General features: G+C 37.4%; 9 protein-coding genes across 9 annotated transcripts; all 9 read left to right on the forward strand.

Moving 5' to 3' along the window:
• The first annotated feature begins 6,059 nt into the window (after nt 1–6,059).
• On the forward strand, nt 6,060–12,086 carry LOC121908337 (GTPase IMAP family member 9-like). Its single transcript, XM_042428254.1, has 4 exons — nt 6,060–6,183; nt 6,791–6,853; nt 8,275–9,419; nt 12,054–12,086. Exons 1-4 carry the CDS (start codon nt 6,060–6,062, stop codon nt 12,084–12,086), a joined length of 1,365 nt encoding a protein of 454 aa, XP_042284188.1.
• Nucleotides 12,087–29,966: 17,880 nt separating this feature from the next.
• Nucleotides 29,967–44,800, forward strand: LOC121908338 (GTPase IMAP family member 9-like). The gene is made up of 6 exons (XM_042428255.1): nt 29,967–30,255; nt 34,457–34,597; nt 35,196–35,258; nt 36,684–37,228; nt 40,034–40,280; nt 44,670–44,800. Exons 1-6 carry the CDS (start codon nt 29,967–29,969, stop codon nt 44,798–44,800), a joined length of 1,416 nt encoding a protein of 471 aa, XP_042284189.1.
• An 8,408-nt stretch (nt 44,801–53,208) lies between these two features.
• On the forward strand, nt 53,209–53,877 carry LOC121908339 (GTPase IMAP family member 9-like). Its single transcript, XM_042428257.1, has one exon. It carries the CDS (start codon nt 53,209–53,211, stop codon nt 53,875–53,877), a length of 669 nt encoding a protein of 222 aa, XP_042284191.1.
• A 2,747-nt stretch (nt 53,878–56,624) lies between these two features.
• LOC121908894 (tripartite motif-containing protein 16-like) lies at nt 56,625–59,725 on the forward strand. Its single transcript, XM_042429190.1, has 2 exons — nt 56,625–58,551; nt 59,453–59,725. The coding sequence occupies exon 1, from the start codon at nt 56,682–56,684 to the stop codon at nt 58,383–58,385; it is 1,704 nt and encodes a 567-aa protein (XP_042285124.1). The 5' UTR covers nt 56,625–56,681; the 3' UTR covers nt 58,386–58,551; nt 59,453–59,725.
• A 6,270-nt stretch (nt 59,726–65,995) lies between these two features.
• On the forward strand, nt 65,996–67,954 carry LOC121908340 (GTPase IMAP family member 9-like). The gene is made up of 2 exons (XM_042428258.1): nt 65,996–66,090; nt 66,999–67,954. The coding sequence occupies exons 1-2, from the start codon at nt 66,051–66,053 to the stop codon at nt 67,952–67,954; spliced, it is 996 nt and encodes a 331-aa protein (XP_042284192.1). The 5' UTR covers nt 65,996–66,050.
• A 2,994-nt stretch (nt 67,955–70,948) lies between these two features.
• On the forward strand, nt 70,949–76,807 carry LOC121909499 (GTPase IMAP family member 9-like). Its single transcript, XM_042430068.1, has 2 exons — nt 70,949–71,241; nt 73,350–76,807. Exons 1-2 carry the CDS (start codon nt 70,962–70,964, stop codon nt 74,249–74,251), a joined length of 1,182 nt encoding a protein of 393 aa, XP_042286002.1. The 5' UTR covers nt 70,949–70,961; the 3' UTR covers nt 74,252–76,807.
• LOC121908341 (GTPase IMAP family member 9-like) lies at nt 75,029–95,846 on the forward strand. The gene is made up of 4 exons (XM_042428259.1): nt 75,029–75,170; nt 84,385–84,447; nt 85,913–86,149; nt 94,906–95,846. Exons 1-4 carry the CDS (start codon nt 75,029–75,031, stop codon nt 95,844–95,846), a joined length of 1,383 nt encoding a protein of 460 aa, XP_042284193.1.
• A 34,394-nt stretch (nt 95,847–130,240) lies between these two features.
• LOC121908350 (GTPase IMAP family member 9-like) lies at nt 130,241–136,868 on the forward strand (the record flags this gene model as incomplete). Its single annotated transcript, XM_042428280.1, has 2 exons — nt 130,241–130,355; nt 135,958–136,868. Coding segments are annotated over exons 1-2 (1,026 nt in total), but the record flags the coding sequence as incomplete, so codon positions are not given.
• Nucleotides 136,869–136,904: 36 nt separating this feature from the next.
• LOC121908351 (GTPase IMAP family member 4-like) lies at nt 136,905–138,581 on the forward strand. Its single transcript, XM_042428281.1, has one exon. The coding sequence runs from the start codon at nt 136,905–136,907 to the stop codon at nt 138,579–138,581; it is 1,677 nt and encodes a 558-aa protein (XP_042284215.1).
• The last annotated feature ends 5,598 nt before the right edge of the window (nt 138,582–144,179 follow it).

A 144,179-nucleotide genomic window follows, 5' to 3' on the forward strand; every position in this document is an offset into this window, starting at 1 on the left:
AAATGTTTTGAGGACATTTATTTAAAAATATACAGTGTGAAGATCAATTTATAACTGTGTTTAGACCAGATAATACCTGATAATATGTACAAAAAGTATACGTGAGCACTTAAATTGTTAAATAAAATGTTAAATAGTAATTTACAGGTTGCTTTTGTTGTTGTTTTTTGCTGGCAAGTCAAAACTTTCTTTTGGTGGTGGGGCTGCAAAGGGCTTTTAAATGTTGACCGCAATGTATCTAGAATCTTGATTACAGCCCTGCATATTCTTTGTTTTTCTCATCTTAATCTTGTAGTTTTTGTAACCATCAACAATCCATGTTACCATGTAACAACCAGTGTCTCTAAGTTTTAAAGTTTTTTTTTTTTTTTTTAACTCTATCTTCATTGTTTCTTCACTGCTCTTCCTGGAGACAAGCTGTCAATCAGACAATTAAGTTTAAATTCCTGCAAATGGAAACTCTTTTTATTGTCTATTAATCAATGTCGGCTGTAAAACTGGAAATGTAAAAAAGCATCACTTTCTTTATTGCAGAGAATGTATTTCACTATAAAATAGCTCTGTGACCTAAAGTGAAACATAAGATAAAATAAGATAAAAGATGAACATTTATTCATTAAACATGTAAACTGTTGTTTGGCCTTTATAGTACTTAACTTTGTTGTTTCTTTGATGCAACAGTATTTCTTGTTTCTTCTGTCTGGCTACATGGGCCTTAATGGAGACTAGTTCTTATTTAATCAAAGCTGATAATATTTATTTGTTTAATTTGTTCACAACATTTTTAAATGTTAAGAAACATGAATTGTGATTGTTATAATCAGTGGAGCGAGAATTTATCATTTTCCTCCACAGAGCTGATACAGTTTATTTTCTTCCAATTATGTTTAACATTTGTTTGGAAAGATTGGTTTTAATCATTATTGTCATATTAATTTTCCTCCAAACAACAACTGCAACAAATAAAATGGCATAATGAGCAGGTTTATAGACAAAATTAAAATGAAGCAACAGTTTTAAAACTATGAGATAGAATAACAATCCAGTTGTTAACTGAAGTGATTAAATGTATAAATGGATCTGTTTCATGCGTGATACTAATTACACTTATTATACTTATTATAGTTATTTTACAACTTGCAACATAACATAAACTGGTTGGTGTTGAATACATACTGTACTTGTAATAAGTGACTAATATTCACCACTTTTTTTTTCAGATGTCAAAATGCACTTTGATGATTGGCAACCCTTTAAAAAACTTGTCATTTTATAATCACATGTCTGAAAACTTGGATGGAAAGACTAAACATTGAACTGAACGAACAGGAAATTAAACAAGGTGATATTCGGGTGACTCTTCAACATGGGAGTAGATAAGTATCATCACAAAAAGAAACTGAGTCAACAAGGACATCTGGTGGTCAAATACAGACATGATAAACTGGTGATAAACAGCTGAATATATGTCCTATATTTTTAAAAGTTTATGATTATATAAAAGGCTTAACAGGAATTTTCAGATCTGTAGGTGAACAGTGTACTCATGTGCTCTTATAGCTGAAGCATTTACCTGAACTCCAGTTTTGGAAGAAGTATTCAGATCCTTCACTTTAGTAAAAGTACCAATACAACAATGTAAAAATACTCCATTACAAGTGAAAGTCCTGCATTCAAAATGAAGTAATAGTATAGAAGTATTAACAGCTAAATCTACTTAAAGTGTTAAAAGTGAAAGTGCTTGTTTTGCAGAGAGTTGGCCCCTGTGACTGATACATTAAATAAGTTAAATAAATTGTATTATTTATACTGAAGCATCAGTGTTAGAACAGCATGTTACTGTTGCAGCTGCTGCAGGTGAAGCTAGTTTGAACTACTTTATATACCGTTAGCTCACTAAATAAAACAAAGTTCTGATGCACAAATCTATTTACATGTTTTTGACATTGGTGTTTCTGCACTTCACCTCTGAGAGATCACATGTCAATCAAACTGTGTGGGCAGGACTGTGTTGCCTTCTCTTTCTCTGTCTGTCTGTCAAAGGACTTTGTGTCTCTGCAGGCGGCACTTTCTTTCTCTCTTCAGCCATGGTGACTTTTTATGCTACAACAGCTTAGTTTTACATGACAGAGCTACACAATGGAAGATCATTTGACCAAGAAATAGCATTCAGTGGAAAAATTAAATGAGATATTTGCAAAGAAACAGATCTCACTCTAGCCTAAACTTAACCTGAGTTCTGAGTGTAACCTGTTCAATTTGACAGGAAGTGAAGGCCATTGTTCTCTTCCCAAAATGAAAGCTGAACAATGACATTTTTTAACCACCTGATGGAGACAAAGAGCAACACCATGTGCATTATTTTACCTATCAATCTAAATGTGCTGATATCTGTTTGCAGGCTTTATCTTGGTGCAGACTTTGACTTTAAAAAAAAAAAATAATTTGTACTCTAACTAATCTGTGCCTGCATGCTCCCCAATGTTGTCTGGCAGACTAAACAGTGATTGAATTTGTTTTGTGCTCGTTCATATCTTTTGCTGTTTATATTCTTCTATAGGTAGGGAAGTAAATCATTGCCCTGGACTGAAGCTTCTGTTTTATTTTAGATTCAAAACGACACACATTTATATGTGATACATAAAAATGTTTATGTGGCTCCTAAATCTACTTTTTATATGTATATTATATATCATTATATGTTCTGACTACACTATTTTCCTGTATAATGCTGATAAACTGGTTTAATGGACAGATTGTGTTAATCAAAAATCAGAAATAAAACAAGTGATTGAAAAAATGGAACTGACTGTGAATTAACTTATTATGTACAGCAGGTTGAAACACTGACTGAGATTTTGTCTCTTAATCAGACATCAATGATTGGATTTTTTAACATAATGAACATTTACAAAAAGGTAATTGTTTTTTTCCCTTGAAGAGTAAATTAAGTATTTTATAATTATTTTATTATGATTTCATAATGATGACATGAGGTTTCATGTAATTTTGACATAATAAGTTATAATTCTACAAAAAACAATTGAATTTGAAAATTTCCACACTCGCTGTTTAGCAATCTATAAACACAGATTTCTAATTCATTTTTTGGTCTATCATGTGACAATCAGGGGGCTCTTGACTTCAGAATACAGCATTGCACTACATATTAATATTCTTGAGGCAAAGTACAAAAGTACACAGACTAAATTATATATACTGTTATTTCCATTTTGTTTAGAATCCACAAATATTGAAATATTGATACTACATACTACAGGTAAAAAATACTTTTAATACCAAAAAGAAGTACAATTCTAGTCGTCAAAAGTACCCAAAACAGATGGACAATACTGTAATTTAAATATTTATAAGGGTACCTGCAGTAATCTTTGTACACTAACACTACCAAAGCGGTTTTACGGTACTTTAGTATTCAACCTCTGAATACAGTAAATTGAAACACAGTTGCTTTGCATCATGCTGCTGTCCTCTGCTTCCATCGCACCAATTCATTCTGAAAGAGCACCAGCCAATGGGGAAACTAACTCACTCACTCACTCACTCACTCACGGACAACCGTGGTTATGGGGCTGGTCCAGCCAAAAACTGCCACGTTCAGGTTCAGGAGAGATGTTTAGGTTAATATAAACCAACACTGACTTTTGAACTCTTCCAAGCTAAAAACCTTTCAGAGCACAATTTCAAGCATACAGTGAATGTTTGCTACTCAAGATGTGAGAATCAGAAATGTAAACACTGGCCCTAGGTACAGTTTTACAATGAACACTTTTTTTTATATAGGAAACAGAACAATATCAATGTGTTGATTTATTTAAAAGCCCTGCTGAATGTCAAACTCAGAAGTGTTTTTAAGGCTTACAATCTTGTTAAAGTAGCATCTGTTGACTGGGTTTGCAGAGCCCATGTTCATTTGTCATCCTGTTGTGAGGAGAGTAGAAAATCCAGTTGAAAAGGCCGGCCGCACCCTATATGTGCACATTGGCAATTAAAAGAACATGTGCCATTTCTTGTAAATGCAGATGGGAGAAGTGAACAGGGTGTATTGTTTATCTGAAGAAATTCTGGGAGGACTGGATATTCAAGCTGTGCTAAAAATAAAATAGTACAAACGTGTGAATCACAATGTTCCAATTAAGGGTTGAAGTAAACATACAAGAGTGAGAACTTTGTGGGAAAAGAAATTGGTAAAGTTAACCAGTTAAGAGGAGAGTGTCGGCTCAAACACAGTTGGGCAAAATGCTGAAGCACAAGAAGATTGCTTGTATAAACCTTAACTTAAACCATTCTAATGTATCTCTGAAGCACTAAAATGTGGAAAATCTCAAGCCATCATATCACAAGTCATGAAGGCAAACGACTGCATCAGCCCTTCACCCATTACCACATACTACAAATACTATAAATCGCAATTTTTGAGAAAAAGCTGCTGCAATATCAAGCAGTTTTGGCTGCAATAATTACAACAAAAAAACTCTGCATACTACAGGTAAAAAAATACTTACAATACTAAAATAGAGTACATTTCAAAAGTACCCCAAAATAGATGGACAATATACTGTAATTTCACTATTTTTAAGTGTACCTGAAGTAATCTTTGTACCATAAATACTACTCAAGTGGTTTTACAGTACTTTAATATTCTATCTCTGAATATAGTAGTATATAATAGTGTATAATAGTATATAATAGTACTATATCTCTGAATATAGTAAATGGTAGAATTAACTTGGTTGACCTTTTGTGACTTTTCTTTCTTTCTTTGTGGCATTTCTTTCAAATGCTGATGGGAGGAGGAACAAGGTTTTATATGTACAGTTACCAGAAGGAATCCTGAAAATGGAGGAAGAGTGACTCTGTACTTTGGTGACAACAGTGTTTTATGGGTGTGGTTTGTTGCATGAAGTTATATAAAGAGGCATCGTGACAGATAGAATCTGAAATTTACCTCTTCACTTCAGCAGCAGATCTACTCTTCTCTCTTTAAAACAAAAATGAACAGCAACACATTAAAACAAGGTAAGTCAATATATAACCATATTCATATTAATTTTTCTAGTGGACTAAAACTGATATCAGGGATAAGTCAAGGATGACTCTTAAATTGAGAATGTATAGAAATCAATGGAATAATTATAATTTCTTTTAGTTTTATGTCCAGAGGTTAGATGTATAAATGTGTATAAAAGTATCAATAAGGCACTTCCTAAACATGAAGTGATATTTATAAAAACAAAACACAGACTATATAATTAATTAAAAAAAGAATTGACACACTGACGAAACCAATGCCCGCTTCCCGTTTCAACCGAAAAAAGCAGGTGTTTTTAGCGAGACGTAGGGACACATGCAGCCGCTTTACTGGCGAGAAAATCGGGTGTTTTTAGTGAGACATCGGACATTTGCTGCCGTTTTTATTTTATTTATTTTTTTATTTTAACCCAAACCATGATCTTTCCCTAACCCTAACCAAGTGGTCTTTGTGCCTAAATCTAACCAGACATTAACCACAGCGTTGTTACACCATAAGACATCATTATTGAACGGACAGAAATGTTAATATGCTACGTTTGTATAAATGTTGATATGATATGTATTACACATGTTGAAGCGTATATATTCAAGCCCAAAAGACACACTTCCTTTCAAATCGCTAAAAACCCAAGAGCTGAACCCTGAAAGCATCCCCTCAGTCAGCTGATGATGAAACTAACCAACCAGGCTCCCATCAGCACTGATTCAAAACAACACGACAGAATTAATTAATTATGAATCAGTCAAAAGATCTATATTTACAACATTGGAGAAATTAAACAAAAACCCAGACAAGTAGACTAAATTGTTATTTGGCCCTAAACAGAGAATATAAACTGGCTGAGTATCTCCACTCTGTCAGAGCTATGAAACAGAGATGGATCTTGACCAAACACAGGCTCAGTGACCAACTGGCAGTGGAAACAGGAAGTTACAGATAGACATGGCTTCCCACAGAGGAGCGTGTATGTGCTCACTGCTCGACAGGGGAGGTAGAGACAGAGATGCACTTCCACCTCCACTGTGAGAAGTTCTCTTCAGTAAAAGACTTCTACTACGGAAAAATAGCCAAGAAAATACCAAACTTCCTAACGTTATCCCCAGAGGACAAACTGGCAGTTCTCCTGGGTGAAGGAACAGCAGCTCCTCTAGCAGCTAAATAAAATCATTGTCCCCTGTCGGTGTTAAAGCAGCCAAGAAACTGGACAATCAATTATTAAAGTGGTAGTTCCCACTAGTTCCTCAAAAACATTGATGGCATAATTGGCGTATCTAGTCTAGTTAATGTAAGAGTATGGTCTAGACCTGCTCCATGTGAAAACTGCCCTGAGATGACTTTTGTTGTGATTTGGCGCTATGTAAATAAAATTGAATTGAAATTGAATTGAATTAATGTCGTCAATATTATTTGAAAATCGATGCGTTTTGGTGAAAATTTCAGTCAGTGAGTTCATACTTTGAGCTATAATTTAAAATTATTGAGACAATACAACGTCCTCTGTCACACTATTCAGGCTACTGTAATTTGTTGAAACTGAATGATCTGTGTTACTTAATGTTTGTGTTGGTTAAAGGGCTATTTTAACCTTTGATATGTAACTGTTAGTGTATATCAGTAAACTGAGTAGGGTATTGTGCTCTTGGTCTGTTCTTTGGTGGAGAGAGTTGTTCACTGTATTATAATGGTACATTAAAAGATATGGTGTGCTGTGCTATTGTTTTTTTCTTTTTGAAGGTGGAGAGAGTAGCACTGGTGCCACAAAAGAACAGACACCCGATACTTCAGAGCAACCTGCAGGTACAAGACATTTTCTATTTTGTTAGTATATTAGTTGTTTATTTAGTTAATTATTGCTTAATAAATAATGGTTAAACGTTAGTCTTTGTGTCATCTCAATGATATACACCTTTGGTTTTATTTGAGGTTCATAACAGAACATTGTACTAAGCAGTTGTTTGCTCATTAGTTTGTTATTCACATGCACTAAAATTCACCAGAATGCAGGAAATCAAGTCTTTGTAACTAAAGTTTTCCTAGTGAGGCACCCCCAAACCCCCCACTTAAAAAATGGCCTGACTGGGGCTATATTTCACGCTATATTTCCCGGCCTGAATGATTTTCCCAGACCAGCCCTGCTCCTTGCACTTGAGCTGTGTGCATGCAGATAGGAGTGGGAGTGAGTTACTATGGTTACGGGATGCTCTGAAACTTTTTCACAATTCCCAATAATAGGTTTTTAGGTACACTACCATTTTAGGCTACGCAATGTTTTTATAAACATAATTTCAAATACTAAACAGCCATTCTTCTGTTAATCATTTCTCATCCTGATCCACCCAATTATAAACTGTTCTTCATGCATTCTTGGTTTTTATAGCACACTAAATCTAATTAATAGTGCAGGTGGCTGTTTCTTGACTTAATCCATTGGTGAAGAAATGCAGGAAATTTGTTTTAAATTACATTTACATTTACTTATCCTATGTTTTGTAGAAAAATGTATGTAGCTAATATCTGCAGTGTATATCAAAATGTTACCCAAACACAAATTAGCAAGAAAAAACCTTATGAAAAAGGTATTGATTTAGAAGGACAGACTGAGGTCGAGTGGATCAATTTACCATGAATAATGCTCATTTTATTATGAACAAAAATAAGTACCAATAAAATATCCTCATCCCCGGGAACAACTCTCACTTCTAGTTGAAGTCAAAAGTTGGCAGCTCTGGAAGCTGACAGCGGTTTATGACATGGGCTGCAGCAGTTAAAACCAGTTATTAGTAGTTATTTTTTACAGTCTATGGTTAAAACCCTGTGAAATAGGTCTGTGTGTCAGCGCAGCTCCGTCTGTGTGTTTCCGGGTGGTACGACCAGTAACGTCGCCTCCATCCAGCCACAACAACAGCCACCGGAAGCCGAGACACAAACAAAACCAACCCATTATTGACGGAGACACATCTATTATTGATGTCTGAAATCAGCAGCTCAGTTCAGATTATGATCCAGAATCTGACAGCTGGCCAAACAGTAGTGTATTAAGCACAGTTTTTGCGTTAAAAAGATATTAAAAAGGGGGCCAAGGGTTGCACACAAACAGGGTTTTGAAAAGGAGGCCAGGGAGGGGGGGATAAGTCGCCGGCAATTGTATCAGGGTGACTGTGGCCCCCCCTGGCCACCTATTGGCAGCGCCATTGCTGATTGTTTGTCCTTTTTTTCAGACTTCAGGTCTACACCTTCCACAGCCTACAACAATAATGAGCGGATCAGGATTGTGATGGTGGGGAAGACTGGAGCTGGGAAGAGCGCCACAGGAAACACCATTCTGGGACAAAAGTGCTTTAAATCTGAGTTCTCCTTTAAATCTTTGACTAAACGCTGTGAAAAGGCTCATGGTGAGGTGGATGGACAAATGGTTGCTGTTATCGACACTCCGGGCCTGTTTGACAACAGGAACACTGAAGAGAAAACGGTTCAAGATATTGCCCAGTGCATTTCTTATGCTTCACCTGGACCTCATATCTTCCTGGTCGTCATCAAACTGAGCAGATTCACAGAGGAAGAAAAGCAGACGGTGCAGAAGATTCAGAAAATCTTTGGTGAGGAAGCCAACAAATACAGCATGGTTCTCTTTACCCATGGTGACCAACTCAAAGGGAAACCTATTGAGGAGTTCTTGAAGGACAGTAAAGATCTGCAGGAACTTGTGGCCAAATGTAACAACCAGTACCACGTGTTCAATAATGAGTTGAAGGATCATTCTCAGGTCAGTGAGCTGCTTGAGAAGATAAGAAAAATAAATATGACAAATGGAGGAAGCCACTACACCACTGAAATGTTCCAAAAGGCAGAGAGAGTGATAGAACAGAAGAAACAACAAATCCTGAAAGAGAAAGAAGAGCAAAACCGCAAAGAGCAGGAGAAACTGATGAAGGAAATAGAGAAAGGGTATCAGCAAAAGATGAGAGAAATGGAGGCTGAGAAGGACAAACAGTTGAGGGCTGCTCAGGCAGAGAGAGAAGAGGAGAAACGAAGAATCGTGAAAGAGAAAGAAATGCAAAACCGCAAAGAGCAGGAGAAACTGAGGGAGAAAATAGAGAAAGGGTATCAGCAAAAGATGAGAGAAATGGAGGCTGAGAAGGACAAACAGTTGAGGGCTGCTCAGGCAGAGAGAGAAGAGGAGAAACAAAGAATCGTGAAAGAGAAAGAAATGCAAAACCGCAAAGAGCAGGAGAAAGTGAGGGAGAAAATGGAGCTCAAAGAAAAGGAGGCTAAGAGACAGAAGAGTGAAATGGAGCAGAAAATAAAAAAAATGAAAGAAGAACAGGATATGCAGGCCAGACAAGAAGCTGAGGAAAGTTCCTGGGTAATCCAATGCATCAAAACTATTATTACGAAAGTTGTTGAGGCATTTGTTGAAATAGCTTTTGACGCTGTTAAAAAAATTGTTTTCAAGTAATTGTTGAAGCTACTACAGAAGTGGTGCAGCAGTTTTCTGGGCAATTTTCTTTTTAGTGCAGTGCAACAGATTGAACTGAAAACTGATTTTTATATACTAAGATTCAGTCATTTTAGCTTTGCATAAGAATTAAAACTTTTAAACTTTAGTTTAAAAGTTATAGAAAAAAAAGTTATAAAAAGATTTCAGTCTTACTGGTGGTATAAGCGGGTGCGGATAATTACTTCAGCAAACACTGTTACTTTGCAACTGGTGCATCTGTTCAAAGTGCATCAAATAAATTTACATTCTTCTAATGAAGAAGTCGGTCAATAATTGGCTTTTTTCATCATGCCATGAATATCTAGTTTCATGTTAAAGTAACTAGAGTGTCAGACATCACCAGGTTGAAGCCTTAAAAGAAAACCAATGAGGTACATTTAATTTACCAGACTTATTTTTCCAAACACAAGCAGACCATCCATGAAGGTTCAGGTCCAGTACTTTCTATTGATTATTACTATACATGGTGGATTGTGATGTTCTCTTCCTTGAATCAGTCGTTGATTAAGTTAAAATTCCTGTAAACACAAACATTTTTTTTATTAATTAATGTTGGCTTTTCAACTGGAAATGTGAAACATCACTTTCTTGCATTGCATAGAATTTATTTCATCAGAAAAGAACTTTGTGGTATAAAGTGAAAGATAAAATAAAATGAGATAAAATATGGACATTTATTCATTAAAAATGTAAAGTGTTGTGTGGCCTGTATAATACTTAACTTTGTTGTTTCTTTGTTGCAAAAGTATTTCTTGTTTCTTGTGTTTGACTGCATGGGCCTTAATGGAGACTAGTTCTTATTTCATAACAGCTAAAAATATGTTTAATCTTTTCATATCACTTTTTCAGTGTCAAGAAACATGAATTGTGATTAAGTTGTAATCATCATTGTTATAATCAGTGGAGCGAGGATTTATCATTTTCTTCCACAGAGCTGATATACTGGTTTAACAAAGTGATTGAAAAGAATCTGTAGATGAAAACATTGACCAGGAGTTTTGATGCATGTTTGCAAAATTAATAAAAATCTATTTGTTCTGTCTTTCAAAGTACAGATTAAAAAGTGGTCAGTGTGTTTATTTCAGAAATTCTATCAAAACCTCTGGAGATAATGTGAAACCACGACTGCAACAAATAAAATGATTTTATGAGCAGATTTAGAGACAAAACTAAAGTGAAAACTAAAGTGAAGAAACACTCTATGGAAAGAGTGAATAACAATCCTGTTGTTAATTGAAGTGGTTAAATGTATAAATTAATCTGTTTCGTATGTGATACTGGTTACACTTGTATTATTATTTTATTATTATTGTTATTATAGTTATTTTACAACTTGCTACATAACATAAACCGGTTGGTGTTGAATACAGTCTGTACTTATAACAAGTGACTAATATTCACCACTTTTGTTTCAGATGTCAACATGTGCTTTGGATTTTGGAAACTCTTTTAAAAAACTTGTCATTTTATAATCACATGTCTAAAAACTTGGATGGAAAGACTAAACATTGAACTGTACAAACAGGAAATTAAACAAGGTGAAAAACATAGGTGAGAAAGACTCTTTAACGTGGGAGTAGATAAGTATCATCACAAAAAGAAACTGAGCCAACGAGGACACTAGGTGGTCAAATACAGACATGATAAACTGGTGATAAACAGCTGAATATATGTCTTATATTTTTAAAAGTTTATGATTATACAAAAGGCTTAACAAGAATTGTCAGTATCAAATTCAGTATCAAGTTTATTCTCAGGTCTGTAGGTGAACAGTGTACTCATGTGCTCTGCTGAAGCAGCATTTACCTGAACTCCAGTTTTGGAAGAAGTACTCAGATCCTTCACTTAAGTAAAAGTACCAATACAACAATGTAAAAATACTCCATTACAAGTGAAAGTCTTGCATTCAAAATGAAGTAAAAGTATAGAAGTATTATCAGCTAAATCTACTTAAAGTGTTAAAAGTGAAAGTGCTTGTTTTACAGAAAATCGGCCCCTGTGACTGATAGATTAAATAAGTTAAATAAATTGCATTATTAATACTGAAGCATAAGTGTTAGAGCAGCATGTTACTGTTGCAGCTGCTGCAGGCGAAGCTAGTTTGAACTACTTTATATACCGTTAGCTCACTAAATAAAACAAAGTTCTGATGCACAAATCTGTTTACATGTTTTTGACATTGGTGTTTCTGCACTTCACCTCTGAGAGATCACATGTCAATCAAACTGTGTGGGCGGGACTGTGCTGCCTTCTCTTTCTCTGTCTGTCTGTCAAAGGACTTTGTGTCTCTGCAGGCGGCACTTTCTTTCTCTTTTCAGCCATGGTGACTTTTTATGCTACAACAGCTTATTTTTACATGACAGAGCTACACAGTGGAAGATCATTTGACCGAGAAATAGCATTCAGTGGAAAAATTAAATGAGACATTTGCAAAGAAATACATTTTACTCTAGCCTAAATTTAACCTGAGTTCTGAGTCTAAACTGTTCAATTTGACAGGAAGTGAAGGCCATTGTTCTCTTCCCAAAATGAAAGCTGAACAATGACATTTTTTAACCACCTGATGGAGACAAAGAGCAACACCATGTGCATTATTTTAACTATCAATCTAAATGTGCTGATATCTGTTTGCAGTCTTTGTCTTCGTGCAGACTTTGACTTTTAAAAAAAAAATGAATTTGTACTCTAACTAATCTGTGCCTGCATGCTCCCCAATGTTGACTTGCAGACTAAACAGTGATTGAATTTGTTTTGTGCTCGTTCATATCTTTTGCTGTTTATATTCTTCTATAGGTAAGGAAGTAAATCATTGCCCTGGACTGAAGCTTCTGTTTTATTTTATATTCAAAACGACACACATTTATATGTGATACATAAAAATGTTTATGTGGCTCCTAAATCTACTTTTTATATGTATATTATATATCATTATATGTTCTGACTACACTATTTTCCTGTATAATGCTGATAAACTGGTTTAATGGACAGATTGTGTTAATCAAAAATCAGAAATAAAACAAGTGATTGAAAAAATGGAACTGACTGTGAAGTAACTTATTATGTACAGCAGGTTGAAACACTGACTGAGATTTTGTCTCTTAATCAGACATCAATGATTGGATTTTTTAACATAATGAACATTTACAAAAAGGTTTGTTTTTTTTTCCCTTGAAGAGTAAATTAAGTATTTTATAATTATTTTATTATGATTTCATAATGATGACATGAGGTTTCATGTAATTTTGACATAATAAGTTATAATTCTACAAAAAACAATTGAATTTTAAAACTTCCACACTCGCTGTTTAGCAATCTATAAACACAGATTTCTAATTCATTTTTTGGTCTATCATGTGACATTCAGGGGGCTCTTGACTTCAGAATACAGCATTGCACTACATATTAATATTCTTGAGGCAAAGTACAAAAGTACACAGACTAAATTATATATACTGTTATTTCCATTTTGTTTAGAATCCACAAATATTGAAATATTGATACTACATACTACAGGTAAAAAATACTTTTAATACCGAAAAGAAGTACAATTCTAGTCGTCAAAAGTACCCAAAACAGATGGACAATACTGTAATTTAAATATTTATAAGGGTACCTGCAGTAATCTTTGTACACTAATACTACCAAAGCGGTTTTACACTACTTTTGTTTTCAACGTTTGAATACAATAAATGGTAAAATTAATGTGGTTTCCCTTTTGTGACTTGACCTGATCTATAAATGAACTATACACACCTAGATTTCACTGTGCTAGTTGTTACCGGAGTGATGTGGGTGTGGTTTGGTAAATGAAGCCTTTGAGTAGTGCAATGTATTTGCAGACACTTAACTCTTCACTTCAGCAGCACATCTGTCCTGCCTCTGTGGACCAAACATGGCCAGCAATGCAAAGGAAACTAAATGCGATAAGTGAATGAATTCTCCAAGAGTTCAGTGAACTATTTTCTCTACATCTCTCCATCTGTGTTCAATGCTGAACTGCAGCGAATGCCTCTTTGCAGGCATTGATGGAGACGGTGCCTGTAGTGAAGAGATGGGAGGAGTGTGACAGAAATCAGATCACATCTTGCTGAGATCAACTTTGAACAACAGCCAGAACAGATTATCAGAGTTTCACTGAGGAAGCAGATGGATTATCCTCATCCACACAGCCACAGTACATTTAATTCCAGGAAGTGTACCTACTTGTATGCAAACAAGCGCAATATTTGATTTTCTATAACCTATCCAATGATATTGTGTACAAATGACAAGTTCTTTAAAATTCCTCCTTTCATTCCACCTTTATTTCTGAAAATATCTAAATTCTGTAAACATACAGTATGTTATGTACAATGTTCCATCCATCTTTGTTTGTTTGAGTGTAATTCTGGCCTACACAAGTTTTATATTGATTATATTGATTGGCTAGAGGAATGTGGGAAGAAAGATCATTGTGGAGGTATGATGACGTCAGAATTGAGAATGAAGGGAGCGTGGAAGTGACGGAGAAATAGAGTGGAAGGAAATATATAATCACAGAGCTAAGCTGTTTTATTAATACAGCTGAGAATTAATGATATCCTTTCTCTCTCGCAGAATCTACCAGAAACAATAACGAGGTGCTCAGGATTGTGATGGTGGGGAAGACTGGAGTTGGGAAGAGCGCTACAGGAAACACCATTCTGGGAAAACCGTGTTTTAAATCTGAGTTCTCCCCTAATTCTTTGACCACACTCTGTGAAAAGGCCTTTGGTGAGGTGGATGGACAAAAAGTTGCCATTATTGACACTCCAGGTCTGTTTGACACCAGGAACACTGAAGAGAAAACAGTTAAAGATATTGTCCATTATTCTGTTGTACTTTTACCTGAGCCAGTGATAAGATAAACTATAGTTATGCAGATGTTTATGTGTAAATCTGATAAGCCTTTAGAAGATAGTGTGGTTTGTCCTTAATTTAATATAGTAGTAATGTTATTTTGTGATGCTACTTGGTGCATGCTTATGTTCTGTCATATATGGTCATGAAGAAAGACTGTTCCTAGGTTAGTTGAACTTTTGACTTGTGTTTCTATCTGAGGGTTGGTTGCTGACCTGTAAGGTTAGTAAACAGATGTCTTAAATTCTGTACAAGTAGTATTTAAGGGACTGGTTAAGTGCCAACTTTTCAGACAAAGAAAAGATAGCTAGGCGGTATGTATCTTTGTCTCCAGAACTATGATGCATTATACTTCTGATTGTATTATTTGATTACATTATTTCATAACCTAACAATGCTCTCTTTGTGTGTTTATTGAGTGATCAGCAATTTCCCATTACACCAGCCAGTGAAAAGTAAGTTAATTCATTTACTCAAGTGAGGTAGGCTACTTGTACTTTAGGCTACTTGAATATTTTCATTTTATGCTACTTTATATTTATACTCCACTACATTTGGGTCCTACATTGACAACTAAAAAAACTTCATTTTTAAAAAAGTGCTTTTGGGGCCTTTTGTAAATAATTTCAGGGTATAATGAGTTAGAATAGTGACATAATTTTATATGTTTCTATAATGGAAAAATACATGTAAACTTAAATATATGTTTATATCTTATTCTGATACTTTACTTACACTTATATTTTGGTGATGTTCTGTGATCTTGTGTATGGTGAAACTACTTTGCATGGATAACAGGAGACAGCAGCACCTGTCAGTTGAAAGAACAATAGTGAACAGTGTGTGTAGAGATAACTGAAGAGGAAGCCAACTGTACCTTGTTGAGATTATAATAATGGACTGTTCAGATCTGTATCTGTTGTTGGTATTGTACCCACTTTCAAGTGTGATATTAAACCCAAAAGATATTCTCTGGTTTGTGAGTCTTTTATTACAGAAACTGCCATCACAGTTTCATAAACATCATAATAAATCTATGGCTGTTTGGGGCCCCTATTAGTGGGGGGCCGAAGGCATTAGTCTACCTTGCCAAATGGTAAAGTCCGCCCCTGGGTCCTGGGACTTGTTGATGAGGCCGGCTGCACCCTATATGTGCACATTGGCAATTAAAAGAAAATGTGCCATTTCTTGTAAATGCAGATGGGACAAGTGAACAGGGAGAGGATGCCAACAAATACAGCATGGTTCTCTTTACCCATGGTGACCTGCTCAAAGAGAAACCCATTGAGGAGTTCTTGAAGGACAGTGAAGACCTGCAGGAAGCTGTAGCCAAATGTAACTGCCTGTATCATGTGTTCAGTAATGAGGTGGAGGATCGTTCTCAGGTGACTGAGCTGCTCAAGAAGATCAGAAATATAATAGAGAAGAATGGAGGAAGTCATTACAACAAAGAAATGTTGCAGGTGGCAGAGAGGGTGATCAAAGACCAGAAAAGACAAATCCTGAGGGAGAAAAAAGAGCAAATGCGCAAAATGCAGGAGAGACTGGAGAAGAAAATAATGGAAACAAAGAAAGCACAAGAGCAACCAAATACGGTATCTTCAGTCTCTCTCTTTGGGTGCCCCCACCTTCAAATCTCTTTTCCCGGATGCCTGCCCCCTCAGATCTCCCTCCTGGGTCCCTTTCCTTTCAGGGACCACTTATGCCAGCATAACCGACCCCTAATGGTTGGAGGATGCATTGTATTTTCTTTCAGTGGTCAGTACAGACAAATGTACATATCCAGGTTAATGAAATATCATGTAATTACAAATGTGATAAAGTACAATGATATTATGAAAACTGTAAAGTACATTTCATGCATCAAAATATGTTGTTTGTAACACAGATAAGCAGATCTGATTTCCGATCTGATGTTCCTCTCAACAGAATGGTATCATCTGTCTGTGCCCTCCAAAATCATTTCAAATCACTCTTTTTACAAACTGATTCATAAGTGTTTTCTGAGATGCCTCTGCTAAGGTTAAAGTTTGGTTAGGTTTAGGCACAAAAACTATTTGATTAGGGTAAGGAAAAGATTAATAACCAATGCGTTAAGGTTCAGGAGAGATGTTTGGTTAATAGAAACCAACACTGAGTTTTGGACTGTTCCAAGCTACAAACCTTTCAGAGCCCCATTTCAAGCCTACAGTGAATGTTTGATACTCAAAACATATGTTTTTACATTAATATTCCTTTGAAACTTTATTGGTGTTGTTGTTACATTCATGGTCAGATGTGGGAATTAGAAACGTAAACACTGGCCACTGGTTTTCTTGTTCTGCTGCTTACGAGCAGCAGACACTTTAACTTCTACATGAAACGTTACAATATCAGCATGTTAATTCATTTAAAAGCTCTGCTGAAAGTCAAACTCAGATGTGTTTTAAAATCTTACAATCTTGTGAAAGATGGTTATTTGTCATCATGTTGTGAACAGAGAGTAGAAAACCCAGTTGAAAAGGCCGACTGCACCCTATATGTGCACATTGGCAATTAAAAAAAACTGTGCCATTTCTTATAAATGCTGATGGGAGAAGTGAACAGGGTGGACTGTTTATCTGAAGGAGCTTTGAACACCTGGGAGGACTGGATATTCAAGCTGTGCTTGTGACAGTTTATAATCATGACATTTAGCTCATGGGTGTTATTAACTGCACAAAAACATATTCAGCAGTATCACAGACAAGAACAAAGATGTGTTGACTGGATTTGCAGAGCCCATATTCATTTGTTATCATGTTGTGAACATGTTGTTGTGACCAGAAATGTTCAGATGTTCACAGTATAAACAGTATATGTAATGTGCAAATGTAATAATACAAAAAAACAAATAATTGTGTTAATGTAACACTACATGTTAGATGTGATGAGTTCACAGATGTGCATTAAAAGATTATCAGTCATTACAAGTCATGTGGCTGTTGGTATTAGGGTATTAGACGAAGTACTCAAAACTTCAAGCTATTAATACCACACTAAACATAGTCTGTTAAAAAGTCCTGCATTAAAAAATGTACTTAGGTAAAAGTAAATAAGTATTATAACACAATGTACCTACATTAACATTTGTTCAAGGTGGAGCTCATTTTAAGTGCTTTATATACTGCTGGATAGTTTTAATATATAATAATGTATCATATTTTATGTGTTGGTAATATATTTTGTGTGTAAAATCTTGATCTGTAAAGTCACCAGCAACTAGCTGTCAGATAAATGTAGTAGAATGACAAGTACAGTGTTTCCCTCTGAAATAGAAGGAACTTAATCATCCAAGTAGAAGTGGGGAGGAAGTATACATTTGCATTAAATGGAAATATTAAAGTAAAGTACATTACCTCATAACTGCAAGCATAATACTTGAGTAAATGTACTTGGTTACTTTTGGAGGTTGATGATTTGCATTACTGTAATCACTGATCAGGTTTTTCTGCTTCTGCTTTCTGCTGACACGAACTGCTCACTGAACCAGTCAATGAAAAATAACTCAATTCATTTACTAAAGTGAGGTAGGCTACTTGTACTTTAGGCTATTTGAATATTTTCATTATATGCTACTTTATATTTATACTCCACTACATTTGGGTCCTACATTGACAACATTTCTTTTAAAAAAGTGCTTTGCAGGCCTTTTGTAAGCAATTTCAGGGTATAATGAGTTAGAATAGTAACATAATTTTACATGTTTCATATCTAAACATCATAAAAATCTATGGCCCCTATTAGTAGGGGCCCTAAACAGCCTCAAGGCTTCTGATCTTGACTTGAAACAGTCCCTCATAGAGCAACTACACTGTAAGAGATAAAGGAGAGAATTCACAGTCCCAATTTGGCAAGAAGTAGCTCCTTGGGCAGTTTAATCCCTCGTTACAATATTTTCTCTTTTGGCTGTTTATAAGCACATGCCACTTTAATTTCTACAGGAAACAGTATTGTGTCAGTGTGTTGATTTATTTAAAAGCCCTGCTGGAAGTCAAACTCAGAAGTGTTTTAAAAGCTTACAATCTTGTGAAAGTAACATCTATTGACTGGGTTTGCAGAGCCCATGTTCATTTGTCATCATGTTGTGAACAGAGAGTAGGAACTTCAGTTGAACAGGCTGACTGCACCCTATATGTGCACATTGGCAATTAAAAGAACGTGTGTCATTTCTTGTAAATGCTGATGGGAGAAGTGAACAGGGTGTACTGTTTATCTGAATGAGCTCTGAACATGCGGGAGGACTGGATATTCAAGCTGTGCTAAAAATAAAATAGTACAAACATGTGTAAATCACAATGTTCCATTTAAGGGTTGAATTAAACATATGAGAGTGAGAACTTCATGGGAAAATAAATTTGAAAAGTCAACCAGTGAAGAGGAGAGTCAAGCACAAGAAAATTGGTTGCAAAACCTTAATTTAAACCATTTTAACGTATTTCTAAAACACCAAAATGTGGAAAATCTCAAGCCATCATATCACAACACATGAAGGCAAATGACTGCATCAACCCTTCACCCATTACCACATACTACATATACTCTGATGACACTGCCATACTGGGACCACTCAATGACAATAACATCATTGTAGCCTATCAACATATTTCTCTTTCTCATTCGTGCACTGAAAACAACCTTCAAATGAATGTGGTCAAATCAAGAGAACTGGTCATTAACACGTCAAACGCAGCCCACACTGGACTGAACCCCACCTCCATCCACAGTAAGACAGTAGAAGGTCAATGACTTCACTTTAGACAATAAATTAAGCTTTGATAAACACATCACTGATCTCCATAAACGATCCCAGCAGAGACTCCACGTTGTCTGCAAACTGAGCACTTTCTGCTGCCCCCCACCTCATGTTGTTAATAACAATAATCCAATTTATCCTTCTGTTCACCTTGTTTCTTGACCATGTTAACCATCTCCAACAAAAACAAACTTACCAGGGTCACACATACTGCCTCCAAAATCATCCACTTCTCTACACCCAATCTCTCACACATGAATGACAGCGTCATCACACACTTCAAACTCACAATAGCAAATGACACTGATCACCCCCTCAATCCATATTTCACACTACTGCCATCAGGCCACAGGACTCTAAAATGGAGACCAGTTCGCTTTGGCATAAGTTTTGTCCCTTCTGCCATTGAAGCACTGAACAAACTGCCTCACAGATTAAGTATAGAGGCAGATTTATCTGTGCTTGTTTGTGCAGAAACATGTGCATGTGTTGGAATACAGGCGGGGAATGAATATTATGTGTTTATGTATATTAGTGTGGCTATCTGTATGTTTCTGTGTGGAATATATACAGGCTGTGAAAACAAATTTCCTTTTGTTGTTTTTATTAAGGTAGGACAGGATTTAATAGATATATTTTATAGATATGTTTTATAGAAAAAGGTTCAAGGACAAAAATTGTGCTGTCAGTGTTTTCCGACAGTCAGCTGAACTACAGACATAAACACATCTAGTCTTCATTGTGTTTGATGAGTGTGGTTTGTTGCTCAAATCTTTTTTATCAACAGGCACTGTCACAGACAGACTGAACTATATCTCTTCACTTCAGCTACACATCAGCTCTCTGCAAACCAAACATGGGAAGCCAGATTACCAAGTATGGTAAGTCAATATCTAACTGCATTTATAATTGTAATCACATATTGGTGATGTCAGGGATATTCTTTTGTTTCTTTGCAGTCTGCTCTTTACATCCATAATATGCTAATCAAAGCCTCATTTACAATCTTGATTAATCTTTTATGTCTCTTTTACCATCTTAACTATTAATTGCTTTTATTAGTTTACCTTTGGTGTTTTATGTGAATTTGACATCATTTTTTCCCCATGATTATATTCCCATTATATCTTTTCTTATGTGTCCATATGAATCCTAAATCATATGGCTAAAAAGATGCTTCTGTCTCTGTCCTTCCACACCACCCTGTCAAACTTGCGAGCAGGGATTAGTAGTACATATAATATATATAAATCATACATTACCATGGTAAAGACTTCAGAATGCATATTTTTACAAACATGCCAGTGATGCCTTATAAAAGTGAGAAAAAGCAATACTTGCACATGTTATCCGGGCAGATTGATGCAATGCCATTTCTAAAGCCTCCCCCACTCAGACAGCTGTTATTTTTTTAGCAGAAAGTGAAACCACAACACTCCCAGTTACCTGAGGCAACTCATGCTATATGCGCAAGTAACATACTTGACATAATATGCATAACTCACTGCGCGTTTCATCTACTAGTAGAAAATGATGTCCTAGCAGATTTATGTTTGAATTTTAAACACTGTATAAACAAGCTGACCAAAACTGATTTTATGAGTCTTAGGAATATCACAAAGGTATGTCAGTTTTTTAACTTTAAAAGATGCAGCAAAACTAATTCATGTTTTTTATCAAGTCGACTTTTTACGGGTCTCCCTAACAATTTGATTTAGAAGCTGCGACTTATCCAGAATTCAGCTGCCAGGATCCTAACTAAGACAAGGAGGAGAAAGCACCTTACTCCAGTCTTAGCCTCTCTACACTGGCTCCCAGTTTGTTTGTTTTTTAATTGATTTTAAAGGGCTTTTACTTGTTTAAAGCTCTTAACAGGTCAGGACCAGGCAGTCAAAGACAGCTTGACACGTTACTGTCTCCAAATCTGCCCTTGCTGTAGGTCATCTGCTGCTGGTCTTTTTGTTGGAAACTGGGGCAATAAGAAAATTACAAAATTATGAAATTTTCTACTGAGAAATATCAGAGAGGTCAACTCAGTAGCTAGTTTTAAAAAACAGCTAAAAACACATTTGTACAACTTGGCATTTTATCAGCTCCCTTCCTTACTGTAACCCATCCTGTTTTTAAGGACCTTTTGTTGTTTTGTCCACATATCCTGGTTTTATCAGCCTTTTATTGTTTTGTTTTGTTTTGTTTTGTTTATTTGTTTGTTTTTGTTTCTTTCTTCTTCTTTTTATTGATTTTTTTATTTATCTCCTGGTGCTCTGCCTTTGTCAATTGCAGGTAAAGCATGAATTGTGATATGTAAATAAAGTTATTATAATAATAATAATTATTATTATTATCATTACAAACTAGACCTTTTGCAGTTCTCACATAAATATTTACATCCAATGGAAGAACTGTTGCATCAATGCAGTGTATCCAGTCTTCTTGGGCATTAAGGATAGAGCAGCTCCTCTTTCTACATTGGTTAGAGCTATTTGGTTGTTTGTTATGTTTCTACTGTAAAAAAAAAAGGACCATGTTTTTTGGGGAACATCTATGAACAGTTAAAAACATTAAAGCTGCAAGCAGCATTGGTTGGGACCTCACACTCTGGCCCGTCGGGATCAGATCATTTTGCTTTTTAAAAATGAGGGATATTTCTTACAAGTGTGGTGTGCTTTTATTTTGAAAGTTTGATTGACATGCGTACTGTCAGGTGTGTAGAGACCTGTAACTGCAGCTGGACACAGAAAAATACTCATATATTTGAATGGAGAGTGTGAGCGAACCCACACCTTTTTGAACATTTACTGCTTCCACATAGTATTAAAGTATTAAATAAAAAAAACTTCATTTGAACTTTAAATGAGTCATGAGACTTTGACCTACAAATCTTGAATTTACATGTTTTTTCTATCTTTTACTGTTTTTGAGATATTAGAGTTTGACTTTTAAAGTATTTTCTTGCTCCTCCTGTGATTTTATAATGAGTGTGTATTGCGGAAAGTTTCACAGCACTGAGGGAGTGACATCACCAGGAGCAGTTGGAGGATTTTAGATTATGCTTCTTGTGAAATCTTACACTAAAAATCATATTTTTGTAGGAAATTTCGTGGTGAATCTATTGATACAGGTTTGAAAGTGGTCAGACTTATATTTTAGATGTCAGAAGCCTCTGTTTGACACAAAGTTTATGCCTCCCCATTGTTTTACATTGTAAGGGTGATGTGAGTTATTACAAAGTTTTTAACGTTTTGGTTTGATCTCTCTACGACATTCCTACAGGCTGTGGCGGGCATTATGGTTACATGGGTGGAGCTAGAGAGCACATTTTGGCACTTTGGTTAATTTTTACATTTTATCAAATTTTTCACCAGACCTGATGTGCGTGCCAAATTTGGTGAGTTTTTGAGCATGTTTAGGGGGTCAAATTAAGGGTTTAAGTGGCGTAATAATAGAGAAAGAAACAAACAAACACACGAAAAACACCTAAGGGCGAGGACCCTACTGTTTTACAGTAGTCCTCTGCCTTTTGGGCTCAGTCCCTAAATAATATGAATTACCCAGAACAGCCTTACGAAGGAGGTCCCCCCCACCAGTTCTCGAACTTGAGACTCCCGGACCTGTCGCTACCACGGCAACAACATTGATTACATAATGTAACCATGGCATGATCCCAGAGTATAGGTGCAGCTGCTGCTATTTCACAGTGTGTTTTCAGTTCATGAAAGTTAATTGTAACATTTTGGTCACCTAAAAAAGTCTTGTTCAGCATGTGATAAAAGATCCTCTAAGGAGTTGGATGTTCAGTTTTTCCAGAGAGTACATTTGTTTTATGGTTTTAGGCCTGTTTTTTGCTAGCAGAAATTAGCATTAGCATTAGCATTAGCATTATCACTGTTAAACATACATTGTAAATTCACCGGGCTAACCAAGCTAGCAGCCAGCGCTATGGTCAGCTCCACCCTCTCATCTAAATACGGTCACCTCTAGCTCCAAAAAGTGGAGTGGAAGGAGGTTTCAGATGTTAGACAATACAACAAGCACTTTGTGAGGCCCAACTTAAAAAGATCTTTACAGCTCCCCCTATTTATCTTATTTTTTAGTATTCTGGTCTGAACCTACCACAATAAAGATGAGCTCAGGATTATGATGGTGGAGAAGACTGGAGTTAGGAAGAGAACTACTTTTAATTTGAAATGCCTGATACAGGAAGTGGTGACATGTGGCAACAAAGCCCCCAGAAGTGCACCGGTCTTTGACAGAAGCCAATTTGATATAGGGCCTTTCTCCATACCAAATATGCAAAGTTCAGACTTGTGTACTTGCTAGCTCTGACTTTGGAAATTCAACTCGGGAGTAAAAACTCCAGGATGGGGGTACGTAGGAACTGGATTGGAACAACACACCTACCTGACTGTACTGAGACAAAATAATCTCAACTCAAAGCGCCACTTACACTTTTTTCCTCACAAAATAACCACATTGAAAGAGAGATGCGGTAATTTATGTTATTCAGTCATAATGTTGCTATAATAAAAATCTAAACTGTTATGTAGCTTAATAAAATAAACCAAAATTAATATAGACTGATCTGTTCATCTTAATACATTTATATTTATGTAAATGTAGTGATATCTGTACATATAGAGCCTCATAGGCAGTGCTGTTGTTGCTGTTGAATTATATCATATATCAAAATGCTAAGGAGACATTAAAGTGGTAAATCACCAGAGAGCTGCACAGATCAGTTCATCAGATCATTTTCTCCCCGGGATGACGACAGACACTGACCGGCCGATCATCTCAGGAGTCGGGCAGCTGAGATGACCAGTTGGTCAGCGGCTCCTCACATCTCTGAAAATGTCGGAGCAAATTTCCAAATAGGCATCATTGGGATAACCTGACCACATATTGCGAATATAAATGATTACTTTCTCACCTGCACAATTATTAAAACTTAGTAAAGTGACATATTAAGAGTCCCACAATGAAAATTAAAAAAAGCAGTAATACAAAAGCCATACTTCAAAATATCAACCATACATCTTATATAAACATTATATCAGATTGATCATTCCATATATCAGAATCTACTCCTACATTCAAAACTATAGTGTGTTAAGTTAGCTAGAAACCTTAAATTCTCTAAATAACACCTTAACACCTTAACACCTTTTAATAAAAAGTTAACTAGATCAAAGAATTAAGAATCTTCAGGAACTTCACTAAGCACTGTGTAAGCACAACTTGAGCATTTCCAACCACAGTTATCCATCCCTGATGTGGACTAATTGAACACAATTTATTAATACACATTGCATTGATCGTTTGTTTTGTTTTTCAGTCTTCAGGTCTATACCTTCCACAGACTACAGCAATAATGAGCCGATCAGGATTGTGATGGTGGGGAAGACTGGAGCTGGGAAGAGCGCCACAGGAAACACCATTCTGGGAGAACAGAGCTTTAAGTCAGATTTTGCTTCAGTGTCTTTGACTGAACACAGGTCTTTGGTGCAGTGGATGGACAAAAAGTTGCTGTTATTGACACTCCGGGCCTGTTTGACACTAGGAACAGTGAAGAGGAAACACTTAAAGATATTGCCCAGAGCGTTAATTATGTGTCTCCTGGACGTCATATCTTCCTGATTGTCATCAAACTGGGCAGATTCACAGAGGAAGAAAAGCAGACTGTGCAGAAGATTCAGAAAGTCTTTGGTGGGGAAGCCGACAATTACAGCATGGTTCTCTTTACCCATGGTGACCTTCTCAAAGGGAAAACTATTGAGGAGTTCTCGAAGGACAGCAAAGATCTGCAGGAACTTGTGGCCAAATGTAATGGCCAGTACCACGTGTTCAATAATGAGGTGAAGGATCGTTCTCAGGTAAGAAAGCTGCTCGATAAGATCAGAAATATAAATGTGCAGAATGGAAGAAGCTACTACACCAATGAAATGTTCCAAAAGGCAGAGAGAGCGATAGAGGAGGAGAAAGAACGAATTCTTAAAAAGAGAGAAAAACAAAATCGCAAAGAGCAGGAGGAACTGATGAAGAAAATAGAGGAAAAGTATGAACATCAGATGAGGGAGGAGAAGGATGACAGGGAGAGGGAGAATAAGTTGAGGGATGCTTGTGAAAGAGAAAAGGAGGAGGAAATAAAAAAACTGAGAGAAATACAGGTAATGCAGGCCAGACGAGAAGCTGAGGAAAGCCCTACATTAATCCAATGGTTAGTTGAGTTAATAAGGCAAAGTGCTACACAAGTGGTGCAGTATTTCTGTCAGAGATGATCTTTTTGATTTTGCAATGGTGCACTGCAGCAGATTGAAATATTGTGACTTATTAATGTTCTCATTCCATCTTTTTGTATTTGTCTTTGGGCAGGATTTCTAATATTATCAGTTAGTGTTTTAGTATTGGAAATGATTTATAAAAAATGTAGTTTTCTTATATTTTAATGTTTGATATTTGCCTTCCAAGATCTAGAACCCTCTTTGGAGCTTACTATCATGTTCCAGAATTATAGTTTAATCTGTGATGTTATACCGATATATACCTGTATTTAAGAAATCTTACTTCATGTATGGCATCCTTGAGGTTGGGGTTTAAGGTCATTTACTGAACATCTGCTGTACATCTACTGTAAGTAACATATGGGGTGCCACAGGGAAGCATTTTGGGTCCTTATTATATTTAATATATGTGATGACATGGATTCAGATTTGTTGAAAATTGACTTATATGCTGATGATTCAGCCTTTTTGGCTGAATGAAACCTTTAAACTTTTAAAGTTATAAAAAAAATGTCAGTCTTACTGGTGGTATTAGCAGGTGAGGTTAGTTACTAGGGCAAACACTGTTACTTTGAAACTGGTGTATCTGTTCAAATTGCAGCAAACAAACTCACATGCTTCTGATGTAGAAGTCAGTCAATAATTGGCTTTTTTTCATTATGCCATGAATAACTGGTTTCATGCTAAAGTAACTAGAGTGTCAGACCTCACCAGGTTGAAGCTTTAAAAAACAACAATGTGGCACACTTAATTTACAAGACTTATTTTTCCAGACACAAGCAGACCATCCATGGAGGTTCAGCTCCATTAGTTTCCAATGGTTATTACTATATATTCATTTATTTTTAATGTATTCTTCTCTGAAAATCCTTAGTCATCCAAGTCATTGTAAAAAGAAAACAGTTCAGTCAAGAACAACTGGACTTGTTTGTAGATTTTTGAAGACATTTCACTTCTGTTCTGACTGACTTGGGACTCCCACCAGTCAGTCAGAAATGAAAAAACCTTTTGGATGAGAGTTGAAACACCTTCAAGAATCTACAAACAAGTCCAGTTGCTCTTGACTCAATGCTTTTAGAAAATCCCTCAGAACAAAGATAAAATCCAATAAAACTTGGCAAAAAAAACATTTTTTATTCTAGGTGTAGTAATTGAAATGATACAATTGGAAAATATAGCCATTTGTGGGGTTTGAATCAAATTATAAAGTGAAGGCCATTGTTGTCTTTTCAAATTAGAGCTGAACAGTGACATTCTTTAACCTCCAGATCAAGACAAAGAGCAACACTGTGTGCATTATTTTAAAAATCAATCTAAATGTGCTGATATCTGTTTGCAGGCTTTGTCTTGGTGCAGACTTTAACTTGAAAAAAATATCAATTTCTGCTCTAACTAATCTGTGTCTGCATGCTCTAAAATGTTGACTTGCAGACTAAACAGTGATTTAATTTGTTTTGTGCTCGTTCATATCTTTTGTTGTTTATATTCTTCTATAGAAGAGGAAGTAAATCATTGCCCTGGACTGAAGCTTCTGTTTTATTTTAGATTCAAAATGACAGAAATTTATATGTGATACATAAAAATGTTATGTGTCTCCTAGATGTATTTTTTATATGTATGTCATATACCATTATATGTTCTGACTACTTTATCTTCCTGTATAATGCTGATAAACTGGTTTAATGGTCAGATTGTGTGAATGAATTAACTTATTGTGTACAGCAGGTTAAAACATTGACTGAGATTCTGTCTCTTAATCAGACATCAATGATTGGATGTTTTAACAAAGTGAACATTTGCAAAAACTTTATATTTTTTTTCCCCAGAAAAGTAAATGAATTATTTTTATAATTATTTTATAATAATAATCTCATAATGATGACATGTGGCTTTTTTCCTTCATTTTGACATAATAATTATAATTATACAAAATACAATTGAAATTGAAAATTTCCAGACTCGCTGTTTAGCAATCTATAAACACAGATTTCTGAATCATTCTTTGGTCTATCATGTGACCCTCAGGGGGCTCTTGACTTCACAATACAGCATTGCACTATATACGGTCTTTAAGTCGTGAAGTAACACCTTTTCAAAATACTCTTTCCAGGTCCAAGCCTCGTCTTTTCAATATGCCGCAGTGCTGTGTCCCTCATTCTGAGTCAAAAAAAAAACAATCCCATTGTCATTCTACCGCTTAATATTCTTGAGGTAAAGGTAAAAAAGTACACTTTGATTCATTTGTATATACTTGTTCAGAATCGATAAATATTAAAATATTAATACTACATACTACAGGTTAAAAAAAATACAGTACCAAAACAGAGTACAATTCTAGTCGCCAAAAGTAACAAAACTTGGTAAAAAAAAAAATAAAATGATGATGGAGACATTTTCAGTGAAGAGATGGGAAGAGCAGGACAGAAATCAGATGAGATTATCTCAAAGTTTCACAGAGCCAATAGTCTGACTCACAGCCACATTTTTAGATCATTCCAGAAAATATAGCTAATGGTGTGCAAAATTTAAACAGTATTTTATGTACCAGTGACCACTTTATTTATAAGTTCTGCTATAAGTGAAACTCAGAAATCTTTTATAATGTAGTGCAACTAGCATCTGTTGTCAGTTGACATGGGCATCCATGTTTACTGACATCATGTTGTGAAAAGGGACTACAAATTTCAATTCCCAGGGCCAGACACATTGAGTGTGTGCAGTGTGCAAAGAGAGTTGGCAATTCAAAAGAACTGGTGGCATTTCTTGTAAATGCTGATGGGAGAAGGAACAAGGTTCATTTACAGTTACAGAAGGAATCCTGAGAATGTAGAAGGACTGGACTCTTACATTATCTAGATTATAAAAAGCTACAAGTTTGGGCCGGGGGGGGGGGGCAATGGCAAGATGGGTGCAGACACGTGGCATGCAGACAATATGGCTGACAAAGAACCAGAGGAATAAAAGGGCAGAGAGTGTTTTAACCACATGTACTGCCTGAACCAAAGTTTGCAAAGCTAAGTTTTAAACCTCTTGTGTGGTTCTCTATTCAAGGTCAAGAGGTTGAAGAGGTTAGTTGCATGCAAGGCCTAGTTATTGGATGTAGCATGTGTTAAGCATGCTAACATTAACCTAGCGGTGTGGCTATGCACTAACCTGACCATGAACAAGACATCACAACAATAGTTCACTGAATAACATGAGCCAAATCAATATATGTACAGTACATTGATTAAGTTAAACAGTCTTGCTTAGCCATGCTATGCTATATGTTGCTAGGCTATGCCCAGTTGTTACCAAGTCCATGACGAAAGAGATGCTTTGTGGCGTTCTGCTTCTTAGCTTGCGAATCTGTGGATGAGTCAGGCTGAGAAGAATTTGGCTCCAAGGAAGGATGCAGGCTTTGCTGGGTAGATCTGGTGGTCCAGTCGTGCAGGTCCAAGGGCCCAGGCCTCTCCTTTGTGCAGTCCTTACAGAGTTAGCGGCAAGCTAAGACTGCTTTGTGGCTCCTGTGCTTGATCTATCAGCCAGCAGACTTGTGCGGTAGCTGCTGGCACTAGACAACTCAGTTAATGAGTCTTAGGCAGACTCTCGCGTCTTCTGCCATAAAGAAAAAGAGTTCTGTGTGAACAACCATGGACTCAGGTTTCTCAGAATCTTGAAACATGTGGTCAGCTAGAGAGACCCAACAGTACCTTCTTTTGTGCAAACAAGTGCAATATTTGATCTCCCATAACCTATCCATTCCTAAGCCACAGCCGCCTGCGTACAAATGACAACTTTGTACACAGGCGGCTGTGGCGGGTCGTCCACTAATTGGAAGATCGGAGGTTCGATTCCCGGCTCCTCCAGTCCGCATGTCAATGTGTCCTTGGGCAAGATACTGAACCCCAATTTGCTCCTGATGGCTGTGTGTATGACTGATTAGATTTCCTCTGATGGGCAGGTTGGGACCTTGCATGGTAGTCCCTGTACCCATTCAGCGTATGAATGTGTGTGAAAGGGTGAATGTGATTCGTAGTGTAAAAGCAATTTGAGTGGTCAGAAGACTAGAAAGGCGTTATACAAGTACAGTCCATTTACCATTCTTTAAAATTCTTCCTCTCACTCCATCTTTATTTCTATAAAAATATCTAAATTATGTAAACATATAGTATGTACAATGTTCCATCCATGCTTGTTTGTTCAAGTGTAATTCTGGCCTACATGAGTTAAGGACGTCAACATTGAACAATTCTACAGAACCTGGGTGTACAGTCAATAGTGACATTTTTAAAGGGAACATAACTGTGATTTTCTGTAATTTTATATTGATGTGATGTCAGATGTTTATGTTAAACATGGTCAAAGGTCCAAAACCTGAGGTGGAAATATGTGAAAATGTTCCCTGCATATCTAAATCTGGGGCTTCAGTCTGCTCTAAATGCTTCATTTGCAAAGTCACCCTTTACTTCGTGATAACATCAGATTGTCGTCACGACAATGGGCATGCATTGTGGTCATGCATTGTCGTGCATGCCCACTCCAGGCATGTTTGACGCCAGGAACAGTGAAGAGGAAACAGTTAAAGATATCGTCCAGTGCATGTCTTATGCTTCTCCTGGACCTCATATGTTCCTGGTTGTCATCAGACTGGGCAGATTCACAGAGGAAGAAAAGAAGACTGTGCAGAAGATTCAGGGAATTTTGGGAGAGGAAGCCAACAAACACAGCATGGCTCTCTTTACCCATGGTGACCTGCTCAGAGACAAAGGTGGAGGATTGTTCTCAGGTGACTGAGCTGCCCAAGAAGATCAGAAATATAATACCTACCTTTCTTACAAAATGTTTCATAAGTGTTTTCTGAGCTGCCTCCGCTAAGGTTAAAGTTTGGTTAGGTTTAGGCACAAAAACTATTTGATTAGGGTAATATCTGCACAAGATAGCCAAAACATATTCAGCAGTGTCACAGACAAGAACAAAGATGTTACTGTACCAAATTGATGTGAATATGAACATTATGATTGTATATTAAATCTGATATTAATTGAGTTTTCCTTTTCTAAAGTAATTCAGATGTTGAATCTCTATATGGACAACTGTTATTGTTCAATAAAGGATTTAAAGGACAGTTTCTGATTTTTTCATGTATATCTTAATACAGTACTCACATGCCATATACGGTATACACTGAATCATATGTTATGACCAATGCAAGTCATATATATATATTATTGTTGGACGTAATCATTCCCTCTGAATCAGAATCAGAAAAAGGTTTATTGTCAAGTAAGCATAACAATCAAAAATTAGAAGGTAAGAGAAAAAAACGAGTATCTATACAAATTAAATAAAATACAACTACCACAAAAGACAGGTGATTTAAATATATACATATAATTTTACAACAGAGAAGTAAAAATGTATTCTCTGTGAAAAGAGCTGTTGAGTTTTAAAAATAATTTACAAAATAATATATAAAAATATTTGAAATGTTCAAATATTCACAGTATAAACAGTATATGTAATGTGCAAGTCTAATAATACAAAAAATACAAATAATTGTGTTAATGTAACACTACATGTTAGATGTGATGAGTTCACGGATGTGCATTAAAAGATTATGAGATTTTATGTCAATATAAGGTGTGATGTCCATGACAGTGAGGGTCCTGGCAGTGGCGGATTTAGTGACTTTAGGGCCCTATAGGTAAACTCAGTCATAGGGCTCCTTCGTGCCTTTCTCTAATTGAGAATTTTGGTATTATGGTGGTAGACGGAGCACTCAAAACTTTAACCCATTAATACCACACTAAACATAGTCTGTTAAAAAGTCCTGCATTAAAAAATGTACTTAGGTAAAAGTAAATAAGTATTATAACACAATGTACCTACATTAACATTTGTTCAAGGTGGAGCTCATTTTAAGTGCTTTATATACTGCTGGATAGTTTTAATATATAATAATGTATCATATTTTATGTGTTGGTAATATATTTTGTGTGTAAAATCTTGATCTGTAAAGTCACCAGCAACTAGCTGTCAGATAAATGTAGTAGAATGACAAGTACAGTGTTTCCCTCTGAAATAGAAGGAACTTAATCATCCTAGTAGGAGCGGAGAGGAAGTATACATTTGCATTAAACGGAAATATTAAAGTAAAGTACATGTACCTTTGTACATGTACTTTTGGAGGTTGATGATTTGCATAACTGTAATTACTGATCAGGTTTTTCTGCTTCTGCTATCTGCTGACACAAACTGCTCACTGAACCAGTCAATGAAAAATGATTCAATTAATTTATTCAAGTGAGGTAGGCTACTTGTACTTTAGGCTATTTGAATATTTTCATTATATGCTACTTTATATTTATACTCCACTACATTTGGGTCTTACATTGACAACATTTCTTTTAAAAAAGTGCTTTGCAGGCCTTTTGTAAGTAATTTCAGGGTATAATGAGTTAGAATAGTAACATAATTTTACATGTTTCATATCTAAAGGCTTCTGATCTTGACTTGAAACAGTCCCTCATAGAGCAACTACACTGTAAAAGATAAAGGAGAGAATTCACAGTCCCAATTTGGCAAGAAGTAGCTCCTTGGGCAGTTTAATCCCTTGTTACAATATTTTCCATTTTGGCTGTTTATAAGCACTTGCCACTTTCATTTCTACAGGAAACAGTACAGTGTCAGTGTGTTGATTTATTTAAAAGCCCTGCTGGAAGTCAAACTCAGAAGTGTTTTAAAAGCTTACAATCTTGTGAAAGTAACATCTATTGACTGGGTTTGCAGAGCCCATGTTCATTTGTCATCATATTGTGAACAGAGAGTAGGAACTGCAGTTGAAAAGGCCGACTGCACCCTATATGTGCACATTGGCAATTAAAAGAACGTGTGTCATTTCTTGTAAATGCTGATGGGAGAAGTGAACAGGGTGTACTGTTTATCTGAATGAGCTCTGAACATGCGGGAGGACTGGATATTCAAGCTGTGCTAAAAATAAAATAGTACAAACGTGTAAATTACAATGTTCCATTTAAGGGTTGAATTAAACATATAAGAGTGAGAACTTTGTGGGAAAAGAAATTGGTAAAGTTAACCAGTTAAGAGGAGAGTGTCAGCTCAAACACAGTTGGGCAAATGCTGAAGCACAAGAAGATTGCTTGTGAAAACCTTAACTTAAACCATTTTAATGTATCTCTGAAGCACTAAAATGTGGAAAATCTCAAGCCATCATATCACAAGTCATGAAGGCAAACGACTGCATCAGCCCTTCACCCATTACCACATACTACAAATACTATAAATCGCAATTTTTGAGAAAAAGCTGCTGCAATATCAAGCAGTTTTGGCTGCAATAATTACAATAAAAACTCTGCATACTACAGGTAAAAAAAATACTTACAATACTAAAATAGAGTACATTTCAAAAGTACCCCAAAATAGATGGGCAATATACTGTAATTTCACTATTTTTAAGTGTACCTGAAGTAATCTTTGTACCATAAATACTACTCAAGTGGTTTTACAGTACTTAAATATTCTATTTCTGAATATAGTAGTGTACAATAGTGTATAATAGTATATAATAGTACTATATCTCTGAATATAGTAAATGGTAGAATTAACTTGGTTGACCTTTTGTAACTTTTCTTTCTTTCTTTGTGGCATTTCTTTCAAATGCTGATGGGAGGAGGAACAAGGTTTTATATGTACAGTTACCAGAAGGAATCCTGAAAATGGAGGAAGAATGACTCTGTACTTTGGTGACAACAGTGTTTTATGGGTGTGGTTTGTTGCATGAAGTTATATAAAGAGGCATCGTGACAGATAGAATCTGAAATTTACCTCTTCACTTCAGCAACAGATCTACTCTTCTCTCTTTAAAACAAAAATGAACAGCAACACATTAAAACAAGGTAAGTCAATATATAACCATATTCATATTAATTTTTCTAGTGGACTAAAACTGATATCAGGGATAAGTCAAGGATGACTCTTAAATTGAGAATGTATAGAAATCAATGGAATAATTATAATTTCTTTTAGTTTTATGTCCAGAGGTTAGATGTATAAATGTGTATAAAAGTATCAATAAAGCACTTCCCAAACATGAAGTGATATTTATAAAAACAAAACACAGACTATATAATTAATAAAAAAAAAAGAATAGACACACTGACGAAACCAATGCCCGCTTCCCGTTTCAACCGAAAAAAGCAGGTGTTTTTAGTGAGACGTAAGGACATATGCAGCCACTTATCTGGCGAGAAAATCGGGTGTTTTTAGTCAGACATCGGACATTTACAGCCGTTTTTATTGTATTTTTTATTTTATTTTAACCCAAACCATGATCTTTCCCTAACCCTAACCAAGTGGTCTTTGTGCCTAAATCTAACCAGACATTAACCACAGCGTTGTTACACCATAAAACATCATTATTGAACGGACAGAAATGTTAATATGCTACGTTTGTATAAATGTTGATATGATATGTATTACACATGTTGAAACGTATATATTCAACGTTTCTGTGGTTTGCAGAAACATTAAATGCCAACGTTTTGTTCTGGCGACTGGGTTGTATAAATTCAAGCCCAAAAGACACACTTCCTTTCAAATCGCTAAAAACCCAAGAGCTGAACCCTGAAAGCATCCCCTCAGTCAGCTGATGATGAAACTAACCAACCAGGCTCCCATCAGCACTGATTCAAAACAACACATCAGAATAAAATTAATTATGAATCAGTCAAAAGATCTATATTTAGAACATTGGAGAAATTAAACAAAAACCCAAAGTAGACTAAATTGTTATTTGGCCCTAAACAGAGAATATAAACTGGCTGAGTATCTCCACTCTGTCAGAGCTATGAAACAGAGATGGATCTTGACCAAACACAGGCTCAGAGACCAACTAGGAGTGGAAACAGGAAGTTACAGATAGACATGGCTTCCCATAGAGGAGCGTATATGTGCTCACTGCTCGACAGGGGAGGTAGAGACAGAGATGCACTTCCACCTCCACTGTGAGAAGTTCTCTTCAGTAAAAGACTTCTACTACGGAAAAATAGCCAAGAAAATACCAAACTTCCTAACGTTATCCCCAGAGGACAAACTGGCAGTTCTCCTGGGTGAAGGAACAGCAGCTCCTCTATCAGCTAAATAAAATCATTGTCCCCTGTCGGTGTTAAAGCAGCCAAGAAACTGGACAATCAATTATTAAAGTGGTAGTTCCCACTAGTTCCTCAAAAACATTGATGGCATAATTGGCGTATCTAGTCTAGTTAATGTAAGAGTATGGTCTAGACCTGCTCCATGTGAAAACTGCCCTGAGATGACTTTTGTTGTGATTTGGCGCTATATAAATAAAATTGAATTGAATTAATGTCGTCAATATTATTTGAAAATCGATGCGTTTTGGTGAAAATTTCAGTCAGTGAGTTCATACTTTGAGCTATAATTTAAAATTATTGAGACAATACAACGTCCTCTGTCACACTATTCAGGCTACTGTAATTTGTTGAAAATTAATGATCTGTGTTATTTAATGTTTGTGTTGGTTAAAGGGCTATTTTAACCTTTGATATGTAACTGTTAGTGTATATCAGTAAACTGAGTAGGGTATTGTGCTCTTGGTCTGTTCTTTGGTGTAGAGAGTTGTTCACTGTATTATAATGGTACATTAAAAGATATGGTGTGCTGTGCTATTGTTTTTTTTTCTTTTTGAAGGTGGAGAGAGTAGCACTGGTGCCACAGTAGAACAGACACCCGATACTTCAGAGCAACCTGCAGGTACAAGACATTTTCTATTTTGTTAGTATATTAGTTGTTTATTTAGTTAATTATTGCTTAATAAATAATGGTTAAACGTTAGTCTTTGTGTCATCTCAATGATATACACCTTTGGTTTTATTTGAGGTTCATAACAGAACATTGTACTAAGCAGTTGTTTGCTCATTAGTTTGTTATTCACATGCACTAAAATTCACCAGAATGCAGGAAATCAAGTCTTTGTAACTAAAGTTTTCCTAGTGAGGAACCCCCAAACCCCCTGCTTAAAAAGTGGCCTGACTGGGGCTATATTTCACGCTATATTTCCCGGCCTGAATGATTTTCCCAGACCAGCCCTGCTCCTTGCACTTGAGCTGTGTGCATGCAGATAGGAGTGGGAGTGAGTTACTATGGTTACGGGATGCTCTGAAACTTTTTCACAATTCCCAATAATAGGTTTTTAGGTACACTACCATTTTAGGCTACGCAATGTTTTTATAAACATAATTTCAAATACTAAACAGCCATTCTTCTGATAATCATTCCCTGTCCTGATCCACCCAATTATAAACTGTTCTTGGTGCATTCTTGGTTTTAATAGCACCCTAAATCTAATTAATAGTGCAGGTGGCTGTTTCTTGACTTAATCCAAAATTGGTGTAGAAATGCAGGAAATTTGTTTTAAATTACATTTACATTTACTTATCCTATGTTTTGTAGAAAAATGTATGTAGCTAATATCTGCAGTGTATATCAAAATGTTACCCAAACACAAATTAGCAAGAAAAAATCTTGTGAAAAAGGTATTGATTTATAAGGACAGACAGAGGTCGAGTGGATCAATTTACCATGAATAATGCTCATTTTATTATGAACAAAAATAAGTACCAATAAAATATCCTCATCCCCGGGAACAACTCTCACTTCTAGTTGAAGTCAAAAGTTGGCAGCTCTGGAAGCTGACAGCGGTTTATGACATGGGCTGCAGCAGTTAAAACCAGTTATTAGTAGTTATTTTTTACAGTCTATGGTTAAAACCCTGTGAAATAGGTCTGTGTGTCAGCGCAGCTCCGTCTGTGTGTTTCCGGGTGGCACGACCAGTAACGTCGCCTCCATCCAGCCACAACAACAGCCACCGGAGGCCGAGACACAAACAAAACCAACCCATTATTGACGGAGACACATCTATTATTGATGTCTGAATTCAGCAGCTCAGTTCACATTATGATCCAGAATCTGACAGCTGGCCAAACAGTAGTGTATTAAGCACAGTTTTTGCGTTAAAAAGATAATTAAAGAGGGGGTGGGGGGTTACACACAAACAGGGTTTTGAAAAGGAGGCCAGGGAGGGGGGGGTAAGTCGCCGGCAATTGTATCAGGGTGACTGTGGCCCCCCCTGGCCACCTATTGGCAGCGCCATTGCTGATTGTTTGTCCTTTTTCTCAGTCTTCAGGTCTACACCTCCCACAGCCTCCAACAATAATGAGCGGATCAGGATTGTGATGGTGGGGAAGACTGGAGCTGGGAAGAGCGCCACAGGAAACACCATTCTGGGACAAAAGAAATTTAAATCTGAGTTCTCTGCTGAATCTTTCACTGAAATCTGTAAAAAGGCTTGTGGTGAGGTGGATGGACAAAAGGTTGCTGTTATCGACACTCCAGGCCTGTTTGACACCAGGAACACTGAAGAGAAAACGGTTCAAGATATTGCCCAGTGCATTTCTTATGCTTCACCTGGACCTCATATCTTCCTGATTGTCATCAAACTGGGCAGATTCACAGAGGAAGAAAAGCAGACGGTGCAGAAGATTCAGAAAATCTTTGGTGAGGAAGCCAACAAATACAGCATGGTTCTCTTTACCCATGGTGACCAACTCAAAGGGAAACCTATTGAGGAGTTCTTGAAGGGCAGCAAAGATCTGCAGGAACTTGTGGCCAAATGTAACGGCCAGTACCACGTGTTCAATAATGAGGTGGAGGATCGTTCTCAGGTCAGTGAGCTGCTTGAGAAGATAAGAAATATAAATATGACAAATGGAGGAAGCCACTACACCACTGAAATGTTCCAAAAGGCAGAGAGAGTGATAGAAGAGAAGAAACAACAAATCCTGAAAGAGAGAAAAGAGAAACACCGCAAAGAGCAGGAGAAAGTGAGGGAGAAAATGGAGCTCAAAGAAAAGGAGCCTGAGAGACAGAAGAGTGAAATGGAGCTGAAAATAAAAAAAATGAAAGAAGAACAGGATATGCAGGCCAGACAAGAAGCTGAGGAAAGTTCCTGGGTAATCCAATGCATCAAAACTATCATTGCGAAAGTTGTTGAGGCATTTGTTGAAATAGCTTTTGACGCTGTTAAAAAATTGTTTTGAAGTAACTGTTGAAGCTACTACAGAAGTGGTGCAGCAGTTTTCTGGGCAATTTTCTTTTTACTGCAGTGCAACAGATTGAACTGAAAACTGATTTTTATATACTAAGATTCAGTCATTTTAGCTTTGCATAAGAATTAAAACTTTTAAACTTTAGTTTAAAAGTTATAGAAAAAAAAGTTATAAAAAGATTTCAGTCTTACTGGTGGTATAAGCGGGTGCGGATAATTACTTCAGCAAACACTGTTACTTTGCAACTGGTGCATCTGTTCAAAGTGCATCAAATAAATTTACATTCTTCTAATGAAGAAGTCGGTCAATAATTGGCTTTTTTCATCATGCCATGAATATCTAGTTTCATGTTAAAGTAACTAGAGTGTCAGACATCACCAGGTTGAAGCCTTAAAAGAAAACCAATGAGGTACATTTAATTTACCAGACTTATTTTTCCAAACACAAGCAGACCATCCATGAAGGTTCAGGTCCAGTACTTTCTATTGATTATTACTATACATGGTGGATTGTGATGTTCTCTTCCTTGAATCAGTCATTGATTAAGTTAAAATTCCTGTAAACACAAACATTTTTTTATTAATTAATGTTGGCTTTTCAACTGGAAATGTGAAACATCACTTTCTTGCATTGCATAGAATTTATTTCATCAGAAAAGAACTTTGTGGTATAAAGTGAAAGATAAAATAAAATGAGATAAAATATGGACATTTATTCATTAAAAATGTAAAGTGTTGTGTGGCCTGTATAATACTTAACTTTGTTGTTTCTTTGTTGCAAAAGTATTTCTTGTTTCTTGTGTTTGACTGCATGGGCCTTAATGGAGACTAGTTCTTATTTCATAACAGCTAAAAATATGTTTGATCTTTTCATATCACTTTTTCAGTGTCAAGAAACATGAATTGTGATTAAGTTGTAATCATCATTGTTATAATCAGTGGAGCGAGGATTTATCATTTTCTTCCACAGAGCTGATATACTGGTTTAACAAAGTGATTGAAAAGAATCTGTAGATGAAAACATTGACCAGGAGTTTTGATGCATGTTTGCAAAATTAATAAAAATCTATTTGTTCTGTCTTTCAAAGTACAGATTAAAAAGTGGTCAGTGTGTTTATTTCAGAAATTCTATCAAAACCTCTGGAGATAATGTGAAACCACGACTGCAACAAATAAAATGATTTTATGAGCAGATTTAGAGACAAAACTACAGTGAAAACTAAAGTGAAGAAACACTCTATGGAAAGAGTGAATAACAATCCTGTTGTTAATTGAAGTGGTTAAATGTATAAATTAATCTGTTTCGTATGTGATACTGGTTACACTTGTATTATTATTTTATTATTATTGTTATTATAGTTATTTTACAACTTGCTACATAACATAAACCGGTTGGTGTTGAATACATTCTGTACTTATAACAAGTGACTAATATTCACCACTTTTGTTTCAGATGTCAACATGTGCTTTGGATTTTGGAAACTCTTTTAAAAAACTTGTCATTTTATAATCACATGTCTAAAAACTTGGATGGAAAGACTAAACATTGAACTGTACAAACAGGAAATTAAACAAGGTGAAAAACATAGGTGAGAAAGACTCTTTAACGTGGGAGTAGATAAGTATCATCACAAAAAGAAACTGAGCCAACGAGGACACTAGGTGGTCAAATACAGACATGATAAACTGGTGATAAACAGCTGAATATATGTCTTATATTTTTAAAAGTTTATGATTATACAAAAGGCTTAACAAGAATTGTCAGTATCAAATTCAGTATCAAGTTTATTCTCAGGTCTGTAGGTGAACAGTGTACTCATGTGCTCTGCTGAAGCAGCATTTACCTGAACTCCAGTTTTGGAAGAAATATTCAGATCCTTCACTTTAGTAAAAGTACCAATACAACAATGTAAAAATACTCCAAGTGAAAGTCCTGCATTCAAAATGAAGTAAAAGTATATATATAAATCTACTTAAAGTGTTAAAAGTGAAAGTGCTTGTTTTACAGAAAATCGGCCCCTGTGACTGATACATTAAATAAGTTAAATAAATTGCATTATTAATACTGAAGCATCAGTGTTAGAGCAGCATGTTACTGTTGCAGCTGCTGCAGGCGAAGCTAGTTTGAACTACTTTATATACAGTTAGCTCACTAAATAAAACAAAGTTCTGATGCACAAATCTGTTTACATGTTTTTGACATTGGTGTTTCTGCACTTCACCTCTGAGAGATCACATGTCAATCACCCAATTTGGTGAGGAAGCCAATAAATACAGCATGGTTCTCTTTACCGGTGGTGACCGACTCAAAGAGAGAACTATTGAGGAGTTCTTGAACGACAGCGAAGACCTAAAGGAACTTGTTACCAAATGTAACGGCCAGTACCACGTGTTAAATAATGAGGTGAAGGATCATTCTCAGGTCAGTGAGTTGCTCCAGAAGATCAAAAGTATAACAGAGAAGAATGGAGGAAATCATTACACCTCTGAAATGTTCCAGGCCGCAGAGAGAGCAATTGAAGAGGAGAAACAAAGAATCCTTAAAGAGAAAGAAGAGCAAATGTGCAAAGAGCAGGAGGAACTGAGGAAGGAAATAGAGGAAAAGTATGAGCTACAGATAAGGGAGCAGAAAGCTGACACAGAGAGGCAGAATCAATTGAGGGATGATCGTGAAAGAGAAATGGCTGAGAAAATGAAACAACTGAAAGAAATGTACAAGATGCAAGCCAGACAGACAGCTGAGGGGCAATCTTCAATATTAAACTGGATAATAGGAAAGGTGGCCTCAGTAATTGGGATGAAATAAAAACTGATCTGGTTTGAATAAGAAATTCTGACTTACTGATACTGGAGTGCAGCAGATTTAACTAACTGTTGTGACTGCTTTGAAATATTCAGTCATAGTTTATAATCATACATTTAGCTCATGGGTGTTAATAATTGCGCAAGATAACCAAAACATATTCAGCAGTGTCATAGACAAGAACAAAGATGTTACTGTTTCAAATTGATATGAATATTAATGTTATGATTGTGTATTGAAATCTGATATTGAATCATTTTCTGAGGTAATTCAGATGTTGTATCTGTATATGGACAACTGTTATTATTATTGCTCAATAAAGGATGTAAAGGACCGTTTCTGATTTTTTCATGTATAGCCATATACCGTATGCACTGAGTCATATGATATGAGCCATATATTTAATATATATATATATATATATATATATATATATATATATGTGTGTGTGTGTGTGTGTGTGTGTGTGTGTGTGTGTTTGTGTGTGTGTGGGTGTGTGTGTGTATATGTATACATATAATAGGAATCAGAAACAGAAAAAAGGTTTATTGCAAAGTACAAGGAAATTTGCCTTGGTGTTGTGGTGCATAACAATCAAAAATTAGAAGGTAAGACAAAAAGCATGTATCTTTACTAAGTGACTACCATAAAATACAAGTGATATAAATAAATAAACAAAATTTTACAACAAAGAATAAGTAAAAATCATCAGTGTCTCTGGGTGGGAGAGAGTCTGTGTCAGTGAGGATCCCAGCAGGGGCAGATTTAGTGATTTTAAGGCCCAAGGCAAACTCAGTCATGGGGCTCCTTTGTGCCACCTTGATGGTGGTAGACGAAGTACTCAAATCTTTAACCTGTTAAAACCACACTAAACACAGTTTGTTAAAAAGTCCTACATTCACAAACTGTTCTTGTGAATACCTATTATAACACAATGTACCTACGTTTCGGGGGAGTTGTTTTGATTAATAGAAACCAGCATTGACTTTTGGACAGTTCCAAGCTACAAAATGTTCAGAGCCCCATTTCAAGCCTACAGTGAATGTTTGATATTCAAAGGATTAAGTTTTTAGTTTAATATTCTTTTTAAAATGTATTTGTTGTTGTTGTTGCTACATTCGTGATCAGATGTAGGAATAAGAAACATCAACACAGGCCCTCGGTACAATGTTACAATGAACACTTTTTTTTTTTTTCTGGACATTCAAGCTGTGTTATATGCTGTGCTAAAAATGAAATGATACATCCGTGTGTGAATCACATATTCAATTTAGGGTTTAATTATACATACAAGAGTGAGAACTTTGTAGGAAAAGAAATGTATAAAGTTAACCAGTTAAGAGGAAAGTGTCAGCTCAAACACAGTTGGGCAAAATGCTGAAGCACAAGAAAAGTGGTTGAAAAAACCTTAATTTAAACTGTTTTAATGTATCTCTAAAACACTAAAATATGGAAAATCTCAAGCCATCATATCACAGGCCATAAAGGCAAACGACTGCATCAGCCCTTCACCCATTACCACATACTACAAATGCTCTGATGACACTGCCATACTGGGATTATTATATGATGACACATGGCTTCTTGACATTTTGACATAATATATAATTATACAAAAAACAATTATTATTTAGCAATCTATCCATACTACAGGTAAAAAAAATACTTGCAATAACAAAATAGAGTACAATTCTAGTCATCAGAAGTGCCCCAAAATAGATGGATAATATACTGTAATTTCAATATTTCTAAGTATGCCTAAAGTAATCTTTGTACCATAAGTACTACTCAAGTGGTTTTACAGTACTTTAGTATTCTCTCTGAATACAGTAAATGGTAGAATTACTTGGGTGCCCTTTTATGACTCAAGCTTCTAGACCTGATCTATAAACAAACTACACACACCTAGATTTCACTGTGCTAGTTGTCAACAGTGTGATGTGGGTGTGAAAGGAATCCTGAAAATGCAGAAGGACCGGATTCTTACGCCATCTAGATTATAAAGATAAAATGAATCACAGTGAATCAGTTAAGGGTTGAATTAAAACACATGAAAACTTATTGGAAAAAGAAATAGAAAAGTTAACCAATGTTAAATGTAATAATTAACTTTGCGGAGATGCATCATTTTTTCATTGTCATTTTTGGGTGTTTGCTATTGCAAAAAACAATTAAAACCTTTATGTAGCATATAAACATAGCATTTAAACAAGTCTGTGAAACTATGTATTATAGTACACCATGGTATGTATCTAATGGGGCTGGTTGCCACTAATTGTTCGTAGCCTTCCTCACCTTTTTATGAAGTTGCTGATATATTTAGCTATATGATGATTTAATAAACATTGCTCTTTGTAGTACACACCATTGCATTTGTGATTATTCAAGGGCTCTGACACTATTAGCAATGTTTTCCAGCTAAATAAAGATAAAACCAACATTAATTACATTAACCAATCATGTAGAATTAGACAATGGCAGTTAGATGTCTGCATGTCGAGGTGTCCTTAGGCAAGATACTGAGTGGCTGCTCCATCAATGTGTGTGTGTGTGTGTGTGTGTGTGTGTGTGTGTGTGGATGGGTGAGTAGCAAAAAAACATTGTTAAGTACTTTGGTTAAAAATGCTATATAAATGCAGCTATTTAACCTGCTCAGACCACTTCTTGTCGCACATGCTGATGCAGGGCAATTTTCGACATCTCCAAAATCACAAAACACCTTTCATTTATGTTACATTTTGTCCCTTTCAGTTTGCTACACGTTTTTTTTTCATTTACTGCGGAATGACATGAGAATCAAAACACAATTTCTAAGGAAAATTCTTACCGATAATATCATCCATCCAGATATTGTTGGGCTGCATCAACATCCTATATGCTGTGAACAAATGAAACATCTTGAAAACATTTTAAAATAGGTTTAAACAAAATCTTGTTTACTTTACGCACAGCTGGCACAGCGTAGATACCTTCATTCATCATTGAAATATTTTGATAAAACAATGAAAGAACTTTTCCAGCAAATTTCCAAACCAAATTTTGTATATGTTTAAGGATATTGTGTAAGCTTAAAATCACAAATGAGGACTTTCAAATATGCAAAGGAGGAGTAGAACTACAGAGTTTATATGTCAGTTATCCTATAGGCTATTAATTGTTTGCACAAAATAGGCGGCAGCACACATGAGAACAGATCAGTTGTATTTTCATTCTAACATTGTCAGCATATTTTGGAATGATGTATATGAATATTTGGGTTGTCCTGAATTTGTATTTTAAAAATTCAGGTGCTTCACAGAGGTGAACTCTTTTCTCTCTTTCACCTGTTTCACCTGTTGCTGTGTTTAAAGGGGATAAGAGAGGCTCATGTGGTTGGTCATTACTGAAGCTCCACCTGCTGACTTTGTGTACCTCCCACTAATAATGTCTCTATTTCTCTTTGTGCCTGGCTGTGCAAAAACAGGTCAATAGAGCCCAAGGACGTTGGGCTTTTTTGTTTTTATGTACTTTAACCTGTTGATTCTATTGCACAACTGAGGACTGTTGATTCAATCCTTGCACAGGTTATGGATCTTCATTGTTTTCATGAAAAAAAAATGAATTAATGAAATATAACACTTAATCAGTGTTTCATTTTCAAAGTTGTTTTAACATAAAGGTGAACACAGGTTTTTACAAATGTCTTTAACACATAATTCACATCTTACAGTACAATAAACAGTCATTATGTTAAAACAGCCAGTTTGCAGTCATGAACCACAATTCAGCCATATATAGCCTTAGACTTTGTAGCAGTAAGTTTTATCTACCAAACCTTTTGCAGATCACACATAATATGCAGTATGTCCATATGAATCCACTGTGTTTTACACCTAGAGGAAGGACCATCAGTGTCTACAGTTTTCTCTGATAGCACAAGCATAAACACTGAAACTCACACATTGTACCTACAGAATAAGTTTGATGTTTTGATGAGTCTTTTGGTACTAGAACCATAATGATTCAGACATCAAAGATCAAGTCAAAAATATTAAAATAGTACAAATAATCCAGTATGGTTCTTAGAACTCTCCTTAAACAATAACTTTGCGCCTTTTGGGCCAAGAATCTTAAAGAAAGACGAAACACTCATGTACCTTAAAACTGTGTAATAGTTATCCATCCCTAATGTGGACTAATTGAACATATTTCATGAATGCACATAACACTAATTGTCTGTCCCTTTTTTCAATTGTTGGGTCTACACCTCCCATAGTCTTCAACAATAATGAGCTGATCAGGATTGTGTTGGTGGGGAAGACTGGAGCTGGGAAGAGCGCCACAGGAAACACCATTCTGGGACAAAAGTGCTTTAAATCAGAATTCTCCGCTCACAAAACGCTGTGAAAAGGCTTATGGTGAGGTGGATGGACAAATAGTTGCAGTTATCGACACACCGGGCCTGTGTGACACCAATAACACTGAAGAGGAAATGGTTAAAGATATTGCCCAGAGCATTTCTTATGCTTCACCTGGACCTCATATCTTCCTGGTCGTCATCAAACTGGGCAGATTCACAGAGGAAGAAAAGCAGACTGTGCAGAAGAGTTCTTGAAGGGCAGCAAAGATCTGCAGGAACTTGTGGCCAAATGTAACAACCAGTACCACGTGTTCAATAATGAGCTGGAGGATCGTTCTCAGGTCAGCGAGCTGCTCGATAAAATAAGAAATATAAATGAGCAGAATGGAGGAAGCTACTACACCACTGAAATGTTCCAAAAGGCAGAGAGAGCGATAGAAGAGAAGAAACAACAAATCCTGAAAGAGAGAGAAGAGCAGAACCGCAAAGAGCAGGAGAAACTGAGGAAGGAAATAGAGGAAGAATATCAGCAACAGCTCAGAGAGGCATTGGCTGACTTTGAGAGAAAAACTAAATCAGCGGAAACCATGAAAAAGAAATCAATGAGAAAATGAAAAAACTGAAGGAAGAACAAGAAGAGCAGGCCAGAAAAGAAGCCGAGGAGAGCAATTGGGTCATCAAACAGCTGAAGTCATTTTTTCAGTGGTTGTTCCCTTTCTCACATTATTCTTACACGCCAACCCACTGGAAAAATAATTGAATTAGTGGACTAATAAGTAAACAATTTGTCTTAATATGAAAAAAATAATGAAGATCTATTCTGAGTAACAAGTATGACAAACAAGAGAGAGGAAGAGAAAACAGTTAAACGGCAACTGCTACAAATAAGATGATGATGAGCAGATTTAGAGTCAAAACTAAAATGAAGCAACAGTTTTGAAAACTATGGAAAGAGTGAATAACAACACTGTTGTTAACTGAGGTGGTTAAATGTATAAATTGATTTGTTTCATACATGACTGGGCTGGTTACACTTGTTATTATAGTTATGTATTCAACACCAATCAGTTTATGTTATGTAGCAAGTTGTAAAATACTGTACTTGTAATAAGTGACTAATATTCACCAATTTTCATTCAGATTTCATCATGTGCTTTGATCATAGGTAACTATTTTTAACTTGTAAATTTTTAACCACATGTCTAAAAACTTGGATGGAAAGACTAAACATTGAACTGAACAAACAGGAAATTAAACAAGGTGATACTCGAGTGAGAAAGCCTCTTCAACGTGGGAGTAGATAAGTATCATCACAAAAAGAAACTGAGCCAACGATGACACCTGGTGGTCAAATACAGACATGATAAACTGGTGACAAACAGCTGAATATACTTCTTATATTTTCAAAAGTTTATGATTATATAAATGGGTTAAAAGGGATTTTCAGTATCAAATTTAGTATTAAATTTCTTCTCAGATCTGTAGGTGAACAGTGTTCTCATGTGCTCTTATAGCAGAAGCAGCATTTACCCGAACTCCAGTTTTGGAAGAAGTACTCTGATCCTTCACTTAAGTAAAAGTACCAATACAACAATGCCAAAATATTCCATTGCAAGTGAAAGTCCTGCATTCAAAATGAAGTAAAAAAATTGTGACTGACACATTAAATAAGTTAAATAAATTGCATTATCAATATTGAAGCATAAGTGTTAGAGCAGCATGTTACTGCTGCAGCTGCTGCAGGTGGAGCTAGTTTGAACTACTTTATATACAGTTAGCTCGCTGAAAAAAGTTCTGATGCACAAATCTGTTTACATTTTGTTTTTACATTTATGTTTCTGCACTGCACCTCTCAGAGATCACATCAATCAAATTGTGTGGGCGGGACTGTGTGGCCTTCTTTATCTCTCTCTTTCATCAAAATCACATACTTCTGCTTTTTACTTTTAATATGTACTGTACCGCAGCTGCCCACAAAGTGCATACTGTTGCATGCGGTATGATACAATTAGGACGTACTACTTCCATCTATCTTTGCGGCTTCCGTCATTGCATTGTCGATGTGCTGTCATTGGTCTGTACTCTCTCAGCGGCTCAGTCGATGTGACGTATCTTCTGCTGTGCAGATTGTGGGTCAAAATGCACTTGACTTTCTATAGAGAGCCTAAGTGTCCCCCCCTCCACTGTCCACCATGGGACCTTATTTTGAAAAAACGATAGTCAACGGTGGGAGACAAATGATTTTTTGATCCCGTTTGAATTGTGCCATGAATTATACATATGATGTCTGTCAATTTAAAAGATAATGTTGCAAGTCAAGAAAGTCGGTTTGGTGTAAAACTGTTGAAGTATCATTTAGTTTTGTGTGAAACCGCTCAGTGATCAACATCTCTCATCTCGCACAATATACGTCACCAACACCAACATGACTAGCTAACTTAGCTATGTTACACACATGAATGTATCTTACCCAATGTGTTTCATCCAGCGACTCCTGGTCCTTTTGTCAGCTGGGAAGCAAAAGAAATAGCAAGACCCGTTGCTCATGTAACTACATCCTGTTAGAAACACACGGGCATCGCACTAACGTTATCTTCAGCAGCTCTGGGTAGCTTGAGGAGAGAGAAAGGTATGACGTCACTTTTGGGTATGTAGTCTTTCTAATTACGTATTTTCACAGTCTTATACTTCAACAGTTTTAAAACAAATTGTGATTTTCTTGACTTGCAACATTACCTTTTAAATTGACGAACATCATATGTGTAATTAATGGCACAATTCAAATGGGATTGTTGTGACAGAACACTTTTATTAATATAAAACATAACCTTGTGTGGGCACTGTTATGGAATTTTCCATCTTTAGGAGTTACAAATTGGGTTACATTGGGTCAAGCCTGGGCCTTGAGGTCACAGAGTAAGCAACATCAAGTCTTGCAGAGAGAGACACTGCTTCTCCTTGGATATGCAGCTGTCCGTGATGTTTGGGAAAGCAGAGATCTCTCTGATAAAGGGTAAATCAGCATTGCTATGGTTACCAAGGTGGGAGGGGGCATTCCTAGACAACACAGATAGGTGAATGCGTAGATTCTATTTGACACAATCTGATTGAAAAATGGAGTTCCTTGTTTAGAAACTAGTGAACCAATTAGACTAATTTTTCATCTTGTAGGCTGTCCTACTTAGGTTAAAGACTAAGAGTCAGACCCTCAGTGGGCAGAACAGAAAGAGACAGCATCACTGCTGCTGAACTGCAGCGAACATCTCTTTGTTGGCATCAATGGAGATGGTGCTTTCAGTGAAGAGATAAGAGGAGTTTGACAGAAATCAGACCAGATTATCTCAGTTTCACAGAGCCGATAGTCTGACTCACAGCCACATCTTCAGATAATTCCAGGAAATGAAGCTACTGGTGTGCAAAATTTAAACACAATATTTTATGTACCGATTGCGCATTATAATTCCTCTCCTCACCCCATCTTTACCACTCAAAAAAGTATTTAAACTATTTACAAAGAAGTTCAAGTATGTAAGTATCTGTTGATTTATTTAAATTTTCTGCAACAAATGAAACTCAAAAGTGTTTTATAATCTAGTGCAAGAAGCATGTGCTGTCAGTTGACATGGGCATCCATGTTTACTGATATTATTCAGTGAGTATAGGAGTGGCATTTCTTGTAAGTGCTGATGGGAGGGGGAACAAGTTTGTCCATTTACAGTTAACAGAAGGAATCCTGAAAATGCCAAAGGACTGGATTGTGTGAAGCACTGAATTACAACATATGAAAACTTAGTGGAAACCGAAATAACAAAGTTAACCAATGTTAAATGTAATAAATAAATTTGAATTAGTCTTTATAAAATTGTCAGTGTATAAAAATGCATAATTTTCATTGTCATTTTTGGGTGTTTGTGATGGCAAAAAACAATTAAAACTTGTATGTAACATATAAACACAGCATTTAAATAAGTCTGTAACACACATTTGATATCATGGTGGTTATAATGGTACATTAAGCAAATTATTCCTCTTGTTTTATTTATGAAGGAAGAATGACATTGTACTTTGGTGTCAAGAGTGTTTTATGGGTGTGGTTTATATGAAGTTATATAAAGAGGGATTGTGGCAGACAGACTCTTAAATTGACCTCTTCACTTCAGCAGCAGATCTGCTCTTCTCCCTTTAAAACGAAAATGTGCAGCAACACATTAAAACAAGGTAAGTCAATATATAACTATATTCATCATATTAATTTATCTAGTTGACTAAAACTTGTTATGTTTTGACTGATATCAGAGATCAGTCAAGGTTTTTAAAGACATAAGGCTCTCAAATTGAGAATGTATAGAAATTAGTAGAAAAATGATCATTTCTTTCAGTTTTATGTCCAGAGGCTAGATGTATAAGTGTGTATAAAAATATCAATACATCACTTCTTAAACATAAAGTGGTATTTCTAAAAACAAAATGTAGACTACACAACTAATAAAAAATAATTGAAACACTGACTATCAAAAAAATAAGATAGATGCACTTCTCATCATTACTTCTTTCTTTTGGCTTGTAGCAAAGTTTCATAAGCTTTATGTTCAGCCATGAGCCTCTTTATTGACACTTTTGCTTCATCTTCTCTTATTTCTCTCTGCCAAACTTGAGGATGGCTGCAGTGAAATTCCACTGACTGCATCGCGTTTATTGAAACCTGTAGCACACTGTACTAACTGCACCATAACTGAGACATTATTAGTCCAATCTATCCCCTTTTCTTTAGTCACAATATAAAATTATGCAAATACTTGTATTTTTTTTCAATACATCTTTTATTTACATGGCTATTTGAGCATAATGGGGCCCTTTTGTCAGTGCTGGGCCAAACACAGTCTTTATGCAATTTTCCTTAGATGCAATTCTATTTTTTGTCTGTCTGTGTCTGTTTGGTAATTTCCGGGCACCGAAGGTGCGCTGACATGGGAGGAGAGGCGCAGCTGAGGCGCATTTTTAAAAATTTTTTACTGGCTGGATTCTGCAAAGACCTGCCCTACTCTGCCTATGATTGGCTAGGACTTGTTGCCTTCCAGGTTATCATTTTTATTTTTATTTTTATTATTATTATTATTAATCTTTTCATTAAAGTTGAACACAAATTCTCTAATAGAAATTAAGGCAAGAATTGTGTTGACAACAATGAGATTATATTGCTAAGATAACCAAGTAATAACAACTCATGGTAATAAATAAATGGCAAGCAGTGGGTAATCTTAACTTAATTTAATAGCAACTCGTGGTAAGTCACGGCTTTTTCCATGAAATGCATGTACAACAATAATAAAAATATAGTAAATAAAATATAGACACATGTGTATACAGTATATGCAAAAAAACCAAAACAGTAGAAAATATAAATAGCTAACACATAGGACACATCATACATTACATATACTATATTAAGAAACAGAAATAGTTGTGAAAATTAGAAAATATTGGAAAAGGCAAGTCTATAAAAACCTGTCTCCAGTTGAAATGCGGGTGGAAAAAAAATAATGCCTGCCACCCTTTGACTCTTCAGGTACCATATCCAAGAAAGCTAAAGTTTAACTCCAGAGACTGTAGACTCAATCAGTCAATAAATAAATATCTACGACACAACAATGTTGCTACTTACCATTGTTCATGCTAATCTTTTGTTAATGTCTATAGTTCCCCTTACAAAACTATACAAAGTGAGTGCTGTTGTGGTGTACAGCTCAACTGAAAACAGGTTTTCTTATCTCTCTACATGGCTCTGCTGCACACATAGCATCCAATCATACTCTCTCACTCAGCGTCTCTCCCTGTTGCTGCATTTAAAGGGGATAAGAGGAGCTCATGTGATTGGTTATTACTGAAGCTCTTCCTGACTCCACCTGCTGGCTCTTTGTACCTCCCACTAATAATGTGTCTCTTCCACTTTGTGTCTGGCTGTTCATGAGTAGCACCAAAGCTGATGGTCAGGAAAATTGCAAAACATTGTTGGTCACACACACATGGGACATGCGCCAGAAACTGATTTGATTTTGTACTTTAACCTACTGAATCCATTGTACAATTGAGGACTGTTGATTCAATCCTTGCATGGGTTATAGATTTTTATTGTTTTCATAATTTGAGTTTAATAATCCAATATGTCCCTTTTTTGAGTCATGATATAAAATGTATGTTTACTTTTCATGGCTATTTTAATATAAAGGTGAACAGAGGTCTTTACAAACATCTTTAACACACATTTAACATCTTACAGTTACCAGAAACCATTATGTTAAAATAGCCAGTTTGCAGTTATGAACCACAATTTAGCCATATTTAGACTCACTGTAGCAGTAAGTTTTATCAACCAAACTTTTTGCAGATCACACATAATATACAGTATGTCCACATGAATCCACTGTGTTTTACATCTAGAGGAAGGACCATTAGTGTGTACAGTTTACAGCATCACGGACATAAACACTGAAACTCACACATTGTACCTACAGAATAAGTTGGGCGTGCTGATGAATCATTTGGTACTAGAAACATAATGATTCAGACAACATCAAAGATCAAGTCAATATTATTAGAATAGTACAAATAATCCATCATGGTTCTTAAAATTATCCTTAAAGTAGTAATCTCGAAGAATTTCATTTGAATAAATATCTGTTAAGTCACTATCTATCGCCGAATGAGGTAACACAACGGTGATTGAGCCTATGATCCACAGACAAAAGCATGAACATTTGCAGTATTATGACTATTATGAACTGGGTGTCGGTGGCGACATTCCTAGAAAAAATCACAAGCGGCGCAAAGTCAGTGGCGCGTTTTCCATCACCAAGCAGTGGTTGGTCCGCCAGACAGTTCATGTGGAGTTAATGCAACCACCGAATTTGACTGTTATCAGCCTATTGAGTAGCATTATCATCACACATCTGTCCCAGATATAAGGGCTAATAGGGGCTTACTAAACCTAGTAGGTTCAGGAGGCCGTTATCATTCATTCATTTCAGTGAGCAAATGTTGGTGGAGCCCAGTCGGCACAGAAGGCCTGTTATCAGACATGTGCTGTCGCATGACTGTCAAGTTTCTTTCAGCGAAAACAACAACAACATAAAAAAAGGCTGACAGTCCTATTATTCTCAGTGGAAAATGTAATATTTTAAGGTAATTTTAAGTAAAATGCATTTTGAGGGCATTTCTATTGAGAAATGTGCATTTTATTGTTTTATTGTTTATTTTTATTGTTATGTTATTTGTGTTGTTTTATGTAACTGTTTAATGATGTTCTTTCAACAAATAAATTAATTAAATTATTTATGCACATTTCACATTTAATTTTTGCTCTTGTCACCTATAATGTTTCATTTCAAATGTAATATCTCATTTCAAAACTATTACTATTCCATTCTGTAAATAGATTTTAAATATTACATATGTTTCATTATTCTTATTCTTATTCTTAATTTTCTTTGGTCTATTTTTATTCTTCTGTGTTGTGTTTTTTGGAGCCAAGACTCTTTCTTTGTATGCTTGCATTAGCTAATAAAACAGGTTCTGATTGAATGGGCGAATGTATGTCATGCTGACAGAAAATCCCAAAACCAAGAATCATAAAGATACAAAAAATCTCCAGGGTTGTGTGAATAGTAGCTTATGCATGAATGAGAACAGACAAAACAACCCAAACTCTAACCTGAGAACTTCAGACCTTCCTCCAAGCCTGTAGTAATGCCCTAGATTGTCAGTAGTATTGTAACCTCTGAGGGTGACTCATTTTACTTACCATTTCCACTAATAAAGAAAAAACAAACAAAAAGCTTCATTTTATATATTGGGCCTTCAAAGTGCTCTCTGAAACTATGCCATGTTTTTGTGTTGAGAAATGTTAAAGACATCATGAAAAGAAAACCTTAACAAGGTGACAGTGAGTAAAATACTTTCGGGTGGTGAGTCTTCCAGTCAGCTAATCACAAAGCTTTAAATTCTGGATTTCAAATTTAATTCATCCCTGGGACATTCTAAAATCTTTTTTGTATTATTATTATTAAAAGAACTTCATTAAACAGTTACATAAAATAACACAAATAACAAAACAGCTCAGACTTACACCTGCAGTTGCTGCTTATCGTCATAGATGTTACCAAACAAAATGAAACGGAGCTGTTTGAGATTGTTACTTTGTTACCATATTCAAAGAAACCACACACATAAAAATAAAGATGAAAGATAGAATTAAGAATCTTCAGCAACTAAGAGATGAAACACTCATATACCCTAAAACTGTTTAAGGACAACTGAGTTATCCATCCAACCATAGTTATCCATCCCTGATGTGGACTAATTGAACAGATTGTATGAATACACATAGAACTGATTGTTTGTACTTTTTTCCCCAGCCTTCAGGTCCACATTTCCCAATATTAATGTCCATGTCCCCACTATGGGCATAGGCCGCCAACAAAGTCTCTCCAGGCATCCCACAGTCTTCAACAATAATGAGCTGCTCAGGATTGTGATGGTGGGGAAGACTGGAGCTGGGAAGAGCGCCACAGGAAACACCATTCTGGGACAAAAGTGCTTTAAATCAGAATTCTCCCCTAAATCTTTGACAGAACACTGTGAAAAGGTCTTTGGTGAGGTGGATGGACAAAAGATTGCTGTTATCGACACTCCAGGCCTGTTTAACACCAGGAACACTGAAGAGAAAACATCTAAAGAAATTGCCCAGAGCATTTCTTATGCTATACCTGGGCCTCATATCTTCCTAATAGTCATCAAACTAGGCATATACACAGAGGATGAAAAGCAGACGGTGCAGAAGATTCAGGAAATCTTTGGTGAGGAAGCCAACAAATACAGCATGGTTCTCTTTACCCATGGTGACCTGCTCAAAGGGCAAACTATTGAGAAGTTCTTGAAGGGCAGCAAAGATCTGCAGGACCTTGTGGCCAAATGTAACGGCCAGTACCACGTGTTCAATAATGAGGTGGAGGATCGTTCTCAGGTCAGCAAGCTGCTCAAGAAGATAAGAAATATAAATAAGCAGAGTGAAGGAAGCTACTACACCAATGAAATGGCAGAGAGAGTGATAGAAGAGGAGAAAGAATGAATCCTGAAAGAGAAAGAAGAGCAAATGTGCACACAGCAGGAGAAACTGAAGAAGCAAAGAAACAAATAAGCAGTCTCTCCCCATGCATGCCAATATATTCTCCGGCCTGTGCAAAATTAATTGAATTATATAACTAATGAGGAAACAATTTGTCTTCATAAGAAAAAAATTAATCAAGATCTGCTCCGAATAGCAAGTATAGCAACCAAAAGAGGCTGTTTGACACTAAGAGAGATGAAGAGAAAACAGTTAAAGGTCAAACATGCAACATTCAGCTCCACTAGATGTCGCACCAGCACCAGCATCTCAGGCCAAAACAAATGTGTGTGTTGTTCACTCAATGAAGTTGGAAAAAAAAAAGAGAAAACGGTCCTTGAACCAACAGTTCACAAAACTCAGATCAAACTGTCAAACTAGGCAGTATTGATCAAATATGGATCAAGATTCTGTTACTGCACTCCCTATTTCTCAAATGTTTTCAGAAACATATTGTTTGGCTGTAATATGAGAAAATTTCAGATCATTCTCAGGTCAAGCAGCTGTTCAAGAAGATCAGAATGGAGCCATTACACAATCAAAATATTCCAAAGAGCAGAGAGAGCAATCAAAGAGAAGAAACAACAAATCCTGAAAGACAATGAAGAGCAAATGCTCAAAGAGCAGGAGGAACTGATGAAGGAAAGAGAGGAAATATTAACTGCTGAGGAAACAGAAGGTTGATAGAAAGAAAGAGAATAAGTTGACAAGTTAGAGGAAACAAGAAAAAAACTGAAGTAACACCAAGAATTTCAAGCTAGAAGCCGAGAAGATAAATTTAATAATCCAGCTATTAATTCAAATGATTCATGTCAGTTTATCTCTAGTTTTGCAAATCATCTATCAGTTAATAAAAAATGATCCAAACACAAGAACTCACCCACCTCCACACAGTGAGAGCAAATTAATGTGAAAATGACATCTGCTGTTGTCGTGGAATTACTCAACAACTGTTTATCCATAAAATAAAGATGTATTCAAAGCAAAATAAGTAAAGGACTGTTGCTGATCCTAACGTCCCACACAGGATAGAAAAAGTTCTCTCTTGTCGTCATTTGGTCCTGCAGGACTTTTATACCCAGAAAAAAGGAGGGCAAATACAAAAAAGAGAGAGAATTTAATATGTTCAATATGTAAACAAATACAGACTCCAAATGTCATGAAGAACACAGAGAAGGTTTGGATCAGCAGCTACTCTGATTGTTTTTACACTTTTATAGCCAGCAGGTGGTCAGATGAGTCTCATGTATGATGAAGGGTCGGAAAGGAAACTGGAATAAAAGATTCAAAGATTCCAAAACATTTGAATCAAGAAAACAACAAAGACTTTCTGATCCTGGACTGAAAAAGCTTTAATTCACTGCTGTGACTTCTTGTAAATCTTCACATTCACTTTTTTCATTTTCTTGTTCGGTCTGATTTATAAATATAGAAGTTGGGTGTTAATCAATATTTTATTGTTGTGCATATTTTGTAACAATAGCAGATAATTCATGGTTGATAATTATTGTTTTATTACTGGATGTATTTCTGCAATATTAGTCCATATGTGTTATTAATCACACAAGATGATAAATTCTTCTTTAAAAAATAAATGACTATTTTGTTTCTGAATGTTTGAGGTTGAGTCTATTTATTGCTCAAAATGGATTTAAAGCTGTTGTGCAGTGTAAAGTATTTGAGGTATCAGAGATCACTGATGGTAGAAAAGTGGAAAAGTGGTGGTTGAGAACCACTGACCTAAATGTAGTTCAAAGTAGGGCTGCAACTAATGATTCTTTTCATTATTGATTAATCTGTCAATCATTTTTGATTAGTTGTTTGGTCTATAAAATGTCACTGTTTCCCAAAGATCAAGATTCAACCTACAATGTCTTGTTTTGTCCACAACCCAAAGACATTCAGTTTATTGTCATAGACGACTGAAGAAACCAGAAAATATTCACATTTGAGAAGCTGGAACCAAATCTGACATGTCAGGATATGCTTCAGCATGAATAGATGTTCTTTGTTTCTCTTTCTCACAGGATCATAAGCATAGTACTTTGGTTTCTATGGTTACATATTTAATATGGCTGTTTCACCCAAACAAGAATTCATTTGAAACCACAGCTACCTGTCCGACCCTCTAAAAAGATTTATCTACTTGCTACTTACAAGCATCTGTTTTTGACTCGTTAACTCTTGAATAAAAAACATTGATTTTACTTTCTTAGGTTGTTTAATTATAATAACTTTAGAGGCCTGGAGAAGTAAAAATGGAAAAAAGAAAGAGTTGAACAGTAGTTGAACAAAATATAGAACCTTGTGAAGATTTTTTTTTTTCCTATCCTAATATTTTTTAACCATTCACATTTTTCTTCTAGAGCTTGTAACATCAAAGACATTTGTTTGCAGCAAAACAATACAACAACACATTTCAGCTAAATTCATTAGTTTCTTTGTACTGATAGTGTCTAACTGTGTATAGTGTGACCCTTTTTTCAGGGTTGAAAAAATACAGTATCTCTCTCAAACTGCTCCTCTGAATCATAGCTTGATAACTCCTCCCTCTTCTTCCTGCTCTCAAACACAACAGCTCCAGTCTGTCCACATATTTCCTTGTTCCCTCCCCTTCAGATCTACAGTTTGAAGATGGGTGTAAGCAACCTGTAAAAGAGCTGCAGCCTCCATTCACTGCAGAAACACATGCTGTTTAGATCAGAGCTCAAACTAGTTTCACTTCTTAGAAAGTGAAACTCAGACAGTCGTTGCCACTGAGAGGTGAAATGGCGCAGCGAGGAGCTCAGCTGGACCGAGAAACCTTCTCTTGTTCGATCTGTCTGGATCTACTGAAGGATCCGGTTACTATTCCCTGTGGACACAGCTACTGCATGAGCTGTATTAAAGGTTTCTGGGATGAAGAGGATGAGAAGAAAATCTACAGCTGCCCTCAGTGCAGACAGACCTTCACACCGAGGCCTGTCCTGGTGAAAAGCACCATGTTAGCTGATTTAGTGGAGCAGCTGAGGAAGACTGGACTCCAAGCTGCTCCTGCTGATCACTGCTATGCTGGACCTGAAGATGTGGCCTGTGATGTCTGCACTGGGAGGAAGATGAAAGCTCTCAAGTCCTGTCTGGTGTGTCTGATCTCTTACTGTGAGAAACACCTTCAGCTTCATATTGAATCTGCTGCATTTGAAAAACACAAGCTGGTCGACCCTTCCAAGAAGCTCCAGGAGAACATCTGCTCTCGTCATGATGAGGTGATGAAGATGTTCTGCCGTACTGATCAGCAGATTATCTGTTATCTCTGCTCTGTGGATGAACATAAAGGCCACGACACAGTCTCAGCTGCAGCAGAAAGGACTGAGAGGCAGAGAGAGCTCGAGGTGAGTCGACAAAACATCCAGCAGAGAATCCAGGACAGAGAGAAAGATGTGAAGCTGCTTCAACAGGAGGTGGAGGCCGTCAGTCGCTCTGCTGATAAAGCAGTGGAGAACAGTGAGAAGATCTTCACTGAGCTGATCCATCTCATCCAGAAAAGAAGTTCTGATGTGAAGCAGCAGATCAGATCCCAGCAGGAAACTGAAGTGAGTCGAGTCAAAGAGCTTCAGGAGAAGCTGGAGCAGGAGATCACTGAGCTGAAGAGGAAAGATGCTGAACTGAAGCAGCTCTCACACACAGAGGATCACAACCAGTTTCTACACAACTACCCCTCACTGTCACAACTCAGTGAACCTACAGACTCATCCAACATCAATATCCGTCCTCTGAGATACTTTGAGGATGTGACAGCAGCTGTGTCAGAGCTCAGAGATCAACTACAGGACATCCTGAGGGAGAAATGGACAAACATCTCACTGACAGGGACTGAAGTGAACGTTTTACTGTCAGAACCAGAACCCAAGACCAGAGCTGAGTTCTTAAAATATTCATGTGAAATCACACTGGATCCAAACACAGCAAACACACAGCTGTTATTATCTAAGGGGAACAGAAAAGCAACATACATGAGTCAACATCAGTCTTATTCAAGTCACCCAGACAGATTCACTGATTGGGGTCAGGTCCTGAGTAGAGAGAGTCTGACTGGACGTTGTTACTGGGAGGTGAAGTGGACAGGAAGAAGTGTTTGTGTAGCAGTTGCATACAAGAATATCAGCAGAGAAGGGAGGTTTGATGAATGTCTATTTGGACACAATGACAAATCTTGGGCTATAAGTTGTGACACTAACAGTCATAACTTTTGGTTCAACAGTGTCTCAACTCCCATCTCAGGTCCTCAGTCCTCCAGAGTAGGAGTGTATCTGGATCACAGTGCAGGTATTCTGTCCTTCTACAGCGTCTCTGAAACCATGACTCTCCTCCACAGAGTCCAGACTACATTCACTCAGCCTCTCTATGCTGGAGTTCGGTCATATAGCTCATCCAGTGTTTGGGCAGCAATTTTGTCTATTGGAAGCACTATTGAGTTGTGTAAGCTCAAGTAAACATTGAAATGTCACTTAAGTAAAAGTATGTCTGAGTCATCAAGATAGATTTTCTGTTGGTGCCAGCTGCTTCTTATCATTGGTCATGCTGCTTAATGCTTTATCTACCTGCATGCCAAGGGGTTGTTTAGAGAAAGACACACAGAAAGACACAACAAAGAAACAAGTAAGTAATAATCAAACATGTATCCGTAAATAAAATATGTATTGTTGCATGGTTTATGTAGTTGTTGTACTTGCAGACTGTCCTCTCAAAACAACAAAGAAGCAGACAAATGTCACCATCAGTCATTGTTCAAGTAGCTGAAAAAGACTTAAGTTTAATGTCAAAAACTGAAATGCAAGATTCTAATAACAGAGGAGGATATTTATCTAAAAACATACAGTGTGAAGAGGACCTCATAACTGCATTTAGACCAGATAATACCTAATAATATTTACAGAAAGTATAACTGAACACTTCAATTGGTAAATGAAGTATTTAAAAATGCAAAACAATCCCTTACAGTTTTTTTTTTTTATTGTATATCTAAAATTTTGGCTACAGCCCTGCATGGTTGTTCTTTTTCGCATCTTAACCTTGTAGTTTTTAGAATTGTCACAACAGTAAACACTGACAAACAATCTGTTTTTTTATTATAGATATAATGACCTGTTGTATATTTTGGATTTCTTCTGTAATATAGGTTGATGTCTTTCTGCCGCTCCACTCTTGTGAACATGATTATAATCATTCCTAATCATGCTGTCATTGTAAAAAAAAATATTCTCGTAGTAAAATGCTCTTTATATATCAGGTCCCACTTGATCTTTGATATATGCAACGTAACACGTTTTTCACCTGAAGGCTGATGGATCCTGCACTTGATATCTTGTGTTTATCACAGATGAATATTCTGTCTTTGTGATTCTTCCTTCTCAAACATTCACTCATACAAACACAAAGCTTTCACTGTTTGAGGGGAACAGAATCACATTTATGTCTGTTTTATTACTCGGAAAGATTTGTTACATCAAATGGCAGATTTTTATTTCTGATATTTTAACTTTTTTTTTTTTTTTTTTAGCTCCATCTTCGGAGATCATTCCCAGAGACAATCTGTCGATCAGACATGGTGGACGGGATTGTGATGTTCTCTTCCTTGAATCATTTGCTGATTAACTCTGGGAAGCTCTTTTTATTGTCTATTAATTATTGTTGGCTGTCCAACTGGAAGTAAAGGAGCATCACTTTCTTGATTGCAGATAATGTAATTAATCAGAAAAGAGCTCTGTGACATGAAGTGAAAGATAAAATAAAATAATATAAACAATGGACATTTATTCATTAAACATGTAAAGTGTTGTGTGGCCTATATGGTACTTAACTGTGTTGTGTTTTTGTTGTAAGAGTATTTCTTCTTTCTTCTGTTTGACTGCATGAGCCTTAATGGAGACTAGTTCTTATTTCATCACAGCTGATAATATGTTAATCTGTTTCCATCGCTTTTTAAATTTTAAGAAGTTAAAACTATAATCATTGTTATGAAAAACAAAACAAAAACAAACTTGGATGGAAAGACTAAATACTGAACCAAACAAACAGGAAATTACAAACAGCTGAATATACTTCTTAAATTAATGTCTTGAATTAATGTCCATGTGTAATTTTATAATTTCCTTTACAGTACTTAAAGTACTAGCTGAGCGAGTTAATCAAAGTATGAGGCTACAGCTCAAGCTTTTTCTTGCCATCCTTATCACAAGGGGTTGCTGGTTTCTTGATTTTCCATGAAAACACCTCTACAACAAAAGTTTAGGAATTTCAGATCTTCATAATAGAAATAAAAAATGCTGTGTCACCAAGCAAAGCAGGTTAGCTAACAGGTTGCAGCTATGCTAGCCATCAATTAAGTTGACTCTAGATCTAATCTGCAGCAAAACAAATACACAGCAAATATATCATGCATATAGTGTGAAGAAATCGCTAACACAAAATACTCATGGACAAATAGTGTCCAAGGCAACAATGTTGAAAATAAATAGCTGCAGCAGATGCTGGTACATGAGCTCTCTACTCTGTTTGGTTTGTTCTGAAGGAAATTTCCTCATGTGTAACTACTTCTGTTGAATGACCAGGAGGGGACACTGCAGAACACAAAAACTACTTGCACTCAAACAGAGGGCAGAAAAGAGCCCATGTTTATTTGTTATCATGTTGTGAACAGAGATTAAAAGTCCAGTTAGAAAGGCCGGCCGCACCCTATATGTACACATTGGCAATTTAAAAGAAAGTGTGTCATTTCTTGTAAATGCAGATGGGAGAAGTGAACAGGGTGGACTGTTTATCTGAATGAACTCTGAACATCCGGGAGGATATTGAAGCTGTGCTCATTACAGCTTATCATCATGACCTTTAGCTCATGGGTGTTAATAACTACATAAGATAACCAAAACATATTCAGCAATGACTCTAGTCCACTGAAATAAAGACCTTTTATTTTTCAAACCTACCGTGAGTGCCTGGACCTGGATTTTTTTTTTTGCCATTTTTTTGGTCACAATTCCTCCGCTCTTCTTACATATTCATCAGTGTCACAGACAAGAACAAAGATGTAACTGTGCTGAATTGACATGAATATGAATATTATGATTGTGTATTTAATCTGATATTAACTGAGTTTTCCTTTTCTGAAGTAATTCAGATGTTGAATCTGTATATGGACAACTGTTATTATTCAGTAAAGGATTTAAAGGACAGTTTCACATTTTTTCATGTCTATCTTAATACAGTAATCACATGCTTTATACTGTATACTGTGAATCATATGTTAAGAGCCATATAAACAAATCATATATATGTAATTGTTGGCTATAATTATTCCTACTGAATCAGAATCAGAAACAGGTTTATTGCCAAATAAGTTTGCACATACAAGAAAATTTGTCTTGGTGTTGTGGTGCATAATAATAAAAAAATAGAAGGTAAGAGAAAAAACAATTATCCATACAAAGTGAGAAAAATACAACTACTACAAAAGAAAGGTGATATGAATATATAAATAAAATTACACAATAAAAAATAAGTAAAAATGTATTCTATGTGAAAAGAGCTGTTGAGTTTAAAAAATAATTTACAAGACATTGACCATAAATATTCAAATGTTCACAGTATAAACAGTATATGTAATGTTCAAATGTAATAAAACAAAGAATATAAATAATTGTGTTAATGTAACGCTCCATGTTAGCTGTGATGAGTTCAGAGATGTGCATTAAAAGATTATAAGATTTCATGTTAATATAAGGTGTGATGTCAATATCAGTGAGGGTCCCAGCAGGGGCATATTCAGGGATTTTGGGGCCCTTTAGGTAAACTCAGTCATGAGGCTCTTTCGTACCTTTCTCATTCATAAATGAGCGTGTTGGTATTATGATGGTAGACAAAGTACTCAAAATTTTAACCTATTAATACCAAACTAAATATAGTCTGCATTCAAAAATATACTTGGGTAAAAGTGAATAAGTATTATAAAGCAATGTACCTACATTAACATCTGTTCAAGGTGGAGCTCATTTTAGCTGCTTTATATACTGCTGGATAGTTTTAATCTATAATAATGCATCACATTTTATTTGTTGATCAGATCAAATCATATAAAATCTGACAGATCTGTCAGATAAATGTAGTAGAATGACAAGTACAGTGTTTCCTTCTGAAATAGAAGAAACTGAATCATCCTAGTAGAAGTGGAGAGGAAGTATACATTTGCATTAAATGGAAATATTAAAGTAAAGTACATGTACTTCATAACTGCAAGCATAAAACTTGATTAAGTGTACTTGGTTACTTTTGGAGGTTAATGATTTGTATAACTGTAATCATTGATCAGGTTTTTCCTGCTTCTCTGACATGAACTGCTCACTGAACCAGTCAATGAAAAGTAACTCAATTCATTTACTTAAGTAAGGTAGGCTACTTGTACTTTAGGTTACTTGAATATTTTCATTTTATGCTACTTTATATTTAGACTCCACTACGTTTGGGTCCAACATTGACAACTTCTTTTAAAAAGTGCTTTGGAGGCCTTTTGTAAGTAATTTCAGGGTATAATGAGTTAGAATAGTAACATAATTTTTCATGTTTCTGTCATAAAAAATACATCATGTATACTTAATACAATATGTTATACTTATTCTGATACTTTACTACTTACACTTATACTTTGGTGATGTTCTGTGATCAGAGAACGATAGTGAACTGTGTGTAGAGATAACTGAAGAGTAGTTCGGCAGTACATATCTGCTGAGTTTATAATAATGGACTGTTCAGATCTGTATCTGTTGTTGGTATTGTACCCATTTTCAAGTGTGATATTAAACCCAGAAAGACATTCTCTTGTTTGTGAATCTTTTATTACAAAGGCTGCCACCACAGCTTACAAAAAAAGCTAAATAGAGTACAATTGTAGTTGCCAAAAGTACCCCAAAATAGATGGACAATATACTATAATTTCAATATTTTTAAGTGTACCTGAAGTAATCTTTGTACCATGAGTACTACCCAAGTGGTTTTACAGTACATCAGTATTCTACCTCTGAATACAGCAAATGGTAGAATTACCTTAGGAGCCCTTTTATGACTTTGGCTTTTAGACTTGATCTATAAACGAACTATACACACCTAGATTTGTGTGCTAGTTGTCAACAGTGTGATGTGGGTTTGGTTTGGTAAATTTCCATCTGTGTTCACTGCTGAACGCCTCTTTGTTGGCATCGATGGAGACGGTGTTTTCAATGAAGAGACGGAAGGAGTGTTCAAATGTGTCAAAAGAGTCAAAAGAGTCAAAAGTGTTTTATAATCTAGTGCAAGAAGCATGTGCTGTTAGATGACATGGGCATCCATGTTTACTGACATTATGTTGTGAAAAAGAACTACAAACTTCAATTCTAAGGGTTCAGTGTGTCCACAATAATTTTGGCAATCAAAACAACTGTTGGCATTTCTTGTAAATGCTGACGGGAGGAGGAACATGGTTTTATATTTACAGTTACCTGAAAAAATCCTGAAAATGCCGAAGGACTGGATTCTTACGCTATCTAGATTATAAAGAGAAAATCAATCACAGTGAATCATTTAAGGATTGAATTAAAACATGAAAACTTAGTGGAAAAAGAAATAGCAAGTTAACCAATGTTAAATGTAATGATTAAATATGAATTAGTATTTATGGAGACGTGAGTGTATAAAAATGCATCATTTTCCATTGTCATTTTTTAGTGTTTATGATGAATGTTTACAATTAAAACATTTATGTAACATTTAAAAGTCTGTAACACACACATCATATCATGGTGGTTATAGTGGGACATTAAGCAACATATTCCTCTTGTTTTATTTATAAAGGAAGAGTGACTTTGTACTTTGGTGTCAACAGTGTTTTATGGGTGTGGTTTGTTGCATGAAGTGATATAAAGCTGTGTAGTGGCAGAGACTGAAATTTACCTCTGCTCTTGATCTCGACCTGATCTGCTCTTCTCTCTTTATATAAAGAGGCAGAGTTGCAGATTCTGACATTTACCTCTTCACTTCAGCAGATCTGCTCTTCTCTCTTTAAAACAAAAATCAACAGCAACATATTAAAACAAGGTAAGTCAATATATAACTGTATTCTTAATATTTTTTTTATCTAGTGGACTAAAACTTTGACTGATATCAGAGATCAGTCAAACTACGCTCTTAAATTGAAAATGTATAGAAATCAGTGGAGAAATGATCATTTCTTTCAGTTTTATGTCCAGAGGTTAGATGTAGGAATGTGTATAAAATATCAATACAGCACTTCCTAAACATAAAGTGGTATTTAGAAAAATAAAATGTAGACTACATAAAAATAAAAAAAGAATTGACATACTGACTATTAAAAAAGTACGATAGATGCACCTCTCATCATTTCTTCTTTCTTTTGACTTGTACCAAAGTTTCATAAGCTTTATGCTCAGCCATGAGTCTCTTTATCGACACTTTGCTTCCTCTTCTCTTATTTCTCTCTCCTACACTTGAGGATGGCTGCAGTGAAACTCCAACGCCTTCTACTTTTTTATCTTATTTCTATTTTTTTTTTATCAGAACTGCAACATACAGATGGTCCCTGCTGTTGAATGTCAGCTGAACTGGACGCAGAAATAAAGTTTATCGACCACGCAGTAAGAGCCATGCTTCAAACAAAGCGGTTTAAAATAATAGCTGGACTCATTCCTTCACGTTAGAGGCTGCAGGGCTGCCAACTCTCACGCAATTGACACTTTTCATGCACTTATTATGTTGTAATTAATTCTCATGCATGCTGCTCAGAGTAATCTCAGACAGCGGCTGTTCTGGCAGCACAGCGTCTCTCCCTCTGCTCTTGAGCCGTGTGCACGCAGACAGGAGTGGGAGTGAGTTACTATGGTTACAGGATACCCTGAAACTTTCTCATGGAAAATGAGAGCACCAGGATTTTTCCCGGTGGCCTGGAACGACATAGTCTTATTTATTTATTTATTTATTTATTTATTCATTTATTTATTTATTGACCCTGAACGTAACACTGCTCTGCAAGCTGTGACGGTGCACGGTGGAAGGAGAGAGAGAGAGAGAGAGAGAGAGAGAGAGAGAGAGAGTATTTTAAGTTTATCCAATCAAAAACACAGAGATCCAGGAAATGTGGACTTGCGCCTTCTTTACTGTGACACATTTTCACGATAAACGTAAACTCAGAATCAAAAAGGCACAATACACACAAACAACTGACATTAATTGAGGAGTTCATAACAAAATCTTTGCATGTTTTATATTCATATATGTTTCAAATATTTCATATTTCAAATTATAACACACCAGAAACAAAACTACCTCACCAATAAGAACACAAACAAAGAAAGTTCTGCCAGCTGTGCAAGAAAGACAAAGTTGAGACAGAGCTGTGCTTTCTAACAGAATGCATAAAACTCCAGCCAATCCGAATAAAATATTTCCCCAAATTCAAATACAAACATCCTGAATTTGACCACATAACCAACATAAACAAAATACCAATCGTATTAGGAGAGCACATAGAGAGCTGCAGCCTAGCAGCAGAGTACGTCTCTATCTGCCACACTCTGAGGAACAGTGAGTGACCCCCCCCTACACAAACACACACACAGTTTTTACCTCTTATTTATTTACTATTATTATTGGTAATATGGTGGTGTATATATACCTATATATATATATATATATATTTGTTTGTTTTTTCAAATAAAAGCTATTATTTCCATTATAGCTGATATCTGACAGTTAAGTTCAGCTTTCTGTTTTTGCTACCTCTTTTCTTTCTTTCTTTCTTTTTCTTTTTTTTTCTTTTCCTCCTTCAAGCACAATTAATGTGATTAACAACTGTTGTTTTCAAACTATAAGGTTAACGTAATGTCTTATTGTTAGTATATTAAAACCTGTACTTCTCCCTGTTTGTATTATTTGCAATACTGTACTTCAATATGGTCATGCCAATAAAGCCTAATTGAACTGAATTGAATTGAATAGTTGACATTTACACATTTCGTTTGGCAGCAAGTGCCAGTACCGTCTAAACAAAGATGGACGGTGGAAAACAGAGGAAGGGTGGAGCAGAGAGAGAAGGAGATGCCACTAAAAGCTTCAAAATGGATCAAATGAATGCATGCATGGGACCACCACTGCCAGGTTAATGTTACCGATGCGTCATCATCGTCCCCTTTCAATGTTAAACTGCCAAGAAACTGGACAATCAATAATAAAAATGATATTTCCCTTTCTAATTTCCTCCAAACATTGAAAGCATAATTGACATATCTAGTCTAGTTAATGTGGTCAATATTATTTGAAAATTCATGCGTTTTGGTTAAAATTTCAGTGAGTGAGTTCATACTTTGAGTTTATAATTTAAAATTATTGAGACAACACAACATCTTCTGTCACACTATTCAGGATACTGTAATTTGTTGAAACTTACAGATCTATGTTATTTAATGTTTGTGTTGGTTAAAGGGCTATTTTAACCTTTGATGGGTAACTGTCTATTTTAACACAAAGGTGAACACAGGCTTTTACAAATGTGTTTAACACACATTTAACATCTTACAGTACAATAAACTAACAGTCATTATGTTAAAAAAGCCAGTTTGCATTTATGAACCACGAATCAGCCATATTTAGACTCACTTTGTAGCAGTAAGTTTACATCTAGAGGAAGGACCGTCAGTGTCTACAGTTTTCTCCGACATTACGGACATAAACACTGAAACTCACACATTGTACATACAGAACTAGTTGGGTGTGTATATGAGTCTTTTGGTACTAGAAACATAATGATTCAGACAACATCAAAGATCAAGTCGAAAATATTAAAATAATACAAATAATCCAGTATGGTTCTTAAAATTCTCCTTAAACAATAACTTTGGACCATTTTTACAAGATATTGTAACCAAACTCAAGAATTAAGAATCTTCAGCAACTAAGAGATGAAACACTCATCTACCCTAAAACTGTGTAATAGTTATCCATCCCTGATATGGACTAATTGAACATATTTTATGAACACACATTGATTGTTTGTCCCTTTTTTTCAGTTGTTGGGTCTACACCTCCCACAGTCTTCAACAATAATGAGCTGATCAGGATTGTGTTGGTGGGGAAGACTGGAGTTGGAAAGAGCGCCACAGGAAACACCATTCTGGGAAAAAAGTGCTTTAAATCTGAGGTCTGTGCTATATCTGTGACAGAACACTGTGAAAAGGTTTATTATGAGGTGGATGGACAAAAGATTGCTGTTATCGACACTCCAGGCCTGTTTGACACCAGGAACACTGAAGAGGAAACCGTCAAAGAAATTGCCCAGTGCATCTCCTATGCTTCACCTGGACCTCATATCTTCCTGGTCATCATCAAAGTGGGCAGAATCACAGAGGAAGAAAAACACACAGTGCAGAAGATTCAGAAAATCTTTGGTGAGGAAGCCAACAAATACAGCATGGTTCTCTTTACCCATGGTGACCTGCTCAAAGGGAAAACTATTGAGGAGTTCTGGGAGGACAGTGAAGATCTGCAGGACCTTGTGGACAAATGTAACGGCCAGTACCACGTGTTCAATAATGAGGTGGAGGATCATTCTCAGGTCAGAAAGCTGCTTGAGAAGATAAGAGATATAAATGATCAGAATGGAGGAAGCTACTACACCAACGAAATGTTCCAAAAGGCAGAGAGAGAGATAGAAGAGGAGAAACAACGAATCCTGAAAGAGAAAGAAAAACAAAACCGCAGAGAGCAGGAGAAACTGAGGAAGGAAATAGAGGAAAAGTATCAGCAAAACATGAGAGAGATTGAGGCTGAGACGGAGAAATTAAGAGAAGAACGTGAAAAAGAAGAAAAAGAGAAAATAAAAAAACTAAAAGAAGAGCAAGAATTTCAGGCCAGAAAGGAAGCCGAGAACAATGCTAAGATCAAAGCCATGTTGATTGAATTAGGTTTAGCTGTTTTGTCTATTGGCATTACGATGGCATCCCGAGGATGTTTTAAACCAAGATAGATGAAGAGACAACAGTTAAAGATATTGCTCAGTGCATTTCTTATGCTTCTCCTGGACCCCATACCGTCCTGGTAGTACAGCCAGTAATATGTGTTCATTAATGACTTTAAGGATCATTCTCAGGTCAAACAGCTGCTCAAGAAGATCAGAATGGAGCCACTACACCATTAAAATGTTCCAAAGAGCAGAGAGAGCAATAAAAGAGAAGAAACAACAACAACAACAACATGAGAAAAAAACTGAAGGAACACCAAGAATTTCAAGCTAGAAGCCGAGAAGAGAAATTCAATAATCCAACTGTTAATTCAAATGATTCATGTCTATTTATCTCTACTTTTGCAAATCATCTATTAGAAAAAAATTTGTTTTGTCATGTGAAGCCACATGTCTTGACAGTTTCCACAGCAAATTTTGTGTTTCCAACTCAAACAGAAAAAATTCAGTGGGGCTTTTCCTTAACATACTAAATATAGTCGTTAGTCATTAGTGGGTTAAATAAAGGTTGAATGAAAGAATCATTTCTACAGGAAACAGAACAATATCAATGTGTTGATTTATTTCAAAGCCCTGCTGGAAGTCAAACTCAGAAATGTTTTAAAAGCTTAACATCTTGTGAAAGTAGTATCAGTTGACTGGGTTTGCAGAGCTCATGTTCATTTGTTATTATGTTGTGAACAGAGAGTAGGGAGTCCAGTTGTAAAGGCCGGCTGGCCAGCTGATAATATGTTTAATCTGTTCACACCACTTTTTAAATGTTAAGAAAAACATGAATTGTGATTAAGTTGTAATCATTATTGTTATAATCAGCAGACTGAGGATTTATCATTTTCCTCCACAGAGATGATATATTGATTTAACAGAGTGACTGAAATAAATCTGTAGATGAAAACACTGACCAGGAGAGTTTTTCTGAATTTTGATGCATGTTTGCAAAATTAATTAAAAAATCAATTTCTTCTGTCTTTCAAAGTACAGATTTAAAAAAGTGTTTATTTCAGATATTCTATCAAAACCTCTGGAGTTAATGTGAAATGGCAACTTGGACAAATAAAATTACTTCATGAGCAGATTGGAAAGAGTGAATAACAATCCTGTTGATTATTGAATACATAGATATGAGATAGTGATTACACTTAGTTATCATAGTTATTTTACAACTTGCTACATAACATAAACTGGTTGGTGTTGAATACATACTGTACTTGTAATAAGTATTCAGATGTCAACTTGACAACATTTTGTTTTTTACATTGGTGTTTCTACACTGCATGTCCTCAGAGATCACATGTCAATCAAATGTTGTGGGCGGGACTGTGCTGCCTTCTCTTTCTCTTTCTGTCAAAAGACATTATGTTTCTGCACGCGGCATTTACTTTCTCACTTAAGCCATGGTGACTTTTTATGCCACAACCTCATAGCTTGCTGTTTATTTTCACCATACAAAGTGGAAGATAGTTGACCCAGAAATAAAATGTAGAAGATATTTGACTCAGAAATGAAATTCAATGGGGACAATTAAACACGACATTTGCTAAGAAATACTACAATATTTAAGATACTTAGAATACCAAAACAGAGTATATTTCCAGTCCCCAAAAGTACCTCAAAATAGGTGGACAATATAATATAATTTCATTATTTTTAAGTGTACTTGAAGTAATGTTTGTACCATATTTACTACTCAAGTGGTTTTACAATAATTAAGTATTCAACCTCTGAATACAGTAAATGGTAGAATCAACTAGGGTTTTTTGCACCTTTTGTGACTTTGGCTTTTAGACCTGATCTATAAATGAACTATACACACCTAGATTTCACTATGCTAGTTGTAAACAGTGTGATGTGGGTATGGTTTGGTAAATTTCCATCTGTGTTCACTGTTTAACTGCAGTGAACGCCTCTTTGATGGTATCTATATGGAGACAATGCTTTAAGTTAAGAGACTGTGGACTTATGACATCCAGCCCAGCCACATTACGTTTTCAGATAACTCTTGGAAATATAGCACATTTTTGTGTACCAATAACTAATTGCACATTATAATTCCTCCCCTCACCCCAAATTTACCACTCCAAAAAGTATTTAAACCATGTACAAAGAAGGTGAAGTATGTAAGTATATGTTGATGTATCTGCAATTTTTCGCAACAAGTGGAACTCAAAAGTGTTTTTTATAATCTAGTGCAAGTGGCATTTGTAGTCAGTTGACATGGGACGTGGTTTACAAGGACATGGTTAATCATCTACAGTTACCAGAAGGAATCCTGTAGATGGAGGAAGAATGACGTTGTACTTTGGTGTCAACAGTGTTTTCTGGGTGTGGTTTGTTGCATGAAGTTACACAACGAGGCAGAATGGTAGATAGATTCTGAAATTTGCTTTCACTTCCGCAACAAATCTACTCTTCTCTCTCTGAAACAAAAATGAGCAGGTAAGTCGATATATAACTGTATTCATCATATTAATTTATCTAGTGGACTAAAACTTGTTGTGTTTTGACTGATATCAGAGTCAACGGTGACCGTAGACTCTTAAATTCAGAATGTATAGAAATCAGTGGAAAAATTTGTTCAGTTGTATGTCCAGAGGCTAGATGTATAAATGTGTATAAAAACATCAATTCAGCATGTCCTAAACATAAGGTGTTGTTTGTAAAAACAAAATGTAGACTAAATAACAAAGGGCAAATGTGGACTTTCAGATATGCACAGGAGGAGTATAACTACGGAGTGTAAATGTATAAATTCTAACATTGTCAGCATATTTTGGAATTATATATGTAAATATCTGTGGTGTCCTGGATTTGTATTTTGGGACTTCAGGTGCTTCACAGAGGTGAACTCGGACTGGCAATCGGGAGCACCTAAGTTGTGTGACCTGTTTGTTCAAGCAGTAGATTTATATTTCAAATGCACATGTACAAAAGTCAATGTAAAGTGTCATGAGATGAGAACTGAATACATGTCCTTCCTGTTTAAAATTTCTCTTATTTTCAGCAGGGGGCCATAATGACGAAACCTAAAGAGGAGCTCTTTAAAATTCTGGAAAAATTAAAAGAAGATAAGTTCAAGGATTTCAAGTGGTTCCTGGAGCAGGATGGCAACCTGGAGGGCTTTTCAGGCATCCCAGTGGCTCAACTGGAGAAAGCAGAAAGGCGGGACACAGTTGATCTAATGGTACAGAAATATCAGGAGCCTGGAGCTCTGCAGCTGACCATGAAGGTTTTAGAAAAGATCAACAGGAATGATCTGGTGCAGCATTTACAAAACATCTACTCAAGACCAAAAGGTAAGTTAGGGGAAGGAATCTGAAAAGCAGTGTCACATACATTTCATAAATTATTACATGAGTTATAGTGTTCTATTAATAGTAATGTGTTAATAAAAATACGTAGAAATAATGTCAGAGATTGATTTGTCGTTCTTTATGGTACACCACCTTCACACAAAGAATATTTCTTTAATGTCTCACAAGATAAAATAAATTTGGTTAACTGGTTCACAGCATGAAAAAACAACAACTCTGTTCCTTTTTTTATCTGCCATATCCTTGTTGCTTGCTGCAACCAGTCATCTGTTAGTCTCACTCTCCATCTTACCCTTACTGGGAAATAAGACCCCAAGATACTTGAACCTCCTCACTTGGAAAACCACAGACCCAGAAGAGATAATGAGATAAAGAACTTTTTACAGCCTCTATGAATTATCTCAACCACTTCATACTTAGCTACAAATAAGATAAGTCTTTAGTGTACTAGAGGGAAATTTGCCTTGGACACACAAAGCTGCTGCTGTACAGTACCAAATAATTCAACATTACTACACATCATACATCTAATAAATATAGTGATTTTTTGGGTTAAGTTTGACTGGGCCAGATAGGTGCTGGTTTGGCCTCCAGGTCTCTCTCAGGGCTTGCTCTAGAAGAGGGTCCTGGCTTGCTAAATGACCCGCCGCAGCGTTTTTTTTTCTTTTTGTCGTCCCTGAACGCAACACTGCCTTGCACGCTGTGACAGTCAGGCAGCGCGCAGAGAGAAAGAGAGAGAGAGAGACAGAGAGAGAGAGAGCAGTTGGCAGTTAAGGTTTCGTTTGGCAGTAGATATAGTTAGAGGCTAATAGACTTAGCAACAAGACGGACGGTGGAAAAAAGAGGAAGGATGGAGCAGAGAGGAAAAGAGAAAGAAAAAAAGACAGGCACTTGTAGGGGATGCAGCTAAATGCCGTCAGGTTAGTCAGTAAATAAAGTGCTAGCTAGCTAACGTTTGTTACCTAGCTAATGTAACTTAGCTAATGTTACCGATGCCTCATCATTATGAAAATTAATGCATTTTGGCGAAAATTTCAGCCAGTGAGATCATACTTTGAGCTCATAATTCAAAATTATTGAGACAACACGACGTCTTCTGTCACACTATTTAGGCTAACGTTACTGTAATTTGTTGAAACTTAATGATTTGTGTTATTTAATGTTTGTGTTGGTTAAAGGGCTATTTTAACCTTTGATGGGTAACTGTTAGTGTATATCAGTAAAGTGAGTAGGGTATTGTGCTCTTGCTCTGTTCTTTGAATAGGTGGAGAGAGTGGTTAACTTTATTATAATGGTACATTAAAATATTGCGTGCTCTTGCTTTTTTTCTTTTTGAAGGTGGAGAGAGTAGCATTGGTGCCACAGTAGTAGTAGTGTCATCTCCCTCCTTAATGATATATACCTTTGTTTGAGGTTCATAACAGTACGTTGTACTAAGCAGTTATTGGCTCATTACTTAGTTGTTCACATGCACTAAAATTCACCAGAATGCAGGAAATCAAGTCTTTGTAACTAAAAATTTTCCAAGTGGGGGACCCCCAGACCCCCCGCTTAAAGAGTGGCCTGACTGGGACTATTAATTTGCGCTATATTTCCCACCCTGAATGATTTTCCCAGTCTGGCCCTTTAAACGCACCTGTTTAAAGGTACACATCAGTGTGTACAGTTTACAGCATCACAGACATAAACACTGAAACTCACACATTGTACATACAGAATAAGTTGGGTGTGTCGATGTGTATTTTGGTGCTAGAACTATAATGATTCAGACAACATCAAAGATCATAAATATTAAAATAGTAGAGATAATCCAGTATAGTTCTTAAATTCTCCTTAAACAGTAACTCTTGGACACGTTTACAAGGTAGATATACAAGATATAAGATTATATTATATCCATACAAACCACATAATTCTTTCATCTTTATTTTTAAGAATCTTAAGCAACTAAGAAATGAAACACTCATGTACCTTAAAACTGTGTAGGCACAACTTGAGCTGGACCAACCATAGTTATACATCCCTGATGTGGACTAATTGAACATATTTTATAAATACACATAGAATTGATTGTTTCTCCTTTTTTTCAGTCTTCAGGTCTAAACCTCCCACAGACTACAGCAATAATGAGCTGATCAGGATTGTGTTGGTGGGGAAGACTGGAGTTGGGAAGAGTGCCACAGGAAACACCATTCTGGGAGAACAGAACTTTAAATCTGAGTTCTCCTCTAAATCTTTGACTACACACTCTGGAAAGGCTCATGGTGAGGTGGATGGACAAAAGGTTGCTGTAATTGACACTCTGGGCCAGTTTGATACCAGGAACACTGAAGAGAAAACAAAGAAAGATATTGCCCAGAGCATTGCTTATGCTTCACCTGGACCTCATATCTTCCTGGTCGTCATCAAACTGGGCAGATTCACAGAGGAAGAAAAACACACAGTAGAGAAGATTCAGGAAATCTTTGGTGAGGAAGCCAACAAATACTGCATGGTTCTCTTTACCCATGGTGACCTGCTCAAAGGGAAACCTATTGAGGAGTTCTTGAAGGACAGCAAAGATCTGCAGGAACTTGTGGCCAAATGTAACAATCAGTACCACGTGTTCAATAATGAGGTGAAGGATCGTTCTCAGGTCAGAAAGCTGCTTGAGAAAATAAGAAATATAAATGAGCAGAATGGAGGAAGCTACTACACCACCGAAATGTTCCAAAGGGTAAAGAGAGCGATAGAAGAGGAGAAACAACGAATCCTGAAAGAGAAAGAAGAGCAAAACCGCAAAGAGCAGGAGAAACTGATGAAGGACATAGAGGAAAAGTATCAGCAATGGATGAGGGAGCACAGGGACATGAGGAATCAGTGGAGGGATGCTTGTGAAAGAGAAAAGGAGAAGGCAGCAAAAGCAATGAAAAAAATACAGGAAATGGTGGACAGACAAGAAGCTGAGAAAGAGGCCAAATTAATCCAACAGCTCAAAGGGAAAAAGAAATGAGAAGAAAGAAACCGAGCAAAAACAGCATAATGAACTGACCCCTGTAGAGCTTAAAATGATAAAGGAAGAGAAGGATGAGATTAATACAAAAAAGACAAAATGTGGGCAGTTAATATACTGAGAGACTTTCGAACACTGATTTGGAGACGTACTCTGTGGTTGTGCTTAATGACACCTTATGTGAATTTTAAGCCTTGATTCAGGCTGGCGGCAAGTACAGAGTGACAAGTTATCATGACAACAATAAACTCTTGCGTCATAACCTTTTGATTTTCAGTGCAAAACCAAAAATCTGCGAGTGCTTTCCTTTTGTATTGTTGGCAAATGACAATGGTATAGGCAGGATAATCAATTTGCCTCGCGTCAAGCAGTTCTTCGCCTCCACGTTGTGCCTTAACACTGTTTAACACACACCTACTCGTTGATTATCCCTTACGTATTTAAGAAATCTTACTTCATGTATGGCATCCTTGAGATTGGGTTTGAGGTCATTTACTAACATCTACTGTAACATGTGGCATTTTGGGTCCTTATTATTTTAATAGGCCTATATGTGAATGACTTGGATTCAGTTGTGTTGAAATTTGATTTTTATATACTGATGATTACGCAGTTTTGATTTTGCATAAGAATGTAAACTTTTAAAGTTATAAAAAGTCAATCTTTCAGTCTTTCTTCTTTTTTAAAGGACCATGTTCAGTGTAAGATCAGTATTAAGTACTGTAGAAGATCAGAAATATAAATGTGCAGAATGGAGGAAGCTACTACACCACCAAAATGTTCCAAAAGGCAGAGAGAGCGATAGAAGAGGAGAAACAACGAATCCTCAAAGAGAAAGAAGAGCAAATGCGCAAAGAGCAGGAGAAACTGATGAAGGAAATAGAGGAAATGTATAAGCAACATTTCAGAGAGGTGAAGGGTGACACTGAAAAGGAGATTAATATAAAGGAAGAATGTGGAAATGAAATCAAAAAAAAAAAAGAAAAAAATGAAGGAAAAGTTAGAGCATCAGGCCAGAAAGATAGCAGAGGACAGCAATCGGATCATCAGACTGCTAATTCCGATTCTTTCAGCAGTCACTTTGCGCCTCACTGTTATAGAAGATAACAATACAAACACATGAGCAGCATAATCACCAAAACAAATAATCAGTCTCTCCGCATGCATGCCAATCCACTCCTCATCTGGAGTAAAATTAATTGTATTATATGACTAATAAGTAAACAAATTCTCTGTATATGAAAATATTAATGAAGATCTGTTCCCAGTGACAAGTACGACAAACAAAAGTTTGACACCCAGAGGCTGTTTGACACTATGAGAGATGAAGAGACAACAGTTAAAGATATTGCTCAGTGCATTTCTTATGCTTCTCCTGGACCCCATACCTTCATGGTAGTACAGCCAGTAATATGTGTTCATTAATGACTTTAAGGATCATTCTCAGGTCAAACAGCTGCTCAAGAAGATCAGAATGGAGCCACTACACCACTAAAATGTTCCAAAGAGCAGAGAGAGCAATCAAAGAGAAGAAACAACAAATCCTGAAAGAGAGAGAAGAGAAAATCCTCAAAGAGCAGGAAGAACTGATGAAGGAAAGAGAGGAAAATATTAACTGTTGAGGAAACAGAAGGCTTACAGAAAGAGAGAGAATAAATTGATAAGTTAGAGGAAACATGAGGAAAAAACTGAAGGAACACCAAGAATTTCAAGCTGGAAGCTGAGAAGAGAAATTCAATAATCCAGCTGTTATTTCAAGTGATTCATGTCAGTTTATCTCTAGTTTTTCAAATCATCTATCAGCTAATAAAAAAAAGATCCAAACACAAGAACTCACCCACCTCCACACAGCGAGAGCAAATTAATGTGAAAGTGACATCTGCTGTTGTCGTAGAATTACTCAACAACTGTTTATCCATAAAATAAAGATTTATTTAAAGCAAAACAAGTAAAAGACTGTTGCTGATCCTAACGTCCCACACAGGATAAGAAGAGTTCTCTCTTGTCGTCATTTGGTCCTCCAGGACTTTTATACCCAGAAAAAAAGAGGGAAAATACAAAAAAGTGAGATAATTTAATATGTTCAATATGTGCACAAATACAGACACCAAATGTGATGAAGAACACAGAGAAGGTTTGGATCAGCAGCTACTCTGATTGCTTTTACACTTTTATAGCCAGCAGGTGGTCAGATGAGTCTCATGTATGATGAAGGGTCGGAAAGGAAACTGGAATAAAAGATTCAAAGATTCCAAAACATTTGAATCAAGAAAACAACAAAGACTTTCTGATCCTGGACTGAAAAAGCTTTAATTCACTGCTGTGACTTCTTGTAAATCTTCACATTCACTTTCTTCATTTTCTTGTTTGGTCTGATTTATAAATATAGAAGTTGGATGTTAATCAATATTTTATTGTTGTGCATATTTTCTAACAATAGCAGATAATTCATGATTGATAGATATTGTTTTATTACTGGATGTATTTCTGCAATATTAGTTCATATGTGTTATTTATCAGACAAGATGATCAATAATTGTTCAGTTGTGCCACAGATGGTCAAAATGATGATAAATTCTTCTTTAAGAAAATAAATGATTATTTTGTTTCTGAATGTTTGAAGTTGAGTCTATTTGTTGATCAAAATAGATTTAAATCTCTAGTTCAGTGTAAAGTATTTGAGGTATCAGAGATCACTGATGGTAGAAAACAGTGTTGGTTATAGTTAATTTATCAGATTTAATTTTTAACACACATATACATATGAATTATATCCATGAAGGATCCAGTTCTATTAATGTCTAATAGTTGTAATCAGTGATCATATGACTAATAAATATCTATCACTGTATATACTGAATATACGGTTCAAGCTCATGTTTTTATTGTACATCTTGTTGGAAACTCAAAGACAACATTTCAGTCGGGGCAGTGTGTGTGATTAAATTATATGGTGCTAGACACACCCTAAATGCAGTTGCATCATGTGCTTCAGACGTGCGCTTTGAATTGTTAAAATAGGGCCCATAATGTCCAAAATTCCCAACATGTTTTAAGTTAAGTTTTAAGATATTTTTACTTTATGTGAGTATGCTTATTTTATTGCACTTCATAATTTTATCTCACATTATCCACTCAACAGCTGTAATTACTTTGCACATTCAAACAAAGCAAATGAGGGGCTTCTAAAATACTCTACATGGCCAAAAGTATGTGGACGGGGGTTTTGGCAGACATTTTTAGCCACAGTAGATATCAGTGTACTTTAAGCTTTGTGACAACATGGTTTAAGTGTCATGATCAACTGTTTAGCAGCTTTAAACCATTTATTCATATAGTATAAGACAGCACAAAAGGCTAAATTAGGATCCAGCAGCAGATCAGAGGACTGATTCATTTCTTTAATCACTGATGAAACAGAGCAGGAAGTGGTCTGTCCCACAACATATTTAATATGAAACTAATGATTATTATTGGTCTGAGGAAGGTGCCACAGCAGTCAAACGAGGATGTCAAACACAATATCTCAGCATAATGCAGACTGAATGAAATGTTTTCAGTTCATTTCAACAGAACAGTATTTTGTCGTCAACTCTTTGGATCTCAGAAATTTAAATGATTCTGATGAGGATAAAAGAAGACGTATGACAGCAAGAAGAAACTTTACATTTTTGATTGCAACAGTAAAAACAGGTAAAATATATATCAGTCAAAGTTAAACACAAGAGTAAAACAACAGGTGAAAAAAACACAAAAGACAAGTGGAGTGGAAGTGGGCACACACACACACACACACACACACACACACACACACACACACACACAGCTGTGAGCTTCACTTTGTTGTTTTCATTGTTTACATTCAGTCTGCTTGTGTAACCTGGAAGTGATTCAGTGATCAGACCAACATGTTGAGTTTTTCTAATTCTGAATTTCTGCCTTCATAACTGTAAAATTCATCACAGTCACCAAAGACAAAAAACATTTACGAATTACCACCTCCATATCTCATAAAGATCAGTGTCTTATCATCATCTGAGAAGATGATTTAATTTCCTTTTTGTTTTGATTATGATTTGTTTCATCATTAATAAAGTCAATTTACTGAAGGCTCAGCTACAAACTGAAACTTAAGTTCTGCACATTTTTAGTTTTTGACAATAACTGTTCTCTCATCATTCACATCATTAATAACAAACTATGTGTGAATCCTATTAAAAGACACGTTCAGTTTTTTAAGTCTTAAAACAGCAGTCAGGTGTCCATATGAACACTGAAAGAGGTTTTCCTCGCTGTAATCATTCCTCCTGTTCATACTGGATATTAAAAGATCCTTCAAATATGTTTTCAATGTAAGTGATGGAGGCCAAAATCCACAGTGTGTCCACACAGTCATTTAAAAGTTGATGTGAAGCTTATATGAGCAGTCTGAGTTAGTCATATCAAGTGGATATCTGACACATTTACAGTCTTTTTAGCATCAAATTCCCTCTTTGTGTTTCCTCGGACAGTGTTTCCCTGTTGAGCTGTGGTGGAAGTATAGTAACAAAAAGAGAGACTTTGGCACTAAAAAGACTGTAACGTTGAAAGATATCTACTTGATTTGACTCATTTGGACGCTGAAGCTTCATATTAGCTTCAGATAAACTTTTAAATACATTTTTGTACAGAAGGAGGACTGTGAATTTTGCCCCCCATCATTTACGTTGTAAGTGCATTATGAAGGGATCTTCTAATGGTCAGTATGAAGGAGGAATGATTACAGCAAGAAAAACATGTTTCAGTGTTCATTTGGGCTCCTGACTGTTGTTTTGACCATTGAGCCTGTTAATCCAAAACATCTCTGTTTGGGAAAGATAGTTTGGAGAATCATCTTCTCTGATGAAGTCTACTTTTTTAATTTTATTTGTGAAGATGCAGTTTATAAACTGGCCAATAGAAAACTTTTTACCTGTAATGGTTAAATCTCTTGCAGTTGTAAGTATTATTACATTGCACACAATATCTAAAGTTGCCCTTGAAGAAGTAAATCTGATTTGTCAGGGTTCTGGAAAGATCTATCCAAACAGTTTTGAAGAGGAGGTGACCTTCTGTAAGAGAACAGAGGAGGCTGTTGTAACATTTATCTTTTTATTTCAAGTCTTCTATGCTTTCCTAGAGGAAACTCTTCTCACTCAGTTTTTTTTCATCACTTGTGTTGGAAATATTCTGATGTTTTATTGTTCTTCTCTGTCCCCTTTTGATGTTTGTCAGATGCTAACTTGACTTCAAAGCCTTGCGCTGCTTCTGCTGCGTTGTTTTTTTTTTTCTGAACAACATGCACATTCTGCTGCTGCACTCTTCCTGTCAGTGGTGAAGCTGCAAAAACCCAACAAACAAAACAAACATACATGTTAATGCTTTTCCATCGCTGTCAGTCTGGATTATGTCAAAAGTAACAAAAAGAACAAGATGAAACTCCACCTTCATCATGACCGTTGTGATGATGATGATTTTAGGTCACAAATCTTTCTGCAAACTGTCACATAATAACAAAATGATTAAAAAAGACAAATATAAACAGTCAGTGACTTCATAATAAACAAATGTTCATTCAAAAAATGTGTAAAGTCATAAATACTAAATATAAACACTGTGTGTTGCAATAAAGGACGAATCAGAGAACAGACAAAAAGACAAAATGAGACGAGATGAAAAATGAGAGATGAGGACAATCGTATGTAGAATATTTACATTTACACAACAGAAAAAACTAACAATGTGAATTTAAAAGGACAAAGAAGTGATGTAAAGAAAAGAAACAAAACAAATCCAGAAAACAAAATGTGTGAATATCTCAGGATGTTCTTCATTAAAGAGCTCATTGTCTTTATCAGAAACATTAATGCACAACTTCCACTGAAAATATGCAGTTTGAACCCTTATCAGAGCTCATCACTGTACTGCTCTGTTATCATTGCACTGTGACTTCTGACCTTTGACCTCAGAAGCCCAAATGGAAGCTTATTCAACTGTTGACCTCAGCAGAGTCTAAAAGATTAATATTTACTCATTTAATTAATCAGCAAGCTACTAATGACCTGGAAGTAAATGATAAAGGAATCTTTATTTTGTAGTTCCTGCAGTCACATGATGCTTCACAGTTTAAAGTGAAACTAATTTAAGATGATGAAAAAATGTCTATTGCTAGCAAGGATCTTACATAGTTCTGTTATATGCATTTAATTTCCAGGAACAATTTTAGTGTAATATAAATATAGTCACAGAAGAACTACTAAAGATATTTAGGGAACGATGGCAGGAGGATAAGAGTGAAGAGTGAATAAGACAAATGTTAGAGATTACACATATATCAAAGAAGATTCCTGCTCTGGTCCAGACATTAAATATAATTTAGAGAGTAGACAAACGTCCTCGTGTGTTTAGTTAAGAGCTGAAACTTTACTCAGTTGAATCCTGAAGGGCAGTGTTTTTTGTGATCTTATGATCTTGTGTGAGGATAAATTTCATTTAGTGTTTTATTGCTCCAGTGAGCTGATGAGTCCACTATTGTAGAAAATCCAGCAGAAGAATCCTGCTTGTTTTGGTTATCTGAAACTTTTTAATAAGGTTATCTCTTTTAGTTTTGGTCACATTTACAGAAAAAAGCATGAATGTAAAGACAGTATCTTTTTCATTTTTCACTATGTGGTTGTTTACATTAGGGGCGTCGCTAGGCCTATTTTAGGGGGGCTTTAGGACTTCTGCACTGATCTGTGCCTGTTGTAAGTGGATAGAAAGCATTTAAGTCACATTAGATCTGTGCTTATTACAAACTATGAAGAGACAGATCTATTGTGTTGATTTTACAACTATTGCTACTCTAAAAATTCATGACAAACAGACATTTTGGGGCCATTTAAAAAAAAAAAATCCTCCCCTCAGCCCTCCTAACCGTAAATCTCTAGTGAGGCCCCTGGTGTACATTATGATTAGTTATGTGATCATCTTGGTTGTTGTTGATGTTGCTGTTGTATAGTGTCTTGTAATCAGGGCAAAAGTACTGACTTTGACCAGAGACCAAAAATAAGGTTTGTAATATGTTTTAAATATTAAAATGGGCTGCTAACTATTCTCAAAGTACAAACTGAACATGGAGAAGCAGCATTTAGTTACTGTGCAGCACAGAGCTGAAAGAAGGATAATGGACTAACTGCATACTGTTCAGGTCAAATTTGACCCATTTGTATATTTGAGAGCAATAAAAGCAGCTTCAACACTGTTACTTCAACCTGACACTTCATGTGACCTGGAATATACAACAATGGAAATATCCAACTTTTTTTATTATAATGCAGTTGATACACATTTTTGTACATGGAAGGTGTTCTGGGTTAAATTTGACTCCTGTTTTATGTAACATCAGACCATAATACAGTGTGATTGTGAATGTTTTTTCTCTATAAATAAATAGTGTAAAACCATAAAGCTCCATTAAGGATTAATCACCCCTTTATTAATGACTGATGAGGTATTTATGTACGAAATATAGATTTGCGGTTCAGAAGTTTGGTAGAGAGAATGATTATGCTTTAAGCTGAAAAACACGTCTTTGTGCAGCTCGTCCACATCGAGCAACCACATCCTGTAGAAACAGTGAAGTAGAAGTTTGGTATAGAGACCAATTATGAGGAGACACTGTGAAGGTTCAGAATATGATCAGTATGTAAAGGTTAAATCCAGTTTAAAACTATGATGTTCTGCATTTCTTTTAAGGTTTCTATTCTTAAAATTTCATAAAATTCTTAAATTTGCATTTTTAAAAAATGTTTCAAGGCGTTATTATTATTTGCATTATTAATTTCTCTACTGCCCTTTTTTTCCTAATTGAATTTGAGGAATCTTATTACTGCACTGTAGTTGCATTATGACTTTATAATAAGTGATCTGCTATTATTTTGGTCTCTTTTATTTTATTTAGCTTTTATGCATTTCTTCAACTTGTGTGAAGCACTTTGAGTCGTCTCTGTGTTTGAAAGGTTCTATAAATACAAACGTTATCCTATATTGTATGTATACTGCATTGTCTTGTATATTGTCTTATTTCTACCTACAAATGATATATATTTATTTTAGACTAAAATACAAAATGTGCAATAACATGTAAACATTTCATTCATTACTGTATATTTGAGCAGGCTGTATATACTGTACATAACCATGTACCATGTATATAAAGTAACATCACTTTTTTATCCACACTATATTTATTCCAGCTCTCCAATGTGGAGGAAAACATAATGTTAGAAGTGTACTGTTGGAGAAATTACTATATTATTGTATTAATACTTTGATGATCATTAATCCAGTGTAGAAGTGTATTCAACTGATCAATTTTTCCTTTAAAAGAAGATGAGGCACCCTTGACCTTATCTGTGACTTTTTATATGCTGTAACTACATTGTTCTGTTTTAAGTAAGATCTCACACCTTGTTTGTGTAGATGAAATTAGTGAAATGAAAAGAAGAAATAGAAAGGTTATCTGAAGAAGTGATCGTGGGAAAAGGGGAACTGATTGCAAGGACAGGAAGCTGTACATGACAGCCATGACACCATATTGATTATCTTACAGGAAACAGGTGTTTGCAGACAGAGAAGTGTGACTGTACACAAGGTGCTTGTATAACGGTTATGTTGGGTGGAGGCTGAAAGTATAAAATGTTTGTGTGAACTGTTCGAGGGGCTCCTCTTGCTGCAGAGCTCAGGGAGGCTGTATGCATACGCTTTAGTAATTTATTAAAAGCAGTTGGACTGAAAAATAATACTGTGTCTCTGTTATTTAGTTGCCTTTCTCACCTGACTAGACAAACTAATGTTTCAGCTGCATCCTCCATGTACAAAAATGTGTCTCAGCTGCACTATAATAAAAAAGTTTATATATTTTACGTTTTGTATATTCTGGGTCATAAGTTATAAAATGTAAGTAAAACTGAACATCAGGATTCAGTTGACACGAGTAAAGTTTCAGCTCTTAATTAGGAATCTTCTTTGATATGTGTGTAAGCTCAAAAATTTGGCCTATTCCAGATATCGATGGCCAAAGCGCAAAACCTCCTATTTGCAGAATTTTCTGATTGACGGATTTCACTTTGGATGATGAGAACAAGGAAGGCTGCTCATATTCAGTCTGTCTGCAAGATAATCCCGCCCTTCGTTGTGACAGAAAAGTCACACAACAAAACAAAAACACAACTCAGAGTCCCTGGGTGTGTAGAGAGGCTACAGCACGAGTGTGTTACACAATCACTGAACATTCATTTCCAGTGGACGAGGAAGCAAATACACTGAATTTAAGGAATTCTGACCCTAGTATACTACAATGTAGTAACTATTACATTTACTGCATCTTTTTACCTGAAAGCAAACTTAATTTTATTTTTAATGTAATTTTAATTATTAACTTAATTTAGAGCATCGTTTTGTAGAACCTCTTCCAACTCGCACCAAGTGCAAAAGCTCCTATCTGCACTTTGTGAGGCATTAATATTCTACGTCGCATCGATATCCTCCTACCATCTTTCCCTAAATATCTTAAGTGGTTTTTCCTATGACCATATTTATATTACACTAAAATTGTCCCTGGAAATAAAATGCGAATAACAGAACTATGTTATTAATATATTTTATTTTTATTTCATCTTTATTTAATCGGGAAATCTCATTGAGGTTAAGATCTCTTTTCCAAGAAAGAACTGAGAATAAGAAACATTCATAAGACAAGAACACAGCAGAAATCAGTGGAAAAATGATAACGTCTTTCACTGTTATGTCCAGAGGTTAGATTTATAAGTGGTATTTATAAAAACAAAACATAAGAAAGATGTACCCCTCATCATTTCTTCTTTCTCTTGGCTTGTATCAAAGTTTGATGAGCTTTATAATTAGTCATGAGCCTCTTTATTGACACTTTTGCTTCTTCTTCTCTTAATTCTCTCTCCTACACTTGAGGATGGCTGCAGTGCTGTGTATATCAGTAAAATGAGTAGGTATCGTGCTCTTGCTCTGTTCTTTGAATAGGTGGAGAGAGTTGTTAACTGTATTATATTGGTGCATTAAAAGATATGTTGTGCTCTTGCTTGTTTTTCTTTCTGAAGGTGGAGAGTGTAACATTGGTGCCACAGTAGTACAGAAGCCCACTACTTCAGAGCAACCTGCAGGTACAAAACATTTTCTATTTTGTTAGTATATTAGTTGTTTATTTTGTTATTTATTATTTAATAGATATTGGTATAAGCAGGGATGGGCAATTGATCGAATTTTATTTTCAATCACGATTTTGGCTTCCAATGATTAGGCTTTAAAAACAAGATAATCGTGATAAAACTATTTCCGTGCCGCATTCTGTTTCGCAATGATGTGCAATGATTTTGTCTTGTGTTATAAATCCAGCGTACCCCTTTCCATTACAGCGGTGCGCTTTCAACCCTCTTTAAAAGCTTAAACTCACTCTCACCGGGAATCTATACAGAAAAATGAGACGTGAGCAGCATGTAAGTGCGCTCTGTCTGTTTGATCCACACCAACTCTGACCTGTGCTTAGTGTCCACTGAACAGGCTGTCTGTCAGCTGCAACTCCTGGGGAGCTGGATGGACAGAGGCCAGGCAAACTGCATTCACCAGGCTGACTGACAGCAGAAATTTACTGAACCAAAATGGACAATGTTTGTATTTATTGATTCATCGATTTTATCTCTCCGCCCACCGTAGCAAGTGAAGGGAATCTGCCTGTAGTTTAACGGGCACAGACAGAATGGGGGCCTTAATCAATCAATGTAGATACCTTTAGTAAGTTCATAACACATGTACAGCAGGATATTTGTGTGATTTAAAAACTGTCTTTGCAGATTACGCTTCTCTAAATGCCACAGAAATGGACTGGGAGTTTTAAAAAGCTGCAAGGTTTCTCCATGAGATGCACATCACCCGTGCATGTATTGGAGTGTGGATTAATATGTTTAATAAAATGGAAACATTTCTGTTCCATGTGTCAATGAGTAATTGTGTTAAATAATCGTGATCTTAATATTGACCAAAAGAATTGTAATTATGATTTTTGTCATAATCGAGCAGCCCTAGTTAAAAGTTAGTACTTGTGTCGTCTCCCTCCTTAATGATATTCACCTTTGGTTTTATTTAAGGTTCATCACAGTACGTTGTACTAAGCAGTTGTTGGCTCATTAGTTTGTTATTCACATGCACTAAAATTTACCAGAATGCAGGAAATCAAGTCCTTGTAACTAAAATTTCCCTAATGGGGGACCCCCAGACGCCCCGTTTAAAAAGTGGCCTGACTGGGCCTATATCTCATGCTATATTTCCAGGCCTGAATGATTTTCCTAGTTAAATCCTGCCCCCCGTTTTGCACCACCTCCCTCCCTCTCATAAATAATGAACAGTCCCTAAACACATATTAGCAAGAAAAAGTCTTTATTTTTTTAAGGTGTTGATTTATAAGGACAGGAAGAGGTCGAGTGGGACGATTTACCATGTATAATGCTCATTATGAACAAACATAAAAACTACTTAAATGTCGAATGCGGCAATGATTGTATCAGGTTGGCTATGGCCCCCCCTGGCCACCCTTGGTGGCACCATTGCTGATTGTTTGTCCTTTTTTTTCAGTCGTCGGGTCTAAACTTTCCACAGCCTACAACAATAATAAGCTGATCAGGATTGTGATGGTGGGGAAGACTGGAGTTGGGAAGAGCGCCACAGGAAACACCATTCTGGGACAAAGGTGCTTCAAATCTGAGTTCTCCTCTAAATCTTTGACAGAATGCTGTGAAAAATTTTATAATGATGTGGATGGACAAACGGTTGCTGTTATTGACACTCCGGGTCTGTTTGACACCAGGAACAGTGAAGAGGAAACAGTTAGATATTGCCCAGAGCATTACTTATGCTTCACCTGGACCTCATATCTTCCTGGTTGTCATCCAGACTGGGAAGATTCACTGAGGGAGAAAAAAACACAGTGGAGAAGATTCAGGAAATCTTTGATGAATAAGCCAACAAATACAGCATGGTTCTCTTTACCCATGGTTACCTGTTAACTGAGTTCTTGGAGGACAACAAAGATCTGCAGGAACTTGTGGCCATATGTAACAACCAGTACCACGTGTTCAATAATGAGGTGAAGAATCATTCTCAGGTCAGAAAGCTGCTTGAGAAGATAAGAAATATAAATGTGCAGAATGGAGGAAGCTACTACACCACTGAAATATTCCAAAAGGCAGAGAGAGCGATTGAATCAAATGATTCATGTCTGTTTATCTCTAGTTTTGCAAATCATCTATCAGTTAATAAACAAATGATCCAAACACAAGAACTCACCCACCTCCACACAGCGAGAACAAATTAATGTGAAAGTGACATCTGCTGTTGTCGTAGAATTACTCAACAACTGTTTATCCATAAAATAAAGATGCATTCAAAGCAAAACAAGTAAAGTACTGTTGCTGATCCTAACGTCCCACACAGGATAGAAAAAGTTCTCTCTTGCCGTCATTTGGTCCTGCAGGACTTTTATACCCAGAAAAAAGGAGGGCAAATACAAAAAAGTGAGAGAATTTAATATGTTCAATCTGTGCACAAATACAGGCAGCAGATGTCATGAAGAACACAGAGAAGGTTTGGATCAGCAGCTACTCTGATTGCTTTTACACTTTTATAGCCAGCAGGTGGTCAGATGAGTCTCATGTATGATGAAGGGTCGGAAAGGAAACTGGAATAAAAGATTCAACGATTCCAAAACATTTGAATCAAGAAAACAACAAAGACTTTCTGATCCTGGACTGAAAAAGCTTTAATTCACTGCTGTGACTTCTTGTAAATCTTCACTTTCACTTTTTTCATTTTCTTGTTTGGTCTGATTTATAATTATAGAAGTTGGGTGTTAATCAATATTTTATTGTTGAGCATATTTTGTAACAATAGCAGATAATTCATATTTGATAGTTATTGTTTTATTACTGGATGTATTTCTGCAATATTAGTTTGTATGTGTTATTAATCACACAAGATGATCAATAATTGTTTAGTTGTGCCACAGATGGTCAAGAACATGCTGATAAATTCTTCTTTAAAAAAGATAAATGGCTATTTTGTTTCTGAATGTTTGAGGTTGAATCTATTTATTGATTAAAATGGAGTATCAGAAGTATTTGTATTTGAAGTATCAGAGATCACTGATGGTAGAAAACAGCGGAGGTTATAGTTAATTTATCAGATTTCATTTTTTACTTTTACATTTTTTAGCTGAACCCAGTGATCATAAGACTTGTAAATATCTATCACTGTATATACTGTGGGGTTAAAGTTCATGTGTCACATGATGTTTTATTGTACATCTTGTTGGAGATTCAAAGACAACATTTCAGTCAATGATTAAATTATGATATGATACATTTCCCAAGATCTCTTAATACAAAACTGGGGGAGAGGGAATAAATTACATTGTGTTTGTGAAAGTTGGAGAAACATCAAACTTAAAATACACAAAAGTGATCTTAAAAGAATGAAGATCATTAATCTTTCTGGGCACCAGAAATGAGACAGAAAACAAATAAAAAACAGAAAACAAAAAAAATAAATAAATCAAAAACTAAGAAAGAAAGAAAAAAGAACAAATAAAACAGGAGTAAATAATAAGAGTGGATGGATTCATCATTTAAGAAAATTATTACATGAAATTTACATTATTTTTTCTCTCTTTTTGTTCATTTCATCGGTCTAAGACATTTTTTCAGATTGTTTTTTAAAAATGTTTTTGTCCTTAGTTCCAGTTCGAATTTTTTTTTTTTTTTCCATTTCATACACTTTAACGTGTTTTCTGTTCTCCTGTGGAAGGTTCATCCTCACTGAGACAATGTCTAGTTACATATTTCTGCTGTAATCAAAACACTATTTTATAACTATGAATGTCTACAATCTTCAGGGATTACTCTCAATACTGCTGTTTCAGGATTCATTGGACCAGAACATTATTTATAAGTATAACAAGGTCTAAACCATCTCTTTTATACTTGTAAGAAATCACTCAGTATGAACACAATGAATTATTACATAAACTCGGTGTACATGTGGTGATGTGGGTATTGTATTAAACAGACTTTGAAAAAATGTAAACACATTAAAAAAAGTGTAGTGGTGGAAAATATCTAAGTCCATTTACTCAAGTACAATTTTGAGGTACTTGTACTTGAGTATTTCCATGTGATGCTACTTTATACTTCCACTCCACTACATTTCAGGGGGAAATATTGTACTTTCTACTCCACTACATTTATTTGACAGCTTTAGTTACTTTTCAGATGAAGACTTGACACAATGGATAATATAACAAGCTTTTAAAATACAACACATTGTTAAAGATGAAACCAGTGGTTTCCAACCTTTTCAGCTTTTGACGTCTTACAAAAAGCAGTGTGTAGTCGAGGTCACATTTCACATGTCTATGAGTTGTTAACAGCTCCACCAAATAGTGATTTTTCCCTCTAAACTTCTCACATGCTTTCATTTCAATAAATGTTCAAATGATCCAATATTTCAGCAAAAATCAAAGATTAGAGAAAAAGTCCAAAAACTGAAAACAGATTTGTATATCAGAACTTTGTTTTTTCTTCTTTCCTCTCCTCAGTAGGCCGTTATCATCCATTGGTAAGGTGGTCATCTTTGAGTTACAGTCGCCATCTAGCGGCCAAAGTGATTAAGGTTGGTTACCATGTTTAACTATGTTTCAAGTGATCATTTTACCCCAAACCATGATCTTTTCCAAACCCTAACCAAGCTGTTGTTGTGACTCAACCTAACCAGACCTGAACCATAGAGTTGTCACACGATAAAACATCATTATTTTGTAGCGTAATTGTAAAACACATATTACAGTCCTGTTCAATGTTGGTAGGTGCTGTCTGTCCTGTCTGAAGCATTATAATGTCTCAAAACATTATGGATGGATGTGACATAAATACATAAAGTAACATTTAACTTCCAGTGCTTTGCCTCCCACAGCCAGCTCATGACTTTCACCTGCTCACTGTGGAGCACAGGTGAGTTGTCAGAGGGCACAAGGTGAGTTGGGGGATTTTTATTCCCACTCCGCCCCTGATCAGCACCCAGCCTGACTTGGTCCCTGGTCAAGTCTCTGTACTCGTGAAAATCTTTGTTCCTTATAACGTATCAGATTCAAAATAAAGTCAAATTTTGTGTCAGTGCACTGACATGAGATGACATATTTTTCATTTGCACCTTAATGATTATTCAACAAAGCACCTACAGAGGACAGTCTGCAGTGTTGAGCATCAGTTGTGGATTCACTGAATGAACATAAAGAATGACTGAACTGTTTCTTTAACATGTGTTGTACATTAAAAAGATACTGTTTTTATAATAAAGACAAACCGCAATGTATAATGTATCCTCTTGACTTAATCATGTAATGTCTTGTATTAGCATAACTTTAAAGATGATAATAGAAATATGTGTTTATCAGTGCCTAAGAGGACATTGTAGTGGCTGCAGTTCATTTCTAGCTCACATGTAATGACTGTATCAGACAAGGAAATGTTCCACCAGATTCAGACTTCACTAAATAAAAGCTATTCATTCAATAAAATATTCATTCGATCGATTAAATGAATCATTCTCTCGTTGACCTTCTGATCGTATCAAGGTGGCTTCCATGCAGTTGCCTTAAAGTGAGAAACTGATTGAACCTGGTTCAAAAAGATGTTGGTGAGTCAGAACCAAAATGTATTAACAAAATGTCAATAAAATGTTGTAATGCAGATTTTAGTTTCAATTATTTGACCTCAGTTTGTGTTTGTCAATGCAGTGTGTGTGTGTGTGTGTGTGTGTGTGTGTGTGTGTGTGTGTGTGTGTGTGTGTGTGTGTGTGTGTGTGTGTGTGTGTCTTTTCTGTCTCCAGCAACTTCAAGTGTCTTAAAAACTACATTGATTGGCCACATGGAGGTGCTATAATAAAAGCTTTTAAATCAACTATGATTTCTCTACTTTTTACAAATTCACACTAACAGACCAAAATTAGTTTAGAAAGTTAAACTCACACATAATATCTTAGACAAAACATGCATTTGGCAACCTCTAGGTTAGGAACCACTGGGCTAAACTAGTCTACCTCCCAGTGGGCTCAGCAGTCCGTTATCATCCATTGGTAAGGTGGTCGACTTTGAGTTACAGACCCCAGTCCAGCGGCTGTTGTAATTATGACCTGGGGAACAAAAAGTTGCAAAAGCAGCAGGAGTCCACTGTTCAAGACCAACAATCAAATTACATATTAACCAGTAGAACACAAAAAAACTATTTGTTCTCGTTTGGTCACTGCAACTAATATTTTCCCAAGTTCGACACTTTTATCATATTGCACATAAAACAATAATATACAAGGAAGCCAGTCTGAGCCACTAACAGCTGTAAAGTGATGGACAGTCTGCGTCAAGCTCAACATAAAATACCCACCGCCCCACCCCCTGCACGTGCCAGGTCTGAACACTTTTAAAAGCTATCATATCATCAGGACAGGCCCTGACTATGTTGGTGCCGTAGTCAAGACTTTAGATTGAAGCCTTAAAAGATTTAGATTGGAGCAACCTCCTGTCCAAGAACTTCAGATAAGAATTCACACTGAAATCAATTGCCACAGTGATACCTCCAGCCCAGACAAAGTCCTCCCAGTCCCCCAGACAAAAAGGCAAGTGGGGTCAAGGTGCCATTCAGTGAGTGTTTGGTGGCTGTTGTGTGAAAACTGATTGAACAGTAAGGCTGTGGAAAATCAAACCGGAAGAACATCCATGTAAGTTAATAGAAAAAGACAGGGAGAACATGTAGGTTATGTGTTTCCAAATAACCCCACTTCCACCTATGTGGCCTATTTCACAGGCCGGCCCTGCATATCATGGTGGTTATGATGGGACATTAAGCAAAATATTCTTATTCTTCTATAAAGGAAGAATGACTTTGATGTCAACAGTGTTTTATGGGTGTGGTTTGTTGCACGAAGTTATATAAAGAGGCATCGTGGCAGATAGACTCTGACATTTACTTTCACTTCAGCAGCAAATCTGCACTTCTCTCTTTAAAACAAAATGAGCAGCAACACAATACAAGGTAAGTCAATATATAATCGTATTCTTAAAATTTATTTATCTAGTGGACTAAAACTTGTTATGTTTTGAGTGATATTAAGGATGAGTCAACAATGACAGGCTCTTAAATTGAGAATGCATGAAATCAGTGGAAAAATTATCATTTCTTTCAGTTTTATGTCCAGAGGCTAGATGTATAAATGTGTATAAAAATATCAGTACAGCAATTCCTGACAACAAAATGTAGACCACATGATTAATAAACATTTTTTTTAAATAATTGACAATTGCTTGTAGCAAAGTGTCATAAGCTTTATTCTCAGCCATGAGCCTCTTTAATGACACTTTGCTTCATCTTCTCTTATTTCTCTCTGCTACACATGAGGATGGCTGCAGTGAAACTCCACTGACTGCATCACGTTTATCGAAACCTGTAGCTCACTGTACTAACTGAACCATAACTGATGTCACTAAACACATGATCCTGACTGTGACCAGGTGTTATTAGTCCAATTTAATCCCTATTTTGAGTCACAATATAAAATTATGCAAACATTTGTATTTTTTTCAATGTTTATTTTATTTATAGGACTATTTTAGCATAATGGAGCCCTTTTGCCAGCGCTGGGCCAAACACTCTTTATGTAAATGGTGCGCACATGGCAGGAGAGGTGCAGCTGAGGTTGTTGTGTTTACAGACAAATAACAACACATATGGGCTCTGATAATTTGGACTGTCACTGACACTTCACTCCCTCACCTGTAGGTGGTAAAACTGTGGATAGTGCATTGAAACTGTCATAAGAATCATGGTGAGAAATGGTAGAGTGGGAGCCGGAGAGTATGGCAAGCCATTTTAATATTTAATAGCTAGACTGGATATATATTGCATATATCTGTAATTCAGTAACAACTGGATTGTTGATATCTGAAATGGGAGTTTTTCCTGGTAAGAATTCTATTGCAGATATCAAAAATGTAATTGTAGATATCTGAAACTGAAGCCAAATACACATGAATGTCAAAGGTGATGTCATTTGTCCTAGGAAGAATGACGTGGTGGATATCTGAAATGTTCATTTTGACTAGGAAGAATTGGATGACAGATATCTGCAATAAATATCCAGACTATCCAGCTATTAAATGTTAAAATGGACATTTAAACTATTTAAGGATTTTTAGATATATTAAATTTTTGTTTGACTAGTACAATCAAAGTTGTAGAAATCTTGAAATACAATTTATATAACTGTGATTACAGATAGGAGTGTGAGTCCACTGAACACGAAACACAAAAACGGCTTGCTAAAGTCCAGTAGGCTATGCAAAGCCATGTACTACTGATATTAGCTGTTGTTCAGTAAAGTTGCTCAACAGTTCATTCATCTCCCGTGATTCACTCACCAATATAACAGTTGTGTTTATGCAGATAAGTTGGTGCAGTGCAATTTTGGAACGAAATTGCATTTGTGATAAAAACCTGCTCATACCACCTCTTCTTGGACTCACAGACGCAGGACAATTTCTGTGGCTTCATTTGGCAGACGCCCCGGCAAACAAACATCTCCAAAATCACAAAACACTTCTGTGGGAAGCCTACGTGATTTTTAACACGTAAACAACACGTTAACATTTCATTTATGTTACATTTTGTCCCTTTCACTTTGCTCCATGGTTTTTCATTTACTGCAGATTGACATGAGAATCAAGTTTCTTACCGATAATATCATCCATCCAGATATTGTTGGGCTGCATCAACATCTTATATGCTGTGAACAAATAAAACATGTTGGTGAAAACATTTTAAAACAGGTTTTAACAAAATATTATTCACTTTATGCACAGCTGGCACATCGTAGATACCTTCATTCATCAAATAAATAAATATTTTGACAAAACAGTAATAGAACTTTTCCAGCAAATTTCCAAACCAAATTTGTATCTGTTTATTTTAGGATACTGTATAAACTTAAAAGCACAAATAAGGACTTTCAAATATGCAGAGGAGGAGTAGAACTACAGAGTTTACATGTATGAATTATCCTATAGGCTATTAATTGTTTGCAGCACACGAGAACACATCAGCTTTATTTTCATTCTAACATTGTCAACATATTTTGAACTGATGTATATGCATATTTGGGATGTCCTGGATTTGTATTTTGGAACATCAGGTGCTTCACAGAGGTGAACTCTTTATTCTCTCTCACCTGTTTCACCTGATGCTGCTTTAAAGAGGAAAAGAGGAGATCATGTGATTGGTCATTACTGAAACTCTCCCCTGCTGATTATGTTTAACTCCCACTAATAATGCAGCATGGTCACCAGAATAAAACGTTGGCATCGTACTTTCTGCAAACCACAGAAACGTTGAATATCTAGCCTATATTTCAACATGTGTAATATGTAGCATATTAACATTTCAACAATACGTATCATATCAAAATTTCAACAAAACATATAATCTCAACATTTCTGAAGTGACGTAGTGAACATATCTATATGAGCTGACTTTCCTATTAGGAGAAGGAGGTGTTGGTGGATGGTTAGTAAGTTTCTTTGCCGAAAGTTGGAAGTCAGCACAGAGCATGGTTAGAGACCACCGTAAAACCAATGCCCGCTTCCTGTTTCAACCGACAAAAGTGGGTGTTTTTAGCGAGACGTCGTCCGTTTTTATTCTATTTTTTATTTTATTTTAACCCAAACCACGATCTTTCCCTAACCCTAACCAAGTGGTTTTGTGCTTAAATCTAACCAGACATTAACCACAGCGTTGTCACACCATAAAACATCATTATTCAACGGGGAGAAATGTTAATATGATACATATTACACATGTTGAAACGTATATATTCAATGTTTCTGTGGTTTGCAGAAACGTTCAATGCCAACGTTTTGTTCTGGCGATTCGGCTGAATAATGTTTCTCTTCCTCTTTGCGCCTGGCTGTGCATGAGTAGCAGCAACGCTGATGGTCAGGAAAACTGCAAAAAAATAGTTGGTCACACCCGACTGGCCTGTTTAATATCCAGTTTGCTGTTATGAACCACAATTCAGCCATATTTAGACTCACTTTGTAGCAGTAAGTTTTATCTACCAAACCTTTTGCAGATCACACATAATATACAGTATGTCCACATGAATCCACTGTGTTTTACATCTAGAGGAAGGACCATCAGTGTATACAGTTTTCTCCGACATCACAAACATAAACACTGAAACTCACACATTGTACATACAGGATAAGTTGGGTGTGTTGATGAAGTCAAAAATATTAAAATATTACAAATAATCCAGTATGGTTCTCCTTAAACAATAACTTAGGGGCATTTATACAAGATATTGTATCCATACTCAAAGAAACCACATACATAAAAAAGAGACAAAAACTCATGTACCTTAAAATTGTGTAAGCACAACTTGAGGTTTTCCAGCCATAGTTATCCATCCCTGATGTAGACTAACTGAACATGTTTTGTGAATACACATGGATTATTTGTCCTTTTTCTCAGTCTTCAGGTCGACACCTCCCACAGCCTACAACAATAATGAGCTGATCAGGATTGTGATGGTGGGGAAGACTGGAGTTGGAAGGAGCGCCACAGGAAACACCATTCTGGGACAAAGGTGCTTTACATCTGAGTTCTCCCTTATATCTTTGACTACACTCTGTGAAAAGGCTTACGGTGAGATCGATGGACAAAAGGTTGCTGTTATTGACACTCCGGGCCTGTTTGACACCAGGAACACTGAAGAGAAAACTGCTAAAGATATTGCCGAGAGCATTTCTTATGCTGCACCTGGACCTCATATCTTCCTTGTCATCATCAAACTGGGCAGATTCACAGAGGAAGAAAAAAACACGGTGGAGAAGATTCAGAAAATCTTTGGCGAGAAAGCCAACAAATACAGCATGGTTCTCTTTACCCATGGTGACCTGCTCAAAGGGAAAACTATTGAGGAGTTCTTGAAGGACAACAAAGATCTGCAGGAACTTGTGACCAAATGTAACAATCAGTACCACGTGTTCAATAATGAGGTGAAGGATCGTTCTCAGGTCAGAAAGCTGCTTGATAAGATAAGAAACATAAATGTGCAGAATGGAGGAAGCTACTACACCAACAAAATGTTCCAAAAGGCAGAGAGAGTGATAGAAGAAGAGAAACAACGAATCCTGAAAGAGAAAGAACCAGAAACATGCAAAGAGCAGGAGAAACTGATGAGGGAAATAGAGGAAAAGTATCAGCAAAAGCTGAGAGAAGTAAAAGGTGACATTGAGAAGGAGCTTAAATTAAAGGAAGAACGTGGAAAAGAAATCAAAAATGAGATGAAAAAACTGGAGGAAAAGTTAGAACATCAGGCCAGAAAAAAAGCCGAGAACAGCGATCGGGTCATCAAACTGCTAATTTCAGTTCTTTCAGCAGTTGTGTCACTTTGCATCTCACTGTTATAGAAGATAACAATACGAACACATGAGCAGCATAATCACCAAAACAAATAATCAGTCTCTCCCCGTGCATGCCAACCCACTCCTCATTTGGAGTAAAATTAATTGAATTATATGACTAATAAGTAAACAATATGTCTTTATATGAAAAAATGAATGAAGATTTGTTCCCAGTAACAAATATTTCAAATAAAAGTTTGACATCCAGAGCCTGTTTGACACTATGAGAGATGAAGAGACAATAGTTAAAGATATTGCTCAGTGCATTTCTTATGCTTCTCCTGGACCCCATACCTTCCTGGTAGTACAGCCAGTAATATGTGTTCAGTAATGACTTCAAGGATCATTCTCAGGTCAAACAGCTGCTCAAGAAGATCAGAATGGAGCCACTACACCACCAAAATGTTCCAAAAGGCAGAGAGAGCAATCAAAGAGAAGAAACAACAAATCCTGAAAGAGAACGAAGAGCAAATGTTCAAAGAGCAGGAGGAACTGATGAAGAGAGGAAAATATTAACTGCTGAGGAAACAGAAGGTTGACAGAAAGATGGAGAATAAGTTGATAAGTTAGAGGAAACATGAGGAAAAAACTGAAAGCACACCAAGAATTTCAAACTAGAAGCCGAGAAGAGAAATTCAATAATCTAACTGTTAATTCAAATGATTCATGTCAGTTTATCTCTAGTTTTGCAAATCATCTATCAGTTAATAAGAAATGATCCAAACACAAGAACTCACCCACCTCCACACAGCGAGAGCAAATTAATGTTTAATGTTAATCTCCTGTTGTTGCGGAGTTACTCAACAACTGTTTATCCATAAAATAAAGATGCATTCAAAGCAAAACAAGTAAAAGACTGTTGCTGATCCTAACGTCCCACACAGGATAGAAAAAGTTCTCTCTTGCCGTCATTTGGTCCTGCAGGACTTTTATACCCAGAAAAAAGGAGGGAAAATACAAAATAGTGAGAGAATTTAATATGTTCAATATGTGCACAAATACAGACACCAAATGTCATGAAGAACACAGAGAAGGTTTGGATCAGCAGCTACTCTGATTGCTTTTACACTTTTATAGCCAGCAGGTGGTCAGATGAGTCTCATGTATGATGAAGGGTTGGAAAGGAAACTGGAATAAAAGATTCAAAGATTCCAAAACATTTGAATCAAGAAAACAACAAAGACTTTCTGATCCTGGACTGAAAAAGCTTTAATTCACTGCTGTGACTTCTTGTAAATCTTCACTTTCACTTTTTTCATTTTCTTGTTTGGTCTGATTTATAATTATAGAAGTTATGTGTTAATCAATATTTTATTGTTGAGCATACTTTGTAACAATAGCAGATAATTGATGGTTAATAATTATTGTTTTATTACTGGATTTAATTCTGCAATATTAGTCCATATGTGTTATTAATCACACACTATGATCAATAATTGTTCAGTTGTGCCACAGATGATCAAGAAAATGTTGATAAATTCTTAATTAAAAAATAAATGACTATGTTGTTTCTGAATGTTTGAGGTTGAGTCTATTTATTGATTAAAATGGATTTTAAGCTCTCATTCAGTGTAAAGTATTTGAGGTATCAGAGATCACTGATGGTAGAAAACAGCATAAATTAGATTTAATTTATCAGATTTAAGTTTTTTACACACATATGCATATGAATTCTATCCATGAAGGATCCAGTTCTATTAATGTCTAATAGTTGTAAGCAGTGAATCAGTGTAATCATAAGACTAATAAATATCTATCACTGTATATACTGTGGGGTTAAAGATCATGTGTCACATGATGTTTTATTGTACAACTTGTTGGAAACTCAAAGACAACATTTCAGATTAAATGACTGAATGATTAAATTATGAATAAATTATAATTATAATTAAATTATGATATGATATGTTTCCCAGGATCTCTTTATACAAAATTGCAAGAAGGAATAAATTACATTGTGTTTATGAAAGTTGGAGAAACATCAAATTTTGAATGTACAGAAGTGAAAAGAACTAAGATTTTTATCTTTCCAGTACAGATCCAGAAAAATGAGCATGAACATGCAAAAAACAGAAAACAAACCAAATAGGAGGATAATGTGCCATCGCCCACCCCCCAAAAAATTTGACATTAATTTTATTTAGGCCTGAAACATTATTTCAGACTGTTTTTTCAAATGTTTTTATCCTTAGTTTTAGTTTGTCTTTTTCATTTCATACACTTTAACCTGTTTTTCTGTTCTCCTCACTGAGTTCATCCTCACTGAGTTAAATGTCCAGTTACATATTTCTGCTCCAATTAAAAGAATATTTCATAAGTATGAATGTCCACAACCTTCAGGCATTACTCTCAATACTGCTGTCAGGATTCATTGGACCAGAACATTATTTATAGGAATAAAGAATTCAGTCCAGAAGATCATCAATTTGAGACACGACCAACAAACATGTAAGCAGTTTGCAGATTGTTCTTCACACTTCCTTCATCAGACTCTTGTTAATATCCGGTTTATTTTTATCTTTCTGTTGAGGGTTAAAAAAATAGAATTAATTTGCCAATGGGAAATTAATTCTTACATTTAAGTATAGTTAAGTATAAAATGCTATATTTGATTAGATGTTAAACCACAGGCCAGAATACAATAATTCACAGAGAATCACATATTAAACTTTTTGTTCAGTGTTTTTCAAACTGGTCTTAAAACAATTCTCATCTAGCTATGTGTACATTGACAAATTTATTGATCGCTGTAATCATTCTTCCTGTTCATACTGACCATGAGGTGATCCCTCCTTCGTGTGCGTCCTATAAGAAAGGGGGCGACAAAATCCACAGTCCTTGTTCTGTGTAGAAATGCATATAAAGGTTTAGCTGAAGTGAATATGAGGCTTCAGCTGAGGGCAGCTGTGCTCAGGAGGTGGAGCCACTGATCATAAGGTTGAATGAACACAAACAAAACATTGTCTATTAAAAATATATTAAAATTTTAGAAGTTAAGATACAATTAACAATTACAAAGTATTCAAAATAATAAATAATAAAGTCAATATATTTAAACTATAAAAAGCAACAAACTTGCATATACCAATAAAACCAAAAACATTTTGCCAATTAAAATAGCAATGAAAAATCAATATAAGAGTGCAAAATATTCTAAATAAAGTGAACACTACAAAAGTCAATGGTAGGGTACAGGCAATCCTCAGGGATATACAAAGATTTGGATACAATGCTGTCAGTTCCTTCTTCTGGACACAGTCCAGCAGTTCAAAAGCAGTCATCCTTTGTATTTTGTATCTTGTATGGTGTGTCCTGTGTGGGTTTTTTTGCTTTGTACTGTTTGTTGATGCAAATTAGCTTCAAGCTAACTCCGGTGCAGTGCATCTTTAATGTTTAAAACTGCACACTGTCCCAATCAATAAATCAATCAAATCAAACTGAGGAAGGTTTCTGATTTCCATGGCCAGCTCTCTCCCATAAATGTCGGCTCCTCACATTGTTTCTCCAGTGCCTCATCATCCAAGGTTGGGAAGTTTAGCAGTACCCCAAACTTGCTTTTAACTTTTCCAAGCGTCTCAAACAGTGCAGACGCAGTCATGTCAGAGGTGGATATAGAAGGCTGTGGTACCTCTGTCATGACCTCTGTAGCTGCAGTCACATCAGAAGAGGGAGTAGATGCCTCTGAAGTCTCTGATGATGTCCGCTCAGCAGCAGTCATGTCAGCTGAATGAGGTAGATGGTCCTGGTGCAGTGGAAGTTCCTCCAAAATATTTCAATAACACACCTGAAAAGATTATATATTAGATTATTAAGATTTTTTAAATATAGGCTGTAAGACATTACATTGGTATGTTACATGTATCTTCAAGGCCTATTTATTAACCAGACAACAAACGCAATTTTATCAAAATATGCATATTATCCAATTATATTAAGTATGTCCAGATATGATCTACAAAGATACAATTCAACATCACTAGAACGCTGATGGTTAGCCTGAAACATTTTAGGGTAATTTGGACACTTTCAGCGTTTTCAGTGAAATGATTCATCTCAATATCAGAATTTGATCCATTCGGTCCAATAACAGTTCGAAAGTCTAGAAGAGCCGCATGATTAAATTATTTTATCCCTGTTCAAGGTAGCAGAGGGCTAACCGGAAGTTAGCTGCTCGGCTGGTGAACGTCTCTGGCATACATTCATCCGGCCAGTATGGGAAAGTCACCACAGATTTCAGATTTAAAAACTCTTTATGTGATCTACAGAGAGATTTATCTGACAGTGATAGGCTTAATCAGGATTGTGTGAACTTGTTTGGCAAGTGCTTAAATGTAACAGACGCTAATTTATATGTAAAAGTCCCGCACTGCAGTGTGAGGAGTGAGTCACACAGAAAGTCACACTGATCACGTGCCCACCCTCTAGCGGTTGTGGCCCTAAACTACTGCATAGAGTGTTTATGCCAGGGGCCGGCCCTGTGAATGGGCATTGAGCATTAGAAACACTAGTGCAGTGCCCGTTCAAAACATGCCTGTTCGGAACGGGACGATTTCTCAATACCTAGAGAGAGCTGTGCCCGTCTCCTAAAAGCCTGAGATGCAGGTTATCGGTAGACTATACAATTTACTGATGTTCCCTAAATGCCTCACATACAGGCTATCAGTACACGCTATAATTTACCCATGTTCCCTAAACGGCTTATATGACATTACAATTTTGAGTTGAGCTGAAGTTGATCGGATGAACTGTAGAGCCCGTTCAAAACATGCCTGGGAGATCCTTCACTATGTCTTGAACATACATACAAAGCTCCCGTACGTGAGGAACAGGAATAGAGTTTAACTCTCCAAACTTTTTCAATTCATTTTCTATGGTAGTTTTTATTACTACAGATGTAGTCCCATCTCCGAACAAAATGTGGATTACAATAGCAGAGCGATGTTGTCTTTATTTCTACTTGTTAACTCCACGGATAGAAGAAGAAGCAAATAAACGTTGTAGAAGCAACGTTGTGGATTAGGTATTTATTTATATTTTTCTGAAAGTGCCTAAGACATTGAGCACTGAGTCTTGAAAGTACATGCCAAGTTTCATTCACAGGAACGTTACATAGTTCAATAGTAGAGCTTAAGTCTCTTAAAAATTTTACACTATGGATGTAATCCCACCTCCGACCACAATGTGGATTACAATAGCAGAGTGGTGCGGTGTGTAGAATTTAGCGGCATCTAGCAGAACGGATTTGGCAGAAATGGAATATAATATTCATAAGTATGTTAGTGTATAATCACCTGAAAATAAGAATCATTGTGTTTTTGTTATCTTAGAATGAGCCCTTTATATCTACATAGAGAGCAGGTCCTCTTCCACAGAGGCCGCCATGTTGCACCGCCATGTTTCTACAGTAGCCCAGAATGGACAAACCACACACTGGCTCTAGAGAGGACCTTTGGTGTTTTTCACGAGTTTCACGGCCATCATAGATTCTCCTACACATTTCAAAGGGGAGAGGGGCCGGGGTGTGTTAATTTGGTCGCAGTCTGCAACCTCACCAATAGATGCCACTAAATCCTACACACTTTGTCCCAGGAGGTGGGCTCAATAGGCGTGCTGCCCATGTTAGGCCAACCTCTCCGGGCTTGGCTCCTGAGAGGGATAAACTGATGAGGGCTGGACTTTAAAGAGTATGGTCTAGACCTGCTCCATGTGAAAGGTGCCCTGAGATGACTTTTGTTGTGATTTGGCGCTATATAAATAAATTGAATTGAAATTGAATTGACTGTCTGCACAGGTTGTAGTGGTGAGAGCGAGATCCACTATTGCTTGCTACAAGGCAAAATGGTTGGGATTCCAACACTGGTGTGAGGAGAGGAGGCCAGACCCCCTGACATGCACAGTGGAAGAGGTCCTTTCCTTTCTACAATAGCTGGGTGATAAGGGGCTGTCTCATGCCACTGTTGAAGTGTATGCAGCAGCTGTTTCCTCCTCTCATGAGGGGTTTGGCAACAGACCCGTCTTCACCCTGCAAGGAGTCAGGAGACATTGGCCAGTGGGAACTGCCAGTGTTGCTCAAGGCCTAGTGAGTGATCCCTGTGAGCCTCTGGAGCGCTCCTCTTTAAAGGTGTGGTCATTCAAGACAGCTTTGCTGCTTGCATTGACTTCAAGTGAGTGAGTGAGTTGGGCACCCTGTCGGTTCACCTTAGCTGTTTGCTGCTTGGTGTCTGCTTCTTTGCCTGATTGCCGGATACGTATACGCAAATTTCAGTGAGTGACTGTGTGCCTGTGATTGGAGAGGAGTATTACCCATGGAGTCCAGTAGAGGCCTGTGCATTGCACTTATCTGCAATATTAACAGTTTGGAATATATACAGGATTTCCCATATATTCATTTCTTTCTGGTGGCCCGCCACAATATCAACATTAACCGCCACATATTGATTTTCTATTTTTCTTTTTAACTATTTAAAATGGGTAAAATCTTATTTCATAGTAGAGCTGCGTACAACACATTGATTTACTCAGCTCCTTGCCTCACTCTCGCCCTCTCTCTCTCTCACAAACACAACAGACCCGTTTGTGAATAGCCCCTCTTCTCCATGCACACTCTGAATCAAAACATGATCATGTGCGGGAGGAAGGATTGCTGATTGTTATGTTATCAATACTTAGTCAGATGACTGAAAATACAGTTATAAACTAAAGTGTCTGCTCTGTGAGTCCGCAGCAGTAGCAGAGTTGCAGCACAGAGTAGCAGAGTAAGACATCTGTCCTCCCTCCTGCTCTCTGCTGTAACTGTTAGCAAGCAAGCAGCTGCTCTCATGTCTCCCCCGTTCTTGGTGCTTGTTTTCAGCAGAAACTCTCCCACTCTTTGCCTGCTCTTGGTGAGACTGTCCCTGGATGGAAAGCAGGTTGCTCCATTTCCGGTTCTACGCAGCGATTGTCCTCTGGCTCCCTGTGTGCGCTACAGACCAGTGATGGCGCAGCCACACACGCTCTCTCTCTCTCTCTCGACTGAACACTGAGCTATTTCTTAAAGTAGCTTCACTACTTGTATAACACATTTTAGTTCAGAAAACATATTTAAATACTTTTTTATGAAGAGCTTCTTAATGATGAACAAATATACAGCAGCATGATGAAAACATAGCATTGCTTACCACTTCTGTAACTTGTTCTGTCATGAAAGATGAAACTAGTAGTGGAACATTTTCCTTGTTATTTTGACTTATTTAACTGATATTTTGTTAATTTTTCCCTATTCATTGTCAATTTTGGTTGACTCCAGAATTTGCGTGGACCGTATAGTTTGGTATACATGTAGACTGTCATTTTGCAAGATTTTGAGTGTAAATTATACAGCCTTTTTTCTTATTTTTCGAGTTTTAATATACCAAATTTGATCACTACAAAATCACTACAATAACCATCTCAATCAATTCCTCATGCCAAAATTATATAGAAAAATGGGGTCATTTGTTTATGTATGATGTCTTGTTCAAAAGTTGTCAATTTTCAAGTTCCGCCAGAAATCCAAGATGGCCACAAAGATGGCTGCCAAACAGACCTATGGGACAATATTTTGAGTTAGGAACATGAAAATTTGTTTACTAGACACCTTGAGAATTACAAAAAACTAAGAAAAATATATCAGTGGGGTGCATGGGAACCCCCCCTTCCTACTAGACTATAGGAACAATTTTGACATACTTGTACTTTACTTGAGTATTTCCATGTGATGCTACTGTAATAAATCTGAGTTCAGACAGAAACCAGAACTTATATGGGATAAATGACAGAGACCTCAGAATAATCGACACCAGACCATCAGAGTATCAAGAAAAATAGAAATCTTTATTAAGTAAACACCAATAAAAAGAAGGGGCTTCGGAGTTTCACTAAATAGGTTAGTTATGCCACTTGAGGGGGAGTCAGGGTTGGCCACACTATAAAATTTCACACCACCATCCAAAGATGCAAGACACCACAAGGATAAGAGCACATCACCACAACTTCAGGAAATGCCTGGGAGCACACCACACTGCACACAGTGGAGTCGCACGTCTACTTTAAGAAAAGAGGGTGGGGCCAATACAAGACCTCCCCCCACCCGGAACCCAATTCAATCCCACCCAGCTTCTCTCCTGTCCCCACGGCAATAAAATACAACAACAAATACACAATACATACAAGTTAAAATATATACTAAACTTGCGTGGTCGACGAGACCCCCCCCCGGGGTCTGAGCTTGTGGCACCGTCCAACTCCCCGGGGAACCACGGCTCCGTCGGACGGCGCAGCAGGTGCACAGGCAGGGAACGGTGGCGTGCCGGAGGCAGCAACGAGGTTTAAGAGCAGCAGCGGCGGCGGCTTGCGCTCCTAAAGCCCCAGCCCTAACTAACTAAAGGAGGCAGCAGACCTCCCCTCCTAACACAGGAACTCACTAACCCCCTATCGTACCTGTCTTCGTCGCCGGCAGCCCTAAACGGCAGCGAATGACACCCTCCCGCTCCCGGAATGAACGCAGCCACACCGCAGAACAGCACGCTCTCCCGACCTCCACACACACGAATGCCTGCTCTTCCCTTCCCCTTTTTCAGAGTCCCACAGCTGCGCAATCAGCCACACCTGACACTCATTAGTCCATCACTTGTCAGTCCAATCAAGGTATCTTTGCCAATTCACATCACACTTTCCCCTCTCCTAATGAAAAAGACTCGTCCCCGAGTCACTGCACTATCATCTGGTAATCTTGTGACCAAACAGGTGGCCTCCGGTGACGTAGAGGGCGACCACTGGAACTCCCCTGACTGTTGGACTCTGGCCTCTCCTCTTGACTGGAGCAGGCTGCAGGTGCATCCTCAGGGGAAGGGCCCACAGATGCGGGGGAATCAGAGCAGTTTTTTTAGAGGGATCCTCTGTGTTCCTCCAGCTCCAGAAGACACGGAGCCTTGAGCCGCACGACCCCCTAGTGGCAACCTCTCTCCTTCCGATGTCCCCAGGTCAGCTGGGCGGCGATGATGGACCCAGCCCGCACCAAACCGGACCTCTGAACGCTGTTGTCTAGGTCTGGTCAGCTGAATGTCGGGTCTGTCGAGTCCGTCAGCCCTCCTGTACACTGGATCACTGGTCACTGCCAAAGAAGAATTATAGGGCTTAAGCCGGTTGAAATGCACAACACACTCAGGGCCTCCCTGACATTAGTCTATAGAGCACATCTGTCACTCTTTCGACCACCCTAAAAGGGCCTTTATACCTCCTCTGTAACTTGGGACACAGCCCTCTCTTCCTAGCCTTGTTCTGCACCCAGACTAACTCTCCCTCAGAGTAGTACTGAAAATTGGCCCTAAAATCATAAGAATTTTTCTGTTTCTCTGAGGCCCTGGACTGATGTCTTCTTACTGCCTCTACAACTGTCGAAAGTGTCTCTCTCATCCTGGACACATAGTCATTAACAGAAGAAAAATGTTCCTGGGTGTCTAGGTTTAACATGATGTCAATAGGCAGAACAATTTCTTGCCCAAACAAGACTTTATAAGGAGTGAATGCAGTACTGGCATGAACACTACTCCGATATGCCAACATCACATAAGGCAACAGAGTGTCCCAGTTTAACTGGTTGTCCTCTACAAACAACGACAGCATGGACAACAGGGTACGGTTAAAGCGCTCTATGAGGCCATCTGACTGGGCATGATAAGGGGATATACGAGACTTGTGAATATGCAAAAGCCTACACACCTCCCTGAACAAAGTAGACTCAAAATTTCTGCCTTGATCTGAATGGATACTGCGGGGAACCCCAAAACGACACACCCACTCCTCTGTCAGCACTTTAGCGATAGTGCTAGCTTCCTGATTAGGAAGAGGAAAGGCCTCAGTCCACTTTGAAAAATAGTCCCCTATCACTAAGATATACTTATTCTTACAAGGGGTTTCTGGAAGAGGGCCAAGGATATCCAGTGCCACCCGTTCAAAAGGTCTTGATGTAACTGATGGCTGCAAAGGAGCACATGGAAGCTTACCCTGGGTCTTGCGGGAGGAACAATCTACACACTCTTTCACCCATTTCTTAACATCTCCAAACCATCCTGGCCAATAAAAACGGTCCTTTACCTTCCCTTGTAACTTATGCACCCCCAAATGACCCCCCGTGGCGTCATTGTGTAGCTGTGCCAAAACCTTAGGTATCAAAGAACAAGGGAGGACCACCTGTATTTGAGAAGCAGCGTCAGAATGGGCAGGGGGGATCCTCACCAACCTAGATCCTTGCACATGCAGTTGACTCCAAACAGGAGCATACTTATGTAATTCAGGGTCATCTGGCATATGACACTCATCTGCCTGCTTTTTACAGTCTATAATCTGCCGTAACTCTCTGTCATCCATTTGGGCTTAGGCTAGCTCATCTATCTCCCTCGCTTCACTAGGGGGACCGTGAGGGATTTCCTGTACAGCACACACTTTAGAGATCTCCTTGCTTGTCTCTTTACTGGCTGGCAACTCCTGACCCTGTCCTCCCCCATCACCGAAGGCAGGCAACCTTGAAAGAGCATCAGCATTTGCATGAAGTTTGCCTGGCCGATGTACGATCTTATATTGGAAATTAGCAAGTTGTTCCACCCAGCGAGCTAGCTGCCCCTCCAGCCCCTGGAAATTATGTAACCACCGCAAGGAATTATGGTCAGTACGTAACACAAACTCCTTACCTAACAGGTAATGTTTGAAATGTTTTGTAAACATGACCATGCTCAAAAGCTCTTTTTTTGTGGTAGCATATTTACGCTCTTGCTTAGTAAGCGCCCTGCTGGCATATGCAACAACTCGTTCATGCCTCCCCCATTCTTGAGATAGCACTGCTCCAATTCCCACATCACTGGCATCAGTGTCTAAGATGAATGTTTTGCATGGGTCTGGATACGCCAACACAGGCGCAGTAATAAGGCTGGCTTTTAGCTGATCAAATGCTCGTTGACAATCTTCAGTCCATTGAAAACGCTTCCCTTTCTCTGCCAGCTGATGTAAAGGACGAGCGATATCAGCAAAACCCTTCACAAAACGCCTATAGTAGGAGGCTAGCCCTACAAAACTCTGGACCTCCGTCTGGTTTCTTGGAACGGGCCACTCCCTCACTGCAGCTACCTTAGCAGGGTCCGCCATCACCCCTTCAGCAGAGATGACATGCCCTAGATAATGAACCTGAGTAGAGAACAGATTACATTTAGAGGGTTTAATTTTCAAGTTGGCCTGCTGAAGTTTTACAAGCACCTCATCAAGACGAGCCAGATGTTCTTGAAATGTGCGCCCAAACACAATAATGTCATCCAAATACACTAGACAAGTTGTCCACTGCAAGTCTGCAAGGATTAGATCCATTAATCTTTGAAATGTACTGGGCGCATTGCAGAGACCAAAACTCAAAACATTGAATTCAAACAACCCCTGACGTGTTATGAAAGCAGTTTTATAGCGATCCTTAGGGTCAACTTCCACCTGCCAGTAACCACTAGCTAGATCGAGAGTGGAAAACCAGCAGGCATGGCTTAAGCTGTCGAGAGCATCATCTATCCTGGGAAGAGGATATGCATCCTTACTAGTGACATCATTAAGTTTTCTGTAGTCAACACAAAAACGGAGCCCACCCCCTTTCTTCCGCACCAGAACTACAGGGGCTGCCCAGGGACTACAAGATGGCCGAATGATGCCGCTGTCAAGCATTTGTTTCAGACCATCTGCTACCTCCTGCTGCAAATGGAGCGGGACCCTTCGTGGAGGCAACTTGATAGGCTTGGCCTCACCTGTATCAATTTCATGCATTGTCAAATGAGTTCTGCCCAAATCGGTTTCACCCCGGCTAAAGACAGAGAGATTCCGGTGCAATAACTGTTTTACTGCCTCGGTTTGTTCAACGGAGAGACCCTTATCCCCCACCCCAAATTGACTTATGAGGCTGTCGACTGTCCAGGATTGTAAAGCGTCACCCCCTTCCCCGGTACATCCTCCCACCTCATCAACCTCTATGTCAGTAAAGAGCGTACCCACTTTCATGCCCTTTTTCAGTGGTAAAGCATCACTAGTCACATTAATAACCCGTACTGGCAGTGTCCCCTTCTCCACCTTACAAACCACACGGGCTACCAATAGGTCACAGTGTTTAGACAGGGCTGAGGTGGGTTCCAACATCCCCTCTGCATAGTCCCCCCATGCACTTTGGACCATACCTGAAATTATGGCCTCACTCCGTGGTGGTACTACTGTATCATTCTGAACAACAACAGTTTGGGGCTGTGATGTTGGGTTAAGATCTACAAGGGGGAATGTCTTCCCCATTATCCGGCAAGTTTTCTCACCAAGGTCAACCACGGCACCATATCTGGACAGAAAGTCAAAGCCAAGAAGAATTTCTTCAGATGGTACGTCAGACACCAAAAAATCAGCAACCAAGGCCAAAGAATCAAATTGACATACTGTCTGCCAGCCCCCAAGAACCTCCATCGCCCCACCATTTGCTGCTCTTGCATCCCCAACATATTTTTGTAAGTCAGATCCTCCCTTAGTAATAGAAAGCCAAATCTGCTTTGGTATAACAGAGCATGTGGCTCCAGTATCAACCAACACATGACGACTGGACCCACCTATCTTGGCTGCAAGATAGCCAGAGCCTCCTGTAGCCTCCTCAAGGGCCCTAGTAGATACCGATGAAGAGGGGGCGGGCATTGGGCCCTCTGTGCACGCCCCCTCTAGTTTCCCTGCAAATAAGGACAGTTGCGACGTATGTGCCGGTTACATCCACACTCCCAACATCTCCCTCCCAGCTCCATAGTCTCTCGTTTAGCTGTAGTATTGCCATATATGTTAGCTGGCTGGGGTAAAGGGGTTGATGTAACTGGGGCAGGATGTACAGGGTTTGATTTTAAAACCTGTACAGTAGCCTGCAAAGACTTGACCTCCTGCTTTAACCCTTCCACCACCCCAAGCAAAGTTTCTATCTGCTCATCACCTTTAGACTTCTGTTCTGAAATCCCCCGAACCTTAGCATCTTGAGCTAAATGGCTATTTTCCAGGCCTCTAATGAGCTCAAGTTCGGAAGCCAAATTTATCGCAGCCTCTAATGTTACAGGTTTGGCACTGCGAAGGCCAATACGCAAATCTCCACTGCCCACATGAGTGATAAAATGGTCCCTTGCCAATAAGTCTTGAGTATTGAGGTCTGCAGAAGGGTAGGCTCTAGCGACCAGCCGGCGCAAAGCGATACCAAATTCACGGACAGTCTCATTATGAAGCCTCCTTCGTGAGGAGAAGCTAGCCCTGTTCCAATCATCACTATCACAGGGATCTAGACACCTCCCCATAGCATCTTTCAACAAGGTATAATTAGTTTTAGCTGCTGCTGATAACCCACTGTAAACCTCACGGGCTCGGCCAGACAATAAGAGACTCATAAATTTTAATCTTAATGATTCATCCCAATTGTTTACATCAGCGGCCATCTCAAATTGCTCGGCCCAGTCTGACCATTCTCGTCCAGCACCAGTAAAAGTCTCTGGCATAAAAACTGGGCGGGGAGTTGCAACATTAGCACTTGAAGGAGGAGGGGCATCTTGGTTGATGGCTAACTCAACAGGTTGAGGTGCGTTATTCTCAGGCTCTGACATTTTTAAATGATTTATCCCACCGCTGCCGCCAGTGTAATAAATCTGAGTTCAGACAGAAACCAGAACTTATATGGGATAAATGACAGAGACCTCAGAATAATCGACACCAGACCATCAGAGTATCAAGAAAAATAGAAATCTTTATTAAGTAAACACCAATAAAAAGAAGGGGCTTCGGAGTTTCACTAAATAGGTTAGTTATGCCACTTGAGGGGGAGTCAGGGTTGGCCACACTATAAAATTTCACACCACCATCCAAAGATGCAAGACACCACAAGGATAAGAGCACATCACCACAACTTCAGGAAATGCCTGGGAGCACACCACACTGCACACAGTGGAGTCGCACGTCTACTTTAAGAAAAGAGGGTGGGGCCAATACAAGACCTCCCCCCACCCGGAACCCAATTCAATCCCACCCAGCTTCTCTCCTGTCCCCACGGCAATAAAATACAACAAATACACAATACATACAAGTTAAAATATATACTAAACTTGCATGGTCGACGAGACCCCCCCCGGGGTCTGAGCTTGTGGCACCGTCCAACTCCCCGGGGAACCACGGCTCCGTCGGACGGCGCAGCAGGTGCACAGGCAGGGAACGGTGGCGTGCCGGAGGCAGCAACGAGGTTGAAGAGCAGTAGCGGCGGCGGCTTGCGCTCCTAAAGCCCCAGCCCTAACTAACTAAAGGAGGCAGCAGACCTCCCCTCCTAACACAGGAACTCACTAACCCCCTATCGTACCTGTCTTCGTCGCCGGCAGCCCTAAACGGCAGCGAACGACACCCTCCCGCTCCCGGAATGAACGCAGCCACACCGCAGAACAGCACGCTCTCCCGACCTCCACACACACAAATGCCTGCTCTTCCCTTCCCCTTTTTCAGAGTCCCACAGCTGCGCAATCAGCCACACCTGACACTCATTAGTCCATCACTTGTCAGTCCAATCAAGGTATCTTTGCCAATTCACATCACACTACTTTATTCTTCCACTCCACTACGTTTCAGAGGGAAATATTGTACTTTCTACTCCACTATATTTATTTGACAGCTTTAGTTACTTTTCAGATGAAGATTTGACACAATTGATAATATAACAAGCTTTTAAAATACAACACATTGTTAAAGATGAAACCACTGGTTTCCAACCTTTTTGGCTTTTGACGTCTTACAAAAAGCAGTGTGTAGTCGGGGTCACATTTCAGATGTCTATGAGTCGTTAAAGAGGTAATATTACTGCATTAAAATGTCTAAAAATAACTAGACTTATGTTATAAATTTTGTTCAGTTGTGTACTTATATTATCCCAAATGTTTCCAACAATTTTCAAACCCAGAGAAAACCGTAATTTTAATCAAAGTTACAGTCCGTTTCCTTTGGTCGCCTGTCAATGGCGTCCTACCCCTCTACCAAAGAGTATATGCACACAAGATGATTATCATCAGTGTGCATCATGCATCATGTGTCAGTGTTGTGATTGTCCTGCAAAATGGTGTCCACCAAAGAGTACACGTGTACAAGATAATATGTCGGCGTTGTGGTTGTCCACCAGAAACCCTGTCATAAGTTTACTTTTATTCAGTTTTAATTTTAACACATTTTTATGATTAACTTTTAGATCTTTTTAAGTATATCTTTTCACCAGATGAAGGATTTTAGTCATCAGACGTCTGGATCTTAAGTTTTCAGAGAAAGAAGCTGAGCAAACATTAGCAGCGGCTCAGCTAGCAGCCCCTCCTGGATGTCCTGTGTCCACCGAACAGACTGAATGAAACACTGATTTTTAACACGAAACTGTTTTATTCAGTGTTTTTACCTGTTTTAATCAACAACGAACACTGAAGGAACCCTAACCGGGAGATGCTGACTCCATTGACGACACGTGTTTTTTAACAATAAAAACAACTCCCATGATCCCAAGCTTCTTCATAATGTCATCAAACTGTCACAAACTTTTGTTATTGTTTTGATTGAGAGACCGAGCGGCAGAAATGACATATTGTGAGTTGTTTACAGCTCCACCAAATAGTGATTTTTCCCTCTAAACTTCTCACATGATTTCATTTCAATAAATGTTCAAATGATCCAATATTTCACCAAAAATAAAAGATTAGAAAAAGTCCTAAAACTGAAAACAGATTTGTTTTTCTTCTTTCCTCTCTCATTAATCATCTCACAACCCCTCAGATTTATCTGGTGACCCTTTGAACTTTCATAGTTACTGATATGACATATAATGTGAGCTATTGTAAAGGGCAAATACACCAAGTGAAATTTTATATCCTACTCACCGATGTGCTTACATATGCACATAGCCAAATACGTTAAGAGGTTAAATGTATTTTGAGTGAATAAACACATAATATCCAAAATTCCAAAAACTTACAGTTTTAAGATACTTTTACTTTACGTGAGTATGCTTATTTTATTGTAATTTATAATTTTACTCCACACAACCATTTTGTGCAAAAATGCTTTTAAAAGTCACTGTGAAGCTTATATGAGGCTTCAGCAGTCTGAGTTAGTCATATTAAGTGGATATCTGACACATTTACAGTCTTTTTAGCATCAAATTCCTTCTTTGTGTTTCCTCAGACAGTGTTTCCCTGTTGAGCTGTGGTGGAAGTATAGTAACAAAAAGAAGGACTTTGACACTAAAAAGACTGTAACGTTGAAAGATATCTACATGATTTGACTCATTTGGACGCTGAAGCTTCATATTAGCTTCAGATAAACTTTTAAATACATTTTTGCATAGAAGGAAGACTGTGGATTCTGTCCTCCATCAGTTACATTGTAAGTGCATTATGAAGGGATCTTCTAATGATCAGTATGAACAGGAGGAATGATTTCAGCAAGAAAAACATGTTTCAGTGTTCATTTGGGCTCCTGACTGTTGTTTTGACCATTGAGCCTGTTAATCCAAAACATCTGTATTTGGTAAAAGATAGTTTGGAGAATCATCTTCTTTGATGAGGTCTACTTTTTTAAGGCCAAAGAAATGAAGGGAGGATGGTTGAGCATGTTTGGCCATTGCATAGCTCAGATTTCCTGTTTTGTGCTCAGAAATACAGATTTAAAGAGCTTTTTTGATTTGTCCTATGTAGTTCTTTTCACAATAGCAGGTCAACATGTAGAGATGATTTACAAAGATGCAGTTTATAAACTGGCCAATAGAAAACTTTTGACTAGTTGATGGATGTTAAATCTCTTGCAGTTGTGTTATTACATTGCACACAATGTCAGCATCTAAAGTTGTCTTTCGCAGAAGTAAGCAAATTTGATTTGTCAGGCTTCTGGAAAGATTTTAACCAAACAATTTTGAAGAGGAGGTGACCTTCTGTTAGAGAACAGAGGAGGCTGATCCAACATTTATCTTTTTATTTAAAGTATTTTATGCTTTCTTAGAGGAAACTCTTTCCGCTCAGTTTTTGTTTTCACCACTTGTGTTGGAAATATTCCGAGGTCGTGTTCTTCTTCTCTGTCTGCTATCTGATGTTTGTCAGATTCTGACTTCACCTCAAAGCTTCGTGTTGCTGCTGCTTCGTTCTTTTTTTTTTTTTTTTTTTGAACCATATGCACATTCTGCTGCTGGACTCTTCCTGTCCGCAGTGAAGCTGAAGAAACCAACAAACAAAACGAAGAAATATGCAAATGCTTTTCCATTGCTGTCAGTCTGGATTATGTCAAAAGTAAGAAAAAGAACAAGATCAAATTCCACCTTCATCATGACCGTTGTGATGATGATGATTTTAGGTACACAAATCTTTCTGCAAACTGTCACATAATAACAAAATGATAGTAAAAAGACAAATATAAACAATTAACAAACATTTTTGACATTACTCAAAAATGTGTAATGTCACAGATACTAAATATAAACACTGAGTGTTGTGATAAAGGACAAATCAGAGAACAGAAAAAAGACAAAATGAGAAGAGATGAAAAAATGAGAGGGGGACAATTGTATATACAATATTTACATTTACACAACAGAAAATACTAAGAATGTGAAGGTAAAAGGACAAAGAAGTGGTGAAAAGAAAAGAAACAAAACAAATCTGTAAAACAAATGTGTGAATATCAAAGGATGTCCTTCACTAAAGAGCTCATTGTCTTTATCAGAAACATTAATGCACAATTTCCACTGAAAATATGCAGTTTGAACCCTTAGCAGAGCTCATCACTGTACTGCTCTGTTATCATTGCACTGACTTCTGACCTTTGATGTCAGACGCTCGTGTGAGCTGAATCCTGAAGGGCAGTGTTTTTTGTGATCTTTGTGTTGTTGTTGATGAATTTCATGTAGTGTTTCATTGCTCTAGTAGCCTGGTGAGTCCACTATCTGAGCAAATCCAGCTGAAGAATCTGCTTGTTCTGGTTGTCTGAAACTTTTTAATACGGATATTTCTGTTTTGGCCACATTTACAGAAAAAAGCATGAATGTAAAGACAGAAAATCATTTTTAAGTATGTTATTCTGGTATATTATGATTAGTTATGTGATCATCTTGGTTGTCGATGTTGTTGTTGTCTAATGTCTTGTAAGCAGGGCAAAAGCACTGACTTTGACCAGAGACCAATAATAATGTTTGTAAAATGTTTTAAATGTTAAAATGGGCTGCTAACTATTCTCAAAGTGCAAACTGAACATGGAGAAGCAGCATTTAGTTACTGTGCAGCACAGAGCTGCAAGGAGGATAATGGACTCTAACTGCATACTGTTCAGGTCAAATTTGACCCATTTGTACATTTGAGAGCAATAAAAGCAGCTTCAGCAATGTTTTATGTGACCTGGAATACACAGAAATGGAAATATTTCAACTTTTTTATTATAGTGCAGCTGATATACATTTTTGTACATGGAGGGATTTCTGGGTTAAATTTGACCCGTATATATTCAAGAATCCTGTTGCATTCCTCACATTCATTGAAAATCATGGTGGTTGATTTGTTCTCCTGTTTTATGTAACATCGGACCATAATTCAATGTGATTGTAAATATTTTTTCTCTACAAACAAATAGTGTAAAACCATAAAGATTCATTAAGGATTAATCACCCCTTTATTAATGACTGATGAAGTATTTATGTATGAAATATAGATTTGTGGTTCAGAACTTTGATATAGAGACAAATTACCGTCTTCGTCTGTGACACAGACGTCTTCGTGCAGCTCATCCACATCGAGCAACCACATCCTGTGGACACAGTGAAGCAGAAGTTTTATAGAGACTAATTATGAGGAAACATTGAAGAGTCAGAATATGATCAGTATGTGAAGGTTAAATCCAATTTAAAATGATGTTCTGTAATTCTTTTAAGGTTTCTATTCTCTGAAATTTGAACTTTTAAACATGTTTTAATACATTATCTAAAGCACCTTGTGTATGAAATGAACTACACAAATAAACTTGCCTTTGATTAATTTCTCTTCTGCCCTTTTTTTCCTAATTGAATTTGGGGAATCTTATTACTGCACTGTAGTTGCACTATCACTTTATACGTGATCTGCTATTAATTTGGTCTATTTCATTAGATTGCACTTAAATTGATTTTATTTAGCTTTTATTGTGTTTTTAAATGTTGTTTGAATGCATTTCTTCAACTTGTGTGAAGCACTTTGAGTTGTCTCTGTGTTTGAAAAGTTGTACATATACAAACATCATCTCATATTGTATGTATTAGGGATGTGCCTGAATACAAATACGTTATTCGGCAAAGCACAAATAGTGTTTTTTGTTTTTTTCACGAATATTTGTTTCATACAAATATTTAAAAATATTTTAAAACCCATGTCAAATACCAGTGTGAAAACAAGCAATCGCCACTGAAGTTCTTCCCTACACGTTACATGCTGTGCTGTGTTGGGACTACATGTGGACCACAGTTTACCACATGTTTCAAGACTCCAAGAAACCTGAGCCCTGGGGGTTCGCACCCAAAGTGTGAAGCTCCACCCATGGATCCAGGTTATCAAAACTAGAGATTCCTCTCTTATCTTTCTCTTTTCTCCACGAGCTGCAGCAGGAGCAGCTCCTTGCTCTCTTTCACACCTCCAGCAGCTGCTGAAGTAGCTCTCTGCTCTCTTGTGTGGCCTGCTCACAGCAGACACATACTTTCTTCTTTACGGCAGAAGACGCAAGAGCCTGCCTAAGACTCAGAAACTAAGTTTCCTTGTGCCAGCAGCTAACACACAAGTCTGCTGGCCAGTTTAACAAGTACAGGAGCCGCGAAATGGAGTTAGCTTGCCGCTAACTCTACACAACGGAGTGACCTGGGCCCTCTGCACGACTGGAGTGCTGTCTCCCCAGCAACGCCTGCATCTTTCAGCTTCAGAGCCAAAGCCTCCTCAGCCTGACTCACCCACGGATTCACCGGCTACAAAGCAGGACACCACAAAGCATCTCTTCCTTCATGGACTGGTAACAACTGGGCATAGCCTAGCAACACAGTGAAGCATAGTACGGCTAAGCAAGAATGTTTAACTCAAACAATGTACTGTACGTGTATTGATTTGGTTAAGGTTATACATTGAACTGTTGTTGTGATGTCCTTGTTGCCTATAGTCAGCTTAATGCATAGCCACACCGCTAGGTTAATGTTAGCATGCTTAACACATGTTACATCCAGTAACTACGCCTTGCATGCAACTAACCTCATCTTAACCTGGCACCTTTAGCATACACCAATTGGCCTTGAACAGAGAACCACACAGTTAAGAGGTTAAAACCTAGTTTGGCGAACTTTGGTTCAGGCAGCACATGTGGTTCAAGACACCACATGGTCTGGCCTTTTATCTCTGCAGTTCCCTTTATCAGCCAAATTGTCGGCATGCCATGTGCTCAGTCACCAGGTGACTGCAGCCATCTTGCTATTGTCTTCCCTACACACACACACACACACACACACACACACTTGTATATAGGTACACTTAGCTAGATTAGTATTGTGTGTTGCTTTTACCCTTTTGTTAAATAAATGCTTTTGGATATACCTGTTGTCTGTTTTAATGTCCAGGGTGGTGCCCCGTTATTATTAATTCTTATTAATAATTTTATTGATTTTAATAATTAACAATTATCTTTGATACTCGTTAATTATTGCTGATAGCCAAACTTGTAGCCACGGCCCAACAGCTGTTTCTGTGTTATGGGGCAGGTGAAGTTTTAGCTCAGTAGTCAGCACAGTCGTCTATGATCTGGGAGACTCCAGTTTGAGATCCAGTGTTTGTAAGGTAGTTTATTCATGAACACTTATTGTAACACTTTAATTATCTAAAATTAAAAGTGTAATAAAAACAAAAACAGGATTTTTAAGCCTCTTTCCACTTTTGTTCAAATACAAATAATTTTGCTGCCACAACGAATATAGATATAAATACAGGGCTCTCTGCACATCCCTAGTATGTATACTGTACTGTCTTGTATATCGTCTTATTTATACCTATTCATTATTTATTTCAGTCTAAAATACGAAATGTGCAATAACATAAAAACATTTCACTTATTACTGTATATTTGAGCAGGCTGTTTATAATGTACATAACCATGTACCATATGTATAAAGTAACATCACTTTTTTAACTGTACAATATTTATTCCAGCACTCCACTGTGAAGGAAAAAATGATATTAGAAGTGTACTGCTGGAGAAATTACTATATTATTGTATTAATACTTTGATGATCATTAATCCAGTGTAGCAGTCTATTCAGCTGATCAGTTTTGCCTTTAAAAGATGATGATGCACTTTTGACCTTATCTATGACCTTTTATATGCTGTAACCACATTGTTCTGTTATAAGTAAGATCTCACAACTTGTTCGTGTGAATGAAATGAGTGAAATGGAAAGAAGAAACAGAAAGGTTTTCTGAAGTGCATGACATGTGGTGACTGATTCTAAAGAAGTGATCGTGGGAAAAGGGGAACTGAATGCAAGGACAGGAAGCTGTACAAGACAACCATGACACCATATGTGGAATCGTTATCAATTATATTACAGGAAACAAGTGTTTGCAGACTGAGAAGTGTGACTGCACATGCGGTGTTTGTGTTGACGGTTGTGTTGTGTGGAGGCTGAAAGTATAAAATGTTTGTGTGAACTGTTCAAGGGGTTCCTCTTGTGCCAGTGCTGCCGCTCCGCATACGCAGAGTACGCAGAGCGTGTGGGAGTACCAGGCGGGGGCCCCCAAAATTAACGCTCAGTAGGGGCCCACTGGGGACGTAGCCACGACCCCGCAGGTGCAGTAGGAATAGGAGAGTTTAACTCTCTCAGCTTCTTCTAATCATTCTCTATGGTAGTTCTTATCACTATGGGTGTAATCCCCCCTCCCACCACAATATGGATTGCAATGGCAGAGTGGCACTGTCTGTATTTCTGCTCGTTAACTCTGCAGGAAGTCAAGACCACAGAAGCAGCAATTCAAAGTTTATGACTAACTTCACTGAGAACTTTATCCAAAATATGAGATATTCGCGTCTTTTTATGTTTATGATGAATGAAACGTGCCAGACAACGTTTCAGCCTTCTGAGGCTCATTAAGAGCTATTTGCGTTCGTGTGTGTATGAGGCCAAACTATCCAACCTCACTTTGCTGTGTGCTGAGCGGGACATAAACACTAATAAAGACTAAGTGGTTGGCAGGTTTGCCACCATGAAGGAGAGGAGGATGTAGTTTTAAAAGGGACCGTGAAACGTACAAAATTTGTTAAACTGTTCGGATTATTTTGTTCCATGGAGGATGGAGAAATACAGCAACATCCATAATTAGTCTTTAATAACTTAAAAGTTGGTTATGAAGAAATCAGTCATAATGTTAGATTAATGTGTTGTTTAACTCCATGCTTACCGCATCTCAGCACCTGTCTGTGTCATTGCCTGTGGTGTTGTAGACTGTCCACTTTGTATTTGAGTAGGCCTTGCAGTGTTGTAGACCACTGTGTCTATGTCAAAGTGAGACATAATTGTAGTCCTACTTGATCTTATATTTTGCATGTCTTATTTTTATTATATGCATCTGGTTTTAGTGAGTTGCCCTGCATGCTTTTTTATATGGTTTTATATTTTCTAATATTGTGTTTTAACTTGGACTGAGTGCATTGAACTCTAATTGATCAAGTGATGGACTAAGTGAGAACACCGGTGAGTAATTGGATGACACACCCCCCTTCACTCAGGATTGGCAGACTGGACTGAGTTCCTTCATTTTTTTGGCCGAGACACGGGAAGCGACGGATGTGAGAGGGTTCGCTCCACAGAAAATCGGTTGCAGTTGGTCGTGGGAACCTGAGGACGAAGACTACTCATTGAAGCAGCGTGGATACACTGGAGGAAAGGTGCAGCTGGGACGAGGAAGCAGACAGACCACAGCGGGACGAGCCAGGCGTCGATGACGGAGATTTGGTTCAACGCGCACTATTACGATGAGTAAAGGAATGTGTAACAGGCTACTCTGAGGGCATGTGTGTGCTAGTGGTAGTCATTGGTCACTTGATTGAGGATATTTATTTTCCTCCTTCTACATCGGCTCCGCACACAAGGTCCCGGAAGAAGCGGCGTGGATGGAGCAGAGGAGCCGACAGCTGCAGGACTTCCTTTCCCCCTTGTGTCACAGAGAACTTGAGTACCCCCCTTCCCCTATCTATTTATTGGCCCATGTAACCATAACTGCACAGTTTGTTATGCCATGGTTTATGGGGGCTGCTTGGATTCCCAAATTTGGTGGTGAAAAAGGAAAATTAACAGAATGGAGGGCTCAGGTGGAGGCCATGCTGAGAGCACAGGGACTGAACCAAACACAACAGACTGATTATGTGTTGGGTGCTCTAGAGGGGGAGGCTAAGCGTGAGCTGCAGCTAGTTAACCCAAGGGATAGAGACACTGGACAAAAAGTGCTGGATGTCTTGGAAAAACTGTATGCCAAACCAGCCACTAAAGCACAACTACGAGCCACCTTCTTTAATTGTAGGCACCGGGCCGACAAAACTGTGAATGCTTTTATATTAAGACTGAGAGAACTCTTTTGCAGATGGCAGGAGCGGGACGAAGTTGAAGCTGAAGAAGGGGATGATCTGCTGCTTGACCAGCTGATGGTTGGACTCACAGCTGGACCCATAAAGCAGGAGTTGAGCCGCCAGATGCGACGGAACGAACAGATGACCTTTGCAGCCATCTGCAGGGAAGCTCGGGCCCTGGAACAAGAATTGCAAGATGGGGAAGAAACCATCTTGTCCCAGAGGGTTGCTGCCCCAGCCCCACGGAGCACCACTACAGGGGAGATGGAGCACTTTAGGGCTGAGCTGCAACAGGGGCTGATGGGAGAAATGGGAGGAGGTGAGGACACAGCTCTCCAGTGGTTCGATGCCTCAAATCCCTCCAACCCAATCCATGGATGGCCATCCAGCCACATCACGAGCCCCCCAGGTGAGACAACGGCCAGCTTTCCAGTGGGACGCACAAGGCAGACCCATCTGCCGGCATTGTGGCGCAGCTGGGCATGTTCAGCGTCGGTGCCCTCGCATACCAGTGGGACCTCAGGATTTTTAATCTCCCCTACGGCTGAGGGCCGAGCAGTAGGGGCAGTCACCCATGACCAGGAGGCCACATCACAGCAGAAGTCTGCCTTGATCGGTGAGTGTCATGATGTTGTCATTAAAATGAATGGAAGCTCTATACCTTTTGTGCTCGATACAGGATCACAGGTCACACTACTGAGCAGAAGCTTGATCCGGAGGCACCTATAAGGGGCTGGTGTGACAGAGGCTGCCCAAACCCCCTGGCTGACCCTGTGTGCTGCTAATGGCCTGAAGATTCCTTATGTGGGGTAACACTGCATGTTAGGGAGCGTTCATGTTCCTGGAAAAGGGGTAATAATTGTAAATGATGAATGCCTGGGACCACACAAGGGCATACTTGGCATGAACATTATTAAACCTATATGGTCTGCTCTCACTCAGGGAAACCACTCAGGGCTGTCTGCATTCAAAACCACCATGCCTCTTGCAGCAGGAAAGGCCTGGGATGAAGCATTTGCGGAGTGCCAACGAGTCACCACCAGAGGTCCTCTCCCACTATACCAGGGTGTGGCAAAATTACCACGGCAGCAACCAGTTGTTGTCCCGCCTCACTCTGAGATGGTCCTCTGGACACAGGTGTCTGAAGGTGCAGCCAAACCCTCCTGCAAAGTGATAGTAGAACTTCTCCCTGATGGTGATGCAGAGTGGCGTGTGGGGCGGACTCTGGCCACTCTAAATGGAGGACAAGTGCCCTGCCGGATCTGCAACCCCAACCCTTATCCAGCGGAAATCCCCCAGCATCAGCCATTAGCCCAGGTAACAGAGGTGGCCAAAGCTGATATACAGGAAGAACAGGGGCTGGTTCTCAGCAGTGTGGCCCCAGACATTGTGGAGGTGGAGGTAAGGAGGGTGGGGATTGCAGAGGCAGGCAATATTGAGTCGCATCCTGTGATGTCCTTGCAGGGTGATGGACTGACACCTGACCAGCAGGGGGAGATGACAAGCCTGCTACAGAGGTGGACAAAGGTGTTTTCGAGCCATGATGAGGACTTCGACCGCACTGGTGTGGTGAAACACCAGATTCCTACTGGTTCAGCGCCCCCAAGCCGCGAGAGCCGCCTGTCCCTCTAAGTCTGTATGCTGAACTACAAACCTTGCTGCAGAACATGCTGGACAGTGGTGTGGTGAGAGAAAGTGCAAGCCCTTGGGCGGCCCCTATTGTGCTTGTCAGAAAAAAAGATGGAAGCTGGAGGTTTTGTGTAGACTACAGGAGGTTGAATGCATTGACACACAAAGATGCCTATCCCTTACCCCGTATTGAGGAGTCACTAACCGGGCTAAAATCAGCCAAATGATATTACACACTGGATTTAGCGAGCGGCTATTGGCAGGTGGAAATGGACCCAGCCAACAGGGAGAAGACAGCCTTCACAACACCATTCGGCTTGTACGAATTCTAAAGGATGCCGTTCGGCTTTTGCAACGCCCCAGCAACAATTCAAAGGCTGATGCAACGCTGCTTGGGAAACATGGTAAATGATTCACTGTTGATTTATCTTGATGATGTGGTGGTCTTTTCTCCTGACTTTGACAGCCATGTGCGCCACCTGGAAGAGGTTTTCCAGCGACTCCATCAGGATGGATTGAAACTACAGCCCAGAAAGTGCCATCTGTTCCAGTGAGAGGTGACCTATCTGGGGCATGTCATCAGTAAGCAAGGCGTGGCTACAGATCCAACTAAGACCGCGGCTGTGAGGGACTGGCCTGTGCCCCAGACAGTGAAGCAGGTAAAAGCTTTCCTTGGTTTTGCTGGCTATTATCTCCGCTTCATACCTGCTTTCTCAAAGATTGCAGCCCCACTGAATGCCCTGACCCATGGCACCACTGCACAAGAGAAAAAGACTGCTCCAATTGAGTGCCAACAGGCTTTTGAGCATCTGAAAGAGGCATTGTTAAATACACCTATTTTGGCATATGCAGACTTCTCTCTCCCTTTCAGATTGTACACTGATGCCAGTTTCGAGGGGCTGGGAGCGGTGCTGGCCCAGATGCAAGGAGGCAATTGCTTATGCCAGCCGTAGCCTACACCCAGCGGAGCACAATGACCAGAATTACAGCTCCTTTAAGTTGGAGCTATTGGCTCTAAAGTGGGCAGTTACTGAAATATTTAAAGATTACCTTTATGGTGTGGAGTTTATTGTTTTCACAGATAACAACCCCTTGGTACATCTTGAGTCCACATAAGGGCTAAAGGGAAGCTGGCATTGAGATGGACCCCTGAACCCTTTGTAGTGGTAACACAGTTAAGAGAAAATCACCCAGTTTATGTCCCCCAGCCAGAAGGTAAGGGAGCACCCACACGTACAGTGCATCGAAATAATCTGTGCCCATGCCCTTTAAATATGTTGCAGGACAGCCAGGAGCCAACAGAAGAATCGGGCCCTCCAGCAATGGACCAGTCATGCCAATTGCCTCCGCCCACTTGGTGGCTCCCGGGCTTGAGGATGACAGCCGCCGAACCACTGACAGCACCAACAGTGCCAGCTCAGGCCTAACCACCTGACCCTCCACAACAACCAGCAGCCCCTGGTAATGAACCTGAGCCTCCAGTTATATGTCGCTCAGAGCGAACTACATTTGGGTTACTTCCAGCCAGGTACCGCAGTGAGTAATTGGTCGGGACGACCATTATTAAGGAAGGGGGGAAAATGTCAAAGTGAGACATAATTGTAGTCCTACTTGATCTTATATTTTGCATGTCTTATTTTTATTATATGCATCTGGTTTTAGTGAGTTGCCCTGCATGCTTTTTTATATGGTTTTATATTTTCTAATATTGTGTTTTAACTTGGACTGAGTGCATTGAACTCTAATTGATCAAGTGATGGACTAAGTGAGAACACCGGTGAGTAATTGGATGACACACCCCCCTTCACTCAGGATTGGCAGACTGGACTGAGTTCCTTCATTTTTTTGGCCAAGTGTGAGAGGTGAAGGAAGTGGAGAAGGAACGAAAGGCAATAGAGACTTGGAGACACGGGAAGCGACGGAGGGGGAAAGGAAGTCCTGCAGCTGTCGGCTCCTCTGCTGTGACATCTATTTTATGTTTATGTTATTCCTGTGTTAGAAAGACATGGTACAGAGACAGATCACCTGACTTGCCGCTATCTATTGGTTGTGCTGCTGAACTGTTCGTCAGTCGGTGTACGTAGAGCACCACATGCTGTCCTCGGTGCTGAAACATTTGAACACGGCTGGCAACCTGTTTTCTTTTTTGTTCTTCAGAGCAAGCTTGTCTCAAAGAGGCTTCACTATATGTTTCCTGAAACATAGGCTTGCATGGGTCAATAAAAGTTTGTGATTATGAATAGAATATATTAGCTATTTTACAGTTGCATGAATGAGGCATAATGGCAAGTAAGAGACAACATGAATCTCTGAAAAAAAGCTGAAAAATGGAAGAAGAGAAAACTGGGCCCCCATGACCAATTATGCTTAAGGCCTCCAAATGGTTAGCAGCGGCCTTGCTTGCTGCAGACTGCAGGGAGCCCATATGCATATTTGTTAATAATTTATGAAAGGCAGTTGGACTGCAAGAGAATACTGTGTCTCTGGTATTTAGTTGCCTTTCTAACCTGACTAGACAAGCTGATACTTCAGCTGCAACAACACCAGACCATCCATGTACAAAACCGTGTATCAGTTGCATTTTAATAAAAAAGTTGGTAACACTCTATAATACAGCCTGCGTTTTACGGCGTAACTTCTCATCACTTACCATGTAATTTCCCGGAACTTACGGTGTAACTTCCTTGTATGAATCCGTACATATAAAATACTTTCCGTTTCTTACTGGTATTTAAATGTAGGTACAGCGCAAAAAAACGAAACGACGAGAAACAAGGGAGTAACAATTGGGGTTTTAAAGTGTAACTTCCCAACATTTAACATGTAACTTCCCAGAACTTATGGTGTAATCTTCTCATATGAATCAGTACGTTACATGTGTATGTGTACTAAAATCAAATGTTTTTGCTCATGGCAGTTATGACAATCATTTTTTTATGCATGTGTGTTTGACAGGCAAGCTTCACCCACACTCAAGAGATTTATTATGCTTATGTCTTCTACTTCATTGTATGAATTTCAATAGAACGAGTCGAGAAATGGGTCTATACTTTTGAAAATTGGCTACTAGCAGCCATGTTGGTCCAGCACTGCAGCAGCTCATAACAGGTAAACTTACCTCTCTCCAGTGCACAGCTCTGAAAGGCTTGTATTGTCATCCAAGGATGAAAAAATAACAATACAGTAATGTAATAATATACATAGTATATCTTTAATTACACAATAATAAGGTATGCAGGAAGTTATGAAAAATTATTTTATTCTTTAATCACACATAAACCACACACATATGTGCTGTTCTCCCAGTCCTTACTCTGTAGGTACAGACTACTTACCCTATAAGTACATGGTAACAACAGGGAGCGGGCTGGATTATGTTCTCCCGTTCTTACTTAGCTGTTTGGTTCTGTTACCTTTCATGTCACAATCTAACAACATGCAACGTATCATTAACAACACACTGGACCAACATTTTGAACAGACAATGAGAAAACATTATTGAACATGATTAAATAGAATATGTTTCATTTATAACATCTTAACTATATAAACTACTATTATACAATATAAATATTCTATATAAATTGTACTATATAAAACTTAAAAACTATATATAAAACTATATATAAAACTTAAACAACAAAATAACTCTTAGTCTATCTATCTTTACTAATCTATCAAAATGTAGTTATAAAATGATTAATTTTAGTAAAAAACAAAACAAAAACAAGAACAAAACAGGAAACTATGTTTAAATTGTAAATGTAACAGACCAACAACAACAACAAAAACAATTTTCAGGTACTTTGTTCTTATGTTCTACATCGCCACTTTAGTGGGAGGAGTTCATCATTTCTTTGCAGTCTTTTTTATTTTGTTCTTTAGCTCAGAGCAGGAATCCACAAATCCTTTAAAATGCAATGTGAAATCTTTTAGGGTTGTCCCTTCAGTGCGGGTGGGGACACTTAAGTTTTCCCCTCCTGAAGCTATATCCACCTGTAATCACAATTATTGAAGTGTATTACAGTATAGTGAAGTCTAAAACACACATGCACACAATTGTTACATAACAGCGTTCATTACAATAAGCCCACCCCCCCATCCACACACCCACAATTAAAAATGATAGTTACAAGTTATTCTGATATTATGTAATTTGTAGTAGTGAATAACAGTTTAAAAAACAAGCACGATGGCACCACAAATACAGGTATGACATTTTCACATGCAGTGCACATACTGTACCTCGGCAATGATGCTTGTCAGAGCCATCGTTGTTCTGTCCACATGATCCATGGTTTCAAGGCCTGGGAAACACAGAGATTGATTTTGTTTTTAGATTTGATTCTGTATGTTTTTCAGGACATACTCATACCTGTGTATGACCCGCTCAGGTGTAGTCAAGTGTTATATTTCTTTCCTGTACTTTTTAGGTATTAGGTAATAAACAGTACTGTGCTCTAGGTTTAATATACAGTACAAACTATAACTCACTATATATTAAATAAAAAACAGATATTACTCCCTAAAGTAGAGTCAAATATGCTATCTAAGGTAACATATTCCTTCAGCATTTAATTTAAAACAGCATGGACCATGTGAGTTTACATTCTGGACACAGAAGTAACTTGTGCCTTCTTGCCAAAGTCCACCTAGCATGGTGGCTAATTAGTGATTAGCATAACTCGCGATTAGCATGCTAATATACATGAATTTGGTTGTTAAGACTTTACCATAACGCAGGCAATATATTACAATAAGACACACAATGTTGCACATCATAAATATGACCTAACCTAACAGGAAAATATGACAGCAGCAGGTGATTTGAGGTTAGTGAATGCAGAGATTGCGCAACTGGCTGTCGCAGGCTTGCACTTTAAAGGATTTGTGGATTCCTGCCCTGAGCTGAAGAACAAAATAAAAAAGACTGCAAAGAAATGATGAACTCCTCCCACTAAAGTGGCGATGTAGAACATAGTTTTATATAGTACAATTTATATAGAATATTTATATTGTATAATAGTAGTTTATATAGTTAAGATGTTATAAATGAAACATATTCTATTTAATCATGTTCAATAATGTTTTCTCATTGTCTGTTCAAAATGTTGGTCCAGTGTGTTGTTAATGATACGTTGCATGTTGTTAGATTGTGACATGAAAGGTAACAGAACCAAACAGCTAAGTAAGAACGGGAGAACATAATCCAGCCCGCTCCCTGTTGTTACCATGTACTTATAGGGTAAGTAGTCTGTACCTACAGAGTAAGGACTGGGAGAACAGCACATATGTGTGTGGTGTATGTGTGATTAAAGAATAAAATAATTTTTCATAACTTCCTGCGTACCTTATTATTGTGTAATTAAAGATATACTATGTATATTATTACATTACTGTATTGTTATTTTTTCATCCTTGGATGACAATACAAGCCTTTCAGAGCTGTGCACTGGAGAGAGGTAAGTTTACCTGTTATGAGCTGCTGCAGTGCTGGACCAACATGGCTGCTAGTAGCCAATTTTCAAAAGTATAGACCCATTTCTCGACTCGTTCTATTGAAATTCATACAATGAAGTAGAAGACATAAGCATAATAAATCTCTTGAGTGTGGGTGAAGCTTGCCTGTCAAACACACATGCATAAAAAAATGATTGTCATAACTGCCATGAGCAAAAACATTTGATTTTAGTACACATACACATGTAACGTACTGATTCATATGAGAAGATTACACCATAAGTTCTGGGAAGTTACATGTTAAATGTTGGGAAGTTACACTTTAAAACCCCAATTGTTACTCCCTTGTTTCTCGTCGTTTCGTTTTCTTCCGCTATACCTACATTTAAATACCAGTAAGAACCGGAAAGTATATTATATGTACGGATTCATACGAGGAAGTTACACCGAAAGTTCCGGGAAATTACATGGTAAGTGATGAGAAGTTACACTGTAAAATGCGGGTTGTATTCTAAAGTGTTACCAAAAAGTTTATGTTTTACTTTTTGTATATTCCAGGTCACTTTAGGAGAAGTCATAAAATGTCAGGCTGAAAGGGAGCCCTCCTTCACTACAATCCTACTACACATAGATCACAAAAAACACTGAACTTCAGGATTCAGATGTCACAAGTAAAGTTTCAGCTCTTAACTAAACACATGAGGATCATTGTCTACTCTCTAAATTATATTTAATATCTGGCCCTGTACAGGAATCTTCTTTGATATGTGTGTAAGCTCTAAAATGTGTCTTATTCCAGATATCCTCCTATCATCGTTCCCTAAATATCTTAAGTAGTTTTTTCTGTGACTATATTTATATTAAACTAAAATTGTTCCTGGAAATAAAATGCAAACGACAGACCTATGTTATTACTATATTTTATTTAATTTAATCTTTACTTAATCAGGCAGTCTCACTGAGATTAAGATCTGTTTTCCAAGAGAGAACTGAGAACAAGAAACATTCATAAGACAAGAACTCAGTCAGCAGACAGAAACAACACAACTACACAATAAACAAGGACTTAATAGTTACTTAACAGTTACATGAATCATAATATGGCAGGTTGAGTGCTGCTCCACCTCCACTTCCATCTCCCAATTAGTCTCACCTGCGGCTGATTGCGCTGCGGTGCCACCTGGCTTATTAGTCGGGTGAGGATTCTGTCTGGCGTGCTCCAGTTGAAGGCGCAAAACAACATGTAAGTAGGCATAGGTGCTGTTATACATGTTTTATGGGACATTATGGTGTGACAGCAGCCATTGTGTGACCATTTTACAGCAGTGTTGGCCGAGCCGGTTTGGTGTGCAGCTGTGAGGATTTGAGGGAGCGTGGCATCTGCTCTCCGCCTGCATTGTGAGGTGGTGATTGTATGTTGGGCCGGGTGTTAAGCTCTCTTCGCTTGGGTAAGACTGACAGTATTTATAACTACTATATGCTAAACGTAATTGCTGTATATTAAAATGGTCCTTTCTGTCTGCTGTAGCTGTTGAGGCCACAGTTTGTACCTCCTCTCCTCCTGCGCTCTGTGTGGGCTTGCATCGTGCAGCCAGGTGATCTGTGCCGCCAGCTGGGCATCCTGAAGGACGGCTTTCCACGGCCTGCAGTCCTGGTGCAGCCACTCCGTCTCTCCCCCTCTTCTTTGCTGCTGCTGCCAGTATTCACACACGCTGCTTAAAGTGTGCTTCTGCAGTTTTGGTTCTCCATCCCATCACAACTCCTGTTTTGATTCAGTTCTCTTCTTTTTGCTTATTGATTTATTTGTTGTGGGTTAATTTTCCTTTTGTTTATTTAGTTTAATTTTAGCGGTCGGGGTTGCTGCTACCACTCCTTGTCTGGGCCCACAGCTGAGTTTGGGTTAACTTTGTTTTATTATCTGCTACTTTGTGTTTTCTTTGTTTGTATATTTTTAGTCAGTTACTGAATGAATTATTTTGCTGCTTTTTTGTTTGTGTGTTTTTGTGGGTGTGAGTGCTGTGTGTGTGTGTGTGTGTGTGTTTTAGTATAGCCCTCCTGCTTTAACTAACTTACTGTATCTGCCTGAGAGTCCCCCTATGAGCAGTATTATAATTTTGTTTCTTTTCTTTTAGGACAGGAGTTGGCGAGGTGTGCGGCAGGTGTCCCCGGTGGTGGTTCCCCCCTCACCCCCTTTACATTGGCGTGACACGTGGTTGCTTGGTTTGTGTTGTGTGTGTGTGTTTTTTTTTTTTTTTTTTTTTAGTTTGAGTTGTGCTCCCACCCCCCTTTTTTGTTTTAGTCTGCCTGCTAACTAAGCCCTAGCCTTGTTCCTACTATTTTAGTTATTTCATACCGCAAATTAACTTTGTTGTTTTGGCACTCAGGCTGTTTACCAGTGACATCTCTCTGTCTTAGAGTAAATCTTAATCAATAAATCTTTTGTAGTTGGAAGTCCGTCTCCTGTCTCCTCAGTGTGGTGAATCTGTGTGACCTCTTATTATTAAGGGTACTCATCAGTGTATTTCCTGGGGTGCAATTCCCCAGGTGGTGTAGTTGTGAAACTTTCCCTCTCCTACCCATCTTTGGCCACAATAAAAACATCAGATAAAAAAGAGGAATGTAAGACTCAAGTTTGAGAGCAGTTTGCAGTTCATTCATTTAAAAGCTGCAGAGTACCTGAAACCAGTTCTGCCAACATTAGTGTGAACATGAAGGATATCTAAGGTTAAGTGTCAAATCAAATTACCTTTATTTAAATGGCACTTTGCACCCAACACAGTTGATCCAAAGTGCTTCACAGCACACAGAGAGGAAGACAAAAACTAATAATAACAATAATAATAATAATAATGATAATAATAATAATCGGATGGTGGGAGGAAGAGAATTCCATAGTTTGGGGGCAATGAGAAAGCCCTGTACCCATAACACTTTGTCCTGGATCTCTGGACAGACAGAAGTGATGTGGGAAGAAAAGAATATATGGGGACACGAGTTCTGTAATGTAAGAGGGGGCAAAGCCATTTTACACCTTGTAAACAAACACCAGGATTTTAAAATCAACAGGCAACCAGTGTAGAGAGGCAAGAATGGGAATAATATGCTCCCTCCTTTTTGACCTTTTTGAGTCAAAACTCTTGCTGCTGCATTTTGAACTAGTTGGAGACATGATAAACAAGACTAAGTGATACCAAAATATAACCAGTTGCAATAATCAAGGCAAGAGGATATGAAGGCATGGATGACTTTCTCCAGGTCAGAGATACAGAGAAATGATCTGAGTTTGGAGATGATACGGAGCTGCGTGAAGCTTGATTTCACAACCTGATTAATTTGTTTGTCAAACTTCAATTCTGAATCGAAAATGATTTTTTTGCATGTGATTAAACAGATGGAGCCAATGAGCCAAGATGAGGAGAAATGTTGGTCAAATGCTGTGGTCCAAATAAAATATTTTCAGTTTTATTCTCATTAAGCTGGAGGAAGTTTGCAGTCATCCAGGATTTGATGACTTGAACAGTTATTGAGGTCATTTAGTTTGTTGTAGTTATTGGGCTCTAGGGGAGAGGTAGATCTGTGTGTCATTCACATAACAGTGAAAAGAAATGTTGTGTATTTGAATAATGTGACCTAGCGGAAGCAAATAGATGGAGAAGAGGATTGGACCATGGATGGAGCCTTGGGGGACGCCACAGGACATGGAGGCCGAGGAAGGAGATGAGTTGCTGCTAGAGACACTGGAAGATCTGTTGGATAAATATGGTGAACCAGTTTGATGCAGAGCCAGAGACCCCCGCCCATTGTTTTAACCTGTGAATGAGAATCGAATGATCTACAGTGTCAAAGGTTGCAGTTAGGTCTAGGAGCAAAAGGACAGAACAGTTACCTGAGATAGCAGCTAGAAGGGGGTCATCAGTTATTCTCCGTAATATACAGAGATATAGAGACCCGAGGAAAGAACTAAATCTAGAGTGTGTCCTTTAACATGGGTTGGGCTATTCACAGATGGTTGGAGACCAAAGGATTCAAGTAAATTTATAAAATCACAGGTCATGGCTTCAGAGGGACAGCAAATGTGAATATTGAAATCTCAGAGAATGAGAATATTGTTGTATTTCAGAACAATTTTGGAGACCTGGTTAGATCACCATGGTAACTGATTCGGTTTAAATTGGCCATAAAAAGCACTGCCCTTTCACTGACCACCTGATTTGCTGCCAAGTCTGTTTAACACTGCTGTTATTGCAGCTATTAGAACACCGACTAGAAAATTGATTAGTCTTTTATAGTCCTTACCATTGTTTTGATATGTCATATTGTAAATTTGTGATGTGCAATAGGTTAGGGCCACTTGTGGGATGGGATTCTGTTAAAATATATCAAACTGTGTTTCAAATTGTAAAAAAAAACAATAAAAAACAAAAATGGAAAAAAAAATACTTTGAACAGAAAAAGAAAACTGATTAGTCTATTGGTACTTATCACAGATAATATTCAGTCTATAAAATTAATTTAACTTTGATTTGGCCAAAAACTAAAGTGATTTCCACTTATCCATTATGGGACAGAGTGAGACCTAAATGCACTTCTTGAGTATAATGTTAAGATCTGCTGCATCAAGTTTTAAGTGTAAGAGCTTCGAATGTGGGAGGAAACGAGAAAGCACTGAGTGGTGAAATAAACATATGAACTTACAAATTTACATGATCAGCAAGTTTCTGCCAGCATTCCTCTCTCACGTCATTTCCAGTAACAGTGTTGCTTTTTGCTGTGATAATGTATTTATAAATTTCATGGTTCTCCATTATACTGACTTGTTCCTCCTGACTGAAGTAGGCGGGCACATGATCAGTACAATTCGTGCAGAAGAGTCAAATGATGCACCAAATGCCCCCTTTTATGAGAACGTGCAGAGAACCTGAAGCAGAAAATAGGATAACAAAGAAAGTTGATAAAGACTGTCATGATACCAATTATCTCTGATTGTGAGTTTAGGAGTTGTTGAGACAGCTCACGCAAAGAAAGCCTGGGAATGTTGAACTTGCTTCGTAGTACACTTGTCTGGTGTGTCGGTGGCCTCAGGCCTCTGAGCTCACACACACACACACACACATCCTATCCAATATGCTTTTGCCGAAAAACACCACACCACGTAGATGTCTTTGTCATTGTCCACATCGATCAACCACATTGTGGAAACAGTGAAGCAGAGAATTTTCCAGCACTAGCAGCCAATCAGATCACAGATACAAACACCGCCACAGAATGACAATTAATGATTTACACACAAATAAATATATCATTAGTATATACAATGTGATAGACCATAGAGATGTTTATATGTATACATTACTAATATTAGTATGTATAACTTCCTCTCCCTGCAATTATTCGTTAATCAACGCAGAGCTGGATTCTTAAAATATTCACAGGAAGTCACACTGTGATGAAATGTGATATTCTAATACAATAGAAAAATGTCCTGAGCATATTTATGTAAAAACATACAGTGTGAAGAAGATTTATTATTTTCCTCCAAACAGCTGACATACTGGTTTAACAGAGTGATTGAAAAGAATCTGTAGATGAAAAACTTGACCAGGAGAGTTTTTCTGAATTTTGATGCATGTTTGCAAAATTAATAAAATCTATTTATTCAGTCTTTCAAAGTACAGATTTAAAAAAGTGTTCAGTGTTTATTTCAGATATTCTATCAAAGCCTCTGGACAAAACATGAAACAACAACTGCAACAAATAAAATGACTTTATGAGCAGATTTAGAACAAAACTAATGTGAAGCAACAGTTTTGAAAACTGTGAAGAGTGAATTACAACAATGTTGTTCGCTGAAGTGGTAAAATGTATAAATGATCTGTTTCATATATGATACTGATTACACCTCTTATTATAGTTATTTTACAACTTGCTACATAACATAAACTGATTGGTGTTGAATACATTCTGTACTTGTAACAAATGACTAATATTCAGCACTTTTCATTCAGATGTCAACATGTGATTTAGACATTAGCAAATATTTATAAAACATTTTATGACCACGTCTGATAACATGGATGGAAAGAATAAACACTGAACTGAACAGACAGGAAATTAAACGGGATGAAACTCAGGTGAGAAAGACTCTTCAGTGTGGGAATAGATAAGTATCAAAAGAAACTGAGCCAACGAGGACACCTGGTGGGAAAATACACACATGATAAACTGGTGACAAACAGCAGGATATACTTCTTATATTTTCAAAAGTTTATGATTATATTAAAGGCTTAACATGGATTTTCAGTATCAAATTCTGTATTAAATTTCTTCTCAGGTCTGTAGGTGAACAGTGTACTCATGTGTTCTTATAGCAGAAGCAGCATTTACCTGAACTCCTGTTTTGGTAGAAGTACTCGGATCCTTCACTTCAGTAAAAGTATCGGTATAATGTAAAAATACTCCATTACAAGTGAAAGTCCTACATTTAAATTAAAAGTACAGAAGTACTCTTAGCTGTGTTTATTTAAAGTACTGAAAGTAAAACTGCTTGTTCTGCAGAAACCAGGCTCCTGCATTATATGTTAAATATACAGTATAGTATCATTTTTCTTAGGGGAACAGGCTCAACCCTTGAGATATTTTTCATTGCGTCTGCTCTATTTTTAATGGTGCTGCTGTAACTTAATGTTAACAGTGTTTTATAGGTGTGGTTTGTTGCAAGAAGCTACACAGACTTACTTCCTCTCATTGCAGCAGCACCTCTACTCAAACATGGGAAACATACTTGCAAAATTTGGTGAGTCAATATACAACTGTACTTATAATATTAATACTCTGTTAAAGTGAATGTTGTAATATGTTGCTTAGTTTGAGTCATGGGTTAATGGTGACATCGGTGATGTCTCGGTTCTTTATATTTTAAGTTAAATATGCTATATTAGCTTATATGATGATCAAGCCTCTAAAACATGAGTTGTATACTGTCACTGAGCTCCACAAACAAAGAGAAAAGACTGAATTCCCCAAAGAAAGTCAGATCTTAAAAAAAGACGAAATGTCACAAAAGAAAACTCATCTGAATGAGGTCGAGATGGAGGAGATAAGAATTAATTAATCAAATTAGTTGATTAAGGTGGCTAACAAACAATCAAAACTGCTTAGACTAAATGAAGATCTGGGAGCACAAGTCATACATCAAGGAGAAGGACAGAAAAATTGCAGATCTGGAGCGATGTGATGATGATGTGTAATAATATTCTGGCATTGATGACTTGACTGTAAGCGCAGGACTTGATACAAGACAGTAAACCTCTCCGCCTTTTCCTCGCCCTACCGAGTCAATTACTTTTATTTTTGGAGAAGCGCTTAGCCTACTTCAATTCTTTGAAAGCCAAAATATGAATATGATAGCCTCCCAGATACTCCCAAGGACGGACAGTAAAACAAAACCGACAACCGTAATGCGCTTTGTGAACAGAAAAGCAAGGCACGCATCTTAATAGACACACAGACTGAACGGTAATGACACTAATATGAAATATGATGTTATAAAACTGGACATTAAAACCAACCTATGATGGGTTTTGACAGATGTCATTTATGTCCATCTGGAGATATTAATCTTTGGCAACTAACACAGAATACAGGATATGAAAGTCTTGGACTGAAAACTTTTGACTCCACAGAGCATAAATTGCATGTTATGGAGAAAGATATTTATACTGAAGAACAGTTTAATAGGGAAGTGAAATGGATGGAGTAATATAAATAATACAGTTTAATAAAAGGAACCTTAATACAATTTTTTAAAGATCCAGCATTCTTTTAGACAACTCTGTCTAAAAAGAAGAAATACTGTAGCTAATAGTGATCTCTGAGACTTGGCTTAATGAGGAGCAAGTTGCAATGGTCAAAACTGAGGGATGTGAGACGATTTTTATTCATAGGATTAAAAAAAGTGGTGGGGGGTTGATATTTATGAGTAGTATGTCACTAATTATTGACAATGTTATGGAATGTATCACTGTAGAAACTGAAATTGAGAAATCAAAAAATATAATCAGCCTTTAAGCTGTATAGAACACCAGGATCTAGCATTGATACCTTTAGGGATACATTATCGAGGCTGGATGATGACATAAACAATAAGAAAATGACTTTTGTATGTGGGGATTTATATATATATATATATATATATATATATATTGTATTGTTAAACCGACTTGAACACAAAACAAACAGAGACAGAGACGGCTGTCCATTATCAACAGCAGCTGTCAGAGAGAGAAGTTTCCTAGTTACTACTGAAATGTACAAGTTGCTGCACCATATAATCTAAAAACCTTCTTGGTAAACTTATGATGATATGGTGGTGAAGAAAACATTAATTTTGCATTAAGTTTGTTTGAATTATATGTTTAACTTTGCTTAATTTTAGTATCATATTTAAACTCCAAATTAATTCAGATTAACAGATTATAATTGTCAAACAAGTGTTTCTCCCATGTAAAGAAAAGCAGAGATGATCTATTCATGACTTGACAGGTCTGAACTCTTAAATTTCATTTGTACTCAAGAAAAAATTCTAACTACAAGAAAATCGATGATGCTACAAATGTTCTTAAATCACTCGTTTGTGCATCTTAAGAACAAATATGTACATATAAGTGTTTTTTGTGTGGTTGATGTACTGTTAAAAGTGTAGGCATAATACATTGTAGCTTCAGTTTACAACCTTTTTTGGACTGCAGAAATCTTTAAGTTGTGTTATTGTGTTTTCAACTGCAGTATTTGAGTAATTGCTTTTGTGTGTGTGTGTTTGTGTGTGTGTGTATGTATACATGTAAGTAAATGTAAATGCATGTATGTACGTATGTGTATATATTTATGGTACTGATTGCAGACAAAAATAAATTTCAAAATTTCAATTTCAATAAAGGATTTATTAACTGTTAATAAAACAATTTAGTGTGCTTTAACACAAAGTGGCACCAGATTATTCTTCATTTCAGTTTTACAACCTGGGGCCAGATAAACAATTGACTATACAAACAAAAAGGTATGAAACCAGAATGCGTGTCGACACTGTGTACACCACACAACCTGAGATTAGGTATAAGCATTGTTTTCTATAGTAATCCAAGTGTGATATAAATTTGACCTACTCAGTGGAACTGCAAATACAGAAAAAGATTAAAAGAAAGTACAAGCAGCTATAACAAGAGTAGAAACTGTAATATATCTTAAAACTGTATAAACACAATTTTAGTCCCCCAACCACCATCAAAGCTGCCTGTCTCTGATGGAGATGCATTGAACAAAATATTATGAATACACTGAGCATCAATTATTAATTCTTCTATTTCAGGCCTCCAGAGAGAATCTACCACAATCTCCAGCAGTAATGAGTGGATCAGGATTGTGTTGGTGGGGAAGACTGGAGTTGGGAAGAGCGCTACAGGAAACACCATTCTGGGGAGAAATGTCTTTAAATCTGAGTTCTCCCCTAAATCTTTGACTACACACTCTGAAAAGGCTGATGGTAAGGTGGATGGACAAAAGGTTGCTGTTATTGACACTCCAAGCCTGTTTGACGCCAGGAACACTGAAGAGAAAACAGCTGATGATATTGCTCAGAGCATTTCTTTCGCTTCACCTGGACCTCATATCTTCCTGGTTGTCATCAAACTGGGCAGATTCACAGAGGAAGAAAAGCAGACGGTGCAGAAGATTCAGGAAATCTTTGGTGAGGAAGCCACCAAATACAGCATGGTTCTCTTTACTCATGGTGACCAACTCAAAGGGAAAACTATTGAGGAGTTCTTGAAGGACAGCAAAGATCTGCAGGAACTTGTGGCCAAATGTAACAACCAGTACCACGTGTTCAATAATGAGCTGGAGGATCGTTCTCAGGTCAGGGAGCTGCTCAAGAAGATAAAAAATATAACTGTGCAGAATGGAAGAAGCTACTACACCACTGAAATATTCCAAAATGCAGAGAGAGCGATAGAAGAGGAGAAGCAACAAATCCTGAGAGAGAAAGAAGAGGAGAAACAACAAATCCTGAAAGAGAAAGAAGAGGAGAAACAACGAATTCTGAAAGAGAAAGAAGAGGAGAAACAACAAATCCTGAAAGAGAAAGAGGAGGAGAAACAACAAATCCTGAAAGAGAAAGAAGAGGAGAAACAACGAATACTGAAAGAGAAAGAAGAGGAGAAACAACAAATTCTGAAAGAGAAAGAAGAGGAGAAACAACAAATCCTGAGAGAGAAAGAACAGGAGAAACAACAAATCCTGAGAGAGAAAGAAGAGCAAATGCGCAAAGAGCAGGAAAAACTGAGGAAGGACATAGAGGAGAAACAGCAACATCCTGTTCAACCTCGCAAAGTCTCCAACAATGATGAGCTGATCAGGATTGTGTTGTTGGGGAAGACTGGAGTTGGGAAGAGCGCTACAGGAAACACCATTCTGGGAAAAAAGTGCTTTAAATCTGAGTTCTCCCCTAAATCTTTGACTACACACTCTGAAAAGGCTTCTGGTGAGGTGGATGGACAAAAGGTTGCTGTTATCGACACTCCGAGCCTGTTTGACACCAATGACACTGAAGAGAAAACAGCTGAAGGTATTGCTCAGAGCATTTCTTATGCTTCACCTGGACCTCATATCTTCCTGGTTGTCATCAAAGTGGGTTCATATACCAAGGAAGAAAAGTACACGATACGAATGATTCAGAAAATCTTTGGTGAGGAAGCCTACAATCACAGCATGGTTCTCTTTACCCATGGTGACCTGCTCAAAGGGAAAACTATTGAGGAGTTCTTGAAGGACAGCAAAGATCTGCAGGAACTTGTGACCAAATGTAACAACCAGTACCACGTGATCAATAATGATCTGGAGGATCATTCTCAAGTCAGTGAGCTGCTCGATAAGATAAGAAATATAAATGCTAAGAATGGAGGAAGCTACTACACCACTGAAATATTCCAAAATGCAGAGAGAGCGATAGAAGAGGAGAAACAACAAATCCTGAGAGAGAAAGAAGAGCAAATGCGCAAAGAGCAGGAAAAACTGAGGAAGGACATAGAGGAGGAACAGCAACATCCTGTTCAACCTTGCAAAGTCTCCAACAATAATGAGTGTATCAGGATTGTGATGGTGGGGAAGACTGGAGTTGGGAAGAGCGCCACAGGAAACACCATTCTGGGACAAAAGTGCTTTAAATCAGAATTTGCTGCAGAATCTTTGACTAAATTCTGTGAAAAGGTTCATGGTGAGATCGATGGACAAAAGGTTGCTGTTATCGACACTCCGGGCCTGTTTGACACCAGGAGCGCTGAAGAGGAAACAAACAAAGATATTGTCCAGTGCATTTCTTATGCTTCACCTGGACCTCATATCTTCCTGGTCGTCATCAAACTGGGCAGATTTACAGATGAAGAAAAACACACGGTGCAGAAGATTCAGGAAAGCTTTGGAGAGGAAGCCAACAAATACAGCATGGTTCTCTTTACCCATGGTGACCAACTCAAAGGGAAACCTATTGAGGAGTTCTTGAAGAACAGTGTAGATCTGCAGGAACTTGTGACCAAATGTAACAACCAGTACCACATGTTCAATAATGAGGTGAAGGATCGTTCTCAGGTCAGCGAGCTGCTCGAGAAGATAATAAATATAAATGTGCAGAATGGAGGAAGCTACTACACCACCGAAATGTTCCAAAAGGCAGAGAGAGCGATAGAAGAGAAGAAACAACAAATCCTGAAAGAAAAAGAAGCAGAAACATGCAAAGAACAGGAGAAATTGAGGAAGGAAATAGAGGAAAAGTATAAGCAACAGCTCAGAGACTTGAAAGGTGACACTGAGAAGGACACTAAATTAAAGGAAGAATGTGAAAAAGAAATCAAAAATGAAATTAAAAAATTGAAGGAAGAGCAAGAACATCGGGCCAGAAAGGAAGCCGAGGACAGCAATCAGGTCATCAGACTCATTTAATTTCTTTCATTGATTGTCTCACTTTGCAACTTACTAATATAGAAGATAACAATACAAACACATGAGCAGCATAATCACCAAAACAAATAATCAGTCTCTCCCCATGCATGCCAACCCACTCCTCATTTGGTATAAGATTAATTGAATTTTATGACTAATAAGTAAACAATTTGTCTTTATATGAAAAAATGAATGAAGATCTGTTCCCAGTAACAAATATTTCAAATAAAAGTTTGACATCCAGAGCCTGTTTGACACTATGAGAGATGAAGAGACAATAGTTAAAGATATTGCTCAGTGCATTTCTTATGCTTTCCCTGGACCCCATACCTTCCTGATAGTACAGCTAGTAATATGTGTTCAGTAATGACTTCAAGGATCATTCTCAGGTCAAACAGCTGCTCAAGAAGATCAGAATGGAGCCACTACACCACCAAAATGTTCCAAAGAGCAGAGAGAGCAATCAAAGAGAAGAAACAACAAATCCTGAAAGAGAACGAAGAGCAAATGTTCAAAGAGCAGGAGGAACTGATGAAGAGAGGAAAATATTAACTGCTGAGGAAACAGAAGGTTGACAGAAAGAGAGAGAATAAGTTGATAAGTTAGAGGAAACATGAGGAAAAAACTGAAGGAACACCAAGAATTTCAAGCTAGAAGCCGAAAAGAGAAATTCAATAATCCAACTGTTAATTCAAATGATTCATGTCAGTTTATCTCTAGTTTTGCAAATCATCTATCAGCCAATAAAAAAAATGATCCAAACACAAGAACTCACCCACCACCACACAGCGAGAGCAAATTAATGTTTAATGTTAATCTGCTGTTGTTGCGGAATTACTCAACAACTGTTTATCTGTAAAATAAAGATGTATTCAAAGCAAAACAAGTAAAAGACTGTTGCTGATCCTAACGTCCCACACAGGATAGAAAAAGTTCTCTCTTGCCGTCATTTCGTCCCGCAGGACTTTTATACCCAGAAAAAAGGAGGGTAAATACAAAAAAGTGAGAGAATTTAATATGTTCAATATGTGCACAAATACAGACACCAAATGTGATGAAGAACACAGAGAAGGTTTGGATCAGCAGCTACTCTGATTGCTTTTACACTTTTATAGCCAGCAGGTGGTCAGATGAGTCTCATGTATGATGAAGGGTCGGAAAGGAAACTGGAATAAAAGATTCAAAGATTCCAAAACATTTGAATCAAGAAAACAACAAAGACTTTCTGATCCTGGACTGAAAAAGTTTCTTGTTTGGTCTGATTTATAAATATAGAAGTTGGGTGTTAATCAATATTTTGTTGTTGAGCATATTTTGTGACAGTGGCAGATAATTGATGGTTAATAATTATTGTTTTATTACTGGATGTATTTCTGCAATATTAGTCCATATGTGTTATTAATCACACAAGATGATCAATAATTGTTCAGTAGTGCCACAGATGATCAAGAAGATGTCAATAAATTCTTCTTTAAAAAATAAATGACTATTTTGTTTCTGAATGTTTGAGGTTGAGTCTATTTATTGATTAAAATGGATTTAAAGCTCTCATTCAGTGTAAAGTATTTGAGGTATCAGAGATCACTGATGGTAGAAAACAGCATAAATTAGAGTAAATTTGTCAGATTTAAGTTTTTTACACACATATGCATATGAATTCTATCCATGAAGGATCCAGTTCTATTCAAGTCTAATAGTTGTGAGCAGTGATCATAAGAGCAGAAAATATCTATCATTCTATATATTATATATACGGTTCAAGATCATGTGTAATCATTTTATTGTAATTTGTACATCTCTTTGGAGAATCAAAGACAACTTTTCAGTCAGGGCAGTGTGTGTGATTAAATTATGATATGATATGTTTCCCAGGATCTCTTTATACAAAACTGCAAGAGGAAATAAATAACATTGTGTTTATGAAAGTTGGAGAAACATCAAACTTAAAATGTACAAAAGTCAAAAGAACAACAAACCAAAAAGGAGGAAGATGTGGCAAAAAAAACAAAAAACCTGAAATAAAAAAATATGAAAGGAGAAATAACAAATGAAAAGTGAGTAAATAATAAGAGTGAATATATTCATTAGTTAAATCAAAGATAATTAAAAAGTGGCATTATGACATAAAATTGGCATTAATTTTATTTAGGCCTGAAACATTATTTCAGACTGTTTTTTCAAATGTTTTTATCCTTAGTTTTAGTTTGTCTTTTTCATTTCATACACTTTAACCTGTTTTTCTGTTCTCCTCACTGAGTTCATCCTCACTGAGTTAAATGTCCAGTTACATATTTCTGCTCCAATTAAAAGAATATTTCATAAGTATAAATGTCCACAACCTTCAGGCATTACTCTCAATACTGCTGTCAGGATTCATTGGACCAGAACATTATTTATAGGAATAAAGAATTCAGTCCAGAAGATCATCAATTTGAGACACGACCAACAAACATGTAAGCAGTTTGCAGATTGTTCTTCACACTTCCTTCATCAGACTCTTGTTAATATCTGGTTTATTTTTATCTTTCTGTTGAGGGTTACAAAATTAGAATTAATTTGCCAATGGGAAATTAATTCTCACATTTAAGTATAGTTTGTTTTGAAATGCTATATTTAATTAGACCTTAAACTAAAGGCCAGAATGCAGTAATTCACAGAGAATCACATATTAAACTTAAAAGATATGTTCACTGTTTTTCAAGCCTAAAACAATTCTCATCTAGCCATGTGTACATTGACAGATTTATTGATCGCTGTAATCATTCTTCCTGTTCATACTGACCATGAGGTGATCCCTCCTTCGTGTGCGTCCTATAAGAGAGGGGGGGACAAAATCTACAGTCCTTAAAAAAGCATATAAAAGTTTAGCTGAAATGAATATGAGGCTTCAAAATTGCTGACCAGAATGTTGCTGAGCTGCAGCGAACAACGAGGGAATTTCACACTAAAATATTGTTACTTTGAAGCCTAATTTTAGCTTCAGCTGAACTTCAGAATATATTTCTACATAGAACCAGAACTGTGGATTTTGTCTCCCATCGCTCTTTTCCTAGGAAGAGATCACTCGGTATGAACACAATGAATTATTACAAAAACTCAATGTACATATGATGTAATGCAGGAATTGTAGTGAACAGAAAAAAAAAGAACAGAAAAAGTGCAATGGTGGAAAAAAACTAAGTACATTTACTCAAGTACTGTACTTAAAGGACCAGTGTGTAGAATTTAGTGGCATCAACAGACTTGGCAGAAATGGAATATAATATTCATAAGTATGTTTTAATTAGTGTATAATCACCTGAAAATAAGAATCGTTGTGTTTTTCTTACCTTAGAATGAGCCTTTTACATCTAGACAGAGATCAGGTCCTCTTCCATGGAGCCCACCATGTTGCTACAGTAGAACGGCAAACCAAACACTGCCTGCAGGGCCTTGCGTGTTATTTGCAAGTTTCACAGCCACTGTAGTTTCTCTTACACGCTTGGAAATTGTACTTTTTACTACATTTATTTGACAGCTTTAGTTACTCTTCAGATGAAGATTTGACACAATGGATAATATAACAAGTTTTTAAAATGCAACACATTGTTAAAGATGAAACCAGTGGTTTCCAACCTTTTTGGCTTTTGACATCTTACAAAAAGCAGTGTGTAGTCGGGGTCACATTTCAGATGTCTATTTGTTGTTAAAAATATAATATGTAACTATTCCGCATTAAAACGTCTAAAACTGACTAGACCTACATATTTTGTTGAGTTTTGTACTTACATTATCCTAAATGTTTCCAACAATTTTCAAACCCAAATTTTCATTTGGTCGCCTGTCAATGGTGTCATACCCCCTCTACCAAAGAGTATACGTGCATAAGATGATAATCATTTTGTGCGTAAGCATCATTGTTGTGGTTGTCCCACAATGGCGTCTACCAAAGAGTATACGCATACAAGATAATACGAGTGGTTGTCAGCCAGAAACTCTGTCATGAATTTACTTTTATTCAACTTTGAGCCACATTTTTAAGATAACCATTTTAGATCTTGGTTGTATTTAACTATAAAATGATAATTATATAATATCTTTTAACCAGATGAAGGATTTTAGTCATCTGACGTCTGCATCTATAACTTATAATCTCGAAGATGTCATTGAAATAAATGTCTGTTAAGTCACTATCTATTGCCAAATGGTGATTGAGCCCATGGACCGCTGATGAAAGCCCTTACATTTGCAGTATTATGATTATTACAAACTGGGTGTCAGTGACAACTTTCTCGCCATGCATTTAAATCAGTGGAGCTGACACAGCAACAGATTCGCTCTTCATTCGCTTGTGGGTGAAGCAGCTTATCTTTTAAAAGCTTTTTCTTATTGGCTTTTTACTCATAAGGCTTTTATTGCATATACAGTAAGTGTCTCTCCTGTGCTGTGCTGTGTGTGCAGCAAACTCACACATGGAGGGCTGAGCCCTGCCCCTCACTGCTCCTGACAGCAGAGGAGAAGAGACAAAGCAGGGTGGCCATAAATGACAGCAAAACCCAGTAGAGACTCTCACACTGAACTACAATGAAACGAGTGCACATAAATTAGGTAAATAACATAAATAAGAGATTATAACTTTAAGTTATCAGAGAAACAGGCTGAGCAAATGTAAGCAGCCGCTCTGCTCACACAGAGCCTCTCCTGGACGTCCTGAATCTGCCGAACAGTCTCGGAGAAACAAGGGGAAAGAAAAGATTTTTAACGTGAAGCTGCTACTGGTTTTAATCATCAGGTTTTGGAATTCCAAAAATGTACAATTTTAAGGTACTTTTACTTTACGTGAGTATGCTTATTTTATTGTACTTTATAATTTTATTCCACATCATCTACTCAACAGCTGTAGTTACTTTGCAGATAAAAAAGCAAATGACTTAAAAAAAACTGCATAGCCAAAAATATTTAGAGTCTCAAGTTCAACTGTTAACTGCGTTAAACCATTTATTCATATATTATAAGACAGCACAAAAGGCTAAATTAGGATCCAGCAGCAGATCAGAGGACTTATTAATTTCTTCAATCACAGATGAAACAGAGCAGGAGGTGATCTGTCCCACAACCTATTTTAGATGAAACACAATATCTCAGCATAATGCAGACTGAATGAACTATTTTCACATCATTTAATAGAATAGTATTTTGTTGTCAACTCTTTGGATCTCCGAAGTTTAAATTATTCTGATGAGGATAAAAGAGTGCATTTCTGACAGTAAAAACTGTTAAAATATATATTGTCAGTCAAAGTTAAACACAACAGTAAAACTTTTACTTGTTCTTTGTGTCCTCACAGTATACAATAAATCACAAATCAATATTAAAATATTAAAATTAACACACACCAACAGGTAGAAACTGTGGAAAACACACACAACTGCAAGTTTCACTGTGATTTTCGTCATTTCATTTGTCTGCTTGTGTAACATGGAAGTGATTCAGTGATCAGACCAACATGTTGAGTTTTTAAAATTCTGAATTTCTGCCTTCATAACTGCAAACTTCATCACAGTCACCAAAGAAAAAAACATTTACCAATTACCACCTCCATATCTCATAATGATCAGT

Source organism: Thunnus maccoyii, chromosome 12 (genome assembly GCF_910596095.1).
Source record: "Thunnus maccoyii chromosome 12, fThuMac1.1, whole genome shotgun sequence".
Classification (NCBI taxonomy): Eukaryota; Metazoa; Chordata; class Actinopteri; order Scombriformes; family Scombridae; genus Thunnus; species Thunnus maccoyii.

What these genes read in the sequence shown, in the direction of transcription:
- LOC121908340 (XM_042428258.1), top strand. Translation starts at nt 66,051, where the DNA reads ATGGATCAAATGAATGCATGCATGGGACCACCACTGCCAG. An exon ending in CATGGGACCACCACTGCCAG is followed by an intron (nt 66,091 to 66,998) that starts GTTAATGTTACC and finishes CCTTTTTTTCAG; the next exon opens with TTGTTGGGTCTACACCTCCC.
- LOC121908339 (XM_042428257.1), top strand. Translation starts at nt 53,209, where the DNA reads ATGGGCATAGGCCGCCAACAAAGTCTCTCCAGGCATCCCACAGTCTTC.
- LOC121908341 (XM_042428259.1), top strand. Translation starts at nt 75,029, where the DNA reads ATGTTCCAAAAGGCAGAGAGAGCGATAGAAGAGGAGAAACAACGAATC. An exon ending in ACATTTCAGAGAGGTGAAGG is followed by an intron (nt 75,171 to 84,384) that starts GTGACACTGAAA and finishes TTCTTTCTGAAG; the next exon opens with GTGGAGAGTGTAACATTGGT. An exon ending in TACTTCAGAGCAACCTGCAG is followed by an intron (nt 84,448 to 85,912) that starts GTACAAAACATT and finishes CTTTTTTTTCAG; the next exon opens with TCGTCGGGTCTAAACTTTCC.
- LOC121909499 (XM_042430068.1), top strand. Translation starts at nt 70,962, where the DNA reads ATGACGAAACCTAAAGAGGAGCTCTTTAAAATTCTGGAAAAATTAAAA. An exon ending in CATCTACTCAAGACCAAAAG is followed by an intron (nt 71,242 to 73,349) that starts GTAAGTTAGGGG and finishes CCTTTTTTTCAG; the next exon opens with TCTTCAGGTCTAAACCTCCC.
- LOC121908894 (XM_042429190.1), top strand. Translation starts at nt 56,682, where the DNA reads ATGGCGCAGCGAGGAGCTCAGCTGGACCGAGAAACCTTCTCTTGTTCG.
- LOC121908351 (XM_042428281.1), top strand. Translation starts at nt 136,905, where the DNA reads ATGCGCAAAGAGCAGGAAAAACTGAGGAAGGACATAGAGGAGAAACAG.
- LOC121908337 (XM_042428254.1), top strand. Translation starts at nt 6,060, where the DNA reads ATGCACTTCCACCTCCACTGTGAGAAGTTCTCTTCAGTAAAAGACTTC. An exon ending in TACTTCAGAGCAACCTGCAG is followed by an intron (nt 6,854 to 8,274) that starts GTACAAGACATT and finishes CCTTTTTTTCAG; the next exon opens with ACTTCAGGTCTACACCTTCC. An exon ending in AAGCTGAGGAAAGTTCCTGG is followed by an intron (nt 9,420 to 12,053) that starts GTAATCCAATGC and finishes TCAATTTGACAG; the next exon opens with GAAGTGAAGGCCATTGTTCT.
- LOC121908338 (XM_042428255.1), top strand. Translation starts at nt 29,967, where the DNA reads ATGGGCATGCATTGTGGTCATGCATTGTCGTGCATGCCCACTCCAGGC. An exon ending in AGGTGGAGGATTGTTCTCAG is followed by an intron (nt 30,256 to 34,456) that starts GTGACTGAGCTG and finishes ACTGCTCGACAG; the next exon opens with GGGAGGTAGAGACAGAGATG. An exon ending in CAAACTGGCAGTTCTCCTGG is followed by an intron (nt 34,598 to 35,195) that starts GTGAAGGAACAG and finishes TTCTTTTTGAAG; the next exon opens with GTGGAGAGAGTAGCACTGGT.